A 144,179-nucleotide genomic window follows, 5' to 3' on the forward strand; every position below is an offset into this window, starting at 1 on the left:
AGTGCATGACTGTAGGATCATGTTTCCTGAGGCAGGGACACATCATCATATCTTTTGGTCTCCTCATTCGCTAAGATTACGTTTTGTTTATAGTAATTGCCCAATAATTATTCAATTATTTGATTTTTAGTGTGAGTTACTTTAGACAGGGCAGAGGGAAAAGGCTTACTAAGAGGGAAAAATTACCTATTAGAACCTCATTTTTGTGAAGTCATTATGTAATAAGGTGTTATTGGTGTTCTGTCTTGGGGAATTTCTCTAACGCAGGCCAGATTCTTGTTCATCCTGACCCCCAACACACCAGGAATACTTTGCCTCTTTCATTGCTAACATGTATACACTCCCCTACCTAGATGACTCGTCACCTGAAGTCACACCTGAATGAGGCACTCACAAGTTTTCCCTCCTACCTGTCCCTGCAGTTTTAAGCAATCATACATATGGACCTTTAAAACAAATCTTTTTATAAATAAATAAAAGATTTTAAAAGCTAAGCAGAAGGAACATGGAGTCTGGCTCTCCAGTTTTAGTATCTTTGATGGCTCCCCACTGATCGCAGGACAGAATTGAAGCTTGGTCAACATGGTAAACAGCGTCCTTCATGATCTGGCTCCTGCTGCCTCACCAGCCTCATCTCCTCCTCCTATATTTATACTGAACCTCACAAGGTTTCCTGAACCCAGAGGCTGTAGCATACCGTTGCACAGGCCAGTTCCTTTGCCTAAAATTCCCTTCTGCTCTGTGTGCCTTAGTAAATTGTTATTGGTTCATTAAGACTGAGCCATGATATCCTCTGGAAAGTCTTCCCTGAACCCTCTTACCCCACCCTATGCTAACCCCACTGCACATACTTGAAAACTCATTTGCAATGTGTTTATCCTACAAGGCTCTGATCAATTTCAGTACAAGGGTTACATTTTTTTTTGAGGAAGATTAGCCCTGAGCTAACATCTGCTGCCAATCTTTCCCTTTTTCTGAGGAAGACTGGCCCTGAGCTAACATCCATGCCCATCTTCCTCTACTTTATATGTGGGATGCCTACCACAGCATGGCTTGCCAAGCAGTGCCATGTCCACACCCAGGATCCGAACTGGCAAACCCCGGGCCGCCGGAGCAGAACATGCAAACTTAACTCCTGCACCACCAGGCCGGCCCCAAGGGTTATCTTTCTTCTTCATACTTTCAGCACATGGCCTGGCCTAGCAGGCCCTTTTATGACTTCACTATTTGTTTTAACTTGGGAAGTTGCAGATACAAGAAACATTTACTACTAAATTCATTGATCATATTTAAGTGTAAACTAGTGGAGGCTTTATACATCCACACTTACCCTTCATCCTGGATCAGATCCCTTCTTACCTAGGTTGGACGAGAAAGCAGGCCATTTGAACTTTAGAGTCAGTTGGACTCCGTTTAGCCCTGCCTCTAGCAAGGTACTGTAGAGGTCTCAGTCCTTGCTACAGCAACTTGTTCCTTATTCTTTTCCATGGACTTAGCACCCCCGTGGTACCTCAGGAGTGGCTTAACTGCATCACTTTGCAGCTTCACTAGCTGAGGAAGGTGTTTCCTACCTCTAGTTCGTGGGTTCAGATTCAACCCACCGATTTTACTTCTTTCCCCCATCACAGATGTGGGATCTTTCACTCACTCCCACCCCAGGTAGAGTTCAGTACTGCCCGTCTGTGCCTAGCTGTTTGCCTGAAGCATGCACTGAGATTTAACTTCATCACCTGTTCCTTTCTGCTGAGCTATTATCTAGGCCTTGTCTCACTAACATCTACTAGACTTCAAATACTGGCACCAAAATTCTGATGGGAACCTGATACCTTCTAATAGTAACTTCCAATACCAAACCTTGGACCCTCACTTGTTTCCAAGCTCTTATCCCATTCTATGTTATTGCCAGTAAAGAGATGCTTCGGGTTCCAATGTATGTTCACATCAAAGATGACATACTCTTCACCAAGAACTTCCCCATCACTTCACAGAAAAGCTCTAATTCCCATCAAAGGCAGGCAAAGACTCTTCCTTTAAAATAAATGGTCCATATTATTGTTGGCAAACCAATTGAGAATGAAAAGGACAAAGTTTTTACCTTTATAAACACAAAGAAGGGAATGCTGACAGAGTAACAAAAGTCAGGAAAGAAATTATTCCACTTTTAGAGGAGAAAAGGGAACAGTCTGTCCTTTTAAAACTGTCCCTATGTTTTACTAAGGTTTTCCTATTCTCTCAGTAACACAGTCTCTATTTGTACTGCACTGATAAATTTGCCTTTCTTTTAATGTGATTCAGGATGTAAAACATTTTATCCTGTGTGGATACAATACTACAATCACATTTACAAAAACGGGCAAAATACTTTCTTAAAAGTTAAGCATTTTGCAAGACTGAATAATCATGCAGGTAATGATGTAAAGAGATCAAATACCACAACCCAATTTTCACTTTACTTAAGTAGTTTCCAAAGGCTTGGTCCTTAAGATTTAGAAAAAGGATCAGCAAACTACTGGGCCCAGCTGGTCAGTTTTACTGGAACACAGACACATCGTTCGTTTATATTGACTATGGCTGGTTTCATGCTATAAAAGCAGAATTGAGTAGTTGTAACAGAGACTATACGGCCTAAAATATTTACTATCTCCCCTTTATAGAAAGTTTGCTAACATCCAATTTAGAAAAAAATCCCCCCGAAGGAAGTAGCAGGTATCTTAATAGGTGGCATGAAGACTATGCCTCTATTTGGGCATAGAGATAGTCCCTTTACTCCTTACTTCTCAGGACCCAGGTTTTATCTGCTCTGCCAAATGACTCACTCTACAACTCATTTCACCAAGATAATTTTTAAAACGCTAAACATTGTCAAGACAGTAATTCCAAATTTGAGGGGAAAGTACTCACTCCAAATAAAATTATACTTCTCACTTCATCAAATCAACTTATAAAGCAATTGCACCTGGTTATTACAGTATTCAGACTAATTGAAGGGAAATATCATTGGGTAAACCAATTGCTATTTTGCTCTTTTCTCCAGTCATTAAAGAAAACCACATTAAAATGGCATTAAAGCTATGACAACAAAGTATACTCTACCCTAAAGGCACACTCTAACATCTAAGCAAAAAATGCTATTACAGAATCATAAACCTCTTACACAAAGCTGGCAGCTAATATCTAATTTTCTTAAGCCAGCAATGTCACCTAGACCTAGTGAGCTTGCTCTATAACAGAGCGCCCATTTAAAAAGGGTAATTAGCTAAAAGAAAAGTTCTCTCCCTCTCAACACAATTCTCCAGCCCATTATCTCTGTTCATATTTAGCATCCCAGAAAAAGGAAAAAATTTTCAGAGAAATGGAGTGGAGGTAGCAAGTCAAACTCCAGCTTAGAATTATCTCCACAAATATCATGAAATGATGTGACCATTGGAGGCAACCGTATTTTTTCTTTTTTTTTTTTTTTTGCTGGGAAAGATTCACCCTGAGCTAACAGCTGTTGAGGCAATTCTATTTTTAAAGATTGGAAAGCACTAAAGTCCATATTTGCAATTAGTTCACAAAAATATGATTTACCATTAAAGTTCAATGATTACATTTCAGGAAACTAGTAAACCTCACTTTAAAGATTATATAAATCAGATCAAGCTCAGTTCATAAATGAGCATAAGGCCAAATAAATGAAACAGAGATGAAACAGCAGTTTTAATTCTCTGCAAGAACTCAACCAGATGTTTCACACCATATATAACCATTTAGAATAATATCTACCTCTTTAATATGTAATTTAAAGAATATGTACTACACTCTACTGGAGTTCCTGTTGAATAACATGGTGTTAACAGTGGTGAAATAACAGCTAATTTATGGAACACCTACTACTTGCCCAGGATTTACACCAGATGCTCTTCATGATTCTTTTTATCCTCACAATTAACTCTATGGAATAGATATTAATGTCTGGGGAGGTTAAGTATCTGGATTAAGGTCACAGCTCAGAAGGGGAAAAGCCAGGTTTCAAATACAGGTGTGACTATTTCCACCATACTGCATGTCAATATATTAGAATCACCATTTTGAAGCTCTCCAGTGACGCCAATGTGGAGACAAGTTTGGGAACCACTACAGCTCTTACATATACCAAGAGTTGGGACACTGCTGCATTGACCACGCCACAGCAGTGACCTTCCAACAGACCTAACGATTTGACACATTATAAGCTTCAATCATTGTGCCAGATTAGGTTTCTACAAAACAAATACTACATAAGGGTAGGTGCAGTGAATTTAGAGGAAAAATTAAATGCCAGCAGGTCACTAATTGCACAAGTTATGTCTCATAAGCAAACAAGAAAAATTCACAATTACAAAACCTTTTAAAGTAGGTAATTACTGAATTATGCATTCCCAACCCCTTAACTATAAACTTCTCAGGTCCATGTGTCCGAAAGTGCCTATAATTGTCTATTAAAACCACCACAGCTCTCTTTGGAGCTCCATCACTTTTGTTAAGTTCTAGCATTCACCCTAAGGCAAGGAAATAGTAACATTAAGTAGCAAAACACAATCCCTGAAGCTTCTCTGCAGCACTTCGAGGCTTTTAGGGATTTTGCCATTGCTTGAAATGTCCTGCTCACCCCTCCCCAACAGCCAAATAACCATAACCACCTCCAGAAACAAAACCGTGCAAAAGAAAGTCAAAATATCCAGCTCTCAATTAGTGGCATCCTTTTAAAAGTTCTACTAGTATATTCTTAAATTTATCGTGTAAGCCAAAATAAAAATCTCGCTTTACAGAAAAATTTCACAAGTGCGTGCCTTTCTAATCCAAGTATCTAGATTCTAATAAAAGCACTTTTTAATAAAACATCTTTTATAAAAAGTTTGTAAGAGATTATGGAGCATCCAAATAGACTCTCATGTCAGGTTAAATTATGGGGGTTTTTTTGGTGAAAAACAAGTCATTTATGACATATTCCTAAATAAGTTTAAAATGTTTATATAACCACATTCTAACAACAGTACACATAAACACTAGCGAAAGCAACTAAACATATTTGTTTTGATACCAGGCCCTTTAACATACTGAATTTTAATTGTTAATATAAATCTGTTATCAAATCAATGACTTTTTTAGGTTAACACTTCTGTATCTATTTCAACTTTAATGGAAATATATTTATGGAAATAAAAATTATCCTAATCCTTATCTTAATAAAAAACAAATGATACAAGGTTTGAAATGCTATTTTAAACCCATTACCATAAGAATTTTGCTCATTAATTGCATTTTATACCAAAAAGAAAAAAAATGCTGGGGGGAGAGGCGTAGTAGTAAGGGGGAAGGAGTACACAGGAGGCAACACCAAAAGACTTTTGGAGATGACAGCTATGTTCACTACCTTGACTGCAATGATGGTTTCACAAGTCAAAGCTTATCAAATTATATACTTTAAATATGTAGTTTGTCAATTATACTTCAATGAAGTGGTTTGTAAAAAGAATCTGCTGCAGAGAAACTGACTTTGAAGCAGCCAAAAGTACTTTTTTTTCCAGACTTCCATGGACTATTTCTCAGTTCAGCAACTGCACACTGGATGTACAATTTAACTAGTTTCTGTAGTTGTGGGCTCCCTTTCAAACAATATAAACCAAACTCTTTACCAGCTACCCATTATTTAGACAGCAAGTTAAAATTATGCTAAGCTTTAACAGTTCTATCAAATATTTGCATGGCTCCACCCCCTCAATAACCAAACTTGTTAATACTATCATTTAATACATAGAGTAACGATAACACTGTACCTCACCAAGTTTATAAAAGGTAAACTACTAAACACATTCCATACCACAATGCATGGATGCACAATAAACATTACTTAACTGCTGATAAATGGGAATTCAGGCCAAAGAATTACGGTGCCAGAAAAATAAAAAATTACAGAATTTTTTCTGAAAGCTATTTAGAACACACAATAAGGTAGACTTTAAATGTAAACTACATTTCTCAGGTCCCTTCTAGCTTGGATTAGCAAATACAATTTGCATCTGATAGATTTCATTAATCTATTAACCAAATAGTGCAATCTAAGAGTCCAAAAACATTCAATATGTGATACAGACAGAGCTTTGTCAAAACATACTTTAGGTTCTTTCTGGCTAATGCTACATTTAACATTAAGCGATTGGACTGACTTGTGACATACAATAAAAGTCTACTTAAAAAAATTAAGATACACTTAATAACTTGTTACCACTCTAACTCATCCCCATAAATTTTGTGGGGATGAAACTGTGTTATTTTTGTTTTAATTTCTCCAATGCCACCAGTCTCAACATGAACAAAAAAAATCTAGCTTCTGGTGAAAGCTGGGAATCTGGCAAGATATTGAGGTGGAAACAACAAAAATACTGCAGCCTTCTTAACAATTTTTAAAAAAAGGAAACTCTGAGGATTAGCTCAATCTGACATAAAATGTAAAACATTTTTGCTCTGGAGATCATACTATTTACAATTACAACGTATTTAAACATGGGAGTGGGATGGTGGAAGTAAAAGCAAACGCAGGTCAACAAAACCAGAAAAATCAAAATACAAATGTATAGAGCCAAATTACTCTTCCAATCAGCAGTAAAACAGAAATAATTCTAAAATTAATGTGCAAATAAAAAATAAAGTGGTTGTTTTAACATTCATTCATTTAATAAACTTGTTAAGCAGTTGATAATAAAAAGGTTATTTTCCATAGCTTTCTTTTTCTAAACTCAGAAAGTAATCAGCATCTTTAATAAAGTATAACTTGGTTTTAATCAGTGAATAAAGCACATTGTGTTTAGAGACCAATACCTTGAACACTACAGAGAACGACAATATTCTGAAAATCCAGTTTATTTTCCATGTTGTGGACAGATCCAGTCAGTGTGATCAGTTTTTCTGCATGTGTAATAATTTATCAAAATAAGTTTTCCCACAAGACTCTTTTTCCATCAACTCTGAAAATCCTGGTCTGACAACATACCCAAATAAAGCTCTTGAAAATCATCTCTTAAAATTTGGAAGAAAGTGTGGAAAGTCTTTCCTGTAACATTTACTGAACTACAAATGGCTAAAGAGCAATTTATGTTTTAAAAGGTGACTAGTATACAGTTGCGTTCAGGAAATTAATGTTTTAGTGCACTTTGCTCCAGTTTTAGCCAACATGCTACATTGTCCTTTTGGGGGGAAGGGGGAGTGGGGGCAAGAGCAGGGCTGGGGGGGCGCACAAAGTGGACTTGAGGATTTCCATTGTACGAAAAAGATATGACTCTGCAAGCAAACAGTGTAAGCTGCCTTTTTTCTTAAGACCTGGACATTTTAAGACAGAAGCTTTGCAAAACATTACACAATTTTTTATTATTAAATGAGAAAATCTCATTTGTTACATCGTCACATTGCTAGTCAGAGAAATGCTGCAGTGATGAAGAAAGTCAATGTTGGATCAACCAAAGTCCTCATTTCTACAACATTCATTTACAAAGAAATAATGTTCAACACAGCCCAACACAACATTCTTGGTTTTCTTCATATTGAAGTCCCCCAAAAAAATCATCTTCTAATGGGGTATTTTACTACATAAATTATAGTTCTTCATTTTTACAATTCACCCCAAACTGTATGAGAGATGTATCACACTAAAATTTCTAAAGCTGTTAGGAAATCCTTCACACATCGTCGTCATCCGATGTGTCACTGCTACTTGTCTCTGTGTCATCATTCTCAATAGTGGGTTTGAAAGTGCTGTTTTTCCAGGGTCCAAACTTGAAGTCACAGATCAGGCCATTTTTCAAAATACCATTTTTCCTCAGACCATTCTTCTGTAACTAAAATGTCAAAAATAAATAAATTAAATAAACAAACTATTCTCCAAAAGTTACTTACAAATTAAAAGGCTATCATAATTAAATGTAGCCACAAATACAATAAAGTTAATAAAATTGTATCCTACCCTGAAAATTCTAGATTATCGTATCCTTTCTGAAAAATTAGGTAGATATAACTAACTGACCCAACTTATCTAACAAAGTGTTTCCTAGGAACAAATCACTACCTTTGGGAGAACCACATTTACCAACCACCAAACCACTATGAAAAAAAAATATATAGTATGTAGTATTAGAATAGTGGAAAGAGCACAGATATTGGATCCAGACAGGGTAGGTGTAAATCCTAACTCCATCGTCACTTATTAAGGTATCTTTACAAATTTTCACTTCCTTAAGTGAAAATTGTAAAAATACCCTGATGCTGCCCAGAATATAATCAGCAACCATTAAGCTACAGCTGTTATTTTTATTACTCTGCTCTAACTGGGCTATTAACACACCCCAGAATCTGCTATACTCATATTTTGTGAGTAGTAAGAATAAGTAGAATATAAACTATTCCAGTAAGTAAGTAGTATTCAAGTAAGGTACACTAAGTAACAAAATCAAATAGAGCTCTTTGCTTAACCACCGAGATTAAGATAATGGAAAATGAACAGTCTTCTAGTTTCGAAAACGAGAAATCAGAACTAAAGGGTTAGTATGGTAACAAACAAGAATTGGGTCCAAAGATCACATGGGGGGGGGGGGGGAGTTGGATGGACCAAATTAGGAACAATTTTAAGATACAAAATTAAGTTAAATTAATAATGATAACATACATAAACTCTATTAACTCTGGCCTTTTGAACTTCTTTTATGAAAAATGTTTGAGACTCTGGTAATTTTCATCAAAATCTCTAAATATAATCTTATATAAGACCAAATCAGCTATATAATAATTTAATATTTGGAACTATCGGTTTCATATTCTAGAGGCTTTTTTTAATTATGAGGATTAGGATTAAGATAAAATCCAAATCCAAAGAGCTACTTACATCATAGCTACTTTTGTTTGTTATAGACCTTGACAAACCAGAAATAACAAGTCTAGGGTCTTAGGTTTCAATTTTCCTTTTTCCATCCCTATTTAAATTCCCTATTTTCCACAGCAGATTTTCTTTTCTACCTAAATTCTAAAATTTAAGCTACCTCCCTTCACTTTGAACAAATGAGCTCTTACCTCTTTACTGAGAAAAACCATGTATCCGCCTCTGGTGTTCTCAGCCACTGTGATGCTTACAAATACCCCCAACCCTCTTTTTTTGTTTTTTTAAAGATTGGCACCTGAGTTAACAACTGTTGCTAATCTTTATTTTTTATTTTTTCCTGCTCTTTCTCCTGAAATCCCCCCAGAATATAGTCGTATATATTTTTTTAGTTGTTGGTCTTTCTAATTGTGGCATGTGGGACACCGCCTCAACATGGCCTGATAAGCAGTGCCATGTCCGCACCCAGGATCCGAAGCAGTGAAACCCCAGGCCACTGAAGCAGAGTCCACAAACTTAACCACTCGGTCACGGGGCCAGCCCCTTCCTGCCCCTCTTTTTAAAGGTACACTTTTCCTATCCCCCAAAGTTCTGTCCTTGCTTCACATGACTTATCATCCAATGCCACCTAATCTTTCCATAGCTTGAAATCTGCTGTGGAGAATTTTGATAAAAACCAAATCTAAATCTTTATCTCTGATTTCTCTAAATGCTTGCACCATCTCCAAGAACATCTAACTTACTATGTTTAAAAAAAAATCCTCCTAAAAACCAGCTCCTCCGTCTGTATTCCTCTTTATAACAATAATATAATTATCAGTCCCACAGGTTGAACTTTCAAAATCCCGCTGATTCTATTTCAGAACTGTTAGTCTTCTCAAGACTCATTTTTCACTGTCATTTCTCTACTTTGGGCCCTCATTTAACCAGCCCCTAATTATTAAAATACATTCCAAACTAGTCACCCTTTCTCTCGTCTTCCAAAGTACACTTTACACCATACCAGTACTTCCTCATGGACAAATAATGATCGTTTCACACCCCTTAAAAAAAAACCTCCAAAGGTTTCCTATCACAGAGCATAACTTATACTCCTGATAGGACATACAAAGATCTTCATAATATCACCACAATATATTTTTCCAACTTTCTATCATAGTTAAAGGCACAGGCTATGAAGTCAGCCAGACTTGGGCTTAACTTCCAGCTCCACTACTGATAAACTGTATGACCTACAAAAAATTACGTAATCTCTAAGAGCCTTAGGTTCATCATCTATACAGCAGGAGTAATACTATTACCTACTTCATACAAATGCTACAAAAATGCACTTAGCACAATACCTAAAGGGTATTAAGGGCTCACATAATGTTAGTTCAAATGAGGGAGGCCATGTAATTTATTCAAACTACCACACTTTTGAGAATGAAAGCAAGCACTTGCTATTAATAATTACTACAGCTGGATAACATGCATAAACTAGCATTCTCCAGGGCAAAGGACCGAGTCTACCTACTACTGTTATCATAATCTTTCATTAAAAACTATGTACCCCATGCTCCAGCCACTGTAAACCCCAGCATATCCTATACCCTTACGTTTTGCTTCTGTTCTCTCCTTTCACCAGGAATGTCATTTCCTCATCTTACCTGTCAAAGGCCAATTTAAATTTAATTCCTCAATTATGCTTTTCCAGATCACCGCAACTGGAATTAATCTCTAGATTAATCACAAGAATCTAAGTTCTATGTGGGAAACATTTTTGTGTTTTTCCCAGCTTTATAGAACAGGGGCTGGCATGTAGGAGACACCCAAAAAACATCTGATAAATTTGCCATGACACTTTCTCTCTCCTGTCTCACCTTAAACATTTTAAAAACTGCTATCACATTCTGCTTTATATGGGAATCTAACTACCTTCATTGAACTGTTAGCCCCATGAAGGAGTTCATCTCTGCAAACTCTGTAATATCCTGGGCATAATGAACACTCAATAAATGTCTGCTGAATTGAAGAGAGGAGTTTGGACTCAGATTCTCCTCTGTCATATAAATCCTTTTATAAACATCATCGGGCTCTAATGATTTTTCAAGCATCTAAATGTCAAATGACATGTCATCATTAACATATATCCATGTCTTTATCATTAGTTCAGAAAAATATGGACATTGTATTTACATGCCATTGCTCTCCAACCCATAATATGCACAAAATTCTTATATCAGTTTTTTTATTATCAGTAGGGTTTTATCTACCTGCCCCAGTCACCACAAGGTTTTAAACCCAATTATCTTAGACAATATTATGCTTTCCTTAGAACTACTACCTTATGGTAATGGTACCTGATGGATTTCTCTTGATGCCTTTCTTCTGATTCAAATCAAATCCTTCAAATAGATACACAAACTGGTAAATCCATACACTGGACTACTACTCACCAAACAAGGGTGAGTTTCAAAAGCATGAAAGCAGTCAGATCTACGACTATACAGTGTGTGATTTAATTATGAAAACATTCTAGAAAGGCAAAACTATAGGGACAGAGAACAAATCAGTGTCTGTCACGGGCTGGAGCTGGGAGTGAAAGGACTGAATGCAAAGGGAGACAATGAGCAGCTTGTGGGGATGATGATTATACAACTGTACATATTTTTCAAAATTCATCCAACTGTGTGCTTTAAGTGAATTTTTTGCATGTAAATTATACAATAAACATGATAAAAATCCTTCAAAACTATTATCTGTCATCAGCTTCAGAACCATTTGTGAAAAATAACATGGCTTGCTAGAAACTTCTGAATAATTTAAACACTTCTATTTATAACAGCATTAAAAAGAATGAAATACTAAGGAATAAGTGTAAGGAATAAACTTAACCCAGGAGGCAAAAGACTTCTAAACTGAAAACTAAAAAACGATGGTGAAACAAAACACCATTAAGTGCAAAGACATCCCATAATCATGGATTAGGCGACTCAATACTGTTAAGATGCAAATACTACCCAAAGCAATCTATAGATTCAATGCAATCTCTATCATCAAAATCCCAAAGGTATTTTTTGCAGAAATAGAAAAACCCATCCTAAAATTCATATGGAATCTCAAGGATTCCAGACAGCCAAAACAATCTTTAAAAAGAAGAACAAAGTTGGAGGTTTCATATTTCCTGATTTCTAAATTTCCTACAGAAATGCAGTAATAAAAACAGTGTGGTACTGGCATAAAAACAGACAAAAAGGGGGGCTGGACCTGCGGCCTAGTGGTTAAGTTTGGCACGCTGCACTTTGGTGGCCCAGGTTCATGGGCTCGGATCCCAGGCATGGACCTATACCACTCATCAGCCATGCTGTGGCAGCAACCCATATATAAAATAGAGGAAGAGTGGCACAGATGTTAGCTCATGGCTAATCTTCCTCAGCAAAAACAAAAAACAAAAAAGTAGACATAAAGACCAATAGAGCAGAAAGCCTAAAAATAAACCCTTGGAAATATAATCCAAAGATTTTTGACAAGGGTGCCAATACCACTCAATGGAGAAAAGATAGTCTTTCAACAAACAGTATTGGGAGAAAGGGATATCCACATGCAAAAGAATGAAGTTGGACCCTTGCCTTACACCATGTACAAAAATTAACTCAAAATGGATCAAAGACCTAAATGTAAGAACTAAAACTAGAAAACACTTAGGAAAAAACAGGGGGAAAGCTTCATGACATTAGATTTGGCAATGATTTCTTGGTTATGATGACAACAGCAGAGGCAAAAAAATAGATAAATTGGACTATACCAAAATTTAAAACCTCTATGCATCAAAGGACACAATCAACAGAGTGAAAAGGAAAACTACAGAATAGGAGAAAATATTTGCACATCACACATGTGATAAGAGGTTCATATCCAGAATATATAAAGTAGTACCAGAACTCAAATAATCCAATTGAAAAATAGGCAAAGGACTTGAATAGACATTTCTCCAAAGAAGATATACAAATGGCCAATAAGCACATGAAAAGATGCTCGACATCACTATTAAGAGGAAAATGCAAATCAAAACCACTATGAGATCCCAGCTCACACTCATTGCAATGGATATTATAAAAAAAAATTTTGAACTCTCAAGCACCATTGGTGAGAATGTAAAATAGTGTAGCTAGTACAGAAAAACAGTACGGCTGTTCCTCAAAAAGTTAAAAATAGGTGACCATATGATCCAGTAAGTCCACTTCCAGGTATACATCCAAAAGAATTGAAAATAAGGACTCAAGATATTTGTACACCCATGTTCAGAGAAGCATTATTCACAACAGCTAAAAGTGGAAGCAACCCAAGTGTCTTATCAACGGATGAACAGGTAAACAAAATGTGGTATATACATTAAATAGAATATTGCTCAGCCTTGAAAAGGAAAGAAATTCTGATACATGCTACATAGATGAGTCCTGAGGACATTACGCTAAGTTAAATAAGCCAGTCAAAAGGACAAATACAGGGACAAATACAGCATGATATAACCTCTATGAGGTACCTAGAGTCAAATTCAGAGAGACAGAAAGCAGACCGGCGATTTCAAAGGATGCGGGGGAGTGGAGAATGAAGAGTTATGGTTTAATGGGCACACAGTTTCAATTTTACAAAATGAAAAGAGCTCTGGAGGTGGACAGTGCTAATGGCTGCACAACAATCTGAACGTACTTAGCGTCACGGAACCGCACACTTAAAAACGGTTAAGATGGTAAATTTTCTTATTTTGTGACAGATTTTTAAACTGCTGTGGAAAAAAATCAATATATTAAATCCACCCTTAAAGAATTTAAAATTAGGATGATCAAGTCCATTTTATTATGAAGTCAACCTAATTTCCTCAAAGATTTCATTCAAAACATTTAAGAGGTGTTTTTAAGATTACAATATCAATTATAACATCTCCAAGTAGAAAATCACTTCTGCATGACCAGAACTATTTAAAAAAATTATAATGGATTTGGAAAAATATCTCAACTTCCTGACATTCTATCAAACATTTCCTAATACTCTTTCAAAAAGGAAACTAGGGAGGCATAAAACAAGATGTTTTGGAATATGACGTATTCTTGTGCAAGGAAAAGGATAAAAAGATGAAGGTATTTGGGGATCTAATGACGCTTTCTATTTCTTATAACCAAGCTATTTAAAAAAAAAAAAAAAAAAGCCTGGAAAATGACAAATCACAGACATATTGTTCACACTAATTCCTAAGCACTAAACACCCATACATTTAAAGAAGTCATCACTGCAGACCTGTTTAAAACAAAGGCAATTCTGACCTATAGTGTGATATCTAATAAATTTCTATAAACTGTGTAAACCCCTCCCTGACAATGCTTAGTTATACCATGCTGTTCTGATTGAGGAAGGGCAATATAAAGTAAACTTGTATGATTCAGGTCTTCTTACCTGTTCACTAATAACTTGGAATTCTCTCATTTCATCCTCAGTTAAGGGAGCACATGTTTCATCATTTTCGCTGTCTTCTTGCCAGCCCATTTCCTTTAACAATCTGAAAAGAAGGGAGTAAATTAAAAAATTTAATTTAGAGCTTCATCCAAGTGGGATAATTCCATTTTTACTGTGTGCAAGAAAACATAATCCATTACACAAAGTCCTCCAAAATACATAAAAAAGGATTTCTGAGTTTATGCTTTGAATATCTTTCTGAAAATGAAAAAACAGGTAAGATTAAGCTTAATAAACTGTCTTAGATAATAAGATCAGAATGAACTACTTAGTTGCTTTACCTCTGGTGTCAGAGGTTCTCTAGGCTAGAAACTGAAGAAAATTTGCTAAATTGTTGTACTAAAAGTACAAGCAATACTCCTCCCCATTTTCTTTAATGCCACCACAATCTATCATAGTCTTAGCTACTTATTAGGTCTTTACTTTGCAAAGAAAAGGTTGGGCTATCTTACCCTATCTTGCATTTTATAATTTATTTATCTATTGATAACACTTCTTACTGGCATGCCTGTCATCATCCTCAACACACAATTCAATTTGAAAGACACATATGTTCTACAACAAAAAGACGACTTTTCAAAAAGTTCTCAACCAGGAACTAAGCAAGTAAAATGACTAATACGGTTATTCTCTTTTTCCTTCCAATTTTTAAAGAACAAACCTCCATCTTAGAAAAATAGAGCTTAAAAAGATTAACAGGGATCCGATCCAACCACTTTTCTCTAGGTGGGCAAACGTGAACACTGTAGCTATAGTTGTTGCATTTGACTCAATAACTTCAGTTTCTGCTTCTTATATGGCCACATATCTTGTACTAGTCTGACTGTACTTTAAAAAAAAAAAAATTACATCCCTTAAGTAACTATTATTCCTATTTACACTTTTTTTTTTAAAGATTTTATTTTTTTCCTTTTTCTCCCCAAAGCCCCCCAGTACATAGTTGTATATTCTTGGTTGTGGGTCCTTCTAGTTGTGGCATGTGGGACGCTGCCTCAGCGTGGTTTGATGAGCAGTGCCATGTCCGCACTCAGGATTCGAACCAACGACACACTGGGCTGCTTGCAGCGGAGCGCACGAACTTAACCACTCGGCCACAGGGCCAGCCCCTATTCCTATTTACACTTAATCATTTACACCTATTTTCAATTTGAGCCTGTCACAAATTGCTCCTCTGTAGACTTTTATACCTTTTTCAAACAATCTCATAGAATATCAGTGCTCAGAGACTGTGAATAAAATTTAACACTCTAATCATATTTTACAGATGAAGAATCAAAGGTAAATAACTTGACTACTTGATGGCAAAGAAGGAAACAGAATTCTGGTTTTCCACCTCCCAAGTTAGTATATGTTACACCAAATTCTGCTGTCTCTAGACTAAAATGTCACAGTCATTGCTAATTACTCTCTTTCTCATTCCCTTCAATCATTTAATTTTTCTTTTCCAATGCACTGTCTTCACTCTTTAACCTAGACAGCCTCCCTGTGGAATGGCACTTCTATTTCCAATGCCACATAGTCCAGAGTCTATAGATCTAGATTGGTGAAACAATCTAACTGCTTTTGCTAGATCCTTAATTACACCTGTTTCACTTTTAAAAACTGAATCTTAACTAAACAATAATGCAGATGGAACAAATTATTTCAAATGTTATAAAACACAAATATTCCTAACTGTCCATTCTCCTCTTTTCCTTCTCTCCAGAGGTTATAAAAGTTAATTGTTTCTGGAATACTTTCAAAACAAATACTCTGGGGCCAGCCCCATGGCCGAGTGGTTAAGTTTGTGTGCTCCACTTCGGCGGCCTAGGGTTTCCCAGTTTGGATCCTGTGGGTAGACCTACACACTGCTCATCAAGCCATGCTGTGGCAGCATCCCACATGGAAGAACTAGAATGACTTATAAGTAGGATACACAACAACGTATTAGGGTTTGGGGGAGGAAAAAAACGAAGGAAGACTGGCAACAGATGTTAGCTCAGGGCCAACCTTCCTCAAAAAAAAAAAAAGAAGAAAACCCCAAAAACCACCCAACAAAAGACCCCCACAAATACTCTGCGTATTTCTCTTTTCCCTACAATTAGCAATATATTGTAACAGTGATCTGCGCTTAGCTTTTTCATTAGCATTTCCTCCCATTCTCTTTCAAATGATTACCAAATCATCCTGATACCACTTCTACAATTACCACTCTCTGCTAAGTATTTTCAATGGTTTCCCACTTCCTAAAGAGCAAACTGCTTAACTTTAACACCATAAGCACAAATTCAAATTCCTTACATTAGAAAAACCATAGGATTAGAACTAGAAGACCTGGGTCATAATTCCTACTCCATCACAAACCACATATATGACACAGGTCAATTTCTTCACCTCCCCATTTCTTCATCTGAAGCGTTGAGTAAGTATGAAGAGATCTCTAAGGCCCTGTCTTTTCAGCGTCATCTCTAATTTCATTAAGGACTCTACACTCCTATCAAGATATTCCATTCACCGCCCCTAAACAAACTAGGTATGTATTCAACTTTAAACATCCCTTCACACTCCAACTTCTTCCAAAATGACTACCCGGTACCCTTGCATATCAGTGTCTCACCCTTTAAGATTTAATTTATGTCCCAATTAAAACTTTCTGACTGGTACTCAAGCCATAATGCTCTCTTACCCCTAAACACTCTTGAATTTCTCTGGCATTCATTTCTACTAATTCATTTGGTGCCTAAATATTAAGGTAACAACTATCCTTCTGACGTTGAAACTACCCTCAGTACCTTATAATGATATATTAAAATTTGACAATAAAACTAAGAATAATATATGTGCCTGATCATTTCAGATTTTTAGTTTGCATATTTGAACAAAAGAACCGTCATCCTTGAGAACTGTATTACTGATACCAGATTTGTTAAATTCAACCAATATGAGTACTTAATATGTACATAACTTCAGAATCACATAGTTTATAGAAAATCTGAAGCCATGTGAAAGTATCACTCCATTTTCAGAGAGAAATAAAACCTGAAATCTAAAAGAAGCCATTACTTCGTGACCTCAAAAAACTCCATTAACGTATGTCTTTGGAGCACTTACAAACATGCATTGTACTAAAGAGTCAAGAAAATTCAAGATAAGAAATTTAAATTAAAATGGTTCCAAATTAGCAGCACCTTTATTTCCTCCTTTTACTGACTCAGGATCTTTTCACAGCATATGCAATATTTACACAAAATAATCTACAGCATCTTGGGTTAAAATAAGTTACAAAACAAAACAAAGATGTATATTATGAAATATTCGTTCAAGTAGTCATCATTGGTATCACTTTATGCAGCATGCCTTCCCCCACAGAGTTCATGCTAATTTAGGATGTTTTCTTCCAGTTCTATTTGGCTTAGTTCCTGAATCCCATTCTATTTTCTCCTGTTAGTAGTCACCAGAGAACCAAACTCTGTCAAAGTACGGAACTAAAGTCTCTCTTCCACGAGTCTTCATAAATCAAAGAAACCACCAAAATGCTTCTTACACTAACTATATGCATGCAGATTAAAAAATAACAATCAAATAGTTAAAATATTCATTAGGGGTATTAGGGGTTATAAGAGTATTTTCTAATAAGTGTGGTTCAACTTTCTTTTACTACAAAATACTGAACAGAAATAGGAAAACAAAAACGTATTAAGTGTCAACTTTCTCACTATAACCTTAACAGATTCTATAGGTAAATAATAATCTTTTATTGCTTATGCTGTATCTTCCTATAAGAGAACTCATCTTCTATTATCATTAGAATATCTGGATTGTTTGTATACTTCTTTTCTGTGCACAGGCTTTCTTCCTTTCTACCAACTGACTACAAATACTTAAACGACTATTGGTAAGATTGGAAATTAGCAGAACATTTTTGGGTGATAACAGTGTAGCATGTGATTATTTTAAATATGTGTGCCATTTGACCAGTCAACTTCATTCCTAGTAGTCTACTCTATGCACACTTACACCAATGTTCAAGGATATGAATACAAGGATGCTCACACCAGCATTATTTTAAGAGATGGAGGAAGGGAGGGAGAGAGAGTGAGAGAGAGGGAGAAAGAAATGGGGTAGGGGAACAGCTAAATCTTCATCAATAGGGAAATCGTTTCACAAATTATATCCAGACTAGAGAAGAGTGGCTTCAAACTGGGGGATACAAGATGATCTAATAGAATGATGGGAAAAAACACTGGAATTTCTATTTATGCTTATCTTTTAAAAAATGAATTAACATTTACTTTTATTTTTTACATGGTATCACTTTGCAGTCATTACTCGGCCTATAGATCTGAGGGTCACAAGTCATAAAATATATTACGAGGTACAGGGGAAATCCACAACGTGAGTGAGAATAAAAACTGTGGTTACTCATCCATTCATATTAAATGCACAAAAAAAGGTAGTTTGTTTGCCCAAACAAGTGAATTTATAGATATTACCTAGTTAAGTTAGGTTCATATTAATCCAGCTAAATTAACTCTCATCAAATGGACATTCACATTTATCATCAGCCCAATAAACTATTTTAGGCAAAAGATAGTCCAAGTTAGTGTAAGAGGATTACAAAATCAAAACAAATGCCTAGATTCTCAAATACAATAATTACAGCTAGATCTAAGAGAGCAAGCAGGATATGATTTGGTAAGGGGGAACAAAAATGATCATAGATATAAAGAATAATGTATGAATTGGGCCAGAAAGACAAGGACTTAAAGGGATCTTTAATAAAGGTTATAAATCTCATGGGTAGGAGAAACGTAGACTAGAATATTAGAAATTTGAGGTAAAAGAAATACTCCCTCAAAATAAGTACAGTTTTACAGAGCAGATAAAAAAATACTGGAGGAACTGCTACATCATTCACTCATTTAACAAATTTAAGCACAAGTGAGTGATGTGTCATGCACCGTTCCAGGCACTAGAATACAGCAGTAAACAAAATGGACAAAACTTCTGTCCTCATGGAGCTTTGATTCTTAATGAAAACAAAAGTTGAAATTATAAAAAGTTATTCCACAGTGGGTATAACCCAGTTCCCCAGTGTCCTGGAATTAAAGGAACTTCCAGGAGAACTGGCATTAAATCAAACAAAAAGTCAAGTCAATCAATTGGGCTATTAATGAGCACCAGCCCGAACTGAGCCTGGTCCTAGAGGGTGTAAAAAATTTTAGTGGAAAAAAATTCAGTTTATACAAAGCACTTATAGAGTAATATGCGACAATACAAGTGCATAAAATAATTTTAATTGCATTAATAGTTATAATATTTCAGTTATTAGAAAGGAATTGAGACTAACAGATTTAAAAATTCTATCTAATGTTGAAAGACTGCAAAAATATGCAAATATGCATAGAAAAATGAAAACTGTAGACTGACTAGTAATCTAAACTAATCCTAGTATGTATGACAGAGGAGGGAAAAGTTTTGGTGCCACAATTTCTCCCTTCATGGTTGGACTTAAATCAGCTGCCGTGTATTTCTGTATAACTTAAGTTTCAGTAAAAGTGTGCTTAATTCAAACACACACACACAAAAGGAACTGAGAAGTCCACAAATCTTTCATGTACTGATGCTAAACCATGTGGTTTATTTCAAAACCACAGGAAGTCTTTTCTGCAAAAACGTCTGTTCTTAACCATAAAATCAAAGAAAAATAAATACAAAAGTCCAATCTAGACTTGAATACTTTTCAATTCTCAGACAATATATTAAGACTATATGATGGAAGCAGAAAGTGCTCTTGAAAGTTTACAACAAAATAAACTACATATTGGGACAAATGGATATCCACCTGGAAAAGGATGAATTTGGACCTCTACCTCACAACACACAAAAAATGTTGACAAGCAATAAAAGGAAAAAGTTGATAAAATAACTTCATCAAAATTAAGTTTCTGCGTTTCAAAAGGCACCACTGAGAAACTGAAAAGAACTCACCGAATGGGGAAAAAAAAAATCTGCAAATATAACGGACTTAAATCTAAATAGCTCTTATAAAAGAACTCTTAAAACTAAATAATGCAATTTAAAAACGAGCAAAGATTTCAACAGATATTTCTCCAAAGATATACAAATAACAAATAAGTACACGAAAAGACACTAATACTTAGTCATTAGGGAAATGCATATTAAAAACCACAAAAAAATACCACTTCATATCCATTACAATGACTATAATAAAAGACAGATGGTAGCAAGTGTTGACAAGAATATGAAGAAATTAGAACCTGCATAAATTGCTGATGAGAACGTAAAATGGTAGTCATTTTAGAAAACAGTTTGGCAGTTTGTCAAAATGTTAAGTATATGTCGCAGCAATTCCACTCCTAGGTATCTACCCATAAGAAATCAAAACATATCCATACAAAAACTTGTATGTGAATGTTCGTAGCAGCATTATCCAGAATACTCAAAAAGTACAAAGAATGTAGTATCCATCAATTGATGAACAAAACGTGGTAAAACCATTCAGTGTACTATTTGGCAATAAAAAGGAATGACGGAGCAAGAAATGCTTACAACATGGATGAACCTTGAAAACAGTATGCTAAGTGAAAGAAGCCAGACATAAAAGACCAAATATTGTATGATTCCACTTATGTAAAATATCCAGAAAAGGCAACTCTACAGATATACAAAGTAGATTGGTGGCTGCCTAGTACAGAGCGTAAAAATGAGGAGTAACTGCAAGTGAGCATGGGGTTTCTTTCTGGGTTGATGGAAATGTTCTAAAATTAGATTGTGAGGACAGTTGCACAACTTTGAATATACAAAAAAATCATTGAATTGCACATGTAAAAAACACGTGAAATTCATGATATATAAATTATATTTCAATAAAACTGAATATTATTTCAATCAAATTGAAATTATATTTCAATAAGAAATAAATCATAACATCTCTATAATAACATCAAAATCCTGGACGTAGAAAACACAGAGAAAAAACTGTAAAAATAAATACTAACCTGTGTTCTGCCTCAAGTGAACTTGAAAGAACATCAGTTTGTGGGAAGGTTGAAGACCGAATGATCTGTTGGGAAATTACCGAGGCATTGCCATTCTCTTGTGGAATTTCATTTTCATCAAAGTTTCGATTTATATCCCTTTCTTGGTGAGTACTATTGCTGTTATGCAAATTAAATGAGTCATCATCCTGATATTTAGGGAGTTAAAAAAAAAGAATAAGTTAGAGAAAACAGTTGTTAAAAACTTTAATAGATCCTGGTTAGATTTCCACATAAATGTAATACTTAATAATCATTAAATTTAAGTGACATTCTCTCAAGATATGAAGGATACCCATAGCTTTCTGACTCTCCGTATTCACATCTATTCAACAAAGGCAAAACCAAAAGAATGAAAGTAGGCAAGATGGGGAAAACAAAAGAAAACATACATAATATGAACACGAGTTTCTTTAAATTTTTGCAGAGCAACTACAGAATGAGAAAAATCTAAAGAAAAATTCCTTTAGAAAGGAAGTCATTATTTACGCAAATAGTTAGCTAGCCTTGCTTTCAGGGAGATGAAAATTTGATTAAAGTTTATTCAAAGGTCCTAAATGATATCTGCCCAATAGTTCAATAACATGTTAATGTCAAACCAAGAGTTACACTCCACATTCAATTACCTTCTCTGAGCCAGCATGGCTTTCATCTTCATGTTCCTCTTCTACTCTGTCCCTTTTCAATGCCTTCAAAAATTCACTCTTCTTATCAGTGCGCATACGTGTCAGTTTGGTTAGACGGGGCTGCTGATTAAGTTTATCAACAGGTGAAGAGGAATTTGAGCGATTACACTAAGAAAAAGTTCAAAAATATTAATAAATATGTAGACAGAGAACTAATGTCAATATAAAGTTCGAAACTGCCACAACTTCCTATTTCATCTTTATTCACGATACAAACGATTTTAAAGTCTATTTTCCTCTATTCCTGTATGTTTTATCTATCTTACTGAATGAGTAAACAGAAGAATTTTCTTACCCTAGAAACAATTATGGTCTGACAATACTAAGAACTGTGATTCTACATTAGAAGCTTAAATACTATTTTATAAAATGAATCCTGAAATTGTTTAAACATTTCCATAATACAAAGAAGAACAGAGTTTTACACTGTGTTCCACAGAGTTCTAAGGTTCCAATAACAGTTCCAATGAGACCTATTTTATAATTATTTACACACAGGTGTACACAGTGTTTATCAGGTAGGATTTCACTATGGGAAACTTTTGTGGGAGGGCAGGAGGCAGGGGGGAAAGGCATACGTACTAGAGTCCTTTTGTTTGGGGTGTTTTGTTTCGACATTGGAATACAACAGAAAATAGGATGTTAGAACTCTGTGTCAAAGATTTTTAAGCCATGGAAATAAACCATAATGCTTAACTGTTGGTAATAAGGTCCACAGACTACAATGAAACTAAGCCACAATTAATCAGCTGAGAATGCTGGTCCTTCCTCCATAGCTCTAAAATCCTATGATTGAGAACTAGTGTATGGAGGGGCTACAATGTTTCAATACAGTACCCAGAGCAATTTCAATTATAACAATATACAGTCATATGCTGCATTATGACATTTCACTCAATGACAGACTGTATATACAACAGTGGTCCCATAAGATTAGCCCCACAGAGCCTGGGTGTGTAGTAGGCTATACCATATAGGTAAGTACGCTCTATGACATTCACATGACAACCAAATCATCTAACAACACATTTCTCTGAAAGCATCCCATCTTTAAGTGATGCATGACTGTGGTCACAAGCATCTTTTGACTCTGAACTGATCAGGGAACTCCCTGGTCTGGAAGTTTCAGAAAGCTGGTCAAATGTGAAAAATACTTTAGCTGTCAGATACTTGGAGTCAGTAAAATAACAGTATCTACACCTTTCTCTCTTCTTCCTCTTCTCTACCCCCAAGTGTTAACACTAATAACATGTCCATCATCCCCCAAAGAAGACTACATAATACAAATCCTCATTTTTAGCCAAGGTACAATTTTATGGCATAACATAATTCTATCACAAATGAGAAAATGGCAATTTTCATACTTCTTAAAGATTATTCTTTCTGGTTGACAGGTATGCAGGTGTTTGTATTATTTTCTCTACATTTTAGGGTATTTGGAAATTTTCATTAAAAATCTTAAAATCATTCCTATTTGAAGTGTAAAAATGGTTAACAAACACATGGAAGTATCTGATTCGAGTTTTCTGAAAGAACTGTAATATCTCATTTTAATGAATTAATTTAATGAATCTATGCCTTTTGTTCACTGTTAACTAATAATCATGATTAGAATGTGCTGCATTCCTCGTGAATAATTTTAAATGTCATACCTCTTTCACAGAAGTTGTTGATGGACTAAAATTCTTGGCAGTTGACTTAAAAGCATTAAAGTTGCCAACACCATATGTAGACTCATGAGGGAAAGAAGTCCCAACTTTATTTTCTTTAGTTTGGCTTTTCCATTGTGTAGGCTATAGAAAAACACACAAATACTAATGCATATCAAAAATAGATTATACAAAGAGTGAAAAACAAAGTGAACACTATAAAATAAAGATGACTACATGCGGCTCATAAAAACAATTATTTTTATATTATACTTTCATCATTCCTACATGGTTCTCTTCTGTCTTTTTGCACAAATAAAATCAAAGGTTGGTATTCAGATAAAAACATCTGACTATGCTGCTATATTTTCAAAGTTTTATAAATCTAAAGTTAGGTTTCTTTTGCTTAATATCAAGAAAACACAAGTAGGAGTTTCAAAAACCTAAAACTGAACACAAAGGAAACAGCATTATGTTATCATTAAGCAAATACATCATAGATGCACCTAGGAAAACAAAAATTTTATAGATTTCACTTACTACCACTAAAACAAGAAAATACATACAAGGACAAACAGACACACCACTAAAAAGACAATTAAAATTAATGACAATGGACAAACTCCTTCCACTTAGAAGTCAACACGCCACCAAAAACCCCAAACTTTGGTATAAAATTTTTAACATTCTTTTCTCAAAGTGACTCAATTGATATCAATTTAAAACTTTGCATTTTTAACAATTTATAACTTACTTTTGTAGGTGGAGCAGCAGGTTTAGGGACTAAGCCTTTATAAACACTTGGACCAGTCCCGTTCTTAACTGGCTGTGACTGAAGATTTCCTACCACTGGGAATCCAGATAGCTGTAAGTCTTTTGTATTACCTTTCTTAATGACCAGCATCCTTGGAGCTCTAGATTTAGGATTCGGAGGATATTCTGCACAAATAAAGCACAAGCAAGAGTTACACACAGCTTAAATTTTGGCATAAAATTAAACCACTAAAAGAATAGTATATTCCAAAACTTGATTATATTTAAAAAATAGGCATTCCCTGGGTAAAATAATCGAGCTAAGTATGAACTATACTTCCTGCTTGAGAAATGAAACTAAAACATAATCAAACAGATCATAGCAAAGAACTGAGCAATGTAAAGTAATACAGATGAATTCAACTAAACAGTGGCCTAGAATATTAACTATGACCAAATCAAAATTAATCACACTTTAAAATATTTTTCATTAATGTTTTTAAAAACTGAAAATTTCGTCCTAATAGCTCTTATGACGTGGAATATAAAGTACATTATATTTCCTTCTCCTCCGTTTTGAAAGGAGAATTTCCCTAATTTCTTTTCCTTCTTTTTATTTCACTTATAAAGTTATTACCAATAAGCAAGGAACTACAGTACCTCTTTTTCTAAATTTCTACTTAAGTTATGACTAATGAAAAAGAATTCTATTTTCACAATATCAATATCAATTCAAATATTTACTGACCATCTAACTGCATTGAAGGCATTATGCAAATTACAGGGCAACCAACTCAATCCTGGCTTCTGAAGACAATACGAGAAAATAAAGTTGCTAATAGAAAGCTTTTCTCAAGACTACTGCAGTGGCTAAAGTATGAAGACAAACTCCTGGAGTTTAATCAGTGTATCTGTAATCAAACAGGTGTTACACATGAACATGTTCACAATTATTGCAATGAAGTATGTCCTCCCCTTCCCTAAGAAAATTTCTGAAAGCATCAGTTTCATAGTTGGAGAGTTTGGAATAAAATAATCAATTCAAAAAGAAAAATCTCAGAAAGTCTAAATTAAAATTAGCTTTATGTATTAAATAAGACATGGTACTGTGAGTCATGTAGATGTCTGTGAAGGTGCCCCTGCCTCAAACAAACCAAACTTCCTACTGGATCATCTCAAAAAATAAACTAAACAAGGACTCCTAGACATGGAGGGACTCTCAAAGTTCATCTGAGGCTTCAAACACTTAAAAATATAGAGTTGGTATGATGCTTCATTATAATGCTGAAGGATAAAAGAACAAGGACCTAAAACAAAATGAGACATGGTTCATCCTTCCAGAATTTAAACACACGTTAATCTACTATGGCAAACATTCTAACTTCTTGGCTGCCTAAAGAGGTCCAAAATATGAAGGCTGCAGAAGACATCTTCAGGCACACATGGACACAGAAATTTTATCACCAATATATACCTTTTCTGAAGAACTTACAAAATGAAGTCAACAAATTAAAATTAAGACTAAAGATCTCAAACAAGAGGTCAATGAAGGACACCAGAGATAAATTAAACAACTTAAATTTTGCAATTATTAGCTTTGGTAAACTGATAATGACAGCATGAATAAAATAGTAAAAAAAGAGATTCTTAAAATTAGCAATTCTTGAAATTAAAATATAAGAGAAAATCTGAATGGCTTGGTACTTTAAGTTAAATGAAACTCAGGGATCTGAGGAATGACTGAGCTGGGAAATGCAAAAGGCAGTAAGATATACAAGGTCTCATTTTAGAGGAATCCAAGTGTTGAAGCAGGGGGCAACTCTATCAGTACACAATTAAACATGTTCAAACATGACTGATGAAGACTTCCAATTCAATATGGCCAACTAAACAAATTAATTTATCTTCTTTCCCTTCTAGATGCTTATATTAAAATTACTATAATGAAGAAAAACAAATACAACAACAAAGAACAGGAAAAGGTTCATCAGCAAGGAGTAATCTCAACCCACATTAAGAAGTAAAGGAAAACACATCAATTTAGAAGATGCACAAAGGAACTCAGCTGAAGGGGTGGCTAATCTGCCCTGTAGACTCTTGGATTACAGACTGGGACTTGGAAATGCTAGATATGGCAGAAGGCAAAAATGAAACTTTTCAGACAAAAATCAATCACCAAGGATAAATCCTTGCTAAGGTAAATCATGAACAAGGTATTTTAGGCAGAAAGAAAATGATCCTACATGGAAGGCTAAAGGTACAAGAAGGAAGAATATTTTTTGTACATAAGCAATCACTGATCAAAACCAGAAGGCAGAGGAGTGGGATCAGCATCATGGTGGAATGAGCTCTTCCTTTAGACTCTCCCCCTAAAATAGAACAAAAAGGACATTCATAAACCAACAGAGGACATTCACACAACACAAAACACGTCTGAGAGACCCACGCAGCCATACGTCTGAAGGTGGAGGTGCTGGACCCCGTGGAGGAAGAGGAGCAGGTAGGAGATCTCCTCTCCCTCCCCCAACAGCAGTGCCCCAGGGCAGAGGACCAGGTGCAGCTCTGAGAAAAGAGGGGGGAGGGAAGGCTCCCTTTGGGAGCACCTTCGCTCTCCCAAGTTCCCTCACAGCCTGTGGGAAAGCCCCACACAGAGGTGGCTAAGCCATTAAAGGGTAGAGGAGTTTTCATTAAGCCAGCACACCAGGAGAGTAGATAGTGAGGGCAGAGTGAAAATGCCCCCGGGATTGCACAGGGAAAAGAAAGCACCCCTCCTCCTGCTCAGCACTTCAGCTCAGCTGGTCAGCCAGAGTGCCCAAGCATACCTTAGAAAAGCAGCAGTTCTAAGCGAGCAAGCTGGTGATCACGGCAGGTTCACAACACACAGCTCTTGACCTCCACCCAGTGACGGCAGGTGGAATCTGTGACCACATACTATCACTATGCGGAGGCATAAATCCATGCCATCATAGAGTATGAAGAAATATATAAATAGTCCAAACCAGAGGGAAAATGATAAGCACTGAGAAATCAATTCTGAAGGCACAGAAATTTATAATCTAAATGACAGAGAATTCAAAATAGCTATCATTAAAAAACTCAATGAGTCATAAGAAAATACAGATACACAGTTCAATGAAATTAGGAACAAAATAAATGAACAGGGGGATCTCTTCACAAAAGAGATTGAGACTATAAAGAAAAACCAAACAGAAATGTTGGAGATGAAAAGCGCAATGTCTGAGATAAAGACAAATCTGGTCTCCCAGAATAACAGAGCTGATATTATGGAGGAGAGAATTAGCAGTCTTGAGGACAGAAATATAGAAATGCTTCAGATGGAATGAGAGAACTAAGACTCAAAACGAAATGAAGAAATTCCCAGAGAAACATCCTACTCAATTAGGAAATGCAACATAAGGATTACAGGTATTCCAGAGGGATAAGAGGATGGAGAATGGAGCAGAAAGCTTGTTAAAAGAAATAATAACTGAAAACTTTCCAAACCTGGGGAAGGAGCTGGAAATATAAGTAAAAGAAGCCAACGGCACTCCTAATACTATCATTGTAAAAAGACATTCTCCAAGACATATAGTAGTAAAGCTGGCAAAAGTCAATGACAAAGAAAAAATTACTACGGGCAGCAAGGCAGAAGAAACAACTTAATAAAGAAACCCTATCAGGGTTTCAGTCGATTTCTCAGCAGAAACCTTACAGGATAGAAGAGAATGGAATGATATATTCAGAATTATGAAAGACAAAACATTTCAACAAAGAAGACTCTATCCAGTGAAAATATCCTTCAAATATGAGGAAAAATAAAAACTTTGCCAGATAAACAAAAGCTCAGAGAGTTCATCACCACAAGGCCCCCCGCCCAAAAGAAATGCTCAAGAAGGCCCTCGTACCTGAAAAAAAAAGAAAGCGGTTACAAAGCCTTCAGACAGGAGATAAATAGGTAGACAAAATCAGAAAATTGTAGTTATACATCAGAACAGGTTAGCAAACAATTATAACATTTAGATAAAGGGAAGGAAAAGATCAAAAATAAATATACTCGTCACTTTAACCACAAACTCACAACAGAAGATGGAATAAGTTGAGACAACAACAACTTAGACGGGGAAGATGTAAGGGATGGAATAGGCTCAGTCTAAGGAAATAAAAGCCTCTCAGAAAATGGGCTATCCAGGAGACGTTTTATACAAATCTCATGGTAACCACTAAACAAATAATCAGAACAGAGACAGATACTTTAAGCTAATGGCAAACAAAAAAAAGCAGGTGTTGCCATACTTTTATCAGACAAAGTAGAATTTTCAAGATAAAACATGTAATGAGAGACAAAGAGGGGCAGTATATAATGATCAAAGGGACTCTCCACCAAGAAGACATCACACCTATAAATATATATGCAACCAACAAAGGAGCACTAAAGTACAGAAAACAACTATTAACAAACCTAAAACGAGATATTAACAACAACACAGTAATAGTAGGAGACCTTAACACCCCATTCACATCAACAGATCACCAAGACAGAAAGTCAACAAGGAAATACTGGATTTAATCAAAAAAATAGACCACATGGACTTAATAGATATATACAGAACACACCACCCAAAAATAGCAAAATACACATTCTTCTCAAGTGCACATGGAACACTCTCAAGGACAGACCACATGTTGGGGAACAAGGTAAGTCTCAATAAATTTAAGAACATGGAAATCATATCAAGCATCTTTTCCAACCATAATGCTATGAAACTAGAAATCAACTACAAGAAAAAAGCTGGGAAAGTGACAAATATGTGAAAACTAAACATACTACTAAACTACCAATGGATCACCAAAGAAATAAAAAGAGAAATCAAAAAATATCTGGAGACAAATGAAAATGAAAACACACCATTACCAATTCATATGGGATGCAGCAAAAGCGGTCTTAAGAGGGAAATTCATAGCAATACAGGCCCATCTTAACAAACAAGAAAACTACCAAATAAGCTATCTAAAACTACACCTAAAAGAATTAGAAAAAGAAGAACAAACAAAGCCCAAACTCAGCAGAAGGAGGGAAACAATAAAAATTAGAGCAGAGGGGCCGGCCCGGTGGTGCAGCAGTTTAAGTTCGCACGTTCCTCTTCAGTGGCCTGGGGTTTGCCAGTTTGGATCCCGGGTGCAGACATGGCACTGCTTGGCATGCCATGCTCTGGTAGGCATCCCACATATAAAGCAGAGGAAGATGGGCACAGATGTTAGCTCATGGCTAGGCTTCCTCAGCAAAATGAGGAGGACTGCCAGTAATTAGCTCATGGCTAATCTTCCACCAAAAAAAAAAATCAGAGCAGAAATAAATCAAATTGAAACAAAAAGAAAAAACACTAGAAAGGATCAATGAAAGAAACAATTGGTTCCTTCATAAACAAAACTGACAACCCTTAGCCAGACTCACTAAGAAAAAGAGAAGGCTCAAATAAAATTAGAAATGAAAGAGCAGAAATTACAACAGATACCAAAGAAATCCAAAGGATTCTAAGAATACTATGAAAAACTATATGACAATAAATTGGAGACAAGCTACAAGAAATGGGTAAATTCTTAGACTCAAACAACCTCCCAAAACTGAATCAAGAAGAAATAGAGAATCTGAATAGACCAATCACCAGTAAGGAGACTGAAACAGTAACCAAAAACCTCCCCAAATATAAAAGTCCAGGACCAGACGGCCTCAATGGAGAATTCTACCAAATATTCAAAGAAGATTTAATACCTATCCTTCTCAAACTATGCCAAAAAACTGAAGACAGAACACTTCCCAGCTCATTCTACAAGGCCAACATCATCCTGATCCCAAAGCCAGAGAAGGACAACACAAAGAAGGAAAATTACAGGGCAATACTCCTGATGAACATACATGCAAAAATCCTCAACAAATTTTGGCAAACCGAATAGAACAATACATTAAAAAGATCATACACCATGATCAAGTGGGATTTATACCAGGGATGCAGGGAAGGTTTAACATCCACAAATCCACTGAAAAACTATTAGAAATAATCGACAACTACAGCAAAGTTGCAGGGTACAAAATCAACTTACAAACATCAGTTGCATTTCTATATTCTAATAACAAACAGAGAACTAAAGAATACAATCCCATGTACAACTGCAACAAAAAGAATAAAATATCTAGGAATAAATTTAACCAAGGAGGTGAAAGACCTATACAATGAAGATAATGTCTTATTGAAAGAAATTGATGATGACATAAAGAAATGGAAAAGTATTCCAAGCACATGGATTGGAACACTAAATATAATTAGAAGGTCCATACTACCTAAAGCAATCCACACATTCAAAGCAATTTCAATCAGAATCCCAATGACATTCTTCACGGAAATAGAAGAATCCTAAATTTCATATGGGGCAATCCAAGACCCCAAATAGCTAACGCAATTCTGAGAAAAAAGAGCAAAGCTGGAGGCATCACAATCCCTGGCTTCAAAATATACTACAAAGCTATAGTAATCAAAACAGCATGGTACTGGTATAAAAACAGACACCCAGATCAATTCAACAGAATTGAAAGCCCAGAAATAAAATCACCCATCTACAGACAGTTAATCTCCAACAAGGAAGCTAAGAACATACAATGGAGAAAGTCTCTTCAATAAATGGTGCTAGGAAAACTGGACCGCCACATGAAAAAGAATGAAAGTAGACCACTGTCTTTTGCCGTACATAAAACTTAACACAAAACAGATCAAAGATTTGAAGGTAAGACCTGAAACTATAAACTCCCAGAAGAAAATATAGGAAGTACACTCTTTGACATCAGTCTTACAAGGATCTTTTCAAATACCATGTCTACTCAGACAAGGGAAACAAAAGAAAAAACAAACAAGTGAGATTTCATCAGACTAAAGAGCTTCTGCAAGGCAAAGGAAACCAGGAACAAAACGAAAAGACAACCCACCAACTGGGAGAAAATATTTGCAAACCATTTATTGGACAAAGGGTTTATCACCAAAATATAGCAAGCACTCATACAACTCAACAACAAAAAAATAAACAACCCAATAAAAAAATGGGCAGAGGATATGAACACATAATTCTCCAAAGAAGATATACAGATGGAGCATAGGCACATGAAGAGATGTTCAACATGGCTAATCATCAGGCAAATGCAAATCAAAACTACACTTAGATATCATCTTACACCCATTAGAATGGCTATAATCACCAAGACAAAAAATAGCAAATGTTGGAGAGGATGTGGAGAAAAGGGAACCCTCATACACTGCTGGTGGGAACACAAACTGGTGCGACCACTATGGAAAACAGTATGGAGATTTCTCAAAAAACTAAAAATAGAAATATCGTACGACCCAGCTATCCCACTATTATTATCCAAAGAACTTGAAATCAACAAGTCAAAGAGATTTATGCACCCCCATGTTCACTGCAGCATTATTCACTATAGCCAAGAAGTGGAAGCAACCCAAGTGACCATCGACTGATGATTGGATAAAGATGATGTGGTATGTATGTGTGCGTGTGCGTATACATACAATATATGTGTATATTTGCTGAGGGAATACTACTTAGCCGTAAAAAAGACAAAACTGTCCCATTCACAACAACATGGATAGACCTTGAGGGTATTATGTTAAGCAAAATAAACCAGACAAAGACAAACACTGTATGATTTCACTCATATGTGGAATATGAACTAACATATGGACAAAGAGAACAGTTTAGCAATTAACAGAGGAGAATGGGTTGGGGAGTGGGCACAAGGGGTGAAGGGGTACATTTATATGGTGACGGACAAATAATAACGTACAACTGAAATTTCACGTTATAAGCTATTATGACCTCAATAAAACTTAAACAAACAAAAAACCTAGAAGGCAGAAGAGAAGGAGAGTAGATAAGCAGGCAGGTACATTTATCTTTAAGCCTCAATATAGTCTCTGACTACAAAGTTCACCTTTTCTAAAACTGGATTCCTGGACACCTAGTAATATTCTGGCTGTTACCTCAGAGGCTTTCAGTGCAAAGAATAATAGAATACCCTATAAAGAAGAAAGGTAAAGCATGAGAAATCAATCATAGAAGAGTAGGTAGCAAAGTAAAAGATGATAAAAGTGCCTAAAGGAACATGATAGAGATTAGGAGAGAAGAGAAGCAGACATAGTGTCAATATATTTATTAAGTATTCATATTCAAATATTATAGTGCAGAGATTAAGAACATGTGCTTTTGTACCAGATTTACAAAATCTGAATACTTGCTCCAACCTTACTATAAAATGGAAAATAGCTCCTGTTTCAGAGTTACTGTGAAATGCTTTCTTTAAAATAAATACTAGAAAAAAGGTTCAGAAGAGTCATACACTATCTTCACTATGATTTGCTTCTAATCATATTTCAAATTAAAGGTGTCTTTTTTTGAGAATTTTAGGTTGACCCACAAGAGTAAGGAAGACGAGACAAATTGTAAAAGAAATAAACATAAAAACTAACCTATGTCATGTATAACTATGCTGAATTTACTACATAAACCTGCCCATTTAAGAACAAGTGTTCTTAATGGTAGTTAACTACATATAAGCAAAGAAAAGGGTGATAGCCAAAACTAAATTTATGTCACTTACATCCATTCTATATTACTTATAAACTAGTTCATCTATTCATAAAGTATCTCTACAAATTCTCCTGACACAAACATTCCAAGCTAATTGTTGAAGCTGTTGGATTCCAACAGTATCCAATGTCTCCTTCTACACTTTCTCCACTGACTTTCTTAATTGGTAAACTATATGAAAAAAGACTCAAATTGCTTATTCTTTTAAAGAGAAAATTTATGTACTGATGAAACATATAAACACATATAAAAGAATTAGAAAGTAAGTGACCTCAGTGACGTCCTTCAACTTACATGTGCTTTATTACCTCAAGCTCATATAAGCAGGAATTCTTCAAATTTAAGTTCAAAACATCTGAAGGTAAGTATGAGTTCTGGATTTTTTATATCATTATTTCCCTCTTTCCTCACAAACAAGTGGAATCTGACAATAAGTGATTTTAAATATCCCTTTATTATCTTGTTATTCATGCTCTCTCAGTATCTATGAATAAAATAATTAGTTTTAGTCCTTAAATACAAAGTCAGTGGTGGAGGAGTAGCTCAATTCTTTGGAAGATCAGAATTAAAATATTGCTATATATAATACAAAGGAAATTGGCCACATGCGTAATTCAGAGCTGACATCTCAATTCCTCCTTTTCTTTCACTACACTCTCCATATAGTTGCCTTCTATATATATATATATACTTTATTTATTTTTAAATGTGGGGTTTTTCGGTTTTGTTGCAGGGAAAGATTTGCCCTTAGCTAACACCTGTTGCCAATCTTCCTTTTTTTTTTTTTGTTTTCCTCCTCCCCAAAGCCTGAGAGCATAGGTGTATATCCTAGTTGTAAGTCCTTCTAGTTCTTCTATGTGAGCTGCCACCACAGCATGGCAAGTGACAGAGAGGTGGTATGGTTCCACAATCGGGAAGCAAACCTGGGCCAACAAAGTGGTGAGAGCATCGAACTTTAACCACTAGGGCAGCAGGGCTGGCCCCACGTATTTTCTGATTCAATCAATTCTTAATTTATTTTTTGAACTATCACTTAGAAATTCCTTTTTTTTTGCCTTTTAATAACTCTACTACCATCTCCCTCAATTATTGGATTTTAACGACATAATTAGCTAACATTTATTAAACACCTGTAACATGCGCAAGGATTTTATATGGTAGGTAATTTAATATTTAACAATGCTTTTCTCATTAGAATTGCTGTCATCATCCTCATCTCACAGATGAGAAAATCCACTCAGAGAGATGAAGTAATCTGTCCAAAGTCTAAATAACCAATAAGCAAAAGACCTAATGTCAGGGTCCAGATCTACCTGAGTCCAAAGCCAATGCACTTAAACACTATATTATACTACTAAAGAAAATGAAAATTAAAGAACTGTTAGGCCAGATACTTCAAAATGTTTACCATCCTCAACTAAAAATACTAATAATAAGCTACACTGAATGGTCAGAATAAGAAGCCTAAGTGTGCACTACTAAGTGATGTCGGGGTCCACCCTTTCCTTCACCATCACATTGATGCCATTACTAACTTAGTTTCCTCATTATCTTGACACAAAAAAAGCAGCAACTTTAATGTGTGAACAAAAGCATATAACCAAGTGATGGGTAAACAGTATCTGAATTAAGTTTTCACACTAATGAGGAGGAAACTTAAGTCACATAAGACACAATAATACTCAAAGACACTGTACCACAGCAATTAAAACAAATTCCTACCTTGAACACTAATTTTAATACAGAAATTATTTTTCTATAGATTGATGCTGTTTGAATTTTGTTGGTTTTGAATTTTATTTAATGTACAAATCTGTTTTGTTTTATAGTAGTATCAGAATTTTAATCAAATGAGTTTTACTAATTTAAAATTTGTCAATAGCAGAAGTATGGTATTTTTCCTTTAACAAAGTCCCCTATATTACTCATATGAAGACTAAGCTTAAAGAAATATACTTCTAAAATAAAAATAACTTATATGATGAACAAGTAATATTTCTAACTCTGATCAAATAAAGTCTATATGTGTCAAGCTGTCTAATCAAACCCTATTAATTTTCCCTTCTCAACCTTAAACTTGTGTTGCATTACCTTTTTCTTCATTATAATTTTAACTGTTTTCATATAAGACACTGAAAGAAAGTGGAGCCATTTCAATACATAAATAATGTATCAACAGAATGCTTTTACAAAGAAATTCAATAAAGATTATTCCTTTCTCTTAATCTCATTTACAAAGTTCCTTGGGGGGGGGGGGGGAGCAAGCACCTCACTGGTTTGCATCATAATCTAACTCATTTAATCCAATCATTTCACTCAATCTGTATGCTTATGGCTAATATCATTGGAATTCTCTAGAAAACAACCCATCTTTAAGAACTGGTCATCAATTTGCTTTATTCAGAAAGCTAAACAAACAAAATTCTTAAAAATGAACTCTGATGCTCTTTTAGTAGCATATCAAATATGAGCAAAACTCAGGAAAGTTCATCAAGCTATCAAGGAATAGACACAAATATAAATACTGAGTTGAAACAAAGACAATGCTTAAGTTAATTACTAGTGACTGAAATTTTTCATTATTTAGTATCTTAGGCACTAAGTGTTAGGCTCTGTCAATAATATGTTGCTGACATACTGCAGTGACACAAAAATAGCCTAGAGGAATTCTGAAAAGACACAAATCAACTGTCACTAATGTCTCAAACTGCAAACAAACATATAAACACAAAGCATTTTTCTCTTTCTCATGGCCCCCCCAAATAAATCAATCACACAACTAAATTATTTTAAAATTCTCACAGGTACACTGAAGTACCTTGAATTTTTGCTTAAGTTTTAAATTATTAAGGACATGGAGATAGATTAATTCAATAAGTAATCTCTTAGGCACCAAACAAGAGCGATCCTGGTTAAGACCAAAACACTATAGAAGTCAAAGATAGAAGCTGCATGAAGGTGTTTCCAATAAAACTAATTAAATTCTAAGTAGAATTAAACTTAAGTAACTATATTTTAAATGGCCTAATTACGTTCCCTCAAGATATTTTTTAAATTGGGATACTACAATTAGACTCCTGCAACTTTTAAACTACAAAAGGATAGTTTCAGGGACAAACTGGTTTGTTTCCTTAATACATATTACATTTCCATTATTAAATTTTGACTTACCTGGAAGGAAGAAGGACTAGAAAAGTTCTATTGAAGTCTTTCCTAAAATTCTCTCATGTCTTCCTCAGGAACATAGCTAATTTAAATGTTGCAATGGGGAAAACAATATTTGGGAACCCAGGGGGAAAAGTGAGAAAGGAATAGTGAAGTGTAATACAATGAAAGCTTCATTGTATTCCTATGGGAAGTACTAGGAATTTAACAATTAACCAAGCCACAATTAACCATTTTCTTTTTTCTAATGCAGACACACTTCTTAGTTTACCTAAGACACAGTAAAGAGCACATCTTCCTTTTAAACATCTTTTCAACTAGTGCTCAAAATCCTTAGATCAACCCTGAAACAGTAGAACCAAAATCTTTATATTAATACATTTTATTCTCAATATTTTCAGATGTATTTGCCTTTAAATCATTTCTAAAATTATTAAATTAACCAAGGATCAGTACCAATAGTATCTATAGGTAGTTTTATATGACAAACGCTCACTAACATTCTTGATTTTTTAGTTACTTTCATTGTAACCAAATCCAAATTACTCCTACTTTCTTAGAGATTCTATTTAACACCTTCCAGGTGGTTCTATATTCTTACGCAATCAGCTGTTCCCAGAAAAACTGAATAATAAGGAAACATACCTAAGAGAGGAGCTTGGGAGATTTTTTTGGTTGGGTATGTGTGTGTCTGGGCGTGTAGGCCTGGGGAGAGTGGTAGAAATACTAATTTGCAATACAGAAAAAACAATGCCATTCACATGGTTCTAACAAAAGTGTCTGACCACCCCCACCCCCACCCTCAAAAAGCCCTTAAATAAATTGGGAGATCAAAAGAAAACAAAATAATTCCCTAGAGTATCACCCCATAAATACAATAAAGAACAGCATAGGAAGTGGCAAAGTTTAAAATAATGCCTTTATTGTTAGGACTAGTATGCTGTCATAAGCCACAATCCTTTTGTTTTGGTAAGTTGTTGATTTTCAATAGAAAAATACAAATGAACATGTGTACAAGTTCCAAAGTGGATACATCACCTTTGAATTTCGTATCAAATAATTAAATTTATTTTTCAGATATCAAATGTTCATATTTAAAATTTTTTCATTATTTTAAACTTCACTTGAATCTCGAACAAGCTGTCTAATTTGTACTATATGAGTGCAGTTTAATCTTCTGTAAGATGCTATAAAATTAAACTCTCAGCAGTTTTAAAGAAAAGGGCGTTATTACCAGAAGAACTGTCATTAAGCTTTGACAATCAAAAAGGCAAATAATTTCAAACATAGACTAGTTCCATAGGCAAATTTATAGATTTTTAATACTCTCTATGTATAACCATTTTCGTAGATAAAAAGATTAATTTTATGTCACACTACGATTAGAAGTATTTATCTTTCCAGTTGACTAAGTTTTCAACTTTGAAAAACTAAAAATTAATTTAAACTAAGTTTTTTGTTTCTTTAGATCAGGCTTCTCTCCAAACAACATCAGTTCATCACATTAACTTATGACCATTTAAAAAAAAACTCTTATTTGAGTATACTTAATGGTACTAACATATGCAAATCAACTATTTCAAATCAAACTCTTCTATCCTCAATATCTTGTTTTTAAAGATGTTACCTTTTTTCGTAGCTTAGCAAATCAAAAACAGATATTTAAAGGAGAAAGTTTAACTCTAGCCTATTATTTTACAAAACACAAATAAGTAAAACCTACAAATAATATTTTATACCCCTCAAAGATAGATCAAAAATTACTTACCCCATACACCTGCAGCTAAAGATTTATTCTGATTTGGTTCTCTCTCATATTCAGGATTTAAAGACGGCTGAAAGAAAACGGAAATTTAAAGAATAAAACAATGTTTAAACTGCTCACATTTTAAAAATAAATTCTTTTAAAAGTAACCTCAAACCAAACTAAAAAACCTGACACATTATCAACTCTTTTAACGATTAAAAACTAACTATTCATAAAACTTACTTTCATCTTATTCTGCTAACCATTAAATGGTTACTATCTATACTCACTCCTAGTCAGGGGAAAACAAGGAAAGTGTCTTCAAATATTCTCCTCATCCCCAACTACCTGAGGAAAAGGTGTGAACTAAAACAAACAAACAAACAAACAACCAAAAAAACCTAGAGCAAACTCAAGAGAATGCAGTCTTTGCATGAATCTGAGGAATCATCCTTTCTTAGCATAAGGTCAAGAAGCAAGGAAGGGGCCAGCCTGGTGGTACAGCGTTTAGGTTCGTACGTTCCACTTCTCGGCGGCCTGGGGTTCGCCAGTGCGGATCCTGGGTGCAGACATGACAATGCTTGGCAAAAGCCAGGCTGTGGTGGGCATCCCATGTATAAAGTAGAGGAAGATGGACATGGATGTTCGCTCAGGGCCAGTCTTCCTCAGCAAAAAGAGGGGGATTGGCAGTAGTTAGCTCAGGACTAATCTTCTTCAAAAAAAATAAAGAAATTAAAAAAGTAAAAATAAAAAAGCAGCAGGGAAGAGGAAAATCAGATCATTTCCCAACTATTCTGTTAAATTTTCATTGCTAGGTGCTTTAGTTAACACACTCATTCTCAAAGCAAAGGGCAAACTTTTATTTCAACAAGTGATGCTCAGGATATTAAGAACAAAACTGAGTTGAGCATTAAATGTCTACTCTAAAGCTAATCTTAGTATACGCATTCACTCTCTAGAATCCTAAACTTCCAGCAGTTGTATCAGATATTTTCCACGTTACCTAGCAACATAGCCCGCCTTAAAGAAGGCCCTTAACACATTTGAATAAAATGAATTCTAATATAAATATTTAATTACCCACAATAGTTAATTAACACTCTACTGACATTACAGCAAAGTCCCAAAAGAGTATGCACACATACCAGTATGATTCCTTGATACAAACTACACAGGATTGAGAAGACTTTAGTGGAGGTTATACGTGCTTCTTAAAAAATATAGTATTAGAAATTACACTATAGGTCTATATTCCAGGTATAGGATTATAATAGCTAAGGCCCACCACCTTACAAGTGGAGGTGGGGTATAATAATAATAAGAGCAACAACTAGGTTTTACTGAGTGCTTACTATGGGCCAAGCACTGTTTTAAGTGATTTACTTGTACTACTCATTCAACCCTCAGACACTATGAGAGCATACTACTATCATTCCTGGTTTGTTTATATTACAAAAATTCCCTTTTGTGGTAATTAGCAAGTGGAAAAAATGGACCATAAAAATGAGAAGGCATAGTGAGCCCAAGGTTACTTGATTACAGGACCCAAGAAGGTCTTTCCCTCACAACTCCCCTGCCCTAAATCCAATCTATCAAATTCTCTCACATCCACCCTCCATCCATTCTACCATCAAACCATATCCAAAATCACTTATCTTCACTTACCACAGCTACCCAGTTAAAGCCACTGTTTTCTCCTGAACTAGGGACACTGCTGCCTAACTGGTCTCCCTGCTCACTGTAACCCATTTAAGATACAAGAACTGGGGCTGGCCCCGTGGACGAGTGGTTAAGTTCGCGCGCTCCGCTGCAGGCGGCCCAGTGCTTCGTTGGTTCGAATCCTGGGCGCGGACATGGCACTGCTCATCAAACCACGCTGAGGCAGGGTCCCACATACCACAACTAGAAGGACCCACAACGAAGAATATTCAACTATGTACTGGGGGGCTTTGGGGAGAAAAAGGAAAAAAATAAAATCTTTAAAAAAAAAAAAAAAAGAGAGATACAAGAACTGGCACAGTCTAAAAAACTAAAATCAGATAACATGACTTCCCTCCAGAGAGGGTTCCTGCTGCATGTGGAATTAAACTAAAATTCTCTACCCTTATGTACAAAAGCCCTACTCAACTGAAACCCTTTCTTACCCCTCTAACCTGGTCTAATACTACTTTTTACCCACACTGCCCTAATTTTTATCCCTTAAACACTACAAGCTTGCTCCCACCTTAAGGCCTTTGCACTAACTCTTCCCTTCTTCCTCCCAGTCTTAACAAAGCTCACTCCTTATTAAGGAGGTCCCAGATTAAATGTCACTTCACTAGAAAAACCTCTCCTTTCCCAAACCAAAGAAGTCACCAAGTCACCTCCTGTCTAAATTCTCTGCAGAATACTATTTTTCCTTTTATGTTCTGAATGTCCCCTATAGAATAGAAACTCAATGAGAGTAGGGACCTTCTCTATCTTGTTCACCTACGTATTCTGAGGGCCAATAACAGCTAGACTCACAGAGCCACTCAACTATATGTTAAATGAAGAACGAACAACATATACAAAAAAATTACCAGGAATGAATCACAACTAGATAAATAAGATTATATACTAGATCAATTTTATGTAGCTTGAGAAGTATAGTGTTTAGATAAGCCACATGGTGAAGATTTAGTGATAAGAAAAAATTAAGAAAATTCTGTTTCTAATTAGTTCATACTTGTTTTCAATAGTGGAGTTAACATTCCTAATTGTATGTGACCCAGGCTAACAATTAGTCTGCCTTCCCTAACCACAATGAAACTTCTGAATAGACAAAGTAGCTAAAAGACAAGGAGCGCTATCCTGGGGTTAGTTTAAATGTCACACATGAATAATCAAGTATTACTTAAAACAGACCATCAAGTAAAATATACCGGTAAAACATCCTTTCCAAAAGCTTAACAGCTTTTTAGCGATATTATGATGCACTTTCAAATAAGCAATTAAGTTCAGCCATCATTTCTAAGGGAAACTGTTCAAATTTCTATAAGGAATAAAAGGACATAAATTTATCAAAAGTTTTAAAAGACCACAAGATGAGACACAGGAATAAGCAGGTGGAGGAGAGAAAAAGGGAGAGAATTAGGGGAGGGGAAAATTATGAACAAAAACCTCACAAAATGTAAGGATTAAAAATAATTGGACCTGTCAAGTGTGATCTCTATAGAAAACAAGGTATACTGATAAAACCTCATGAGAGCACCTTGATGCTAAAATGGTACTTACAGAAACCTCGTTTGTATTAAAATTACAAGAAACTTACAAAATCCTCAGCTTCAAACTGTTTGCGTTCTCTCTTGTCTTCCTTCCTCCCCATTTCATTGTCAGGTATGTTGTTTTCATGTAGTCCTTGGCTTTTTCCAGAATGGAAAATACTGCTACGAGAACGGGAATTTCCACCATGGTATCCCCCTCGATGATTTACGTTTTCAGTACCATTTCTTCCGTGCGTACGCCATCCATTTTTTTCTTTCCTTCCGAAGTTACCTTTATTTGATAATGGTAAAGTTTTATAAATTCAAAGAAGATGGTTAAGCTTAAGACTGAATCACAAAGCATTCTTAAAAGAACATGAAGAAAATTATCCTTAAACTCTATCATTCCTTAGCAAATTTTACCTCCATTAGGACGTCCAATACCAGAATCAAAGCCATCTGAAGAGTTGTGTCGTCGACGATTCACATCATAACGATTTTCCGTCCATGAAAAGTTTTCAGAATGCTTCTCAAAATTCAATGACGACTGAAACAAATTATAAGAATATAGGTAAACATACATACAAAACCTGAATATAACTTTTTAAACTAATAATAGTCTGGCTTAGTTAAGAAGAACATTTTGTAGCTATTTTCAATGTTTGGTAACTGGTAACATAAGATGGTTTCTATTGTTGGTCCATCTTCTTCCACTTAATGGAAACAAGAGCACCTGAAAGAGCTCAACAACTACATCCACTTAGGCAAAAACCTTAAGGTAAAATGCGACCATAAGGAAAGCAAGACAAAATATAGTGCACTTCTTTTACAACAAAACGTTAACAATTTTTGTCATACACTACTTGATTTAAATAGCTGGAGGTTTTCTTCAACATCAGAAATTATAGCAAAGGAAGCTACAGTTCTATTTTAAGTTCTCTAGATTTATTTCCAAACTTTTTCCCCCAAAAGCAAATGTTTAAAAAATTCATCAAAGAATGTATAAAAACTATTTGAAAAAAATGAGAAATGTATTAAAAAACATACAAGTCACAACTATTTATAAAAGTTACTGGTTTTCCCCAATATTAATCCATCGATCTGATAAAATCACAAACAAAACTCGCAACTTTTAACATTCTGACAACTTCTCTTGGGTTGCACTTCTATTACAATTCCCTCTAGGACAAAGAGCAGATTTGCAATTGCCATTGCAATTGCAATGAAAACCCACTGCACATACCCCTAGCATCCCACTAGGCCCTTCCACATTGCCCCTGTGAAACTTGCTGGTGTCAGTTCACCTACTGCCCCCTGCCTCAGCTTCATGCTGCTTGCTGTGCTGTCAAAGATAAAGTCCTTGATCATCTCGTGTCTTCTGCCAGCATTCATGAAACGGTAACAGGCTAGCGTGCTAAGCTTGCAAGTAGGGTAAAATCCCAAACCCTTTACAGACCCTAGCAGTTTTGGTAATGAGGATGTAATACTGACAGAGCTAAAATTTTCTGGAAAAAGAAAGACATGGGTAGATTAGGGCACATGAGAAGACTCTCCAAAATTTGGCAGTAACTCCTCTCATCCAAGTGATGGGTGGAAGTAACAGCCCCTCACTGTTTAGTGGCCAGCTGGCAAGAGGCAGGATTGAAACAAGGTGTACAAATGGTGCTTTGGTTGTTTTTAACTCTCCTCTGAGTAGGAAAAGGAAGAGATGTTTTATCATGACGATGAGGTCTGAGATGAAAAGCAATATGGCTGTGACTGCAGAGTCAAGGGGTCTCCAAAGCTGAAATAACTAGTGTCAGCAATGAGGACATAGAGTTTGGAAGAAGAGAAAACATGAGAAGTAAACTTGTTAAGGCTGAGCTACTGCTGCCTCCTGGAAACAAAGTAAATGAAGAGCCTAGCTTCCTGGAATGGAAGTGTTCTGTGCCCTCTGTACTCCCTGATCCCTTTCTTCCCCACTACACTGATCTTAGCTGCTTTCACAAGAAAGTCAAGTATGCCGAACTTAAGGACAAACTTAAGACAAACTTTTATAGCTCTGCTGAACACAGGCACTCAAGTCACCATCCTACCCACTCCCACAGGGAGGAGATAGTACTAACCAGAGGGTGGCTAAAGTACTGGTATTGAGGAGTGTGGTGCACGGCGGCAGGAAAAGCACCAGCCTAGTACTTGCTGGACCCAGGAGGCACACGGGGAGGAAGCAACACCAACCCTGGGTTGAGGAGCTAGAAGAGAAACAAAAAGCCTCCAAGACACCCATGCCATCCCCAAAGGTAGTCTTCTCCTCCACCGTGTACTTTCCCACATTCCCAGCTGAAGGAATCATTTAATCTCCCGAAAGCTTAGATTATAGCCCTGACACGCATGTACTAAACTCCTTAGCCTGTGTCCTCATAGTGAGAAAAGGAGCCCTAAGTGCCCCAATTTAACTAATGGAGTTTAAAGAAAATTCAGCAGTAGGAAAAGGAAATTAAAGTCATCTTGCAGGTGGAGCCTTTAGGCCAATTCAATATACTATTCTTGTATTTTACAGTTGGTACTGTTATATTCCTGTAATGGAAATGCTCAAGGTTCTGCCTGATTCCCAACCTCTTCTAAGCAGTCTAGCAAAAAGAGTACAGGCTCCTAGAAGGAAAGAAAAGAAAATCAGAGATGTAGTTGAAGACTTGACAGCTACTAGAGTATTCAGAGAGGCTATTTCCCAGTACAGCAGCGCCATCTGCCTGACACATACACCAAGTACACTCCTTTTTTAAAGGGAATGTGGCTCTGGCCCTACCGCTGAGCTCTTATTCAAAGAGAACAATCAAACTAAAAACAAACCAGTAAGGGCCGACCAGGGCTCTTGATCAAGTGGAAATGGTGTGTTCAAAGGTGCAGCCAGCCTGGTCCTAGGGACATTTCAGTTCTGCATGAAGAAGTAGCAACTACCCTTTAGGGTAAACCTTATTCTCTTTCCTGCCACCTGTAACAAGCTACTGGTTCATTAAGGCTCTCAAATCACAGAAGTTCCCCTAAATACCTGGAATTGGTTCACTGATAGTTCAACGAAGTTAAAAGATGATGGTGTCCACTGGGTGGCAGCAGCCATCCAGCGCCAAGAACTGAAAAACCAAACGGGTATGTGCCAGTCAGCACAATGGGCTAAAATTAAAGCTGTGACCCTTGCCTTAAATAATATTAAGGACTACACATTTTCTATTTTTCTGACCTTGGGCTGTTGTCAATGGCCTAATCATCTAGTCTGTCACCGAAAAAACTACAGACTAGCAGATTAAAGACACCTCTTTGGGGGTAACAAACTGTGGAAAACTGCAGCTGCTGCTGAGACAAATCGAGTCACTCATATAGATACTCACAGTAAGGATGCTGTCTGATGAGAGTGAATGGCATTGACAATGGCCAATATTAGAATGTTGATCAAGCCTCTAACATGCTACTCAGATCCATCATCACACCAGACATGGAATATATCCACTATCATAGACTGGTCACAAAACAAAGGAGTTTATCTTTTGATGCAGAAGCCACCACTGCATGCCAACTTGTGACTCCTGCAAAGTTGGTCCATTTGTCTCACTGAGGAGCAGACCACATTACACAAGGGGAACTACATCAAACCTTTGATCACTTCTTGGATCTATCAATGGTGTCTCATCACTGTTGAAACTTTCAGTTTATGGTGTTACTGTTGCAGTCTGGTCGGCTAACTCTGGTCACATTATTTTGACTCTTAAATTAATCCACATCTTGTTTTTGGTGTTCCAGACCACTAAGAGTCCAATAACACAACGTCTTTTGTCAAAAAGGTCACCCCGCAGTGGGCCGATACTCAAAGTATTCAATGGACATTCTATACTCCCTACTATCCACAGGCATCCAGTACTGTCAAGCATTCAAACAGTCTCCTCAAAATTCAACTCAGAACAATCTACAACTCCATGTCCCTCATCTCTTCACACACCATAGAAAGAGAGTTTGGTTAATGAACGCAGGATAGCCAAAAGATGATCATCTCCTCTTAGCCACTTTCCGGTTAGTAATCAGGATGAAAGAAGTGAAGTTATTAGAGAGACCTCTTTTAAAAATTCAGGATTCTGCCCTGATTATCCCTGGAGATGATGTTTCTTTCCTTCCCCTATGAGCAACTACAAGCCAGGCCACTCCTCAGGGTGATGGCCTAGACAAAAAGGAACCTAGGGAATTCAAACAATCTTGTTTGGCCAACTGGAATCTCTCATTGGACTGACATGGCCCTAGATCTGTAGTCAATGACCATTTGCTTGAGAATACTTTTCACCGAGTCCCCACTACAGTGCCCCTACAACATGAGGGTTATTACAGGTCTCTGCAAATTATGTAAAAATATCCTTGTCCCACTCATATCCAACTCCTCCAGATAAAAAGATCTGGGTGCAAGTAGGGATTTTTCTTTAAGTGATGTCAGAGCTACTGGAATGGGGGACACTGATTTTATGGCTGTAGAGGGAAAGCAAAAACATCAGTACCCGAAGAGAGAACATCTTTGACCCACAGAAGGTGCAGGGAGGAAGGAGAACAATTAATGCTCTCTGTATTCCACAGAACAAGCACCAGAGCCTGAATCAAACAGCGGCTGGGGATAATACCCTGACCAACTCCTAGATTTGTCATCCCCATCAATATGCTTTGAAATCAGAAAAAAATGCATGTGGCCATGGACAGTCCTAAACTACTCTGCTGTGCCTGATATCAACAGCATCTCCTAAAAGTAAATGTGTAAAAAACACTCAAACAGGCACAACCTTGTTTTAGTCTGACTGACAAAAACTCATTTGATTCTCCTAACACCTGGGTGGTCTTAGGTTATACCATGTGTGGCAACAGAGGTTGCAACTAATGGTGACACTGTTCACGTTTCTTAACCAAACTAATATAATAGCAATCCACATCAACTTTAATAACAAACCCCAAACTGTAGTGATCTGTGCCCTTTCAGGTGATGTTTGCATGTAGGGGAAAATAAGCCACAGAATGTCTTCTATTGAGGATGAGGTCTGCTTTTTGGCCCATCTATTCCCCCCTATAATTATAGGTAATGACACCAAGTATCAGGTCAGTTTAAACTCCCTTAAGTAGCTTTTTGTGGATAACAAAGTGCCTTAGACCACATATTGGCAGGCTAAAAAGAATCATCTACTGGATCCCCCCAGGACTTATTCACAGTTGGCTGAATCCTGGCCTCATCCTGCTGCTTGGGATGTTGACAGTAGCCTTAATTAAATGTTGTATAAGGCAAATTAAATGGATTTGGTTCTAGCCTCTGTTAGTCAAATGAATCAGAGTGGCTGACAGAGTGGTACAATCGTGAAAATTCAAGTTCAGCCGAGAACATGTAGGGCTGACAGGCAGATTGTTGGGACAAGTAATCTACCAAGGGCCCTGAGCATCCCAGCATATTCTTAGTTGTACGCCAAGAATGCAGGGCCTTGACTGCTCTATATATGGCCCATTTCTCAGAGTTATGTTTGCAGAGACCAACATTGAGGGATAGGTAATATCCTTCTCCAAGACAAAGAGTAGGCTTATGATAAATGTGATACATTACCCACCCAGTCCAAGGACAGCATCCACCTGGGCCCCTCCATGTCAGCTCTCAAAGGTTTTAGTACCAACATCATGCTTATGCTGCTTGCTGTGCCATGAGTAATAAAGTTCTTTGTCTCTGACCCAGGAATCTACTGGCATCCATGAAAGAGTAACAGGCTAGCCTGTTAGCCTGCAAGTAGGGTAAAATCCCAGACCCTTCACAGAGTCTGACATATAGTCAGCACAGTAAAATACGAGTAAGAAACACAAGTGACAGGATTGAAGAGGTAGAAAGAAAACTGATAGTATTTGTGAACAAATGATTGTCCATATTAAAAAATCTAAAAGACACTACAGAATAAGAATTAATCAAAGTTGCTAAATACAATACTAACATAAGATACAATATATCTGCAACAAAGACTTAATAAGAAATCTTTTAAAATAGCATTTAAAACAGCAACAAGTACTACAAGGTACTTGATACATTTAGTGAAATACATGCAAGACTAGAAAAAAATTAACTTTAAAGACATTAAAAATGACATATATATGTACGTACATATAGACATACATATACATACACACACATACACATATGTATGGACGCATGTATGTATTTCCTAAGCCAATAGAAAAGAAAAGTAACCCAAAAGAAATAATAAACAAAGGATGTGAACAGGCAATTCACAGAAATGTAACCCAATGTCCAAGAAACAGTGAAAATGCACTTTGTAACAAAGACTGGCAAAAAATGTTAACTACCATAATCTGACAATGTCTTGCCAAGAGTACAAAGTACAGAGACTAGTTATACACAGCATACAGGAGTGTAAATCAGTACACCACATGGAAAAGGAGTTTGGCAATATCTAATCAATGCCCAGCAATTTTTCTTCTAACTATAGGTTAGAGCCTTGCTATTCAAAGTGTGGTCCATCCACAGACAAGCAGAATCAACACCACTTTGAAGACTGTTAGAACTAGGGCCCTATCCAAGACCTACTGAAATCAGTATTTGCATTTTAACAAAATCCCCAGCTTATTTTACCTATTCAAGTTTGAGGAGCAGTGGCCTAAAAAGTTCCTATCCACTCCTATCCCTGTTTTGGGTGGTTAGTAAGTGTTCATTTAATTATTCCCTATACTTCTTTGTATGTTGAAATATTTCATTAAAACTTTTCATATGGTTTTTAAAAAAAACTTACCGGAGGAAAATATTTGCAACAGATATGGCAAACAAATGCTTCAACATGAAAAGAGCTATTACAGATTACATGAACAAGAAGTTCTTAGAAATAGTTCCTAACACAAAAACATGCTCAACCATAATTAAACGATGCAAATCAAAAGACTGAAGTAGTATTTTTCATCCAAATTCATGAAGACTTAAAAACGTAAAAATATCCAGTTGCCAAAATTGAAAAAACTGGCCTCTTCATAAAATTCTGATGGGATTATAAATTGGTACAGCCTTTGTGGAGGGAAAGCAATTAGGCTATATCAAAATGTAGAAAGCTTTTAATCCACTGATTCTACTGCTAAGAATTTACCCTACGAATATATTCAAGAGATGCCCAGATAGTCCTGCAGCCTAGTCCATTAACAGGTAACTAATTAAATAATCCATGTAGATCTACTCAATAAAAGATTATATAGGCACTGAAAAGAGTCAGATTCCCATGTACCAACTACAGAAAGATACTGGAGATGCCATCCTTGAAGGGGAAAAAAAGGCAATTTCATGTGTTTATCCAAACCAGGATAAAAATATATTCCGGTGTATGCATAAAAGCATCCTGATATTTCACTTCTGAAAATTAGTCTACTACCTAATAATCAAGAAAAGAAAGTTATTAAACTGATAAATTTTAAAGTCTGGCACACCAAGGTTCCTATCCTAGCTTTAGCACTTTGGGGCGGTGACTTCTCTCTCTCAAGCTCAGCTCCCTCATCTGAAAATGGGGGAAAAAAATCAGAGTATTTACTTCTTACAACTTTTATTAGCCACCATACAAAGCATTTTACACAATGATTAGTATGTAGTAATGACTCAAGAAACTAAGATACTACAATGAGCAAGGAAGAAAACATCTCTCTCCCTTTTACACCTTTTAAATCTTTTTCTGGATTCCTTTAAAAAACAGTTTATCAATTTTCTCTCTCTGATGCCCAGAATATCTGAATCAGTAGTTAACACAAAACTCTACATAGTAAACAAGAAGTTTCAATGAACTTGTCTACCAGTCTGCCTGAATTTTCTAATCCTCTCTGAGCCTAAAGTTTAAATAGCACATATTTTCAGTGCAAACTGACACTGCTTACATCACTGAAGAAAAGTTTTGGTACAGTATTATCATTTTTTAAATGTTGCCATAAAAGAATCAATAAAACAATACTGTTTTAGAAAGAGAAATAAGTAAAGAATATCAAATAGGAATATGATAATGTATTGACTATAGTTCAATCTCATCAAAACATGCTATTTTTGTTTGTTTAAAAAGAATAAAAATTCCCCTACTTTCTGCCTCTTAGACTCATCTTACTCTTTTAAAACCACATCCCAGGGACATTCCTTCTTCAAAGGATTACTACTATAAAAGGACACCTCAGCCTGATTACAGGGACCATTTTATCATCCTTCCTAGGGTATGACGATAAGAAGGAAAAGGATCTTAAACAAAGGGGTATCTAAAAAGGTATCTAAATTTTTCACTATCTACAACCATTTCAGTTGAGTATTCCTTCAAAAATAAAAATGCTACTTTTCAAACTGCAGTCAGAACCTATTAAAGGATGATGAAATCAGTAGCAATTTGCATTTTTTTAAAAGAATAAAAATGAACAGAAGACAAGAGAAAACATTAGTGCGCCACAGGTATATGACTTTTTTTTTTTTTTTAAGAATGGCACCTGAGCTAATATCTGTTACCAATCTTTCCTGCTGCTGCTTCTTCTCCCCAAAGCCCCCCAGTACACAGTTGCACGTTCTGGTTGTAGATCCTTCTGATTGTGCTATGTGGGAATGCCACCTCAGTGTAGTTTGATGAGGGGTGCCACGTCCCTGCCCAGGATCCGAACCAATGAAACCCTGGGCCACAGAAGTGGAGCACACGACCTCAACCACTCAGTCACCGGGCCAGCCCCTGACTTTTGTTTTAATTATATCTATGTGGATACAAAAACATTAAAATTTACTTCTTACTGGGTCCCAATCAACAGTTCAAAAGACAATGTCCTATGTTACAGACATAAAATCAACCACATGCAGTTTAAAATTTCACCACATGATGGGGCTAAAATTCTACACACCTCAGAAAACTACTTATGTGAAGTTCTGAAAATATTTTTACCCTTAATTCAAGTCTTCACATCACCTCTTCAAAAACCAAATAAACAAAAAACTCTGATTAAGTTGAAATAGAGACCCCAATAGTAATTAATTTACTCAGTTCCTGAGTGAGTACTCAGTAATTAATTTTGAACTCAGTAGTTCCATTTACTCAGGATAAAATTAAAAGGGCTCTGGCAGAAAGAAGGAGGTTAATTATAAAGAAGAATCCACAAATAGTGATTTTTGAGAGATGAAAGGATAAGACAGAAGGTATAAGAAAAGAAGTCATTACTAAAAGGTGTGTGTGTGTGTGTTTCTCAAAACCACTTTGGGTAAGGTTTAAGGAAACAGTTTCAAATACTACTAGTTAAGAGTTTAAAATGATACCATTTTCTGGACATAATTTAGAATAAATTAGAATAACTGAGAATTTAGAATAGGCAATCCCAATTCTCAAAATCACCATCATCATTCAGGAGGGCTTATATCCAGATCAAGAGTCAGGTTCTAGAAAGCAGTAAGGATTTCACCCCACCTAACAACAGTCGATCTTAATCAACTCAGATTAACATCTAGATGAAGACAAAAAGTTATTCTCAAGTTTTCTAATGTTTTATAACTAACTTTCCAGGTGCTGGTAACTTTTACGGATCTGCTTAAAAATGAAAATAAGTCTTACACTTATTTCAGAGAAAATGAGCAAAAGAGAAAAAGGAAATAAAGGGGAAAGCAGAAAACACACAATATATTCTGAAGTAAGCCTAGGAAAAAAACGAACCCACTAAAAAAAACAAGGAAGCAAATTCCAGAGACCTACATTTAAGAGGAACAGGGGGAAACAGAGAGTCTATAAGAAGTGATCTCAGTAGCTTAATCCGTAGAAGTCATTCCCTAACAACTTCGAATCCATTTTAGAGTCTATGAAATGAAATGTTTAACCATTTTACAGAATCTCAAAATGAGTCGTACGGGAAGAGTACAGAATAGGAAACGCATCCTGGATTCTAGTCTAGGCTCACACTAATTACGTGAAAACAGGCAAGCCAATTAACCTTCCAGAGAATCCATCTATATAAAATAAGGTCAGTTTATATGATCATTAAGATCCATCTTTAAACATTAAAATTCTATTAGATAATATAATTATCTACCATAATTATCTAATAGAATTTTGTCACTCCAATGCACCTTTTTCAATATATTGGGAGCCAAATTTACTATGATCTGACAAGTCCTTATTGGGGAACAACTTTCAGAATTTAAAATTGTTCCCAGAAGAGCTGTTTTTAATAACTGTTTTATAAGTACTGCCTGTACCCAAAATGAATGCCTTAGCATGGTAGAGCTTGATTAATAGGCAAGCAGATGATCAAGGCCCTCTCTTGATTCCTTTGCACTATGGGGAAAAAAACAAAGTGGAAGACAGCTATTAAGCCAGGTGGATTGATTCTATACAATTCCAAGATCCCTCTTAGCACATCTTTTAAGTCGATGACAATTTCAATGCCTAGTAAATCTTACACAAACTATTCTGTCTTGGTTTTTAAGTAAAATAAACATTTCTTAGATTAGTAAGTCGTGATATGTAACAATGTTGCAACATTCTCATCACTACTGAAAGTTTAGTAACATGCCATTCAGTCTTATTTATTTGGAAAAGAAATCCTCCAGTTATATGGAAAGACTTCAGAAACTACCGATTTTTTTTAACAATTATATACAGTAAAGTAAGTTATCAGAAGAATAGTATAGAAAAAGGTAAGATGCAAAAATAATGTTCAACGTATCTAACTAGTTTGAATTAAAATGTGTGGAACTTCGATTAATACAGAAGACAACTCTGAGGTAAATGGTTTAGTATGCTGACAGTATATTGAAAACAGACTTTTTAAACAATAAAAACCAACAGATTAAATATGAAATAACTTGGTAATACAAAAGCTTTCTTTGCAAAAGTATTAAGGCTTCACACTTCAACTACATTTGTGCAGAACATGAACAAAAAGAAAGGCAGGCAGACAAAAAGGAGAGAGAGAATGCAAGAAAGGGTACCTTTGTTGATGATGGTGGAGTAGGAAAATTAAGCCAGGCTGGAGCAAAGTCATGCTGCGCCATTTAGGTCCAGTCTCTCCAACTCAGTGAAACAAGGCTTCAACACCTCATGGCAAGTCCCTGTCGTATAAAAATGGAAGGAATTAGACCTGTAGCTCCTGGCCAAAATTATCCTAAGCCATATCTCCTTTAAATTACAATGATCTTACTCTAAGATTCCACTTACAATGAAATTCTAGAAAAGGTAAAAATATGAAGATAGAAGGGCCAGCTCAGTGGCATAGTGGTTAAGTTCATGCACTCCACTTTGGTGGCCCAGGGTTCATGGGTTCAGATCCCGGGTGAGAACCTATAGGTCATTCATCAAACCATGCTGTGGCAGTGGAGTCCCACATACAACATAGAGGAAGAATGGCAAAAGATGTTTAGCTCAGGGACAATCTTTCAAGCAAAAAGAGGAAGATTAGGGGCCAGCCCTGTGGCCGAGTGGTTAAGTTTGCACACTCTACTTTGGTGGCCCAGGGTTTCGCCGGTTTGGATCCTGGGTGTGGGCATGGCACCACTCATCAAGCCATGCTGAGGTGGTGTCCCACATAGCAGAAGTAAAAGGACCCACAACTAGAATATACAACTATGTACTGGGGGGCTTTGGGGAGAAGGGAAAAAAAAAAAAGACTGGCAACAGATGTCAGCTCGGGGCCAATATTCCTAACAAAAAAACCATAGAAAGCTAGACCAGTGGAGTAGGGGTGGAGGGTCTGGAGAGCAGCAGAATAAATGTGAAGGGGGAAATTTTCAAGGTAATAAGGTATCATCTTGGCTGTGGTGATGGTTATATAAAATGTACACATTTGTTAAAACTCATCAAATTGTATGCTTAAAACTGGCTAATTTTATTGTAAATAAACTATATCTCAATAAAGCTTATTTTAAAAATACAATGGTCTTACCACAAACAGACCAGACATCAAGTGTCTTCTGATATGACACGAAGGGATGTACACAGCACCATCTATGATGTATTCTTGCCCCCACCCCATACGGAATCTGAAATCTAACTACTAATTTACAGGAAATTCAACATAAAGGAAAAAGTTAAAGGACATCGGAGGGACGTAATCCACCAAATACAGATCACAGCATATTCTAAAGGTCAAACAATCTGGTTTCTTCAACAAATAAATGGCTTTCAATAGGAAGGACAATCATATATAATGTGTAGACTTTATACAGATCTTACTCAAAGCAACCAACCTTTAAAAAACAAAAATATAAAACAATCAAAAATTTGAACATGAATTGATATTAAATCACATTAAGAAATTATTAATCATTTTAGATGTGATAATGGTTCGTGTGATGATGGTATATAAACGAAAGACATAGTGAAGTCTTTATGATTAAACAGATACATATGGAATTTGCTTTAAAATAAACCAGGGAATGCTGAATAAGTATACAGTTGAAAGAAAGCTGTCCACGTGTTTATAAATGTTGGTACAAGGAGGTGTATAAATACTCTTCTCTCTACTTACACGTATGTTTGAAAATTTCCATAATTGAAAGGGTTTCTACTTTGTTTTTAATTACAATCATCACAATGAGCATCTCAAACATTTTAGAAACTGCTGCTCTTCTGCATTCTAAATTTAACTTTTTTTGGGAGCCTCTCTCAATTGCATCAAAAAAGTTTCAAGTTGGGGCTGGCCCCGTGGCCGAGTGGTTAAGTTCGCGCGCTCGGCTGCAGGCAGCCCAGTGTTTCGTTGGTTCGAATCCTGGGCGCGGACGTGGCACTGCTCGTCGGACCACGCTGGGGCAGCGTCCCACATGCCGCAACTGGAAGGACCCACAGCGAAGAATATACAACTATGTACTGGGGGGCTTTGGGGAGAAAAAGGAAAAAAATAAAAATCTTAAAAAAAAAAAAAAAAAAAAAAAAGTTTCAAGTTGCCAGCTGAATCTAAACATAGCAAATTCACAGTTTCTTCAAATAAGGCAAGAAGCCAACTGGGGAATGGTACTCATTTGAATATAGAGCTTAGACTATTAGTCAATGAAAAAAATCAAATTTTCTGAACATCAAAATGTCTAAGTTTAAATGACAAATGTTTTATATTCACAACTGCATAATAATCTCCAAAGTGAAATCTTAAAGAACAAAATTATCAACACCATTGTTAATCTCCCTTTTTCAAATTCTTCTTTCAAACGTAAGTGCTATGGTAGAATTTTTTAAAGCCACACAAATTTCTTAAAATATTTACCAAAAGAAAAAGTCTCAAGATATTACAGAATTATTCTACTTCTACTATCGCAAACTGCACTGGTCTATTAAAAGAAAGGTTAAGAGTGGACAGATACAAGGGCCAGCCCCCATGGCCGAGTGGTTAAGTTAACGCGCTCCGCTTCGGCAGCCCAGGGTTTCGCCGGTTCGAATCCTGGGTGCGGACATGGCAATGCTCATCAGGCCATACTGAGGTGGCATCCCACATGCTACAACTGGAAGGACCCACAACTAAAAATGCACAACTATGTAATAGGGGGCTTTGGGGAGAAAAAGGAAAAATGAAATCTTTTTTTTAAAAAAAAAAGAGTGGATACAAGAAATAGATGTAACTGGTTAATTCACTATCGCAATAAAAATGTTTAAATGTTAAATGCTCATATGAGACAGGGTAGAAAACCTGAAAAGCCTGAGACAAATTCCAACAAAACACTTATGAAACAAATGCAAGATTTTAAGAGCATACTTAATCAAAATGAACTACATAAAAATTCAGGCATTCTGAGCTCTAATTCTACTACCATCTTAGATTACATTTTGAAGTCTTCTGACATAAAAACGAAAACTGAAGTGTTTTAGGATGTATAAAGGATTTTAATTACGTATTTTGATATGAAGCTAAATAGAGAACTGTTCTGTGATGTTTGTGATCTGATGTTACTTTCCCAACAACTTTTTGTTGTAAACTCTTAAAATTATAGTTCCAATACCTCAGTAGGAAAGAAAAATTACTTTTACAGCTTATTTTATATACCAAATAAAATTTCACAAGAAACTACAAAGGACCTAAATAAAATAACCAATAACTTAAAGCTTACCATTTTAAACCGAGGCCCATCCAAAACAATGGTTAAGTGAGAAGTTATATACTAAAAACTACCCCTGGGAGGTAAACCACTAAAATTACCTACTCATTTCTACAATGTCTTTATGCATTTTAGTTTAAATCTACTTCTTAAAGAATAAAGTATGACTAGCTAATGGCAGAAGTTTTCATGTTCTGAAAAAAAGATAAAGAGCAAATAGTAGTTAATATTATGGCATTTACCCAAGTGTATGAAGGGATCAGGATATGCCACTTTGACATGGATAATTCTGAGCTGAAAGCATCTGAGTTCCTGAAATCCCTTTTTTTACCTAAAAGCAGAGCCTCCCCAAAGAACTTATAAATCCCCTCCCCTGGAGCAACTCTAATCTTCTCTAACTGGGAGACCAAAAAAAAACCTGGCACCACCCCTGGACGTTGCCACAAACTATCAATTCTCACATCAATTCTCCTGAGGGCCCATTTATCTATCTTTCCAAAGAGTTATTCTCTTTTCCATCAAGTGTTCTTTCCCCTCCTCTTTCCCCTATAAAGTTAGGTACAGAGATCTCAAATTCTAACCATCTACTTCAGTTACTCATCTCTGGATACTCCCACACATGAGTACATGCTAATAAACTTGTTTTCTCTTGTTAATCGGTCTTTCGTCAGTTTGATTTATAAGGCCGTAGTCAGAGCCCTGGGAGTGCAGAAGGGAAAAAAATTTTACTCCCCTACATGTGTAAAGGCAAATTAAATTTTCAAAAGCTCCACCCTATTCACTTTCTTTTACCTGTGCTTTGTGCCATCTGAATTCATTCCATCTTTTTTTTTTTTTTTTTTTTTAACTGTATAAAAAGATTTATTGAAATTTATCAATGACAAACAGACATAAAACTCAAAGTTTGGCTCTTCTGAGGGGGAGGAGAAAATCCGGGCAGATGCTCTTCTGTACAGATGGAACACGGGCTAGGGAGACACACGCTACTTGTAAAGCAATCCAGAAGAGGGACATGAAAGCACACCTGTGCATTCACTAGGAATTTGCGGTCACTTCAGATTTCCACTAGGTAAGAAAATACAATTTTGCGTTAGTTTTTCCGTGCTCCGCTGTATGAAAAAAAACCCAGCAGACATGCAGCAATGTCTCCCGCGCTCAGCCTTGTAAAAATGGTCTAAGCACAGAAGCACACGTGGAAGATTTCTCTCGTCATTTTGTAAAACAAAGCGTTCTAATAGTTTACAGAACAAGACAGGACAGTTTTTTTTTTTTGAATCTTTTAAAGAGGTTGAAGTTTGAGGGTTTACTTCTTTTGTTTTAATTATTATTACCAAATCTACTTTACTCCTAACTCATAAGCCTGCTGTTCTCGGCTCTCTGGCTCACAGCTCTTAAGAGTGACATCAGAGTCCTCTTTGTAGAGTGAAGCCCACCACCAGCTGTGAAGAGAGAAAGGGAAGGGAGACCGGGACTGTGCCCATCCAGTGCCAAAACACGCCTTTAGGTTGCTATTTACAAACCAGGGCATCAGGTGCCTCGAACAGGCCCAAGAAATGCAGAAACCACGGCAAGCAGAACAAGAGGTAAGATGTGGCTGGTGCTCAGCCCCTCCTGGGCTCTGAGAAACCAAACTGTGGCCAGCCATGGCCTTGCAACCAACTAAGAGACTCATGAAACACCAGGAAACGTAAGAGGCCTCCAAACCGTCCTCTCTGAGAGTAAGGAGCAAATGCTCACTTGGTGTGTACTCAGCTATCGCATTTACAGGGGCAGAACCAGACACAAAGAAAAAGTAGGGGAAAAAAAAATAAAGAGTGGCAGTAAAAATAGTATTTTATTCCACCCCCTCCCGCCCTCCCTCCCCCCACAACCCCCAGTACACTTTTCCCCTCTCGTTCCCACAGCAACGTTACAATCAGAAAAAAATAAGTTTCGGGGGGCGGGATGGGGAGGGGGGTATGGGTAAAAACAGTCAAATCACAATAGGAATTTTTCAAAATAGGTTATTCCACTTAGTCATCATCTTCTCCCTCATCTTCAGGTTCTCGTTTTCGCTTCTGACCCCTTTCTTCTTCACCAAGATCTTCTTCATCTTCCTCATCATCTACTTCCCCGTCATTATAACCTTCTTCATCCTCCTCCTCCTCTCCACTCACATCCTCCTCTTCACCTTCCTCCTCCTCCTCCTCGTCCTCCTCGTCCTCCACTACCTGAGCATCTTCATCATACTCTTCCTCGTCTTCATCCTCCTCGTCGTCGTCCAGGCCCTCCACGTAGCCCTCGGCGTCCGAGTCGGGGGCCTCCTTGTCGTCCCGGTCGTAGCCGTCGAGGTACGTGAGCTGCGGGAGGAGCTTGAACACGTTTTCTCGGTAGTCATTCAGGTTGGTTACCTCACAATTGAAAAGGTCTAAGCTCTTGAGGTTTTCTAACTTTTTCAGTGGCTCTATTGTGCTGAGGTCTTTAATTTTGTTGCCACTTAAATTTAGATGCGTGAGGTTCGGACACTTTTCTGCCAATACTTCCAGGCCCCCTGAGATTCTGTTATCGCTTAGTTCAAGCTTCTTAAGTTTGTTTAACTTTGGTAAGTTTGCGACTGAGGTGAGGCCTACGTTGATTGTACTTAAGAACTCCAGTTCTTCAAATTCATCTGTGAGGCCTTCGATTTTGCCTTCATTCGACCGACAGTTGTCCAGGACGAGCTCTTTCACATCAGAGGGCGTCCTGTTCCGCAGCTCTAAATGAATCCGTTTGTCCATGTCCATCTCTCGCGCTCTCTCTCTGCAGAGGCTCCCGCGCCGGCGGAATTCAATCAATAAACCCCGAACCCACGGCCGCGCGTTTTAGGACTTTGAAGGCTCAACCAGATCCGCTCGGTTCTCCTGAATTCATTCCATCTTACTTTCCCTGTATAAAAATGTTATGAGTTGAATTGCGTCCCCACCCCCACCTGAAATTTCATATGGTGAAATCATAACCCCGTACCTCAGAATGTAATCATATTTGGAGATAAGGTTTTAAAGAAATAATTAACTTAAATGAGGCTATGAAGGTGGGTCCTATTCCAATCATCTATGTGCTCATAAGAGGAGGAAACTTGGACACACTGCGAGACACCAGGGTTGCACAAGCAGAGAAAAGACCATAGGAGGAGGTAGCAAGACAGTGGCCATATGCAAGCCAAGGAGAGAGGTCTCAGGAAAACAATCCTGCCAGCATCTTCATCTTGAACTTCTAGCTTCCAGAACTATGAGAAAATTAATTTCTGTTTAAGCCACCCAGTTTGTGGTATCTTGTTATGGCAGCCCTAGCAAACTAATACAAACAGAAACATCAGAAACACATTAATTAAAAATATTTAGATATTTCTTTTATACATATATCAACTGGTCATACAGGAGATTACTACCAAGGGGAGGGGGCAAATCAGCAACTCTATTAACACCCCAAGGATTCCAGCTTGTCAGGAATCTTCTACCAGATTACCTTATAAGGTCTGAAGGTTCCACGTGGACATAGAGTTAAGATCTTCAGATGCTGCTGGTATGAAAATCCTAATTTCTCATCTCTCACTCAATTTACAACTTGTTCATAAATCCATGCCTGAAATCTGAACCACTGACAATAAAAATTCCCCAGGGGAAAAGTGGTTCTGAAAAAAACCTAATCTAAATTCTGTACTTTTTTTTTTTTTTTTTTCAGGAAGATTAGCCCTGAGATAACTACTGCCAATCCTCCTCTTTTTGCTGAGGAAGACTGGCCCTGAGCTAACATCCATGACCATCTTCCTCTACTTTCTACGTGGGATGCCTATCACAGCATGGCTTTTGCCAAGTGGTGCCATGTCCGCACCCGGGATCCGAACCAGCAAACCTCGAGCCTCAGAGAAGCCGAACATGTGAACTTAACCGCTGCCCCACCGGGCCAGCCCCATAAATTCTGTACATTTTTAAGTGTATGTGCCTGACTTTAAAAAAAAAAAAAAAGATCACTGATTAATAAAAAGTCCAAAATATAGTTCTTCTGAGTGAAAAATAATACACTATGGCAAAACATACACATAAATGGGATTCTCCTTATTTCTTGTAATGTTTCACTTCTGAACCCACCAAATTTGTGCCAAATATTTTCAAAGAAAAACTTAGTCAAAGTGATTTCATCAGAATACACATCGAACTTACTGTCTTTATAAAAGTTTATATTTCAACTAAATAAGCTTTAAAGTCATGAAGCCCATCAAAAATACCCAAAATCAACCAACAGCTAAGAGATTCTAACTAGAGGCAGACACAGATTTTTCTAAAAGATCACAGGCTTGGAGTTCAACAGTCCTGGATTCAAGTCAGCTCAACATGTTACTAGACTGGATGATCCTGGCAAGTCCAAGTCAGATTCTCAGTTTCTTCTCTTCATTAAAATTGAAATAACTACTACTTACCTTGCAAGATTCAACCTGAAAAGTGCTAAAATTATAAAAAGACAACTATCCTTTACTAGCAGACTATCCACATACAACCCTTGAATAAGGTTAAATTTTTCAAACATTTAGCCAAACTGCTAACATTCCTTTATCAAGAAGGCAAGAAATAGAAGATGACTATTCAAATTGATCCTTAGTTCTCTTTATAGTAAATCTGTGAAATACTCTTTTGGCATAAGCTACGTTTAATATATGAATAGAATTCATTTAAAAAGTGAATCTTCCTCTTCCCAGTTCAGGCATAAAGCCATTATATGGCGCAGAGCACAGGAGCCAAGGAATTTACACTAGGTGTTACAGCCAGAGTAAGGATGAGAGAGGATCAACACAAAGGACAGGACCAGGGGCTGGCCCCGTGGCCAAGTGGTTAAGTTCGCGCATTCCCCTGCAGGCGGCCCAGTGTTTCATTGGTTCGAATCCTGAGCGCGGACAGAGCACTGCTCATCAAACCACACTGAGGCAGCATCCCACATGCCACAACTAGAAGGACCCACAACGAAGAATATACAACTACGTACCGGGGTGCTTTGGAGAGAAAAAGGAAAAAAAATAAAACCTTTAAAAAAAAAAAAAAAAATGGACAGGACCAGCACAGGATGTCAGGGTCAAAGCAGGGCGAAGAAGTCATCCACGCAGAGAGACAGCCAGGGGATGCAGCTCTGAGCCGAAAAACATGGGAAGGCATCCATGTGGGAGGAAGGAAGTAGCCAGAACAAGCAGCGTAGACTAGAGACTAAGAAGGAAGTGGAGGGTGTCCCACTCTCCCTATGTGGTATCCCACTCTCTCCATGGATGAGGGGGCAGCAGCTACAATAGAAAATTGGTTATATAAAGGGGAAATGATCAAATAAGTAAATATATTTAGAATAATGAAAACTAAGCTTCATAATGTCAAAGAAAGCAGTAATTAATATTGGAAAGGGTGAAAACTAGAGTGAATGCTATGGTGCTGTATTGTGTCAGTATGAGTAATGATTACTTCAAAGTCACATATTAATAATATTGAGACTAATATTCACGTATACCACAAAGGTAAATATTTCTGTTTATGTATATATATATTCCTCCTGCCCCCCAGCTCTAATGCACTGAGTAGGCGTGAGCAAAGTGACACTCCAATAGCAACGAGCATACTTAACATCTGGGTCTTGGTTTCCAAAAGCCATTTTCCACTAAAAGAAACCAGGCTTTTGAAGAAATAGCTGATTCCAGGGCTAGGAAAAGAAGATGATAAAATAAGCCTGGAATATTTCGTTACAGCAAAAAACAAGGAAGTGTCCAAATAACGACTGGGAAACATCAAATGGACACAGAAATCAGCTTGAATGGGTTCCCAGTGGCCAAATCAGAGACAATTTGAGCACTAAAAATGAGAAAAGACGGGGCTGGCCCCGTGGCTGAGTGGTTAAGTTCACGCGCTCCGGCGCAGGCGGCCCAGTGTTTTGTTGGTTCGAATTCCGGGCGTGGACATGGCACTGCTCATCAAACCACGCTGAGGCAGCATCCCACATGCCACAACTAGAAGGACCCGCAACGAAGAATATACAACTATGTACCAGGGGTCTTTGGGGAGAAAAAGGAAAAAAATAAATAAAATCTTTAAAAAAAACAATGAGAAAAGACACGTGAAGGACATCAACACAAAAGGTGAAATATGGAACTCCAAGAGCCTACCCTTCCACAGAAACACCAAAAAATCAAGGAAAATCTGTCAGAATCAACTTTGTCAGCACTCTGAAAAAGTTGAATGTTTACAGCAACCAAGCAAAGACTGCATCAATAAAATGGAAACTTTGCAATGGTAGAAAAGCTTTGTGACATTTTGACTTGCCCTTGACCCACATCTCTCCTGCACACAGTGGAGGTCTTGAAGACCTTAAATCTGGTCCCTGGTTCAGGAGTGAGTAGAGTAGACTTTATTCTCACAGAATTATGTTTGTTTGTGTAAACCTGTCTGGGGGCTACCCAAGGAATGACAAGAGGCACTTGCCTTTGTTTTGCCTAATGCAGAAAGATAAGTTGCTATGCGAAGGCCATTCCTCCAAAACATTGTAAGGCAAATGAACAACTCCATGCCTGGAATAAAGGTGTGCAACTGAGTAAACAATAGCACACTCAAAGCCTGGGAGGAAAGGCTGAGAAAGAATTTCTTTGGTAAATTATGGCATTGTAAAAAACTCCCTTCTAGCAGGGAACTTACAAAACCACACAAATGCCCAGGGCAAGACACATATTCAGAAAACGACCTGAGAAGACTCTAAGCTTTCACCTCTGGCTGATCTTTAGGTTTAGCAAAAGCAGAAAGTGAAGGCTAAGATAGTCATAAACGACATGGCTAAACATTGAAGAAATGCCTCAACACAGAGCCAACAGGCAAAGACTGGCAGAGTTCTTATCTTTTTCTTTCGCTTTATTTTTATTTCTTTTTGGCTCCAGACACGCATCTGTAACAAAACACTAGCGGAAGACAGTAAAGATGGCTCTTGTTAGAAGAGCTGTGAGAGCTGCAGTATCCATGGACAGCTGAAATAAAACTCATATTGTATTGCACTGAAATTACTTTCTGTAACCAACGAAACCTTTAGTAAAAAGGCTGCAACCTGTCTCAGCTGTGCTGTGAGCTATAATAGTTGTTTGATTGGCCCATGTGTGAAGGATTTGCAATCTTTAGACAAGATAATACACTGATCCTGATGGTAAAATTCATCGTTGGTTTTTTTATATTAATTTTAAAATTTCATTAAAATATTATGTCAAAAAAAACAAGAACAACAAAACACTAAGTGACCACAAGCTAAGGGACAGAGACTATCAAGACTAAGAATATAGACTGCAAAAATAGTTTAGAAAAGTCACTAAATGAACACACAATTACAACCCACAGCAAGCAACCCTGAAGGATAAGGAAAAAATATTTCATTTCCAGTCGCCAAATTACAATATTCAAAATGTCCAATTTTCCACAAAAAATTACAAAGCATGCAAAGAAACAAGGAAGTATGGCCCATTCACAGTAAAAATAAATAAATAAATAAATTAGTAGAAACTGTCCCTGATGAAGCACAGACATTAATTGTCTTAAATACAAAGAGCTGAAGGAAACCAGAGAACAATGTCCCAACAAATATAATATCGATAGAGATAAGAATTACAGAAAGGAATCAAACAGAAATTCTGGAGCCAAAAAAGCACAATAACTGATACAAAAATTTCACTAGACAATTTCAGTAGCAGATTTGAGCCAGCAGAAGGAAGAATGAGAGAAGGTGAAGATAGGTCACTTAAAATTATCAATCTGAGGATGAGACAGGAAAAAACAATAAAACTGAACAGAGCCGAAAAGACCTAAGGGACAACATCAAGCATACCAACACACATAATGGAAGTTCCAGGAGAGGAGAGAAGAGGCAGAAAGAGTATCTGAAGAAATAACACTGAACACTCACCAAATTAGATAAAGACACAAATAAACATACCCAAGAAGCTAACCAAACACCCAGAAAAATAAACACAGATTCGCACCAAGATATATCAATCAAACTGTCAAAAGCCTAATGCAAGAGAATCATCAAAGGAGTGAAAGAGCAATTTGTGACATGAAGTCCTCAATCGATATTATACACCACATTAACAAAATGAAGGAATACTACCAGGTGATCACCTCAACTGGTACAGAAAAGGCATTTGACATAGTCTAACACCCTTTCACGATAAAACAACACTCAACAAACTTGGAATAGAAGGGAATTTACTCAACCTGATAAAGAGCACCTATGAAAAAAACCACAGCTAACGTCATTTTCACTGGTGAAAGACTGAAAGTTTTCTAAGATCAGGAATAAAACAAGGATACTTGCTTTCACCACTGCTATTCAACACTGTATTAAAAGTTCTAGCTCAGAGCAATTAGACAAGAAAAGAAAAAGACATCCAAATTGGAAAGGAAAAAGTAGTACAACTATACATAGATGACATGATCTTATAGATAGAAAACTCTAAAGAATTCATGAAAAAAATTACTAAAGCTAATAAATTCAGGGGCTGGCCCAGTGGCGTAGTGGTTAAGTTCGCACACTCTGCTTTGGCGGCCCAGGGTTTCACCAGTTAGGATCCCAGGCGTGGACCTAGCATCGCTAATCAAGCAATGTTGAGGCAGCATCCCACATAGCAGAACTAGAAGGACATACAACCAGAATATATAGAACTATGTATGGGGGGCTTTGGGGAGAAGAAGAAAAAATAGATTGTCAACAGATGTTAGGTCAGGGCCAGTCTTTAAAAAAAGCAGTCTTTAAAAAAAAAACAGACTCCCTAAAAAAAAACAAACAAAAGCTAATAAATTCAGCAATGTTGCAGGATACAAGATCAACACAGAAAATTCAGTTGTATTTCTATACATTAGCAATGACAATCCAAAAAGGAAATGACAAAAAAAAATTCTATTCACGACAGCATACAAGGGAATAAAATATCTGGGAATAAATTTAACCAAGGAAGTATAAGATATGTTCACTAGGGGCCGGCCCAGTGGCATGGTGGTTAAGTTTGCACATTCCACTTCAGCAGCCCAGGGTTCACAGCTTCGGATCCCGGGCACAGACCTAGCACTGCTCATCAAACCATGATGTGGCAGCATCCCACATAAAATAGAGGAAGACTGGCACAGATGTTAACTCAGCGACAATGTTCCTCAAGCAAAAAGAAGATTGGCAACAGATGTTAGCTCAGGGCCACTCTTCCTCTCTCTCTCTCTCTCTCTCTCTCTCTCAGGGCCACTCTTCCTCTCTCTCTCTCTCTCTCTCTCTCTCTCTCTCTCTCTCTCGCACACACACACACACACACATACACGATATGTTCACCAAAAACTACAAAACATGGCTGAAAGAAAATTCACAAGACCTAAATAAATATAAAGACATCCTATGTTCAAGGAGTGGAAAACTTAATATTGTTACAATAGCAATACTACCCAAAATGATCTACAGATTCAAAATGATCCCTATTAATATTCCAACAACCTTCTTTACAAAAACAGAAAAGCCATTCTCAAATTTATTTGAAACTGCAAGGGGCCCCAAATACCAAAACTATGTTGAAAAAGGGAAACACAGTTACAGGACTCACATTTCCCTATTTCAAAACTTATTACAAAGCTACAGTGATTAGAATAGTGTCCTGCTAGTCTAAGGGTAGATACATAAACTAATGGAATAGAACTGAGAGTCCTGAAATAAAATCATACATGTATGGCCAATTGATTTTTGACAAAAGTGCTAAGATCATTCAATGAGGGAAAGCACAGTCTTTTCAACAAGTGGTGCTAGGGTAACTGAATATCCAATGGACCTCTACTCACAACAAATACAAAAATAAATCCAAAATGCATCAAAGACCTAACTATAAAAGCCAAAAGTATAAAACTATCAGAAGAAAACACAGAGGTAAAAGCTTTATGATCTTGGAGTTGGCAACAGATTTTTAGATATGACACCAAAAGCATAAGTACAAACAGAAAAAAGAAATTGGACTTCATTAAAATTTAAAACTTCTGTGCAAAGGATATTATCTAGAAAGTGAAAAGACAACTGACAGAATGGGAGAAAATATTTACAAATCAAATTTTCTAACAGTCTAGCATCCAAAATATATAAAGAATTCTTACAACTCAACAACAAAAAGACAAACAACCCAATTTAAAAATGGGTTAAGGGGGTCTGGCCCTGTGGCACAGTGGCTAAGTTCGGTGAGCTCCATTTCAGTGGCCCAGGTTCACAAGTTTGGATCCCAGGAGTGGACCTACACCACTCATCAGCCATGCTGTGGCGGTGATCCAAATATAAAGTGGAAGAAGACTGGCACAGATGTTAGTTCAGAACTAATTTTTCTCAAGCAAAAAAGAGGAAGATTGGCAATAGATGTTAGCTCAGAGCTAATCTTCCTCAGCAAAAGAAAAAGCGGGGGGGACAAAGGACTTGAATAGACATTTCTCCCCCACCCTCTCAAAAAACGCAAGAAAAGAAAAAGCAGTAAATAAACATATTCGTGTTGGCAAATATGTGGAGAAATTGGTACCCCGGTATATTGTTGGTGGGAAGGTAAACTGGTGCCAACACTGTGGAAAACAGTTTGAAGATTCCTCAAAAAGTTAAACATACACTACATGATCCAGCAATACCACTAATATACATACATATATACCCAAAAGAATTGAAAATGGTTACTGAAAATTCTTGTATACTGATGTTCATAGCAGGTCTATTCACAGTAACCAAGAGGTGGAAACATCCCAACTGTCCATCAATAGATGAATAAATAAACAAAACGTGGTATATACATTCAGTGGAAGAAGGAATGAAGTACTGACACATCCTATGAGGATTAATCTCAAAAACATGCTAAGTGAGAGAAGCTAGACACAAAACATCACATACTGTACAATTCCAGTTATAAGAAATATCTAACAGGTAAATCCATAGAGACGAGAAGCAGATTGGTGAATACCAGGGAATACTGGAAGGGAGGAATGGGGAGTGACTGCTAAATGGATACAGATTTTTCTTTGGGAGTGATGAAAATGTTCTGGAACTTAATACAGGTGGTGGTTTCACACCACTTGTGAATGTACTAAATGCCAACGAATTGTACACTTTAAAATGGTTAACTTCATGTACTGTGACTTTCACCTCAATAAAAATAACTGAGTGCTGTATTATAACCCCTTGAATAAAACACCATGAATCTAGATAGATACAAATAAATGCATACATGAAAAAATTTAAAGAGGAAGAGGTTATTTATACAATTTCTAAGTACCTCCAAAAAAAAAAATACTTATTACAAGTTTTGCAGTGAAATAACCTGGCAAATAGCCTGGGAAATCCTTAACCAACAGAGCAAAGTGACCATCATCAGTAATAAAACATTGAAATTGTGTGCCAAACGACAGAACGCAAGATGCATAACCCAAAGAAGCAGAGCCTTTCTAAACATGAGAAAAAATCAACTTGAGAGATGTCAAACTAAAATAACTGGCCCATAATCTTCAAACACCAAGTTACAAAAGTCAAGGAAAATCATTTTCTAAAAATGATCAGGCTATGACACATGTTCACGCTGAATTTTCATGAGTTATGTTTTTAACTTTTGAAATTATACTTTGACATTTTATTCCATTGAATTTTGTTTGCTTTACTGTTGTAATACCATTAATAAAATCTGATAAATATTTAGTAGGTTTCTTACTAAGTGCTAAGTGATTTCCAGACTTCCCTTGTAAAAAGTAAAAAAGGTCCCTCCCCTGTAGATTCCGGTTCAACAGGTCTTAAGCAGGGTCTAGAATTCTCTTTTTAAACAAGCACTTAGAGTGAAATCAGCAAAGGATAGTAAAGAGTATAATAAATATTCATCAAGAAAAAAAATCCTTGCCTAAGGAACATGGCTTCTAAAGGTAGCAAAATATTCTATTGCTTGACTATGTTTTACTGTTTTGGTCATGAAAGAAAAGTGTCCAATACTGTTACCAAACTCTACTTAAAATTAGAGATTAGACAATCTCAAATATAAAATAGCATTAATAAATTTCATAAGAAATCGAAAGTACCAGAAATTTCAACCCTTTAAAGAGTTTCATTTTAATGTTTGCTCTAACCTAGAATTTGGTTAGACCCCCATCCTCCTATTTATCTCTTACGAAGTTGCTCAGAACTTTTCCATGCTTTACCTACATGGAAAAAAAAAGTCATCAAAAAATAGGAATGTTATGAGAATTGTTATTTGTTAAACTGCTACATATGAAAATTGCTACCTTCATCTCTCCTAAAAGAATTTTATTTAAGGAGATAAAAGCCTTACTGGAAATAGGATACTTTCAATTCTCAAGTTTCTAGACTACTAAAGGTGCAATACACAAAATACAAATGAAGAGCTTCAAAAATTATAATGAACTGACAATTTTCATAAAAAATTCACCACTACAAAAAAATAAGCCTTACTCTGTAAGTAAACAAAGTTTTACTCAATAAGCATCTCTTTCCTCACAAAACTGAAGCAGGTGAGACATTCCTGATATTTTTTCTAAGTCAGCCTATGGGATCCTTTCTAAGGGCTAATAAAGGTAAATTTTAATTTAGAATTATATTGCAAACAATATGGACTAACTGAGATAAAATTTAATTCAAAACAACTCATTTACTGAACAGTTAATATGGACAAAACGAAGTGCTAAACAATGAAGATACAAGGCTCAAGAGGGCACTCCTGCCTCTAACAGCTAACAAACTACCAGAGTTAAATAATTGTAAAACAAGTTTGCTGCCTCAAATCCTTTATCAGCAACATTGAGGTATAAGCAAATTATTTTTTTATATGAAGTATTTACCATGAAAAAAGTGCCAACATTTAAGCAAAATAAGCCAGTCAGAGAAAGACGAACTCTATATGACTCCACTCATAGGTGGAAGTTAGTATATTGATAAAGAGATCTGATCGGTGGTTACCAGGGAAAAGGGGGGGTAGGGAAAGGGCACAGAGGGGGAAGTGGTGTACCCACAACATGACTAACAAAAATGTACAACTGAAATCTCACAAGGTTGTAATCTATCATAACATTAATTAAAAAAAAAAAAAAAGTGCCAACATTATGAGGATTCAAATGAAGTAAACAGATACACTTTAAAAAGAAAAAAAAAGATATACTGGGATCACCTTAAACACCTTCTCTGAAAAAAGGGCAGAATTACAAGAGATAAGTAATTGACCCCTAAGCTACACGGCCAGTAATGACAAACCATGGACAATATGAACGCGGATTCTTCTGCCTCAAAAGCCACGCTCTTTCATTCACTGCCATTCTCTCACACTTTCCCACAGAAATTATCAAAGTTAACAAACCCATACTCCAGCCACCTCTAAAAGAATATATTTTGAGAAAGTAATCAAAATAACTCAAGTCCCATTTTACAAACTTATGAAATTTCTACATGTACTACAATATGTCCACGTATGTTTTAACAAAAAGAATCTTTAAGTTATTTACCATCAAGTAAAATAACCTTGCAGCAAGAGGTGCTTGGTTTACCCTACGGGTTTCTTAAACCATGAGTATGAGAAAGCACTGCTACACTATGTAAGATCCCAGAGATGGCTTAATTCAACTGGCATATCAACATATACAAAAATGAACATAAACATATACAACTATAGTAAGACCAAAAAGAACTACCTTGGATCCAAGTGACAATGTCTCACACATAGTGTAAAATCTAACTTTTTCTAAGCCACGGTATTATACACTAGAATCAATAATTACTAAGAAGTTGCTAACGTACATCCCTTAAGATATAAAGGTAGCCTTTGTCATCAAATATTTTCAAACTTATTTATCCCGACACAAAACTATAATGCTTTATGTTTTAATTAAGCAGAAAATTAAAGTACCCTCTCAAGCCTCCCCCCACATCCTGACCAGTCACATGATTCTAAAACGTAAAGAAAAAAAAAACCTGAAACAGTCACTTTGTCTTAAGAATTTAAAGTATGGGATATTTTCTTAACAGGTCTCTTCAAATCACTGGGGGCTTCCTTTCTAATTGGTACTAAACCATTCTGTTACAAAAGTAGCTGAACTAATGAATCTAGTCACTATACTCTCAACATATCAAGCCAGTAACAAACAAGTCAACCAAACACCACTTACTATGCCGGGTATATCTAAATCCAAGTAGAGAAAGTACTTTGGGGACAGAAAGTAGAAGGTCTTGAACAGCCCACAGGAATGAGAAACCAGAACTTAATTCAGCTGGCAAGAGAAGCACTCAGAAGTTTTATGGTTGCAATTAATGTCTGGAAATGTGCTTTTAGAAAATAAATCTGGTAGCTTGTTCTAAAACGAAAGGTGGAGGGATTCAGTAAATCAACTGGAGAGGGAAACATTAAAATCTACAACTTTTTATAAGAGACCACTACAAAAAGCTATACCACCAACAAACTGCATAATCTAGAAGAAATGGATAAATTCCTAGACTCAAGCAACCTTTAAATACTGCATCAAGAAGAAAATAGAGAACGTGAATAGACCAATCACCAGTAAGGAGATCCAAACAGTAATCAAAAACCCCCCCAAAATTAAAAGCTCAGGACCAGATGGCTTCCCTGGTGAATACTACCAAACAGTCAAAGAAGACTTAATACCCTTCTCAAACTCTTCCAAAAAATCGAAGAGGAGAGGAAGCTGCCTAACTCATTCTACAAAGCCAACATTACCCTGATACCAAAACTAGACAAGGACAACACACAGGCAAAATAATTACAGGCCAATATTGCTGATGAACATTGATGCAAAAATCCTCAACAAAATATTAGCAAATCGAATACAACAATATATTTAAAAGGTCATATACCATGATCAAGTGGGATTTATTCGAGGGATGCAGGGATGGTTCAACATTCACATATCAATCAACATGACAGACCACATTAACAAAATGAAGAATAAAAATCACATGATCGTGTCAACAGATGCAGAGAAAGCATCTGACAAGATACAACATCCATTTATGATTAAAACTCTGAATACAATGAGTATAGAAAGAAGGTACCTCAACATAATAACGGCCATCTATGACAAACCCACAGCTAATATCATACTCAATGGAGAAAAACCAAAAGCTGTTGCTCTAAGAACAGAAATCAGACAAGGATGCCCAGGAATCAGACAAGGATGCCTACTTTCACAACTTGTATTTAACATAGTATTGGAAGTCTTAGCAAGAGCAATCAGGCAAGAAAAAGAAATAACGGGGATCCAAACTGGAAAGGAAGAAGTGAATCTGTCATTACTTGCAAATAACATGATTTTATATATAGAAAACTCTAAGAATCCTCCAAAAAACTTTTAGAAATAGTAAACGAATATGGTCAAGTTGATCAACATACAAAAATCAGTTGTATTTCTACATATTAACAATTAAGTAACAGAAAGACAAATTAAGAATATAATCCCATTTACAAATGCAACAAAAAGAATAAAATATCTAGGAATGAATTTAACCAAAGTCAAAGATCAGTACACTGAAAACTATAAAACATTGTTGAAAGAAACTGAAGAAGACACAAAGAAATGGACAGATATTCCATGCTCTTGGACTGGAAGAATTAACACAGTTAAAATGTCCATACTTCCTAAAGCAATCTACAGACTCAGTGCAATCCCTATCAAAGTTCCAATGACATTTTTCACAGAACTAGAACAAAGAATCCTAAAATTTATATGGAACAACAAAAACCTCCAAGAGCCAAAGGAATTCTGAGAAAAAAGAACAAAGCTGGAGATGTCACACTCCCTAAATTCAAAATATAATACAAAGCTATAGTAATCAAATCAGCATGGTACTGGCACAAAAACACACACACAGATCAATGGAATAGAACTGAGAGCCCAGAAATAAACCCACACATCTGTGGACAGCTAATTTCAACAAGGGAGCCAAGAACACACAATGGAGAAAGGAAAGTCTCTTCAGAAATGGTGCTGGGAAAACTGGACAGCCACATGCAGAAGAAGGAAAGTAGACCATTATCTTACACCACACACAAAAAATAACTCAAAACAGATTAAAGATTCGAATATAAGACCTGAAACCATAAAACTCCTAGAAGAAAAGAGAGGCAGTATTGCTCTTCAACATCAGTCTTGGCAGCCTATTTTCAAGTACCATGTCTGACCAGGCAAGGGAAACAATAGAAAAAATAAACAAACGGAACTACACCAAACTAAGAAGCTTCCACACAGCAAAGAAAACCATCAACAAAATGAGAAAACCACCTAACAACTGGGAGCAAATATTTGCAAACCATGTGTCTGATAAGGAGTTAATATCCAAAATATATGCAGAACTCAAACATCTCAACAACAGAAAACCAACCCAATTTAAAAATGGGCAAAAAGGGGGCCGGCCCCGTGGCCAAGTGGTTAAATTCGCGTGCTCTGCTTTGGTGGCCCAGGGTTTCGCCAGTTTAGATCCTGGGCGAGGACATGGCACCACTCGTGAGGCCACGTTGAGGCGGCGTCCCACATGCTATACAACTATATACTGGGGGGATTCGGGGAGAAAAAACCAGGAAAAAAAATGGGCAAAAGATGTGAACACATTTTTCCAAAGAAGATACATAGATGGCTGAGAAGCACATGAAAAGATGTTCAACATCACTAATTATTAAAGCAATGCAAATCAAAACCACAGTGAGGTTATCACCTCACACCAGTCAGAATGGCTATAATTAACAAGACAAGAAGTAAGTGTTAGAGAGGATGCGGAGAAAAAGAACTCTCATACACTGCCGGTGGGAGCACAAACTGGTGCAGCCAATATGGAAAACAATATGGAGACTTCTCAAAAAATTAAGAATAGAACTACCATACGATCCAGCTATTCCACTGCTGGGTATTTATTCAAACAACATGAAAACATGAATGCATCAAGACACATTCACCTCTATGTTCACTGCCACATTACTCACAACAGTAAAGACTTGGAAGCAACCTAGGTGCCCACCAAGGGACAAATGGATAGAGAAGATGTAGTATATATACACAACGGACTACTACTCAGCCATAAGAAATTAAGAAATCCAGCCATTTGTGACAAGATGGATGGACCTTAAGGGTATTATGCTAAGCGAAATAAGTCAGAAGTAGAAAGTCAAATACCATACAATCTCACTCATTAGTAGAAGATAAAAACAACAACAAGCAATCACACAGAGACAAAGACTGGGGTAGTGGTTACCAGAAGGGAAGCAGGGAGGGAGGAGAGTGAAAGGGCTGATTAAAATTTTTTTTAAAACAAAGTACGATGAACATTTTATCAATTTTTTTCTCCTACAGTTCATGCATTTTGTGTTTATAAAAGAAATTGTGACTGAACCACAGTCATACAAATGTTGTCCTTCCTGTTTTCTCGAGGAATATTACAGTATTGTTTTATGTTAAAATTTAAGATTCATTTTGAAATGAGGTTTATATATGGCAAAAAAAAAAACGAACTTTGGTTCACACCACCAACCAATTCATGACAGTTGTTTTCAGAAGCTTTGTGTTAAATTTTTTTTAAAAGGACTATTCATAGGGCTGGCCTGGCGGCAAAGCAGTTAAGTTCACACATTCTGCTTCGGCAGCCCAGGGTTCACTGATTGGGATCCCTGGTGTGGACATGGCACTGCTTGGTAAGCCATGCTGTGGTAGGCGTCCCACATATAAAGCAGGGGAAGATGGGCACGGATGTTAGCTCAGGACCAGTCTTCCTCAGCAAAAAGAGGACTGGCAGCAGATGTTATCTCAGGGCTAATCTTCCTGGGGAAAAAAAGGACTATTCATGAGTTTTCCAATGAGTTCAATTTAAAAGAGCTTCTCAATGTTTTAAAAACTGGAATATAAAAGCCAAACTCAAAGCTCTATTCTAAAGACTGGAAGTAAAGAAAGCAAGAAAAAGAGGGTCGTAGCAATGGATATGGAGCTAAAAATAGGCAGAGAAGGGCGGAGATTGCAGAAACAGAATCTACAGGTGGATGATAGCAGAGGACCGGATGTGGAGAGCTAAAGAGAGACAGAAAACCAAAGATCAATAAAATTTTAAAGTTAGGAAATGAAGGGGACATAAGGAGAGATTTTGGGATGCTAGTAAATGGTGTTAACACAGTGTATTCACTTCGTGAGAAAGTATCAAGCTGTATACTTAGAATTTGTGCACTTTTGTGCATGTGTTACTACTGATAAAATTTTCAAATGAAAACTGTTTTTGAACAGAAAACCAGGAACAAAACCCTCAAGAACTTAGTTTGGTAATTTTGAGTTAATCATCAATGGCCAAAGACTGAATCATTTAGGCCTAGGTAACCAAACCTCCCTAAAATCCCTAAAACAAGGAGTTCAAAGAGCTTCCAGGTTGGTGAATGTATCTACGTGCTGAGGCAGTGGCACACCCCAAACTCCACAGGGACAGAAGCTCCTGTACTCAAGACCCTTTCAGACCTCACCCCAGGGATTTCTGTCCTTTCTAATATCTTTTACAACAAACTCGTAATAGTAAGTAGTGTTTCCCTGAGTTCTGTGAGCCGTTATAGCAAATTACTGAACCAGAAGGTGTGGGTGGGGTGGTCGCAGGAATCTCCAATTTGCAGCCAAATCAAACAGAAGTGTGGGTAACCTGGGAAACTACTACTTAAGATTAGTTTCTGAAATGAAGAGGGGTAGTCCTACAAGACTGAACTCTTAACCTATGGGACCTACACTAACTTCAGGTAATTAGCGTCAGAAAATTCTAAGTGAATTAAATTAGAGAACACCAAGTTAGATATCCACAAAGAATTGGAGAAGTGCTTGGTGGTGAGCATGAACAAATACACAAGCATCCACGGAGTAGCTAATAATCACTCAAAAGAAATGGTTGGATCCTCTAAGAAGCTAACATGGGCACTGGCACCATAAAGATATTTGGCTTTTCAGGGTCCTTCAACCTAAAAGTCATTCCATAAGCACTGCTTACATACACAAAACACCCAAACAGCTTTTCATCACATCATTCTCAAATATGAACCAATAATCATCAAACATTTTAACAAAAGTAGCAATACGAAAGAAAACATGAAAATCTATGAACACGACTCTTGGGAATGACGTCAGCATCATGGTGGTGTGAGCTCTCCCAGTCATCTCTCCCCTCGACCATACAACGAAAAAAACATTGATACTTCAACAGAGGACATCCAAACATAACACGAAAGACGTCTGAGAGACCCACACAGCCATATGATGGACAGTGGAGAGCGTGGAGCCCTGCCTCAGAGGATGTGGAACAGGGTAAGAGAAAACTTCGCTCCCTCCCCAAAAACACTAAAATCCAGGACCAGGTGTGATCTCAGAGAAGGAAGGAAAGGGGGAGGGCACGTTCGTTCACAGGAACATCCAAGATCCCCGAGGGCCTTCACAGCCTGGAGAGAAGCCCTCTACCAGGGTGAAAGCTATCACGGGGGTGACCTCATCAAGCCATCATCCCAGGAGAGCAGAGAGTGGAGAGCAGAGCGAGAAAACCTAGAGAGCACGCAGGAGAAAGTGCCCCTCCCCCAACCCGTCCAGGGCCAGGTCCAGTGCCTGGGATCTCGGCAGAAGGCAGAGGGATCAGACTACACGGTTCTTGACCCCAACCCAGAGGCAGCAGGCGGTAACTGTGACCAAATAATACCACGATGTGCAGAAACAGAGCCACGCCCTCCAGCAGTATCAAAAGTTATATTAAATCTCCAGACAAGAGAAAAAATGACAAGTACTCAGAAATCAGTCCTGAGAACACAGAAATGTGTAATCTAAATGACAGACAATTCAAAATAGCTGTCATTAAAAAACTCAACAAGTTAAAAGACAATGTAGAGAAACAATTCAATGAGTTCAGGAGCTACTTCATAAAAGATATTGAAACTATAAAGAAGAACCAATCAGAAATATTGGAGATCAAAGACACAATGGATGAGATTAAAAAAAAAATTGATTCCCTGAATGCTCGAGCAGACATCATAGAGAAGCAAATCAGCACAATCGAGGATAGACATGTTGAAATGCTCCAGACAGCAGAGGAGAGAGAACTAAGACTAAAAAGAAATGAAGAAAGAGGCCAGCCTGGTGGCACAGTGGTTAAGTCTGCACGTTCTGCTTTGGCAGCCCAGAGTTCAGCAGTTCAGATCCCGGGTGTGGACCTACACACCACTTGTCAAGCATGCTGTGGCAGATGCCCCACATATAAAGTAGAGGAAGATGGGCACAGATGTTAGCTCAGGGCCAGTCTTCCTCAGAAAAAAGAGGAGGACTGGCTGTGGATGTTAGCTCAGGGCTAATCTTCCTCAAAAAAAAAAGAAAAGTTGAGAAAGGGACAAAGATGTGAAGACTAAACAACATGCTATTGAACAACAGATGGACCACTGAAGAAATTAAAGGAGAAATCAAAAAATATCTGGAGACAAATGAAAATGAAAACATACCATACAAATTCATATGGGATGCAGCAAAAGCCATATTAAGAGGGAAATTCATCACAATACACACTCACCTTAATAAACAGGAAATATACCAAATAAGCAATCTCAAACTACACCTAACTGAATTAGAAAAGGAAGAACAAAGCCTAAAGTCAGCAGAAGGAGAGAAATAATAAAAGTCATAGCACAAATGCTATTGAAACAACAAAGATAGTAGAAAGGATTAATGAAACAAAGAGGTGATTCTTTGAGAAGATAAAAAAAAACTGACAAACTCCTGGCCAGACTTACAAAGAAAAGGAGAGAGAAAACTCAGATAAGTAAAATTAGAAATGAAAGTGAAGAAATAACTGATAGCACAGAAATACAAAGGATTGTAAGAGAATACTACAAAAAGCTACATGCCAACAAAATGGACAATCTAGAAGCAATGGATAAATTCTTAGACTCTTATAACCTCTCAAAGATGAACCAAGAAGAAATAGATAATCTGAATAGACCAATCACAGGAGACTGAAACAGTAATCAAAAGCATCCCAAAAAATTAAAAGCACAGGACCAGGTGGCTTCCCTGAGAATTCTACCAAACTTTTTTTTTTTTTTTGAGGAAGATTAGCCCTGAGCTAACTACTGCCAATCCTCCTTTTTCTGAAGAAGACTGGCCCTGCGCTAACATCCATCCCATCTTCCTCTACTTTTTTATATGTGGGACGCCTGCCACAGCATGGCTTGCCAAGCAGTGCCATGTCCACCCCCAGGGATCCGAACCCGTGAACCCTGGGCCGCCGAGAAGTGAAACGTGCAAACTTAACTGCTGCGCCACCAGGCCGACCCCATCTACCAAACTTTCAGAGAGGATTTAATACCTGTCCTTCTCAAGCTATTCCAAAAAATCAGGGAAGATGGAACACTTCCTAACACATTCTATGAGGACAACTTCACACTGATTCCAAAGCCTGACAATGACAACACAAAAAAGGAAAACTACAGGCCAATAATGGTGATGAACACAGATGCAAAAATCCTCAACAAAATAGTGGCAACCCGAACACAGCAACACATCAAAAAGATCATACACTATGATCAAGTGGGATTTATACCAGGGACACAGGGATGGTTCAACAACCACAAAATCAATCAATGTGATACACCACATCAACAAAATGAGGAATAAAAGCCACATGATCATCTCGATAGATGCAGAGAAAGCATTTGACAAGATCCAACAGCCATTTATGATAAAAACTCTGAACAAAACGGGGATAGAAGGAAATTACCACAACATAATAAAGGCTATATATGACAAACCCACAGCCAACATCATACTCAATGGCGAAAAACTGAACGCCACCCCCGAGAACAGGAACAAGACTAGTATGGCCACTATCACCTCTTATTCAACAACACAGTTCTGGAGGTTTTGGCCAGAGCAATTAGGCAAGAGAAAGGAATAAAAGGAATCCAAATAGGGAGGGAAGAAGTGAAACTCTGTTTGGAGACGACATGATCTTATATATAGAAAACCTGAAACAATCCATCAGAAAACTATTAGATATAACTAACGACTACAGTAAAGTTTCAGGATACAAGATCAACTTGCAAAGATCAGTTGCATTTCTATACTCTAACAACGAATTTACAGAAAGAGAACTCAAGAATACAATTCCATTTACAATCGCAACAAAAAGAACAAAATATCTGGGAATAAATTTAACCAAAGAGGTGAAAGACCTACACAATGAAAACTATAAGACGTTATTGAAAGAAATAGATGATGACATAAAGAGATGGAAAGGTTTTCCAGGCACATGGATTGGAAGAATAAACATAGTTAAAAATGTCCATACTACCCAAGGCAATCTACAGATGCAATGCAATCCCTATCAGAATCCCAATGACATTCTTCATGGAAATAAAACGAAGAATCCTAAAATTCATATGGGGCAACCAAAGACCCCGAATTGCTAAAGCAATACTGAGAAAAAAGAACAAAGCTGGAGGTCTCACAATCCTTGACTTCAAAATGTACTATAAAGTCATAGCAATCAGAACAGCATGGTACTGGCACAAAAACAGGCACACAAATCAACGGAACAGAATTGAAAGCCCAGAAATAAAACCACACATCTACAAACAGCTAATCCTCGACAAAGGTGCCAAGAACAGACAATGGAGAAAAGACAATCTCTTCAATAAAGTGTGTTGGGAAATCTGGACAACCACTTACAAAAGAAGGAAAGTAGACCATCATCTCACGCCATACACAAATAAACTCAAAATGGATCAAAGAGCTGAAGACAAACGCTGTAACCATAAAACTCCTGGAAGATAATATACGTAGTATACTCTTTGACATGGAACTTAAAAGGATCTTTTCAAATACCATGTGTTCTCAGACAAGGAAAACAAAAGAAAAAATAAACAACAGAGACTTCATCAGACTAAAGAGCTTCTTCAAGGCAAAAGAAACTAGGCTCAAAAGGACAACCCACCAAGTGGGAGAAAATATTTTCAAACCATCTGTCTGACAAGGGGTTAATCTCCATAATATATAAGGAACTCACACAACTGAACAAAAAAAACAGTCTGATGAAAAAACGGGCAGAGGATATGAACATTTTTCCAAAGAAGATATACCTATGGCCAATAAACACATGAAAAGATGTTCAACATCACTAATCATCATGGAAATGCAAACGAAAACTACACTAAGGGCTGGCCCGGTGGCACACCAGTTAAATTCGCACATTTTGCTTCAGCAGCCTGGGATTCACTGGTTGGCAAGCCACACTGTGGGAGGCGTTCCACATACTAAGTAGAGGAAAATGGGCACAGACATTAGCTCAGGGCCATTCTTGCTCAGCAAAGAGAGGAGGACTGGCAGCAGCCGTTAGCTCAGGGTTAACCTTCCTCAAGAAAAAAAAAAAAAACACTATACTAAGATACCACCTATCACCCATTAAAATGGCTATAATCATTAAGACTAAAAATAACAAAGGGTGGAGAGGATTTGGAGAAAAGGGAACCCTTATACCCTGCTGGTGGAAATGCAAACTGGTGCAGCCACTATAGAAAACAGTATGGAGATTCCTCAAAAAACTAAAAATAGAAATACCATATAAGCCAGCTATCCCACTGTTGGCTATCTACCCAAACAACCTGAAATCAACAATCCAAAGTAACACATGTACTGCTATGTTCACTGCAGCACTATTCACAATAGCCAAGACATGGAAACAATCCAAGTGCCCATCAACTGATGAATGGATAAAGAAACTGTGGTACGTATGTACAAGGGAATACTACTCAGCCATTAAAAAAACAAAACAGTCCCATTTGCAATAACATGGATGGACCTGGAGGTATTATGCTAAGTGAAATAAGTCAGATTGAGAAAGACAGACACCAACTGATTTCACTCCTATGTGGAATATAAACAAACACATGGACTAAGAAAACAGTTCAGCAGTTACCAGGGGAAGGGGGTTACTGGGTGGGCACAGGGGGTGAAGGGGAGCACTCATGTGGTGGCCAACAAGAAATAACGTACAACTGGAATTTCACAATGGTGTAAACTATTATGAACTGAATTTTTAAAAAGGTGGGGAAAAAAACAAAAAACACTATGAACACAAAAGAAACAATTCAAGAAATATCCAGCCAAATGAATGAAATTTTCAGAACTCCAAGGATAAACAGCAACTTCTAGAGGAAAAAAGAGCATTCTCCCACAAATGAAGGAAAAAATCAGATTGTATCAAACTTCTTAAGCATCTCATCCTATAAGAACATAAAATAGCCATCAAAGTTCTGGGGAAAATTACCTTGGATCTTAAATGCTAGACCCAAAGTATCAACTAAACGTGAGGCAGACAAACACCTTCTCAGGCAGGCAGTTCCTAACAACTAGGAGGAAATAAAAAGTCCAGTAACTAACTTTTTTAGTCAGCTAAATACATGGACAGTTCACAAAAGAAATCAAATGACTATTAAACATAGGAAAAGGTGTTCAGCTACAGTCATAACAAGAGAAATACAAATAAAGATACTAGAACTACTCACCTACCAGACTGGCAAAAAAATCTTCTTTAGGGTGAGTCCAGAAAAGCTTGTAGGCTAGGGTTAATTTTGCCCCACTAATTAGAGAAAATACTTTTGAAGACTGCCTATATTCCATCTATTAGGAGGTCCTTCCACACTGGCTGATGGGAACATAACACTTTTTCTGGCCCTATGTAAATCTTGGGAATTGTTTCACCTACTCCTTTCTACTGGTTCTATCTCCACACTCAGTAGATTCCACATGCACATGTGCAAGTCAGTCCTAAGCCAAAGCCTTGAGTGGACACTTCTAAGTTCTTTGTCTCATTGCAGAAATTTCCTATCGTTTTGCCCCACAAGTCTACCTATTATGATCTTCTCAAATTTTCAGCTGTTTCCTCAACTTTTAGTAAGACCATCAGGCTATGTGTGAATTCACACTACCTGTGTTGTGATCTATTAATTTTCTTCAAGGGATGGGCTGGGGCATCTATAAGATTCACCACCTCCTGTCATCCAATGTCTAAAAGTCTGTTTCATATATTTTGCCTGACTTTTTAGATTTTTAAGGTGAGTAGGTAAATCTGGCTATCTGGTTTGCTGTTATTCCATCATGGCCAGAAGTAAAAGCTTGCAAGCCAATTCAATTTTAACATTACAGGAATTTTACTGAATTGAATGTTTCAATTGTATGTATTTTCTCTCTCAGAATTTTATTGAAAAGATCCAGCTAATTCCTAGTAATTTAACTGTTCCCTAAAACAAAAGCCAAACGATGAAATCTAGCAAACAAAATGAAATTCATATATTTCATCATCCAATCAAAAATTATCAGTGATGCCCAAAAAAGGGCAGAAAAATACAACCAATAATAAGAAGGAGAATCAGTTTATAGAAAGATACCCATGGCGCCAGCCCCATGGCTGAGTGGTTAAGATTGCGTGCTCCGATTCCTTGGCCCAGAGTTTCACCAGTTCAGATGCTGCATGCGGATATGGCACTGCTCATCAAGCCATGCTGAGGCAGCGTCCCATATGGCACAACCAGAGGCACTCACAACTAGAATATACAACCATGTACTGGGGGGCTTTGGAGAGAAGAAGGAGGAGGAAAAAAAGAGATATCCAGAAACGAGAGATATGATGAAATTGTATCTGCAAACAAAGACATTAAAGCAGCTATTAGAGATATGTTTAAAGTAAGGGAAAACACAAACACAAGGAAAAAAATAAAGATACAAAAGATCCAAATGAAACTTCTGGAGATAAAAAATGTACTAACTGAAATGAAAAATACACTGGATAGGATTAACAGATAAGACAACGCAGAAGAAAATGATCAGTGAGTGAACTGATAGGGTAGCATTCAAATTAAAAGGCATTAAAGGAGACAAAGCAGACACTTTAAAACTGAAATGTACAATTAACAATTGAGATGATTATTTCTAATATTTATGCACCCAATAACAGTGATACACTTTCATAAAGCAGAAAACACAAGTGATACAAGAAACAAATAGAAAACACTAATAGGAGACATGAACACACCTTCCTCAGTCCAATACAAACCTGCAAATCTATGAGATAAAAAATTAGTAAGAATATGGAAAAATTAAACCATATTCATTTAAGTATTAACAGACTTCATATACCAAATGCTAAACTCTCAAATACAGAAAGCCTATCTTCTTCTCAAGCATCCACCTTAGGACACACAAAAAACTTTAATAAATTCCAAACAAATATACAAATAGCATAATTTGACCACAATTCAATTAATCGAAAAATAAAATCAAAAAACAAAAAGATTTCTTCACATGTAATTTTAAAACAAACTATGCTAAAAAAACAAAGTCACAAAACCAATTAACAAAGAACTTAGAAATAAATCCCAAAACTGTTGTCTGGGGTAAAAAAACCAAAACAAGCCACTAGGACAAATATACAAAAGTCCAAAATTACAAGGCATATTTAAAATCATAAGAAATACTTTAAACAACCCTATGTAAATAAAGCTGAAAACACAGATATGGATAATTTGGGGAGATACAATTTACTAAAAATGTACCCAGTAGAGAATGAATCTAAACAGAAAAATTACCATACAAGAAAAAGTTCTATTACAAAAAAAGCACAGTCCAAAGTGTCCTTGATAACGGAGATTCTAGGCACTAGAAAAAGGAAACACACATGTAAAACAAAAGGAAATAATAAAAACCCTGTAGTACTGAACATAAATTGGAAGTATCAGTACGAAGTTATTCAGTACTGTAGGGTAAATACACATTAAGGACTGGTTTAGAACTTAAATGCTACTTTGACTGTCAAGCATTCAAAACTTAATTCAATGCAATAAAGCAACTATCATCCTTTTAAAAAATTTTCCATCCACAGATGAATGGATAAAGCAGCTGTGGTAAATAAGTACAAAGGAACAGTATTCAGCCATAAAAAACGAGGAAATCCTGCCATTTTGCAAGACCTTGGATGGACCTTGAGGATATTAAGTCAGAGAAAGGCATATACTGTATGATCTCACTTGTATGTGGAATCTAAAAAGAAAAAAACCTAAATTCATAAATTTCAGATTTGTGGTTACCAGAGGCAGGGGCGCAGGGAGAGAATGGGATTGGAGAAAGGTGGTCAAAAGGTACAAACTTCCAGTTACAAGATAAATTAGTACTAAGGATGTAACATACAGCACGATTATAGTTAACACTGCTGTATCATAAATATGAAAGTTGTTAAGAGAGTAAATACTAAAAGTTCTCAAAGAAAAAAGTTTTTTTGCTTTCTCTTTTTATTGTATCTATTTGAGAGGAGGCTAACTAAATTCATTGCAGTAATCATTTCACAATATACGTTAAGTCAAACCATTATACTGTACACCTTAAACTTACACAGTGATGTATATCAATTAATCTCAACAAAACCAAGAAAAAAAGATTAAAGGCATACAGAAAAATCAAAAGAAACAAAAAAATCCTTAATTTCACAAGTTACTTACCAAAAGATTTAGCGTACATATATACACTCTTCTATTAAGCGAAATTGAGGTTCCCATAAAGAAATATTTGATACACTCATTTTCTGAAGGACATAATTCATCAGCAAACATTTATGGAGTAGCTACTACAAACAGTACTTCAAACAATATTCTCCACAAGGAGACAGACAGTATGGAATGAAAGAATGGAAGGAGGAGAAAGAAGGAGGAAGATTATTAGCACATTCTTCCTGGTACCAGAAGTGGCAATCACAGGTTAAACAAACAAAAAAAACAAACAAAAACAAAGGTGCAATAATGATAATGATTAAACTTCAAATTACAAAAATGTAAAACCCATCAGAGTAAATTATTATGAATCTGATATCAAATTAATTCCATAATTGGCTACTTTGCGCTGGAACTCTGTATCACTAGATTTATTAGCAAAGGAGTAGAAATCTTGACCTTGAGGACTGAGAGAGGTAGAGATGGAAAATTACTGACAAAAGTAAACATCATACAGAAGGGAAAGACAATACTTACTAAGCACCTACACAAACATCATAACACTTTACCTATCTCAATTACTCCTCTTAACAAGAAAAGGTATCTTAACCCTCATTTTACTAAATAAAAGCAAGACTCTCTTACAGTGGTTGTGCCTAATGAGTTTTCAAATACAAATACGTTTTCCTTCAGTCTTTTAATCTAAATTACGGCAAATAATTCATTTTTTTAAATATAATTTTCATAACAATTTACAACAAAATAATGGGCTTGATAATTTGCTTGTCAAAGGCAAATCAACTTGCAGAATTAGAAAATCCTAAATTAGGGGCTGGCCCCGTGGCCGAGTGGTTAAGTTCGCGCGCTCCGCTGCAGGCGGCCCAGTGTTTTGTCGGTTCGAATCCTGGGCGCGGACATGGCACTGCTCGTCAGACCACGCTGAGGCAGCGTCCCACGTGCCACAACTAGGGGAACCCACAACGAAGAATACACAACTATGTACCGGGGGACTTTGGGGAGAAAAAAGGAAAAAATAAAATCTTTAAAAAAAAAAAAAAAAAGAAAAGAAAATCCTAAATTAAACATTAAGAATCCAGTTTCTGGGACCGGCCCGGTGGTGCAGTGGTGAAGTTCACATGTTCCGCTTTGGTGGCCTGGGGTCTGCCAGTTCAGATCCCTGGTGCAGACATGGCACCACTTGGCAAGCCATGCTGTGGTAGGCGCGCCACATATAAAGTAGAGGAAGATGGTCATGCATGTTAGCTCAGGGCCAGTCTTCCTCAGCAAAAAGAGGAGGATTGGTGGCAGATGTTAGCTCAGGGCTAATCTTCCTCAAAAAACAAAAGAATACAATTTCCTGCAGTCTATACAGAGCCTGAAATAATTTACACAATGTTATAAGCTGCCAATATGACCTCGAAAAAGTTTCCTTAATTCCAGAGATTAAAAGGCTTTTTAACACCCTTTTATTTAATAATAACTCAATTTTAAAAGCTACAGTGATTAAGACACCATATAGCATTAATACATGAATAGAAAGAAACATCAGTGGAAGAGAACAGAAAGTCCATATAATACCCAAACACATACATAAATTTAGGGGGCAGCCCAGGGTTTCCCAGGTCCAGATTCCTGGGCACAGACCTAGCACCACTCATCAAGCCATGCTGAGGTGGCGTCCCACATATCAGAACTAGAAGATCTACAAGTAGAATATATACAACTATACAACTGGGGGGCTTTGAGGAGAAGAATTTTTAAAAAAAAAGAAATTTAGTATGTCAAAAAAGTTGGGACAACTATCTCAAAGCTTACTCAAAATAATCGTCAAATGGATGAGAGATTCAAAGGAGAAAAAAGCAAAGTCACTGAAGAAAAAGGTGGGGAAAATTTTTATGATCTTAGGAGGGGGAAGGAAGGCCTTTCTAAGTATGACACGCAAAAACAGAAGTTATAAAAAGATATTAACATATTCAAGTATATGCACAAATGCAAAAAGCGTTCTATGCGACAAAATTCACAACTAAGGACAAAGGAAACAACAAACTGGGAGGAGTGTAATACTCATCACATACAGCACACATAAAGGGCTGACTTTCCTTCATACATAAAATGCTCCTACAAATCAACAGAAAAAAGAGCTCAAAAGACACATGGGGAGAGGATATAAACAGAGTTCACAGAAAAGGAACTTATAAATGAAAAATTTTCATTCTCAAAGAAAAAGGCAAACGCCTAAGAAAAAGTCTGATACCCCATTAGCGCTGGAAATGTAAGTTGGTATACCTCTATGGAGAGCAATGAGGCATAGAACTCAAAATTAAACTCAGCAATTCCACTTATAGGAATGTACTCCACAATTACAATGATATTCATGCATATTGTTCAAAATACATAAAGAGAAAAAGAAACAACTTAATGTACACATCAATAGAGGGCTGGTTAAATAGACTATTACGCAGCAATAAGAAAAATAGGTAGCTTTACATGTGTTATATAGAATAACCTTCCAAGAAAATTCCTTAAGTAAAAAACGCTGTAGAGCAGGGTGGACCTCATGCTACTACTTGTATTAGAAAGGAAAAGAATATAATGTGCTTATATATACATAATGTCTCTACAAAAATACAGAAGAAACTAACACTGGTTTCTTCAGATAAGAACTATTGCTGGGCAATAGGAGTGAGGGGGTAACTTCTCTAAAAGTCCCTGTACTTTTTGTAATTTGCACTGGGTACATGTATTAAAGATAATCTTAAATCTTCTTCAGTCTGGCAACTCTACCATTTCCTGAATCCTCAGACTCTTAGCATAATCGATCTTTTTATAAAGCCAAATTAGCCTGAAAAGCAGTATTCCAAGAGCAGCAAACAAGTTGCAACAGGGGGCTGGCCCCATGGCCGAGTGGTTAAGTTCACACACTCCAGTTCAGCAGCCCGGGGTTCACCAGTTCAGATCCTGAGCGCAGATCTGGCACCACTCATTAAGCCATGCTGAGGTTGTATCCCACATAGAAGCAGTAGAAGAACATACAACTAGGATGCACAACTATGTACTGGGGGGACTTTGGGGAGGGGAAAAAAAAAAAGAGGAAGACTGACAACAGATGTTAGCTCAGGGCCAATCTTCCTCACCAAAAAAAGTAATATAATTTTTTTTTAAAAGTTTCAACAAATGAATTTATAAAATGAGCCTAACTCTATGAACAAACAGTTCACAAAGAAAGATGAAATTGTGGAAGAAAGATGAAAGATGTGGAAATTCAAGTACCTTAATTTAAGGACATAAATGGCTAAGCAGACAGCTAAAAATATACAATCAATATATATGAATATATATAAAAATATATATACTGAATGTATACTATTTGATAGGCAATTTGCTTACGGCACGACAGGTATTATCTCATTTAGTCTTCACTATATCCCTAGGAGGTTGATAGTATCTTTTCTTCAAAACAAGAAAAACAGGTTTTTATATAGATGTGAAGTACATTTTAAGGCTCCCAAGGGCACAGTACTAGTCAGTGGTAGCTGAGATTCTTAACCACTATACACATACATACATACTGTAAAAAACTGAGCATACATTAGGTAAAGATTTTACCTTATACAAAACATTACCCTGAAAAACAGGTATGTAAATAATTCTCTAAGTTCTGAGATTAGTACCTGTCAGGTACTGTCTTGAGCTATAGCTATATCAAACCATACAAAATACAGACCTCAAGCTCCTAGACAGGTAAAAAAGGAGCAGTTTGAGCTAGCACTGCAGTCACAACTTGCCTTCCACTAACCTAGCCAACTTGGTCCCCAAATACTCTAGTCCTCTCATCAAATTCACTCCTTGTAAGGTGCTAATTTAAAAGACCAAGGCAAAAACATTTTCACTCACTTTCCCCCCATTTCCACAACGTCCCTATAAAAGGAACTCATTTTAATGGAAGAGAGGCCAAAGAGTAATTCATGTGAAAAATCTGAAACTACCAGTTGGGTTAAAGGAAAAAACTAAGGCAACTAAGGCTTCCATAAGAAAAGTCCCTATGATACTTTGATTATCAGGGGAATTCATTTTTCAAGTAATTTTCAACCTAGCTAGTGTTCCACTAAACAATGATTTCATCACTCACCTGATGATACTCACTGTAATAGCCTCAAGCTTAGGATTCTTCTAGAGCTTTAGTAAATAAGCTTCCTTGCAAGGGGTCTGTAACATGCTCTTCTTAGAAAGAACCAAAGCAAGTTCACGCTGAGAAAATTTGTAATACCAAAAATAATTAAAGTTGTGTGGGCGGAAATCTTCATTTGTATCTTCAAAGAGGAAACAAAAGAATTGTTTCCTCCTCAAATACAGACACACACTGCATAACGTTTCAGCCAACAACAGACCGCATATACAACAGGGGTCCCATAAGATCAGTACCATATAGCTTAGGTGTATAGTAGGCAATACCATCCAGGTTTGTGTAAGCATACTCTTACGGTGTTTGCACAACGAAATTGCCTAACAACCCATTTCTCAGAAGCTGTCTCCTTCATTAAGCAATGCATGAATGTAAAGACATTAGTTAATATAAGTGAACTCTCATGGTCTTCCTGATTTCTGAAAACGAGTAGCCCAAAATTCTGTTTATTCATGTATTTCAGAGTCACTCTTTGAAACCTAAAGTGTGTTTTATATTCTCAAACCTGAGAGGACAATTTCACTCGGTTTCAATCTCTGTTCAAAATTGGGGAAAATTTTTAAAGGCAAGTGTCTAATAAAGAAGTCTTTACCAGGCAGTCCCTTCAGAAAGCTAATAGCAAAACCAAAGCCAGTCTTGAATCTGGCAAACTAAACAGAAGCTCATGTAACAAACTATTTAAGTCTAGGCAGATAAAACAGCTTTTAAACGATCAGACAACAAATCAACTCAGCTAAAAATAACCCCCTAACAAATTTCACCTAGTCCCCAAGCAGTTAAATAGCAGTTGTATCATAAAAATACCAACTGCATATACTCAGTTCTGGGGGGGAAATCAAAAACAGGAGAGCCGGCCCCATGCCATAGTGGTTAAGTTCCATGCTCCACTTCAGCAGGCCAGGTTTACAGGTTCAGATCCTGGGTGCAAACCTACACCACTCATCAGCCATGCTATGGCAGCAACCTACATATAAAGTGAAGGAAGACTGGCACAGATGTTAGCTCAGCACTAATCTTTCTAAGCAAAAAATAAATAAAAATTAAGCTAAATTATCTAACATGTTGTTAATTCTTTTACTTTGCAAGTAACTACTGAGAATACAACAAACAATGAGACAAGGTCTCTGCCCTCAGAAGAGTTTATGTGATAAAAATGGGTGAGACTAAACAAGATAACTAGAGACTGTGCTTTAAATGAAATAAATAGGATCATATAGCATAATAAGAGAAATCAAAAGGTATGGGAAGGGGGTTGCCCATTTTACACACAATGGTTGAGAGACAGTCACTCAGAATGTACTCTGTGAGCTAAAATTGAGCTAACAAGGGAAAAACAGAGGAAGGAGGAACAAACACAAACACCCTAAGACAGGAAGGAAAAAACCTAGTATGTTCCAGGAAGAGAAAGAAAGCCAAAGGGCAATGGTCTAGGAAGACACTGAGCAAGGTTGCAAAGAAAAGGAGGAGACAAGCAATGCAGATACTTGTAGGCTACAGACGCTGCGTGTTATTCTTAGGTCCAATGGGAAGACACACTCTTCTGTGAATTATGAACTACAGGGGTATAAGAATGCACAGGAACAAAGTTACAAGGCTACAGCAGTAGTTCAGGTGAGAGAAGAGGGTGCCTTTGACAAGTCCAGAGGCAGTGAAATAGAAATGGACATAGTGGGGAGATGTGAAGTAGAGCAAATAGATTTGCTAATTATTAGTTGGAAAGAAAAGAAGGAATCAGAGGTGATTCCCACTTTTTTAGTTGGAATACGTGCATAATGTAGGCATTCACTGAACTAGGAAAGAAGAGAAAAGTATAAACCTGGGTAAGACTCAAAGGAAAGAAGTTTTGGACATGTTAAATTTGTAAACCAAGTGGGAAAGTCAAGAAGGTAGTTAAATTACAAGAGTAGAATACATGGAAGAGAACTGAACTGGAAATTTTAATTTGAGATCGTTTGTATAAAGATGCCATTTAAAACTATATGGTACCATATTGCAGATTACACAAATATCACCACAGAACAGTGTAATGCATTATGTGTCAACTATTTTAAACATGTCATAAAATGCAATCTAAATATACCTGGTTTCTGCTCAGTTCCATCCCTTCAATTTTTATTTACCTGTGGTCCCCAATCCACAATCTCTCCCTCCTGGTTGATCAAATGGTCCTCACCCACTACTATCTATGTGACCCAGCCATAACAATACTAACAATGTTTGTATCATTTTACAATTTCAAAGCATTTAGCATTCATTATTTCACTTGATTCTAGTGATAACCTTGTGAGGTAGGAAAAGAAGAAGTTTTATTAAGCAGGAAATAAGAGTCTTATAAAGGCTGGCCTGGCCAACATAAAATAGCTATTACTTACTAGATAGGATGAAGCCACGATTCAAATTTAAGGACTCTATTTACTCTATATTCACAGAACTGCAGAGCAAACTATAGAAGTTCAGGAATCTTACGTTTTTGCCTTGTTTGCTACTACATGCCTAGCACCAACGAAAGTGCAGGCACATGGTAAGCACTCAAACATCTGCTGAGGCAATGAACAACTTCTCTAGCACAGAGTAGGACTCAAGAGACAAGAATCCCAAATCCACTGTTAAGTCAATGTTTTACAGCAAATAAGTTGACATGGTTGTATCCTGCTTTCTCATTTCCAATACAGAAATGTTGTCATTTATTTTCCAAGTATTCTCAAGTATAAATTAGATAATATCTAACATTTCAAGCCACTCAAAAGATTGCTCTATGAATTCAAGATGGCATTATTTTGTCCATAAAACCATTTGTCCATTACTATGCCCATAAAAACATTTCCCCATTTTAATTCAAATTTCTGATAAAAGATTTTAGAAAACAAAAGAAGACGTCAATCAGCTTTTAAAATAAAACAAAGAAAAAGTCAAATGCTATCATTTGTTATTTATGAACTGTTGTTTTGTGGAATTGACATAATACGTAGACATCAATGAAGAGTCCACAGAGACAGTTCCACACATATATGGTCAAGTGATTTTCAACAAAAGTATTTCAAAGTGATTCAATGGGAAACAAAGTCATTCAAAAAATGGAACTTAGGGGCTGGCTTGGTGCTGCAGCAGTTAAGCACACACGTTCCACTTCGGCGGCCCGGGGTTCGCTGCTTTGAATCCCAGGTGGGACATGGTACCGCTTGGCAAGCTATGCTGTGGTAGGCATCCCACATATAAAGTAGAGGAGGATAGGCACGGATTTTAGCTCAGGGCCAGTCTTCCTCAGTAAAAAGAGGAGGACTGGCAGCACATGTTAGCTCAGGGCTAATCTTCCTCAAAAAAAAAAAAAAAAAAAAAAAAGGAACTTGGGACAAGTGGACATCTACACCACCGCCCCCCAAAATGAACCTCAAACCTCTCCTCACACTACATGCAAAAATATCATTAAAAATAGATCACAGACCTAAAAATATGAGGTAAACTACAAAATTTCTAGAAGCAAGCAGGAAAAAGTCTCACGACCTTGGTTTAGGCCAAGACTTCTTAAGACTTCTTGTGTAAACTGTGTAATTTGTGTAAAATAAAAGCACAAAGCAAGAAAGAAAAAATTAACCAATTTTACTTCAAAATTTAAAAATGTCTGTTCTTCAACTCAAAACAAGTTACTGTTGATAAAATGAAAACACTCTTTTATTTACTCTTAGACATTTAGCCCCGTTATTTCCCCTGCCCTCTATCACCCCAGGGCCAAGTACCTGGCAACGAAAGACCACTCCTATTAGCCCAGAACCTATCAATAATATTCCAGCTATCCAATCCTAAACTCGTCTACCCTGCCTTGTCCATTCCTCCCCTGTCCTCCTCCTCCAAAGCACAATAAAGGCAAAGTGTTCTCCTCAAAAAAAAAAAAAAAAAAGTGAAAATGAAAACAAACCATAGATTGGGAAAAATTATTTGCAAAACACATATCTGATAGACTTCTATCCAAAATATATAAAGAATTCTTACAACTCAGTAAGACAATCTCATTTTTTTTAAATGGGCAAAAGATTTGAACATACTTCACTAAAGCACATAAAAAGATGTTGAGCATCATCAGGGAAACACAAATTAAAACTACAGTGCAAATTCAAACTATACATCACTATAATGGTTAAAATTAAAAGACCAACAACATCAACTACTGGCAAGAAATAACTAGAACTATATAACATACATTGCTGGTGGGACACAAAATGGTTCAGCACTTTGGAAAACAGTTCAGCAGGTTTTTAGCAAATTTAAATACACACAATGCATACGACCCTGCAATGCCATTGCTAGGTAACTTTCCCAAGAGAAATAAAAACATAGTCCACACCAAGTCCTGTACTGAAATGTTCACAGACGCTTTATTCATAGTAGGCAAATAGTGGAAATAACCCAAATGTCTAGTAACCAGAGAAGGGATAAACAATTGTGGTATATGCAGACAACAGAAGACTTATCAATAAAAAAAAGATGAATTATAATCCATGCAACAACATGCATGAAAGCAGCCAGAAACAAAGTCTACACACTGTTTGATTCCCTTTATATGATGTTCTGGAAAACAATACACAATACTAAAAACAAGAAACAGATTCGTAGTTACCAGGGACTAGGGGTGAGGAGAGGGGACTGTCTGTAAAGGACCAGGTAACTTTCTGGGTTGATGACAATGTTCTATATTTTCACTGTGGTGGGATTACACAACTGATCTGTCAAAATCTTAAAACTGTAGACAAAGAGTAAACTTATTCTACATAAATTATACCTGAATAAACCTAATTTAAAAATGAGTTCATACCCCATTTAAAAAATTAGCTGGCAGACATTCGTTTATAAAGATCAACTCTTAAAAATGTTAATTTTTTACTGTAAAAACATCGGATTAATACTGTTTCCCCTATATTACCCTAACCTTAGACTTATTTTCTCTAGTCTGAGGATTTAAATTAATGCTACAATTTTTCCTCTACAACAAGGACCAAGTCCACTAATCCAACTGGACGATTTTTCCCACTCAATTTACGTGAAGGGAAACTAATAATTACTTTTTTGATTACTTCTAGAAATACCATGTCACTATACCATAGAATAGCTTTAATGTTGTCTAATTGTCCATTCAACTACACTAGCAGTAAATATTAGGAAAATAAAGGAAACATACTCTAATCACTGTATTAACCACCTGGAGGGACTTTTCTTCCTTAAAGGACAGAAGTACTTAAGGACACTAGATCTTTATTTAAGAGGGGCAAATGCAAATGACCTGTAGAGGGTGTTTTGGAAATGGGAGTGGGAGGTGTTTGTTTTCCAGAATGGTCACACCTGTGCTATTACTACATATTGAAATACATTATTACAAATGTCTTTCCTTTTATTTAACTTTTTTATTACAGCTGTATTTTATTGTGATCTTACATGCATAGGATGTTTTTTTCTTAGGATAGTAAAGGGGACTTTAAAAGGTATTTGTTATAAAAGGTGTACAGAACTGACTGAATTCTGTACCCACTGCTCTAGAGTTGAGCTGTCCAATATGGCAACTAATAGACACATATTGTTACTTAAACTTAAACTAAAATCAGGGGGAGAGATGAAGGCAAAAGTGGTGATTATGCATATATGTGTGGTGATGGATGGTAATTAGTCTTCAGGTGGTGAACATGACATAATCTACACAGAAATCAAAATATATAACTAGGTACACTTGAAATTTATAGAACATTATAAACCAATGTTACCACAGTAAAAAAGTAACTTTTTTTTTTAAGATTTTTTTTCCTTTTTCTCCCCAAAGCCCCCCAGTACATAGTTGTATATTCTTCGTTGTGGATCCCTCTAGTTGTGGCATGTGGGACGCTGCCTCAGTGTGGTTTGACGAGCAGTGCCATGTCCGTGCCCAGGATTCGAACCAACGAAACACTGGGCCGCCTGCAGCGGAGTGCGCGAACTTACCCACTCGGCCACGGGGCCAGCCCCAGTAATTTTTTTTTTTTTTGAGGAAGCTTAGCCCTGAGCTAACAGCTGCTGCTAATCCTTTTTTGTTTGTTTGTTTGTTTTTCCCTGAGGACTAGCCCTGAGCTAACACCCGTGCCCATCTTCCTCTACTTTATATGTGGGATGCCTACCAGAGCATGGCTTGCCAAGCAGTGCCATGTCCGCACCCGGGATCTGAACTTGTGAACACCAGGCTGCCGAGGCGGAACATGCAAACTTAACTGCTGCACCACCGGGCCGGCCCCAAAATAATTTTTTTTAAAGAATAAAATTACCCTTCAGGGGGAAATAAAACCACTATGAGATACCACTACAGACTCATCAGAAAGGCAAAAATGAAAATAAAAATACCAAGTAATGGAAAGGATATGGAGAAACCAGAACTCTCAGAGACCACTGTTGGGTGTATAAATTGGTTCCAATAACTTTGGAAAACTATTTGGCAGTACCTAAAACTTAACTATGCATACCCTATGACCCTCTAATTCCACTCCCCCAGGTAGTTGCTCAACAGAAACGTAAGGATATGTTCACCACCATAATTACTAGAATTTTCATAAACCATACTATTCTTAAGAGCCCCAACCATAAATTTCCCTAAACGTCCATTAACCAAAAATTGATAAATAAATGTTGGGATATCTGCATTATGGAATATTATATGGCAAGGAAAATGAATGTTCTATTCTACAACTATGCAACAATATGGGTGAATCTCATAAATATAATGTTGAGCAGAAGAAGCTGGGCAAAAATAATACCTATTATATGATTCCATTTACATGAAGTACAAATACAGGTACAACTACTCTATGCTGTTAGAAGTCAGGATAGTGGTGACCCTAGAGAGTGGCCAGTGACCGGACAGGAGGCACGAGGGGATCCCTATAATACTGGTGTCTTCTGTGTCTTGATCTGGGTGCTGGTTATATAGATGTGTTCAGTTTGTCAAAAATCTACTGACTGGGGGCCAGCCTGGTGGCGCGGCAGTTAAGTTCGCACGTTCTGCTTCTCCGCAGCCCGGGGCTCACCAGTTCGGATCCTGGGTGTGGACATGGCACTGCTTGGCAAGCCATGCTGTGGTGGGCGTCCCATATATAAAGTAGAGGAAGATGGGCATGGATGTTAGCTCAGGGCCAGTCTTCCTCAGCAAAAAGAGGAGGACTGGCAGCAGTTAGCTCAGGGCTAATCTTCCTCAAAAAAAAAAAAAAATCTACTGACTGCATATTTATGATATATGCACTTTTGAGTAGGTATATAATTCAGTAAATATCTTTTTAAATAAAATTCTGTGACCTTAAAAAAATTAAATTAAATTAAACAAAATTCAGTTCCTCACCTGGACTAGCTGCATTTTAAATGTTCAGTAAGGACATATGGCTAGTGACTACCATATCGAACAGGGTAGACATAGAACACTTCCATCACTTCACAAAGTTCTACTGGACAGCACTGCTCTAGAATAAGACCAACTGCTTAGAACACTAAGGAAGTTAACTATAAAAGACTACAGATAAAGAGAATTCAAATTCTCGCTCCATCACTTACTCAGGACTTGGATAAAATATTGAATCCCAGACTAAGTTTCCTACAACATTAAATGGAAACAGCACTTATTTCACAGGGCAAACATTATATAAACATTAGTTACGAAGTAATTCAAAAAGAAAATATTCCTTACTAAGAACAAACCCATGTGAAGAGCATATTATAAACAAATCACAATTGCATCATATTAAGAAAATAAAATTTAGTTGCTAAGGATAAAATAAATATCTTCCAAGTTCCTGAAACAGAATATTTTACTTTCCTTATATTGTCACCTTAAAAATGTTACCTATGAGCCAGAATGATTGGGAATCTAAGCTCTGGATAAAAAACCTACAGGTTCAGAAAAACCACTTATTGGTTGTGTGACATTGGCAAGCAACTTAAAATCTCCGTGCCTTCATTTCACATCTGTAAAATGAGGACAACAATAGGACCTTCCCACACTCAATGTCTATGACGATTAAATCAGTTAATACACTTAAAAGGCTTAGAACATTGCCTGGAAGATGGTAGGCATTGATAAATATAAATTATTAAAATCTATTCATTATGATAAGTGTTGAGATCCAGAAGATATAAAGAACTCCTATGACTCAACAACAAAAACAATCTGATTAAAAAATGAGCAAAGAACTTAGACATTTCTCCAAAGAAGATATACAAACAGCCAATAAACAAAGAACATGACATTACTAATCACATCACCAATCATTAGGGAAATGGAAATCAAAACCACAATGAGATACCACTTCATACCCATTACAACAGCTATTACCAAAAACACAAAAAGTAACAAATGTTGGGAAGGATGTGGACAAATTGGAACCCTTCTACACTGCTGGTAGGAAAGAAAAATGGTGCAGCCACTATGGAAAACAGTATGGAGGTTCCTCAAAGAATTAAAAGTGGAATTACCATATGATCCAGCAATCCCACTTCTGGGTACACACCCAAAAGAATTATAAATAGGGATTCAAACATATTTGTACACCCATGTTCACAGCAGCATTATTCACAATAGCCAAAAGGTGGAAGCAACCTAAGTGTCCATCGACAGATAAATGGATAAACAAATGTGGTATGTACATACAATGGAATATTATTCTGCTGTAAAAGAAATTAATTCTGATTCTGACACATGCTACAACTCCGATGAACCTCAAAGACATTATGCTAAGTAAAATAAGCCAGTCACAAAAGGACAAATACTGCACAATTCCACTCATATTAAGTACCTAGAGTAGTCATATTCATAGAAACACAAAGTAGAACGGTGATTGCCAGGGGCTGGGGGAGAAGAGAAAATGAGGAGTTAATGCTTAACAGGTACATGGAGTTTCAGTTTGGGAAAATGAAAAAAGTTCCAGAGATGGATGGTGGAGTTGGTTGCACAACAAGGTGAATGTACTCAATGTCACTCAACTGTACACTCAAAAATGACTAAAATAGTAAATGTTATGTTTATTTTACCACAATAAAAAAAAGTTTCCTCATTACACTGATTGGGAGATTATTGCGAAGGGGGGAAAAAAAACTTATCTCCCTATATCATACAGTGGATAGAAAAGTAAAAAGACTTAAATCCCCTAAATTTGTATAAATTTAGAAAATGCTTTCTTCTCCAAAATTATAACACCCCAACCTCCTATTTGTGGGGCGAAGACTTTGGCTAATTATGTTGACAAGTACTGTTGTGAAGGATTACCTCCTATTGTAGTTTTTAAACATGTCCACAAATTCTTTTCACAAAAAGGGAAGCCTAATTCCTCTCCCCTTGATTGTGGGCTAGACTTCTAAGAAAAGAAAGAGGCAGAACTGACTTCTGAGAATAGGTCATAAAAGGCACTTCACTTCTACCTCTCTCTTCTCAGATCACTTGCTCTGGGAGATTCAGCTGCCATGTTGTAAAGAAATTCAAGCAGCAGCTCAATGGAGAGGTCCACATATGGCAAGAACTGAATCCTCCAGACAGGACCCAGCATCAACCTGCCAGCCCAATGAGGACACCATCTTGGAGGGAGAGCCTCCAACCCCAGTCAAGCCTTCAAATGACTGCAGCCCTGGTCAACATCTTGACTAAGATTTTATTAAAGACCCTGAAGGAGCCAGAACCACTCAGCTAAACTGCTCCCAAATTTCTAACCTACAGAAACCATGTGAGAGAGTAAATATTTACTATTTTGTTTAAAAAAACTCACTCATTAAGTTATAGTTATGTCCACTGAAAAGGAAACTAATGTCTTTTTACTAGTATGCATATGTAATAAAGATGACTATTCCTAAAAATTTTTAAGAATTTTTTAAAATGCATTTGCAAGTTATGACTTTTAAAGGAAACACAACCTATTTAACTAGGATTTTAGAACTCTTGTTCTTGCTAAAAATAAAAAAAAAATGAATGGGAAAAACTTTTAAATATGGTTTTAAAAAATATAATCTGAAAACTGAATTAAAGGGCAGAAAATGAAAGACCAAAAATATTGCACTCACCAAGACGTGAACATGAAGATGACTCAAAAACAAGAAACTGAGTGGGATATCTTGTATAAAAAGATGCAGAAACTAGCAATTACTTGAAGGGATATAGACCAAAAAGCCTGTAACTATTCTGCTGGGTGGGGCAACTGACAAAAAGGGAAAAAGCAAGCAGGTAAAAGTGAAAAAGAGACCCAATCACAAAAGGTTTGTCAGTAACTCTAACATTTTGTTTCTCAGGAGGGTCCTGTTCAAAGTGTAGGCCTGCTCCCCATAAAAATACATAAGCATCCCCAAAATTATCAATTTTGGAAAATTCTCAAACCACTCTCTCCCATACCCACCCACGCAGCCAAAAACAATTCATGTTAGGAACTCCTGACACATAAACCATTTTGGGGGGGGGGGGGACATCTTTCTCCAACCTGCTCTCCTTAAATATACCAAACACAAGACCCTAAGGGCTGCTTAAACAACAAAACCAAGAGCTGTACTTTAGGTAGACCTCTCTGGCCACAGGAGAGATTATGGGGAGAAGAAAAGGGAACCAAAGGTGAAGAGAGGAGTTAGCAAATTACTTCCCTTAGTCAAGGACCAAGCTAGGATAATAAATCAAACTGGAAATGGGAAGGCAGGACATGAATGAGATGCAAGTGATGCCATTAACAGAAACAAAAGAGAGAATAAATAATTTTGGAGACTATGATAAATCCTGGTTTGACATGTAAAATCTATTGAGCAGAATCTTAAAATATAGGAATTAGAATAAAACTTTACATCTATACAACACTTCACAATTAACAAAAAGCCTTCATATACATTATCTGCATCAGTTTTATGAAGAAACTAAGGCCAAAAGAGGTTGGATGAATATACAAGGGTCACGTAGGCCCTTTCCTAGATATTCCAAATCCTAAAGCAAAAATCTCCTTTCTAACTCACAACCATTATTTTTTTCCTACATCACTACCCTTACCTGGATCTAAATTCTTATCTAAACACTTTTAGGAAAAATTACACTTGGGGATGGCCCGGTGGCACAGCGGTTAAGTTTGCACGTTCCACTTCAGCGGCCCAGGGTTCACCACTTCAGATCCTGGGTGCTGACCTACACACCACTTGTCAAGCCATGCTGTCAAGTGGAGGAAGTTGGGTACGGATGTTAGCTCCAGGCAAGTCTTCCTTACCAAAAAAGAGGAGGATTGGCGGCAGATGCTAGCTCAGGGCTAATCTTCCTCAAAAAAACAAAAAATAAAAAAATAAAAATTACACAGAAAAGGTAACTAGGTCAAAAATAATTAGATAATCTGGTCTTGGTTTAGGTTCTGTCCTCGCTTGTTACTTTTACTTTCAGAGGTTCCCATCCTTATTCCCTTCTGTAAATCTTTAAATATTGTAAATATTTATCAAAACGTTCAAGTAAGTAAATTTGTCCTTGAACAACTGCTGGAAGCAAAGTTCACAAATGTTAGAGTATTCAAGGATTAAAGTTAATTGTTAAGATCCCTGATCTCTGGGGTAATCTTTATCCTGATACTACTGCTTGGGTAACAACATCAATAGGAGAAATTTAAAATAAAATAATCACAGACTATATATGTTATGTGATTCTATGAATAAAGGTCATTCATTTCCAGTTCAACTTCTTAATCACATTTAACAGGCATATTCTTAGAAAATGCTCAAAAAATAACTTGAAAAGCCATTAAATTGAGGAATGGATAAAATACAGGCTCTCAAAAGGAAAGAGGGGTACAATGTTCTCACTACATTTTTACATAAATCAAGAGATAAATTCAATTGCAAGTACTACACACAGCTCTAACAGAGAAAACACAACCAAGTCTATTTTAACAGAGAAGAATTATTGAACTCTAATCTCAATTTAGGTCAGAAAATAAACACTACATACGCATATCTAAATACCTACATTCTTTTGGACTCTACTACCTCTTCTGTTCTAAGTGAGATAAGAGGATTCAACAGTACAGCAAAAAAAGTTTTGTTTCCAAGTAAATGAGCAACTGACACATTATTAGGCCATCTTGGCAAAGTGTTCAAAAATTACAACCTTTTATCTCAGAAAGATAATTAAATGAAATAAACTCTAATTTTAGCTACACTGATCTGCTAATATTAACTGCTTAAAAAATTTTAGTAAATTTATTAAAAATAAACACTCCTAATGAATGCCTATGATTCACTGAAAGACGAAATGTAATAACTAATGGTGATTAAAAACACCATCAATCTGAAAAATAAAAATATTATTAAAATATAATTCTCTCATTTGTCAAAAGAATTTCTGTCACAACAGTTAATATTTACAACTTTTTTAAAAAAGCTGTATAAACTTAAGCCAGCATAACCTTCCTAGGAGAAAAAAAGTATACTCATTTTTTTAAGTTAAAGATTCTTAATCCATCTTGCTCAGTTCCTCTTAGTTTCTGTTCCTAGTAATGACGTGACTCTTGGAACTGAGATCTTAAGGAATAATTCAAAATGCAAAGCCACTTCAACAAATTGTTTGAAAAGTTTAATTTCTATCATGGATTAAAATGTTAGGAACAGTTATGCCTTAAAACAAACTACTTCATGAAATATCAGATTAAAAATCAAGGCCTATAATTTGTTTTAAAGAACTACCTAACTAGAAATGGGAACACTAAACTGCATTTAGAACACAGTCTAAACTCACATTTAGAAAGTAAACCAGCTATCGAGACGTGAAACATTTGTTGGGTTTTCTCCTACATTTCTACCAATCTATGAATCCAATATGCCTAAGGTGAACACTGACCACACAGATTTTGTTTTTTACTTTAGGAGCACAAAAACTTAAAATGTGGACTCTTAGATCTGAAATATTCTTAAATCTTAACATTTTCTGCATTTCAATTTACATAATAGTTATTTTCAGACTGTCCAGGAAACCGAAGCCAAGGAATATTATTGCAAGAAACTGAAAAGCTATACCACAGGATAAACTTGACTCTCATTACAGTTTGCAAATGAACATTTGATTTGCTCACCATATAGTACTTACAAATTCCAACAGGACTGCACAGGAAGGCGTTGGGTTTTTCTCCGTAACCTTTATGTTTTCCAGTTTGTTTTTTTATTTTGTATCCTCTGAAATAATATCCAAGTTCTTTGAAGATACTTAACCTACGACTATTTGACATAGAGTTACTTCAAGTCAGCTACCCATACTTCTGTTTTAAAGTTTTCATATGGCTATCTCCAGAATTAGCCAAGTTCCTTGGATTTGAGATTATAAAGTCTTCTTTATTATTCCATGTACTTTCACTGTTGCACTTATCCACTCCAGATGAAATATCCAATTTATGAGGCAAAAAGCAAAAACAAAAAGAAAATTTCACATCTGAAGAGCATTCCTAAACATCAGCATATAGAGACATAGCTATCTCAATACTACCATGCTGCTGGGAAACTGCAACATCTTAAATTTCCACGTAAATAAAAGATTAAAGGAAAAAAACTCTGTATTCTTTCAGTGTCTTCATTTAGAAAAGCTGTCCCATTGTGACATGAAAAGGGATGAGGTCAAAAATTCCTAAAACTTTCAATAAAGGTAAAAATAAACTGCCATGAAACTTCAGCAATATTTAAACAGTAATTTGAAACTGCTGAAACTACTCAGTACACAAATCAAACATATCTTACAGTTTTGGCTGAAGAACACCAACAACGGGGAGGGGGTTGGGGGGAAGGCAAAAAATACCAGCTGAAATACTTTGAGTTATATAATCCGTTTGAACCAAAATACTGAAGAAATGCCTGGGTCTCTTTGTAAGTAGCTTGTAGAACTGTTCACTACTATCAATTCACTTCAGAGATGATTCTTGCCAATTTTAATAAACTTCTGGGGCAAAATTATCCAAAAACATTGTAATTCCAAAATGGCCACTTGAAATATCCGGGGCCTTTTTACACAAAACCTAGAAGATGATCTTCATATCTGAGTAATTCAATCACCTGTAAAAGTTATAAAAAAAAAAAAAACTTAAATTACACAGTGAGTTTTAATTTTGAGCTAAAAATTAATCCCCATCTTAAAGAGTCAACCTCTGGAGAAAAATTCACTTCTATACAATCCTACGAGGGTCTGGAAAAAGGCTATGCCCAAACAAGCACCCCAAAAAGTCTACTGTTTCAAAAGGACTTCAGAGTAGATAGAGAAAAAAAGGTGGGAGATGATGCTGTGGAGGGCAAACACTGATTTCAACTGGGAAGGGGGTGCAGATACAACACAGGTGGGTTATATAAGCAAACCTTCCCATACCTTTCGAATAAATATTAAAACTATGAAACTGGCACACAATCTTTTAAGAGATGGCTATTTTCTACTTAATGTACCAAAGGAGAAAGAATGGGCAGCTGTGGTGCCAACAAGCATTAATAAATGACGCTCTCTCCAAATTAGAACGTGTAAAAGCAGCACCACATTCTCCCCACGAAGGGTGGAAAGGTAGGTGGAAGAGAAGTGGGGCCAGAACATTCCTTAAACTCGCCGGAGGGTGAGACTTGCCCGGCTCCGGAGGGCAGCAGTGGGATAAAGGTGTCGGTTCCCATTTGCCTGAATTAAGAAAACAGGTTTCTCCCGACACTGAGGGGGTGGAAGGTGCCGGCCCTTCTCGTGAAGCACGTCCAGAGGGGCTCTCTCCGCAAACAGAACAGGTCCCCTCAGACCCCACAGGACTCACGGGGACCAGGGAGCACTCGACTCCGCGCACAGCCAGCGCCGCGGACCGGCGAGAGGCGGGGAGAGCGGGCGCGCAGCTCACGAAACCAGCGAAGGCCACAACTCGGCCTCGCCTCCCTCAGCCTCCGAGAGGCCGCGGTGCAAAAGGAGGCGGGTGTGTGCGAGGAGCCGGGGGAAGGAAGAGAGAGCCGGAGAGCGGCGGCCCCGCTCCCAGCCGCCGCCAAACACCTCCCCCCGGCCGCCCAGGCGAAACCACGCACCCCCTCCCCACAACCGCCGCCTCCGCTCGGCCGGGCCGAGGCAACACCACAGCGGCCTGCCCGCGCCGTCCTTCCCTCTGTCTCCCTGCTCTCCGACCCCCCACCCCGGTCCGCGGGCAGGCTCACACCTCGCGCCGCCAACGCCGCTCCCGACCCCTCAAACCCCAACGCCGACACGGGCGCCCCCCGCCTCCCTCGGACTCCGGCGCGGAGCACAGAGGCCGCTGTTACCTTCTGCCACACCAGAGGTGCCCCTGGCCTGGGGGTGCCACTGCGCTCGATCCCGGGAGGAGGTTTTCGGTACTTTGAATAATCCCCTTTTGCCGCTTTTCCCTCCCCCACAACCAGTCTCAGTCCCAAAATGGCGCCGACCCGATCCGCAATGTTCTGAGCCAAGTCTCGCGAGATCGTGGAAGGTGGCGAGGCGGGGAAAGAACTAGAGGGGTTGAGGAAAGGGAGGGGATAGGCGGGGCGAGGAGGAGGAGGGAGAAAGGGTGTGGAAGAAGCGGTGCGAACGAACCTACTGGGCGGGGCAGCAGGAGCCTCTCCACCAGAGAACCTTCTGGCCCAAGCAACCGCTTACGCCCCAGCCAAAGAAGCTCCGCCCCCTACGTCGGGCGGCTGGGGGTAGGAGAGAGGGCGTGGCTACGCCTTGGGGCGGGGCTTCGAGGAGGCCCCGGAGGCGGGGGCGGGCAGGGGGCGGTGGCTCCGCGCGGTGACGTCAGGAGCAGCTGGAGTCGGGGATTACCCCCTGCTGCTGACGTGGGGACGGTGAACAATCGGGAACGTTCGGTGGAAGGGGGAATTCCCCGCTGCTCCCCGAGGAGCCCCTTCTCCCCGCCGGCCCCCACCACCCCTCGGGGCCGTCCCGGAACCTGGGATGGTGGGGCCGCCGGGAGGGCGAGAGGGGAATGTTGCTCCTGGAGGCGGCCGCGCGGGTGAGTGGCGCGCGCCGCGGCGTCTTCCCCGGCTCGAAGCTGGGATGAGCTGCGGCGCGCGCCGCTCGCCGGGTACCGCGCTCGGCCCGGGCGGCTGGGAGAACACAGGCTCGGCTGTACACAGCCCTGCGCGGGCGGAGCTACGGACGTGCTGGCGCCGGGCTAATTGGACGCCCTGAAGCCAGGGATCCAGCTTCGTATGCAAATAGGAGAGTGTGTCGGCCCCAAATAATATATACGGGAGGCGGGTGGCTGAGTGGGCAACGTTCGCTGGTTGGGAACTAACCCCCAGGTTCTCAAAGGGTAAGAATGGCTGCTGGATGTAATCGTGCTGATTATCATTTTTTCTTTCTACTAAATCCACAGTAGGTGAGAATTATTTCAACAGTGTCTCGGTCCCACACAGCCCATGCAATTTATAGTAATGAAGTTTGTGGTAGTCACAGTTCTCTAATTGCGATACCTTTTCGCCTTATAACCGAAGGCTCAGTTTGAAACCTGTAAAGTGAACCTTCCAAGAGGAAGAAAAGTCACCTTACGTGTTTAGGCGGAATGTAGGGGGATGGTGTCTTAAGGAGGGGAAAATCCAGAAAATAAAAAGTACTTGGCTCTTTGCCCTCCTCCAAGCCACAAAGGCTTCATACACAGAAACTTTATGGTTCTTTTATATGCATTGTGGGGTTTGTAGTTTAATGAGCTGCTTCTAAAAGCTCCCTGAAAGAATGTTTGAATGTAAACGCACCAAAAATTACGCCTCCCAATCTTTTTATTTTAGTCTTCATGGGGGTTATGGACACTTTTGGCAATTAATAATGCCTCACTGAGTGCAAAGAAAAGGAATTAACACTTGCTGGACGCCTTGTTTGTGCCAGGCACTTTAATCTTTATATCAACCTCTGAAGTGAGTGCTGTTTTCTTCATTTCGCAGATGAGGAAACTGGTTCAGGTTAAGTAACGTGCTTCAGGTTACACAACATGCAAGTTGGCTGCCGCGACTTGCCTGTACCAGACTTAAATTGCTTCCATAGAAGTAACTTCTGTGTTGAGACAGTACCTGCTTTTGCTTCTATTTCTAAGCGTGATGTCAGTTCAAGAAACAAAGGAAAATGTTGATAACTTGAAAATATTGATAATTTAAATTGTGCCTTTCATGTGGCAAAAGACATTGTAAAGTTGAAAAACAAATAGTGAAATAGAGAAACAATTGTAGTGTCTGTCAAACGAGTTAATATTTCATTATATATACTTGGTTACTATCCTTAATATCTAATAATATTTGATTTACATAATAAGTATATCAAGAGGTCTTCCAAATCCTTAAGGAAAAGATAACCATGCCAGCTCTTAAAAAGCCAAAGGGCATGAAAAGCTAGTCATGTATGTGTCAGTAATGATATGAAAAGATGTTCTACCTCACTAGAAATTAGAAAAAAATGAAAATGAAACTAACAGTGAGATACCACTTTTCACCTAACAGATGGGCAAACATTTAGAAAGAATAAAACCTCACCAAAGGGGTAAGGAATAGGCATTTGCATTAAGCATGTCAACAATCAAAATTTGGGGTCCGCTTGTGGCCCAGTGGTTAAGCTCCCACCCTCCATGTCCATGGCCCAGGGTTTCACAGGCTTGGATCCTGGGCGCCGACCTGGCACCTCTCATCAAGCCATGCTGAGGCAGCATCCAACTTTAGCAAAACCAGAAGGACCTCTATCTAGAATATGCAGCTATGTACCAGGGGTCCTTGGGGAGAAGAAGAAAAAAAAGGAGAGAGATTGTCAACAGACTAGCTCAGGGTCAATCTTAAAAAAAAAAAATGAAGATCTGTACAGCCTTTCTGAAAGATAATTTTGCTTTTATTAAAAAAAAAGTCTTGCAGGCACAGGGGGTGAAGGGAAACGTACATGGTGATGGACAAGAAATAATATACAACTGAAGTTTCACAATGATGTAAGCTACTATGAACTCCATAAGATAAAGTCTTTAAGATACCCTTTGCCCAGCTATTCTATATCTTAGAATTTATTTTAGTAAAATGATAGGAAAGGTATCCAACAATTTATAAAGATATTCATTGATAAATTGCTTATAACTACAAAAAAATGGAAACAACCTAGATGCCTATAAATAAAGATGTTGAGTAAATTATGGTACATCCATAGATGGAATATGAAGCCGTTAAAAATGGCTTCTTTGAGGCCAGCCCCATGGCCAAGTGGTTAAGTTCACCCACTCTGCTCTGGCAGCCCAGGGTTTCCTCAGTTCAGACCCTAGGTGCAGACATGGCACCGCTTATCAGGCCATGCTGAGGTGGCATCCCACATAGCACAACTAGAGGCACTCACAGCTGGAATATACAACTATGTACTGGGGGACTTTGGGGAGAAGAAGAAGACAAAAAAAGAAGATTGGCAATTGTTGTTAGCTCAGGTGCCAATCTTTAAAAAAAAAAAAGGCTTCTTTGTAAAAATAATAGATGGGGCCGGCCCGGTGGCGCAGCAGTTAAGTTTGCACCTTCCCCTTCAGTGGCCCAGGGTTCACCAGTTCGGATCCCGGTGCGGATATGGCACCACTTGGCAAGCCATGCTATAGCAGGCATACCACATATAAAGTAGAGGAAGATGGGCACGGATGTTAGCTCAGGGCCAGTCTTACTCAGCAAAAAAAAACACAAGAGGATTGGCAGCAGATGTTAGCTCAGGGCTAATCTTCCTCAAAAAAAATAAATAAAAATAAAAATAATGGTCATATGAAAAGATGTTCACAACATACCATCAAGAAAAATAAAAGGTAAGTTACAAAGCTGTCTATATAATGTCCCATTTTTTGTCAAATAAAAAAGCGTACATCAAAGGACAAAGTCTGACTGAATAGTTACAAAAATGTTAACAATGCTTATTTCTAGGCAGCAGAATAATAGAAGATCTTTATTTTATTCTTTATACCTGTTAAGGGCCTAGGTTACTTTTCTAATCATTAAAAAAAAAAAGCTAACTAAAAATTAAATACAAGGGGGCCGGCCCCATGGCTGAGTGGTTAAGTTCATGCACTCCACTATGGCAGCCCAAGGTTTTGCCGGTTTTGATCCTGGGCACAGACCTAGCACCGCTCAGCAGGCCATGCTGAGGCAACATCCCACATAGCAGAGCCGGGAAGACCTGCAACTAGAATGTACAGCTATTTACTGGGGGCTTTGGAAAGAAGAAGAAAAAAATAAATAAAAAGGTTTATTTAAAAAAAATTAAATACAAGAACCTGTCTCCAACCAGTCACGTTTTTCATTATTTTATTAATTTAGTAAAATCTAAACAAAGGATTTATCACATAATAGATTATTTTAATTTATTAATGAACATAACATTGTAGTAATGTAAGAGAACATTTCTTTTTGGAGGAAGATTGGCCCTGAGCTAACATCTGCTGCCAATCCTCCTCTTTTTTGCTGAGGAAGACTGTCCCTAAGCTAACATCTGTGCCCATCTTCCTCTATTTTATGTGGGATGCCTGCCAAAGAACGGCTTGCCAAGCAGTGTGTAGGTCAGCACCTGCAATGCAAACTGGTAAACCCCAGGCCACCAAAGCGGAATGTGTGACCTTAACCGCTGCAGCCACAGGGCCGAACCCTAAGAGAACATTTTCTTAGCCAAGCTCTATGCAAGAAATTTGAATTAAAGTTGGACAATTCTCTCAATGACTTGATAGGTATTAAACACAAAGAAATTAAGTAACTTGCTCGAAAATAATGTTAGCCCAAGTATACAATGATGTATAAACAAAGGTATTCATTTCCAAGTTATTTGTAATAGTGAAAACTAAATAACCTAAATTTCTACCAACTGAGTACTGCTTAAAAAATTAAGGTACATCCATATAACAGAATACTATACAGCTGTTAAAAAAGAATAAGGTATAGCCAAGACATGGAAGGAACCCAAGTGCCCATCAACTGACGATTAGATAAAGATGTGGTATATATACACAATGGAATACTACTCAGCCATAAAAAAGACAAAATTGGGGGCTGGCCTTGTGGCACAGCTGGTTAAGTGTACACATTCTGATTCAGCGGCCCGTGGTTCACCCATTCATATCCCAGGCGCAGAAATGGCACCACTTGGTAAGCCATGCTGTGGTAGGCGTCCTACATAGAAAGTAGAGGAAGATGGGCATGGATGTTAGCTCAGGGCCAGTCTTCCTCAGCAAAAAGAGGAGGATTGGCAGATGTTAGCTCAAGGCTAGTCTTCCTCAAAAAAAAAGACAAAGGGGCCAGCCTGGTGCCTGGTGGCGCAGCAGTTAAGTTGTCTTGTTCCGCTTCTCAGCGGCCCAGGGTGCACCAGTTCGGATTCCAGGTGCGGACACATATAAAGTAGGGGAAAATGGGCATGGATGTTAGCTCAGGGCCAGTCTTCCTCAGCAAAAGAGGAGGATTGGCAGTAGTTAGCTGAGGGCTAATGTTCCTCAAAAAAAAAAAAAAAGAAGACAAAATCCTCCCATTCCCAACAACATGGATGGACCTTGAGGGTATTGTGTTAAGCAAAATAAGCCAGACAGAGAAAGACAAACACCATTTCACTCATATGTGGACGATAAACAAACACACTGACAAAGAGAACAGTTTAGTGGTTACCAGGGGAAGAGGGCTGGAGAGTGGGCACAGGGGGTGAAGGGAGCACTTACATGGAGATGGACAGGAAATAATGTACAGCTGAAGGTTCACAATGTTGTAAACTATTATGAAATTATTTTAAAAGAAACAAAAAGAATAAAGTAGACCAATATATGCTGACATGGAAAGATGTTCAATATGTTTCGTTAATTGTGGCAAACAACATATAGAGTTTCATCATCTGTTACTTTTTTTAAGTATGTATATTTATACAGAAACAGAAAATGCATAAAGAATAACTCTAATATTCATCAAATCAGGAAATTAGGATTTTTTTATTCCTTGCTATACTATTTTATAATAATTAATGTTTAAAACATAATTGCCAAGTATCTGCAACAATTGAGGAGCAGAATAAAATATTTGTGTAGGAAACCTTGAATCTTTCAAAACTACATGAGTGTCCTTTTTTGTGTTCCCGTTGTACCACCCTGTGTTTACCTCTATGATTAATTATCTACTCATTTCTGCCTCTGCCTTGTTCCTGGAAAGGTGTCCAAGGCCTTCGTTATCATTCCTCCTACACTTACTAGACTAGATTGTAATTGCCAATTTTTTTACCTGTTTCTACCACTGGGCTCAAATTTCCTTGAAAACATCGACCATGTCTTATTCATATTTATTCAGAGCAACTAGTGCAGTTTCAGCCACGATTATTTGTCAAATTCGTGACTTCTCTATCTTTAGTCTTTGTTTTAGCCACACATTACCTGCACTTCTCAGAATTTCCCTTGTTCTTGGACAATCTGTGCAAATGTTATTCCCTTTAACTAGATTACCTCTCTTCTCCTCACTCTCTACCTCACAAATTCTTATTTCTTATCTCTAGAGACCCTGTTCAAATAACATTCAGGTAAACAACAAATCAGGTAAAGCTCCAAACTTCCTTCTCTGGATTCTCATGTGGATTTATACTTCCTTTTATCACTATCTGTTCTCCTTTGTGTCCCCCTTTCTAGACGATGATGCCCTGGTCAGAGACCCTGTTCTATTCATCCTCTGCCCCTAAAACAATGCTCAGCCCATAGAAGGTGGTCAACAAATATGAGTGGATAGGGGCCAGCCAGCTGGCGCAGTGGTTAAGTGCACACGTTCCACTTCTAAGGCCCGGGGTTCGCTGGTTCGGATCCCGGGTGCAGACATGGCACCACTTGGCAAGCCATGCTGTGATAGGCATCCCACATAGAAAGCAGAGGAAGATGGGCACAGATGTTAGCTCAGGGCCAGTCTTCCTCAGCAAAAAGAGGAGGATTAGCAGCAGTTAGCTCAGGGCTAATCTTCCTCAAAAAAAAAAAAAAAAAGAATTGTGTAATAATCCATTGGAAGAATTTACCTTATCTTATTTAACCAGTGCCTGATGGAAAGATACTTAGGTTGTATCTAATTTTTCCTCCTATAAACCATATGGTAATGAATGTTTCTGAGTTTTGTGTGTTTGGAAAGGAAGGAGAGGAAAGTGGTAAAAAAATTATGGTAATGTCGATGAAAATAATCCATAACCAATCTATAAATGAAAATTTGGGTGAGTTTATTCTGAGCTTAAATCTTAGGATTATAACCCGGGAGAGTCTTTCCACAAAGGAACAGAGCACTCCAAAGAAGTGGGGGTACACAGGGTGGTTATATACCCTCAAAGAGGGTGTTTCACATATGATTGAAATATCCTTCCCACAATAGTCACAAGATTGCCCTGTCGGCACAGCGCTTGATGGACACAGCAGGTAGTGGGTCTGCTATCTTGGTGGGCGTAACAGGAGGCAAGTCTATTGTCTGGAGCTGGGCGGTCACAGGTGAGCACAGCAATAATCAGTTTCTAGCCTAAGGAAACATACTTAATCCTTAAGGAGAGGCCAAGTTGGGAGGGGGAGGGAAGTTGCACCTTTATCTCAAGGGCCTTTTGCTCTTGCCATAGGGAATCTCTAAAGCAGATATACAATGCACGCTCAACGGCCTTGGTCAGGCCCTTTTGGAAAGACAAGGTCAGACCGAATTAGGTTTACACCAAATGGCTTCCTCATATATTCCAATATATCCTATTACTTGCCATTATTATTTGTCAGTAATACGCCAGTGGATAAATCATTGAGTCAAGGATGGTAGTTTAAAAGGAAGATTTGGCAAAGTAACATGATTTATCGAGCATCCAATGTGAACCATGCTGCCATTTTTCTTACCAGTGCTACTATTGTTCCTTTCATAGACTCAGAGTAATCTGGATTCCACAAAGAAGCAGGAGGAGCATGGGTTTTGGCGTTAGACAGACCTGGGCTTGAATCCTAGCTCAGTGCAGTTCAGATTCATTTTATATTAGGACCTATTGCTGTGCTATCTGTTGAGGATATAGAAATGATTAAGACACAGTCCATACTCCAGATTCTTAGAGCCTAAGGGAGGAAGCTAACATAATATCTATTTTGTTCACTGCTATATCCTCCAGTGTCTAGAACAGGGCAAAGTAGTAGTAACCACTCAATATTAATATTTATCAAATGAATGAATTTTGAGACTTTGTGTCAAGTGCTATGTTAGAGTCATGCACAGAGTGCTATGAGGTGGCTTTCCAAGAAGCCTTTAAAACACAATCTGGCGAGTCGAACAGGAAAAACAGTTGAACAGGAGGGGGCCAGCCTGGTGGCACAGTGGTTAAGTTTGCAGGTTCTGCTTCGGCAGACCAAGGTTCGCCGGTTCGGATCCTGGGTATGGACATACATACCGCTTGGATTGGATTGGTGGCAGATGTTAGCTCAAGGCTAATCTTCCTCCAAAAAAAAAGCCCCCCCAAAAAAAGAATTCCAGGAGGAAAGGGCCTTCCAGTTAGAAGCTGTTGCCCAAACAGAGGTGCAAGGATGAAAATATGCCAGAGCAAGTCATTTCCAAAGATGTGAAAGGAAGCCACTGCCACCACACATGCTGCTGGGAACCATAAGAAATGGCTAGAAAACAAGGTGGAGACCAAGCCCAAGGGCTTTCCCCCTGTGCTGGGGAGATTAGGTGTTTGTCCTGAAGGCTTTGGAGCGTCTTTTATTTTAAGCAAGAGAGAGACATGACTGGATTCATGCTTTAAAGAAGAGTCTTCTTGTGATCCTCTGGAGAAGAGATTAGAAACATGAAACTCCAGGAGGAGAAAAGCTAAAAGGCTACCGCAGTAATCCAGGTGAATGATGGTGGCTGAGACTGCCGAGGCCATCTTTTGGTTTCTCCTACATACTGTGATTCTCCTCCGTGATTCTTCTAACACACCACAATTGTGTGAACAGTCATCACACAAACTATTCCTTCTAGCTGGAACCCATGTGCTCTCACATTTTCTGCCAACAGTTATTACAAGCTTTCAAGTCTCAGCCTAAATGTCACCTCCTTAGACCGCCTTCTCTGACCCCCTAGCTCCCTCTGTACTCTCCCTTATAGCACTGATCATAATTACAAATTAAAGTTATTTACATGGTTATCTGTTTGATGTATGTCTGCCTCACCCACTGGACTCTATTTCTTGAGAAATTGAATGAGTCAATAAGTGAATGGGCAGAGAAAGATATGAACAGATTCAAGAGTGGATACAGAGAATGTTGTGTTTAAATGTTTGTGAAGGTAAGGCAAGAAAAACCTGGTTTCTAATTTGGTCAGTTGAGTTGATGCTGGTGGCATTCCCTGAGTTAGAAAACAGAAGCAGAGAAACAAGTTAGGTGGAAGACAGAAATCATGAGTTCAGTTTGGGACATGTGGTGGGTACGAATCTCAAAGCATAAACTCAAGTAGACGAGAAATAAAACTCAGCTCTGAGTTTCCATAATAAGCCCTATATCCCAGTGTTAACCTCAGTCAGCTCCAGCACTGACTCCAATGATAACTAAAATTACTGATTGTCTCAGTCAGAACTATACTTTTTCACTCTTGGAGTTACTTTGCATGCATTTTATTTGTGTCTTTTCCTTCTTGTTTTTTTTTTTTTTTTGAGGAAGTTTAGCCCTGAGCTACTGCCAATCCTCCTCTTTTTGCTGAGGAAGACTGGCCCTGAGCTAACATCCATGTCCATCTTCCTCTACTTTATTTATTTATTTTTTAAAGATTTCATTTTTTTTTCCTTTTTCTTCCCAAAGCCCCCTGGTACAAAGCTGTATATTCTTAGTTGTGGGTCCTTCTAGTTGTGGCATGTTGGACGCCACCTCAGCATGGCTCGATGAGCGGTGCCATGTCCGCACCCAGGATTTGAACTGACCAAACACTGGGCCGCCTGCAGTGGAGCGTGCGAACTTAACCACTTGGCCACAGGGCCAGCCCCCTCCTCTACTTTATATCTGGGACGCCTGCCACAGCGTGGCTTGCCAAGTGGTGTGTAGGGATACGAAGTGGCAAACCATGGGCCCCGAAGCAGAACATGCCAAATCAGGGAACTTAACAGTATGCCACCAGGCTGGCCCCAGAATGGCAGTTTCTTGAGGGAACCCATTCGGTATAGTATGAGTGGGACTGACCCTACCGCATTATCCATTTCCCCTCCCCAGCCCTCGGTTCCAGGTGTGGACTTGTGTCATAGACCTGCATAATTGGAATACTAACTCCATGGCCACAGTGTTGATTTGGGGCAGCTGACTCAAGCTAGACGAATCAGAACCTTCTCTGAGACTTTTCTACTGATGCTATTGGGAAGGCATTCTCCTTCTGTTGAGGTTACTAAAACTGACAGAGTGTAAATCTGGAATTTCCAGTAGAAAAACTCTGGACTTTCCACTCTGCCTACCATGTAGCTCTCAGAAACAAACATAATCAGAGCCCTAACATTCTTTCAGTCCTTGGGTCTAGTCCTTCCTGAAGGAATGATCATCTCTGGACTTCACAGTAATGCAAGCAAATAAATTCCCTTTATTGCTTTACTAGTTTATATTAGGTTTCTGTCACTTTCAGTCTGAGGAGTACCTATGAATTCAGGTCTTTGTTCTATAAGGTGACTGATACTGTGCAATGTTTTCTTTCATCCATGATATCCAAAGTCAATTGTGAAAGACCTTCAGTTTCTGGTAAAGGAACTGGCTGTCTGATACAACCAATGGGGTAAGTGATAACAATTCTGGTGTTTTTCTCTCTGTGTCAACACTATACCTAGCCCAAAGAAGAATCAAACTCACTTATTCTGTCTATAAATAAGTTTCCCTTTAAAACAGGATCCCTTTTGTGGAAAATAAATTGAAAAGGAAGCAATTTATCCTATCCAATTTTCCTCTTTCATCCAGGGCAGAAGCTCTTTTCACTTCAGCAGAATGAAAAGGGATCTGAGACAGACTCTGCGAAGTCTCTTTACAGTTAGCATTCTCTTCTACTGAAAAGGATGAATTCAGCCAAACTTCTGGAAGTGTAAAACGAATAGGTGAAGGAAGGCAATCACTTTGCAGGAAAAATGTTGGTGACTCAGAGTGAGAGAAAAGTAGAATTGGAATGAGAAAATAAAATTGGATAAGAGAAAGAAAACCAAAGCAGGAAAATAACCTGACTTAGAATTTTGTTTGTTCTTTGCTTTAACTTACATGCAGAAAATTTATTTACCAATGACATAATCATTCATCCATTAAAAAAATAGTTATATAAAGCCTACTCTAACCTAGGCACTGAGCTAAATGCTGAGGTTGTAACAAGGAGTAAGCTACTTATGAATCCATCTACATTTATAAAACTGAAAATTTGATTGTGAGAAGGGAAGAGAAATGAATATCAAGCATCCACTATGGGGCCGGTCCCGTGGCCGAGTGGTTAAGTTCGCGCTCTCTACTTTGGCAGCCTGGGGTTTCGCCGGTTTGGATCCTGGGCACAGACCTAGCACTGCTCATCAAGCCATGTTGAGGTGGTGTCCCACACAGCAGGACTAGAACCACCCACAACTAGAATATACAGTTATGTACTGGGGGGCTTTGGGGAGAAGAGGAAGAAAAAAAGATTGGCAACAGATGTTAGCTCAAGTGCCAAGCTTAAAAAAAAAATCCATTCTATTATCGTGGTCAGGTTCTCCCCATTACCCAAATGCCCTGGGCAATGGACAAAGGGAGGAGAGTGCTTAGGCCATCCTTGAGCCAATGAAGACAGAAGCTTGGAAGACATAGGACACCTGACTCAGTCCTGAAAGTCTCAAGTCTCTAGTTTTCTGACCACAGACCTAAGCAAGAGGACTGTGTTGGGAACGGCCTGCGCTTGAACTGTGGCGAGGTAGAGAATGCTGAGTTACCCATGAGCCAGATGTGGCTTCAGTGAAGGGAACTAGACTTCACCCAGAAGACCACCTGGAAGGCTGTGGTGACTCCAACAGAGAGGTGGGTCACTGGAAACTACCAAAGATAAGCAAAGCCAGACTAGTTGCAGTGGTAAGGACAGACTATAATCACTAATATACTATTGCAATAGGGAAAAGAGTCTAGTGTGAACTGAACTCGACTTCAATTTGTACAGAGGTGACTGGGTATTTTGAAGGGCGAATGAGGAGGGAGGAAAGCAGGTCTTAGTAGAGTGAGGGAAGTGAAAAATTATAAAAAGCTGGAGGGGGTGTTGGTCTGTGTGACACCCATCTATGTTTGTTGACTGGTCCTTATCAGAGTTAGACTTCCACCCTCCCACAGAGACTGGGAGATGGCTCTATCTTCAGGTGTTGGGTGGAACAAACAGTCAATTCTTTTGGCAGCATTGAGTTTTCTTAAGCAAGTACTTTAAGGGGGGCGAAGGTCATCCTAGGGATGCAGCCTTGAGCTGTTAGAAACTATGTCAGTATTTGTTTGAATCTTTATTGACCAAGGCTGAGGCCTTGTAAGAGAGCTCAGAGGTGCCTGGCTAGAGTTTGGTCAAAGAGAGAATCTTTGTTAAAACCAGGGGCCAAGGGAGGATCACACGTGGCCGTCTAGAGGAGCCAGTAGGAGCCTAAACTACAGTTTTTAAGGTTAGACATTATCCACGTGGGAGGATTTACTGAGTATCTAGAAAAGCACTCTGTGAGAGAGAGTCAGCGCTTGGAATCCGTCCATCCAGAGGGCACCAATACCAGATTACGACTGTGTAAGACCTGTCTGCTCCTTATCTCTGTCTCCTCCCCCAACCCCCTCTCAATAAAACATGAGGAGGCAATGTAACCTTGAAACTGGGGGCAGGGGAGTAGAAACAGGGAAGACCACACCCCTCTCTCCAACAAAGCTTTAAAACCTGAAAGATTACAGCCTGAGGGGGTGGAGAACTTGAACTGGAGAGAGCTGGGATTATAGATTATTGGACTGGACTGGTCTTTTTATTAACTGAAAGCGACAGTAAAAATACTATGGAGTATGCCCAAGATTTTGTCCTGAGACAGACAGGAACATTCAGGAGGGAGGGTTTAAATGCACAAGACTGGGAAGGAATAAGGTTGTTTTCTGTTTGCACCCTGCGAAGTCTAGCTTATTTATTCAAGTATTCACCCTCCTCTCTTACATCGGCTTCCAAATAACCCCCGAGAATGATCCCATTTGCACGTACTAAAGCACAGGGTGCTTACGCACATGTTTATGCTTTTGTGTAGATGGGCAGTCTCCTGGTTTTCATCATGTTCTGAAAGGGGTCTATTGATCCCAAAGTGAACAGCTCTTACTGTAGGTGGGTGGGTCTACATGTCTACACCCTCCTCCCTTTTTTAATAATAAATATTTTGTGTTGCTCTTTACTATGATAAACTGGAAGTAATTTATAATAAATCACACAGTTCAATGCGTAAATGCTTACTCACAGTTTCATTAGAATGCATAATGAGATAGTCGTATGTCTGGACTGTTAAAAAACTAGACAACGGGCCCAAAATGGAGTTGTTTCTGCTAAGCCCCATTTCACCAAACCAAGACTTAACTTTATTATAGTTTTGGCTCTTCCAGAAAGGGAATCTTAAACCAGTCAGTCAGGAATCGCCTGGTCAGCACTGGTTAGGTAACCTGCTTGGGAGACCCCTGCCCTCCCCTTAGGAAGGTAACCTTGCAATAGCCAACCCGCTTTTTTGCCTAGTATTACTTCCTTGTTCCTGCTCCCTCTGGCTACAAAGTCTTTCATTTTGTACAGCTCTTTGGAGCTCCTTTCTATCTGCTAGATTGGATGCTGTCAATTTAAAATTTTTGATATGCCTCAGTTTATCTTTTAACAGTTCCCATATAAGGAATCACTGATGGCAAAAGCTACAAATGCAGACTAAGACAAGTGTGCTATATTGATTTAAATAATATTAGGTGACATATTACTAGTATATTATTTTCTAGAGTTCTGAATGTTTCTTGGTAAAGTTTTCCACAAAAGGAAATACAAGTTTCCTTCAGTTTATTCAGTAGTTGCATTCCTAGAAAATTCAATGTACATTAAAGCCAAGCAAGAAATACTTAGTGTTTATTTTTTATTTATTTATTTTTTTAAGGAAGATTAGCCCTGAGCTAACATCCATGCCCATCTTCCTCTACTTTATATGTGGGACGCCTACCACAGCATGGCTTACCAAGCAGTGCCATGTCTGCATCCGGGATCCGAACCGGCGAACCTCCGGGCCTCCGAGAAGCCGAACATGAGCACTTAACCGCTGCGCCATCGGCCGGCCCCAGTGTTTATTTTTTAAAAGCAATTAGGTTGATTAAATTTAGGCTCACTGTACTAAATGCTGTCTTTGTAACAATCAAAAGTACCCTCACAGGGGCCAGCCGTGTGGCGCAGTGGTTAAGTGCACATGTTCCACATCGGCGGCCTGGGGTTGGCCGGTTCGGATCTCGGGTGTGGACATGGCACCCGGCAGAAATGGTGAAGGTCATCCACTCCTACTTCTCCCTCAGGTCTTCTCGTTCCTGCCTACATCTCCCTCCAATGTTTCTTCCTTTAACGGGGATTACTGGGTTAAAGAGAAATCTCCTCACAGTATTTTTTTTAAGAAGGAGATCACAGATCTGATTATCTAATAAACTCAAATCTTGATGGAATTTTGGATGCTCTAAAACTCCCCAAGTCACTCATGTTCTCAGCCATTCCTTTGTAGTGATTTTCTTTTCAGAGGATTCTCTCTATGTTTGGGAGACTCTCCTGTACAAAATCCCAGAACCATGCTGATTGGCCCTATTACAAATGTACAAGTCTCCAATTTCAGTTTTCATGGATCTGTGTACTTTTCTCAGGTTAGCTCCTCCCATTTGCCTCAGACTAATCCTCAATCCTTACCCCTTTCTTTAAGCCTTCTTTTTTTCCCTTGAGGAAGATTAGCCCTGAGCTAACTACTGCCAATCCTCCTCTTTTTGCTGAGGAAGACTGGCCCTGAGCTGACATCCATGCCCATCGCCTTCTACTTTATACGTGGGATGCCTACCACAGCATGGCTTTTGCCAAGTGGTGCCATGTCCGCACCCAGGTTCCCAACCGGTGAACCCCGGGCCACAGAGAAGCGGGACATGCACACTTAACCGCTGTGCCACTGGGCCAGCCCCTTCTTTAAGCCTTCTAACCCACCCATCACTCCAGTTGAAAAGCTCAGTTCCAGGGCTGGCCCGGTGCCACAGCAGTTAAGTTCCTACCTTCTGCTTCAGCGGCCCGGGGTTCACCAGTTTGGATCCCAGGTGGGAATCTATGCACTGCTTGTCAAGCCATGCTGTAGCAGGTGTCCCACATATAAAATAAAGGAAGATGGGCACGGATGTTAGCTCAGGGCTAATCTTCCTCAAAAATAAAAAAGAAAAGAAAAGAAAAGGAAAACTTAGCTCCTACCTCAGTGAGTCAATTAAATTTATATAATCCTTCCATTTCCTTTCCTCTCTCACTTGCCAAAATCACAACTTTCTATAGCAGCATGCATCCTGGCACCTTGTTAAGGAGGGAAAATAACAGAGACCCAAGATGGAGTGCTGAATGAAAGTTTTTACTGCCAAGCAGGGGGATCTCAATCCAGCTGAGTCTGGTCTCTAAGGGATGAGGTTTGGGGAGCGAGAAAATGGTGTAGTATTTTAAAGCCAAAAAACCACAAACTGTCTCTATCCTGTATTAGGACAGTGTTGCTGTGAGCAAGGATCGGGTGGGGCTGGAGGGGATCCTCTGCATCTGTGGGGTTCCTGTCTCAGGAGCATAACTTCCAGTCTCTTCTGCTGCAAGCTAGGTGGCCAAACCACGATTTGAAACCCTCTTCCTTCCGGTGAAATTTCCATGCCATTGCCTCCATCTAGAAAGAACCAGTATAATTTTATTTTTTTTTAATTTTTTTAATTTATTATTTTTGTTTGAGGAAGATTAGCCCTGAGCTAATTACTGCCAATCCTCCTCTTCTCCCTGAGGAAGATTGGCCCTGAGTTAACATCCATGCCCATCTTCCTCTACTTTATACGTGGGACACCTACCACAGCATGGCTTTTTGCAAAGTGGCACCATGTCCGCACCCGGGATCCGAACCAGCAAACCGCAGGCCACCGAGAAGCAGAAGTGCACACTCAACTGCTGTGCCACAGGCTGGCCCCAGGAGTATAATTTTAATCACCCAAGATATCCATTTTGGGTCAGAGGAAATAAACAAACTGGCAGGGGCCGGCCCGGTGGCGAAGCGGTTAAGTGTGCACATTCCGCTGCGGCGGTCCGGGGTTCACCGGTTCAGATCCCGGGTGCAGACGTGGCACCGCTTAGCAAAAGCCATGCTGTGGTATGCATCCCACATATAAAGTAGAGGAAGATGGGCATGGATGTTAACTCAGGGCCAGTCTTCCTCGGGGAAAAGAGGAGGATTGGCAGTAATTAGCTCAGGGCTAACCTTCCTGAAAAAAAAATTTACTTTTCTGCCTCTGCCAAGTATGGCTTTATGACCCCTGACTTATTTTGAAGGATCTGATATCACTTCTTTTCAGGTACAATACTTTCCTCTGCTTTCAGATGCCGCCTCCTTAACCTTCACAGAACCCTAGAAGATTGATTGGTCCATTTCTCCTTCACTAAGAAATGGGTAGTGACATTTTTAAGAGAATTACCTCCAGGTTGTGAAATTATAGGTAAAGGTTTTACTGTTTTTTATTTTCCAGATTTTGAACAATAAGCATGCATTACATTTAAAAATTTTTTTGTAATTTATTTTATTGGGGTCACATTGGTTTATAACATTACATAAATTTCAGGTGCACATCATTATATTTCGACTTCTGCATAGACTGCATCAAATTCACCACCAAAAGTCTAGTTGCCGTCCATCACATCACTATATACATGTGCCCCTTTACCCCTTTTGCCCTCCCTCTGCCCTCTTCCCTCTGGTAGCTACCAATCTGTTCTCCATATCTCTGTGTTTATCTTCCACATATAAGTGAAGTCACATGGTAATTGTCTTTCTCTGTCTGACATTGCCCCCTCCCCCCCAGCAAAATACTCTCAAGGTCCATCCATGTTGTTGCAAATAGCACAATTTCCTTTTTTATGGCTGAGTAGTTAGTATTCCATTGTATTTATATACCACATCTTCTTTATCCATTCATCTGTTGATGGGCATTTAGGTTGCTTCCAAGTCTTGGCTATTGTGAATGATGCTGCAATGAACTTAGGGGTTCATATATCTTTTCAAATTAGTATTTTCATGTTCTTTGGATAAATACCCAGAAGTGGAACAGCTAGATCATATGGTATTTCTATTTTTAATTTTTTGAGAAACCTCCTCACTGTTTTCCATAGTGGCTGCACCATTTTACATTCCCACCAGCAGTGTATGAGAGTTCCCTTTTCTCCACATTCTCTCCAATACTTGTTATTTCTTATCTTTTTTTTAATAGTAGTCATTCTGACGGGTGTGAAGTGATATCACGTTGTAGTTTAGATTTACATTTCCCTAATATTTAGTGATGTTGAACATCTTTTCATGTGCCTGTTGGCCATCTGTATATCTTTGAAAAGATGTTCAGATTCTCTGCCCATTTTTTGGTTGGGTTGTTTGTTCTTTTATTTTGGGGTTGTGTGAGTTCTTTATATATTTTGGATATTAACCCCTTATCAGATATATGACTTTTTGTTTTTAGGCCCTGAGCTAACTACTGCTAATCCTCCTCTTTTTGCTGAGGAACACTGGCCCTGAGCTAACATCCGTGCCCATCTCCCTCTACTTTATATGTGGGATGCCTACCACAGCATGGCTTGACAAGCTGTGCCATGTCTGCACCCGGGATCCAAACCGGCAAACCCCAGGCTGCTGAGATAGATGATTTGCAAGTATTTTCTACCAGTTGGTGGTTGTCTTTTCATTTTGTTGATGGTTTCCTTTGCCTTGCCTGAGGAGACATTAAGTTAAAAAAGATACTGCTGGGGCCGGCCCAGTGGCGCAGTGGTTAAGTGCGCACGTCCACTTCGGTAGCCTGGGGTTCACAGGTTTGGACCCTGGGTGCGGACATGGCGCAGCTTATCAAGCCATGCTGTGGCGGGCATGCCACGTATAAAGTAGAGGGAGATGGGCATGGATGTTAGTTCAGGGCCAGTCTTCTTCAGCAAAAAGAGGAGGATTGGCAGCAGATGTTAGCTCAGGGCTGATCTTCCTCAAAAAAAAAAAAAAAGGGTACTGCTAAAACTGATGTCAAACAGCGTGCTGCCTATGTTTTCTTCTAGGAATTTTATGGATCAAGCCTTGCATTCAAGTCTTTAATCTGTTTTTTTTTTAAGATTTTATTTTTCCTTTTTCTCCCCAAAGCTCCCCAGTACACAGTTGTATATTCCCAGTTGTGGTTCCTTCTAGTTGTGGCACGTGGGATGCCACCTCAGCATGGTCTGATAAGCAGTGCCATGTCTGGGCCCAGGTTTAATCCATTTTGAGTTAATTTTTGTGTATAGTGTAAGATAATGGTCTACTTTCATTCTTCGACATGTGACTGTCCAGTTTTCCCAACACCATTTATTGAAGAGACTTTCCTTTCTCCATTGCATGTTCTTGGCTCCCTTGTCGAAAATTAGCTGTTCACAGATGTGTAGGTTTACACCTGGGCTCTCTATTCTCTTCCATCAATTTGTTTGTCTGTTTTTGTCCCAGAACCACGCTGTTTTGATTACTAGAGCTTTGTAGTATGTTTGAATTTAGGGAGTGTGACATCTCCAGCTTTGTTCTGTTTTTTCAGGATTGCTTTGGCTACATTTTTTTCTTTTTTAACTTTGAGAGACGTTAAAAGTACCGTGATGTGCCACATAACAATGTTTTGGTAAATGATGGACTTTGTACGCAACAGTGGTCATATGATTAGTACCATATAGCTAGGTGTGTAGTAGGCTATACCATCTAGGTTTATGTAAGTACACTCTATGATGTTTGCGCATTGATGAAATTGCCTAACAATGCATTTCTTAGAATGTATTCCCATTGTTAAGTGATGCATGACTGTACAGAAAAATGCAGAGAAATATATAAGTAGTATCTGTGTTGCCATAATCCAAAGCTCATCTACAGTGTTTATAATTAACAAAGTAATACCAAAAATTAGTGTAGGTTACAGAATGGATGCATGAGATATGTGCCTAACTGACAGCCTCAGATCCACTTGGTGGGCTTTCAGCACGTGCTCCATCTCTATAACCTTTGTGTTGCTGATTTTTTTTTTCATTTTTTCTGAATAAATAAAGTAAACCATTATCTTGGAGAATGTAAGGAGGCAGACCAATAGTGGAATCTGAAGAGAGAGGTCAGTACTGAATGTGGAAAAAGTACAATAGTATTTTCTTAAGCCCAGCTACTCTAGAGAGAGTAAAATCACAGGTAAGGAATAATTTTAAAAGATAGCAAAGATACCTTTGCCCTGAAAATAATGGTATAGAGCTTACTATGTACCAAATACTGTTCTAAGTCATTTAACCTTGACAATCATGTGGTAGGGTTATCATTATTATCATTACTGCCCTATTTTATGGATGATGAAACTGAGGTGTAGAGAGTATAAGTGGCTTCCCTATAGTCACACAACTGGTAGGTGGTGGAACTAGAAATATTCACCAAGACAGTTTAACTCCAACGTCCATACACTTAACCTCAACCCTCTGCTGACCCCCTATGGGTAGAAATGCTTAGAACCCCAGTTCTAAACCAAGTTCACCTTTCTCCCGTTAGAACCAAAGGAGTATATCAGTTATCTATTGCCTCACTAAAAACCATGCCAAAACTCAGTGGTTTTAAGCAAAAAACAATCATTTATTTAGCTCACCAATCTGCAGTTTGAATAGGTTTCAGCAAGGAAGGTTCATCTCTGCTCCATGCAGTGTCAACTGGAGCAACTCAGTTGGAGGCTGGAACATCCACTTCCAAGATGGCTCACCCTCATGACTGGTTAGCTGGCGCTGACTGATGCTGAGAACTCAGCCAGGGATGACAACAGGGGACACAGTTCCTTTCCATGTATGCCTCTCCACAAGCTGCTTCAACTTCCTCGTGGCACAATGGTTGAGTTCCAAGAGCCAGGATCCCAAAGAGACAGGAAGTAGAGTTTACTAGTGTCTTAAGGCCTGGTGCTGGAAATTGTCATAGCATCACTTCTGCCATATTCTATTGGTCAGGCAAACACAGATCCCAGATTCAGGGGAAGGCACATGGACTCTACCTCAGTGGGAGAAGCACCAAAGCATTTGGGACCATATTTAAAAACCTCCACAGTGCCTATTAGAGTTCATCTTCAAGTTTGTATAACTGGGATCCCTCAGCTATTGGTGACCCTGTAGCTCCCAGTGAGATGAACTGACTTTGGGCTATATTGTAGCCTCTGTACTGAAGTTATTCCTCTCATTAACACCCTGGAAGATCTAATAAGTAATGCTCCACTCCAGGAAGGAGAAAGCTCCACCAGCCCCCGTGCTCCGCTAGTGTTGACAGCGGTATTAGACCTCAAACCTTAGACCATGCCTCCTACCACTCACAGCAGTCCTCTTGTGGGATTTTTCTGAAGTGCTCTGTTAGTTTCTCACAATGTCCCACTTGGAGCCATCCTCTTGTAAGCCTGGGTCAGAAGACACTGGAAGAAACAGCATACAATACAACTCTCAAAATCAAACCGCCCTGCTGACTGTTACCGGACTTCCCTCACCCCTGCGTGTGCTCTCTGACTCTCCAACTTCAGGATGAGTTCCTCCAGCAGCAGGGACACTGAATCTATGAGGTTAAGAGGGGTCCCTAAGTGCCTGCCCTGCCCCATCTCCCTATTTTTCTCATTGCTCCCCTTTTTCCCCAATACACATCTTGTTTGAGAGCTTTAGCTCCAAGCAACACAGGCTACATAATCTTCAGGGCCCAGTGCAAAATGAAAAGGTGGGACCCCCTTGTTCAAAAGGCAGGAAAAAAGTGCCCTTTAAGGGCATCTTTAAGATGCTAAAATAAAATATTTATTTTCTTCTTCAGTCTCTCCTCTGACATGTCATGGTGTTTTGTCATTCTAAGTAAAGAAAAATTAAAGTAAGAAATTATTGTCATGAATTTCACCATTCATTTACATAGGATGCAATGTCAGTTTAAAATGCAAATATAAGAGCATTTAACTTACATGCAGAATCACCAACATTACACAACTCATATTTCATAGTTTGTATTTGAATATATATTTTGTTCTTATCAGAACAATGAAACAGTGAACAAAACTAACTCATCTGTTTTTATTTCACTTCTTTTTTTTATATACTGTAATTTAAACTCAGATTCTTAAAGGTTTTATTTTTTTTTCCTTTTTCCCCCCAAAGCCCCCCAGTACATAGTTGTATATTCTTTGTTGTGGGTCCTTCTAGTTGTGGCATGTGGGATGCCGCCTCAACGTGGTTTGATGAGCAGTGCCATGTCCGCGCCCAGGATTCGAACCAACGAAACACTGGGCCGCCTGCAGCGGAGTGCTCGAACTTAACCACTCGGCCGTGGGGCCAGCCCCGAAACTGAGATTCTTTAATTCATTTCCAAAGAGAAATTAGAGACTAACTGTAAATAAGAGGTCCAAATGACTACTTCTCTGGGTACAGGGTTTCTTTTGGGGTGATAGAAATGTCTTGGAACTAAATGGAGGTGAGGCCTGCACAACTATTCACTTCTTGATATGCTTCCTTTCCACCAACACATTCCACCCTCATGATGAGTAAGGAACTACAAAAAAGGAAAGAAAAAATGAGTTGCCTTACATTTCTCTTTCCTTGTACATCATCATTTTCACATAGCTAAAACAAAGGATTAACATAGGTAAGAAAGGATATGATAAGAAGGTTCCCTGGTGATTCACATTTCTTAGAACACCATTGCCTTTTTCTCTGTTTTAGAAACAATTTCTGGTTCAAGCAGATAACATGGCCTCTGGGGGCTGTCAGGGCCTCCCTCCCTATTCAGTCGTAGATTTGGTATGCTACCTTGTACTTGCTTTGACTCTTGTGGGACTCCCACACATTGTGAGTTCACGGAAGCTTGGTGCCGGTGGGCAGCACAAACCGTACGTGCAGACAGGACAGCAATAAACAGCAGACACACGTCTCATGCATATCTCCTCTTTTCCTACACAGGCTTCCTCGTCCTGTCAGACTTCACTTGCAAAACACAAGTTCAAAGATCAAGTCATTAAGAATTTTAAGCCTGCAACCACAGAGCATCAAACCTAGTGTGGAGCCCTTCTGAGCACAGAGCACTGAGTCCGTGAAGCCCACTCTGGCTCCAGGGCCCCAAATCAGCCCTCTCAGGATGTTTACTAGCAAAAGGCAGAGCCTGGGAAACTACTGAGATATTTGGGGACTTCATTTGGAATTAAAATAAGTTTTAAAAAAATTACTTTATTTCTAATGGGGATGGAGTATTTAATAGCATATGGGTTGAGAAGTTAGACATTCTCTAACTGGCAGCTCTCTTCCCTAATCTTGTCGCTGTTTGATTTTCTCATTTCCTTTCTTTCTTTCTTTCTTTCTTTCTTTTTTTTGCTGTGGAAGATTTGCCCTAAGCTAACATCCATGCCAGTCTTCCTCTATTTTGTGTGTGGGACATCTCCACAGCATGGCTGGTGAGTGGAGTATGTCCTCACCCAGGATCCAAACCTATGAACCCGGGCTGCTAAAGCAGAGCCCATAGAACTTTAACCACTCAGCACGGGGCCAGGCCCTCATTTCCTTTTCTTCATCCATTCTATCTCTTTAGTTTAAATCAAGATATAATTGACATTTAGTTAAATGCACAGATCTTACCTATATAGCTCAATGACTTTTTACCTATGTCTACACCCATGTGACCACTGCCAAGGCATGATATGCAATGTTTCCATCACCCCAGAAAGGTCTCTTGTGCCCATTCCCAGTCAGTTACCACCAATCCCCCACCGGAGGTTGCCACATTCTGACTTCTAGTATCCTAGAATAGTTGTGTTTTTTGGGTTTTTTTGAGGAAGATTAACCCTGAGCTAACATCCACCACCAATCCTCCTTTCTGAGGAAGCCTGGCCCTGAGCTAACATCCATGCCCATCTTCCTCCACTTTTTTTATATGTGGGATGCCTGCCACAGCATGACTTGACAAGTGGTGTTTAGGTCCACACCCAGGATCCAAACCCGGGAACCCCGGGCCACCAAAGCAGAACGTGTAAACTTAACTGCTGCGCCACAGGGCTGGCCCAACCTAGAATAGTTTTGCCTGTTTGCCTTTTTTTAGAACTTTATAATAATGGAATCAAACAGCGCATATTCCCTTGTATCTGATCTGCATGATGTTTCCTTGCTGTTGTGGGTATTCTTTTTTTCATTATTGCTGGTTTCCATCATATGAATCTATCAGAATTTGTTTATCCATCCCACTGTTAATCAACATTTGACTTGTTTCTAGTTTGGGGTTATTATAAATTAAGCTGCTATGAACATTCGTGTACAAGTCTTTCTGTGGACTTTTGTTTTCATTTCTCTTAAGAAAGAGTGAAAATGCTAGATCCTAGAGTGGCATATATTTTACTTTAGTAGAAACTGCCACAGAGTTTACCAAAGTATAGTAGTTACGTAATTTGACACTCCCACCAGCACTGTATGAGAATTCTCTTTTCTTTTGCTTCCCCTTTTTTCTTTTTGTTTTGCCCCCTTGCTTCCTCAGTCTCATGATCGTTTCCATATAATTGAGAAGAGAGCTCTTGATTTAGAAACAAACTATGTTCACGGCTAAGAAGAGAAGGAATTGAAAGTCTGAAAGTCCTAAGCAATTTAATTCTTACTAGCATCTCAAAAAAAAGGAAGGGTGTGTGTGTGTGTGTGCGTGTGTGTGTAGGTAGAGGGAATGCGTGTTCCTCAGGTCTTCTTAGTAAGTCATGGGGCCAACTGGGAACTGGGAACTTTAGGAACATTGGACATATTTCCCTACTTTCATCTTTCAATTTAATCTTTAAAAATTAGCCATCTCAGAATAATATACAAAATTATTTTATTAAAACTTTGAGATATTTATTAACGGTTATGATGTGCAACCTATATGTGACATTTTTAGAAGAGAAAATTTGACAGGTAGTCCCACATAATGTTACCTGTTTATTGAATTCACTTAATGCTTTATTATCTGAGAGGTCTCAGCATTTCCTTTTTTCTTTTCTTTCACAAAATCTTCCTGATCGGTAAAATACTTAAGAGATGAAAAAAATATACATATATATACACTCATGCACATATATATATATATGTAAAATAACACTGCTCAGATCCTGTGGCAGCAGTAAAGAGTCTGAATGCACAGCTGCGATTACCGGACCTGCCCCAGCTCAAAGGGAAGCTGGAACTTATAGGATTGCTGGTCAACAGCAATGAATGGCTTAGGGACCTGATCCCAGAAGAGGGCAGCCAAGAGCTGCCTTAACTACTAAGGAGAGAATTGGCTGAGACCTTCAAGGGTGATTATGAAAGCGTTTCTTGTCCATTGTGGAAATTCCCGGAAAGATATAAAGACCAGTTTGGGGCCTTCTGAGCTCAAACTTGACTAGACTAAGAATAAAAGCTAGTGGAGGAAGCTAGGAGCTAGCTCAGGTACCCTAGAGTGAGATTGAGAAAAAGCAGAAAGTTGCTGGCATGTTTCAAAGTCAAGGACAAGATAAGATCCAGATCCACAAAAGGAACAGATTGACTGGCAAGCTTTTTCTATTTTTTAAAAAAATATTTTTCCTTTTAAAATGTTCATGATCCTTACGATATGCTGGAAATTACAACGAAGTTTTGTTCTAATGATGAGTTTGGGGCACTTTCAGGGCTAGAAGTCATAAGGAAGCTGTGAGAAACCATTGTACCAGGCCTTAAGCCTCCTTTGGAGTCTTTTTGGGAGTAAGGGCTAATGCTTAAAAGCTACCCAGATGTCAGCTGAGGTCTCCTAAGTTATGAGATCTAGACAGGATTGGCTTGAATGCTCATTATTTACTGTGGAAGGTCCAAAGCCCTCCCTAAGATTTCTGTGAATCTCTGGGAGGGAGGAGGACCTTTCCCTTGAAAACAAGACTCTTGTTAAAAGTCCTTTTCCCAGGAATTGTTCTCTTGGCTTCCCACCCATATAGGGACTCAGCAACACATTAGCTAGCTTGTTTCTCTTCTGCTTTCCTTGGTCCCTTATCTCCTTCTCACCCTCTCCTTCCTGGATGGCAGCCTCCAATGCAAATTCTTATTCTTTATGCAGAGCATAGCTGGTCTCACTGCTGTCTACTTCCAAGCCAAGGTCCAGACCCACTTTTGCATATCCAAACCCATCCAAATGTTCAGCAGAATGAAAAGGCTTTTATTGCCATCTTCCATTCTCCTTCTAAGGACATTGTGGTTATAAATTTTATTTTCTACCTCTTCTTTGCACAGGTAGAGCGTGCGAGGTAGAGTGAGGGAGATTTAGCAGGAAGCCACCAGGAGGAAGACAAACTGGGAGAGAATTGAAGAATCCTAGGGAAGAGATTAACATTTGGGCAACAAGTCTATAGTAACATGGCAGTTTCAGTCTGGAAATCCAAAACCTAGAGGAATTCGGTTTGTAGGGAGTGAGGCATACTAAGAATTCCAAAACAAATCAAAGGAAAGGAAGAATAGAGATAAATCCTCTCAAAATGGTAGGTAAGATAATCAACCAACTCCATGCAATTACCGGGGGGCCTGATAGTTACTCACCTATATTCCTGGAACCTGTGTTGTGGGCCTCAAGGAAAGGTATGGAAGAAATCCCTAAACTTGAAAATTCCATGTGAGAAGGATTTAAGCAAACATCCTAGCTACTTGATATGGATCTGAAGACCCTTTGACATTCATGGTATAATTAATAATTTTTCCATTCTTGGGGGAGACAAGTGTGATTAAATAAAACATTGCTGTCTATCACTCTTAAAGAATTCACATAATCACTATGCGCCCCTTCCCATAAGATAAATTGTACCTATCTTAACAAGGGAAAAGAAAACATAATGGTAGCATAATTTCACTGAAAATCTATTAAAAAATTTACCAAATACAACATAAATATAGAATTAGTCACATTTATCTAAAGTCGTAATAGTAACAATAGTATAGAGCTCTTGTAGAAAGACAGACTAGTGGAACAGAATGGAGAGCTCAGAAATACATGGAAACAATATTTGATAAAGTAGTATCATAAAACAATGTGGAAAGGATAGATTGTTACGCAGCATGAAAACACTGTCTCACTATACAGAGGAGCTTGATCCTGTGTTTTTATCATATGCAAAGGGGACTCAAAATGGATTTTACAACCTTCTAAGGTAGTAGAAGATGCAGGGAACTATTTTTTTTTTTTGCGGGGCGGGGGAGAAAGATTGGCCCTGAGCTAACACCTTTTGCCAATCTTCCTCTTTTGCTTGAGGAAGATTGTCGCTGAGCTAACGTCTGTGCCAGTCTGTGGGATGCCACCACATTGTGGCTTGACGAGCGGTGCTAGGTCTACGCCCGGGATCTGAACCTGCAAACCCCGGGCCTCCGAAGTGGAGTGCACAGACTTAACAACTACACCACTGGGGCCACCCCTGGTGGGGGAAGGTTTTTAAACAAGACCCAAAAATGCAAACGTGAGATGAAAAACGATTATTGTGACTGCATAAAATTTAAGGATTTCTGTTCAATGAAGTACAAACTTAGGAGACTGGTGACTGACTAGGAGAAGATGTCAGCAATGACTAAAATCCACAGGGCATTAAAGCAGAATATACAAAGAGTTTCTGCAAATCAGGAATAAAATTAGAAACTGAATAGAAAAATAGATAAAAGATATGAACAGGAAATTTGAAGCGAGGGAAGTCCAAAGGGCCAACAAATAATGAAGAGAAACTCAACCTCACTAGGAAGTAGATAAGTAAAAATTAAAGCAAAAATGATACGCTGTTTTACACCCATCAAATTGGCAACAACTAGAAAGGATGATAACAGCAGTTTGGCAAGGGTATGGGGAAGTGGTGTAAACTGGTACAGGTGTTCTGGAAGGCATTCTGGCAGAATTCAGTGAGGATAAGTTAGTGCCTCGGACCCAGTTATCCCAGGGTATACATATACCAGAGAAACTCTTGCATGGATCTGAAAGAGCATTATGCAAGGATATTCATCGCAGTGTTTATGGTAGTTGTGAGCCTGAGGTGTGCTAGTGGATAGGTCTGTAAAATGCAGTGATGTGGAATGCTACGCAGGTAGGAGCAATAAACTATGCATACATAAATTTAAAAAATTTATATATAAATACAGCAATATGGGTAGATCATAAAAACTTAATACTGAGGAGGAAAGATTAAGAAATAGAACAGAATACATAGCATATATCATTTATGTAAATTAAAACACATAGACATGCAATACAAAACTGCATATTTTACAAGAACGCATGCATAGTTTATAACCTGTATCAAACACATTAGAGGGGCCGTCCCTGTGGCCGAGAGGTTAAGTTCGTGCGCTCTGCTGCGGCAGCCCAGGGTTCGGATCCTGGGCGCGGACATGGCGCTGCTCATCAGGTCACGTTGAGGCGGCATCCCACATGCCACAACTAGAAGGACCCACAACTAAGATACACAACTATGTACGGGGGGTTTAGGGAGATAAAGCAGAAAAAAAAAAGATTGGCAACAATTGTTAGCTCAGGTGCTAATCTTTAAAAAAAAACACACACACACATTAGAGTGAAGAAAGGAAAATGGGATTCGGGAGTGAGGTTAAAGGAAATTAAAATAAACCAGTAATAGGCATTACATAGCTGCTCTTGATAGCAAGCAATGAGTTGAGAGTGTGATTAACTAAATTTTCTACAACTGAAGTCTAATGTGAAAGGTAAAAAATAAATGATAAAAACCTACGCTTATCCAGCATTGACCACCTTGAAAATATTATGATAAAAGTAATAGATAATTGCAATAAAAATATATTTAAGACATAACTGCATTCCTGGATATTTAAAGATTACATGAGTTAAGGGTTCTGGAAGGAGAAAAAAGAAAAACAAGACAAATACCACAAATACATTATTCTTTCCAAGTCAATTTATAATTTAACATCATTTCAGTCAAACACCCATGGGATTTTTCTTAGAACTAGATAAAACTGATGGAAAGTTCACTAAATATAAACAGGTTAAGGTATCAAAGACTAGCTTTAAATAGAAGAGCAAAGAGGAGACAATAGCTTTCAAGATGATGTCATATTATGATGCAACAATAATTTATATAATGACACGAAATAGACTCATGGAGCTGAATAGAAACCTCAGAAATAGAATGTTATTAGACAATAATTTAACATATAATAAAAAAGGCACTATGAAACAAAGGCAGAGGCAAGGATGATTTTATGAATGTTGAGACAACTAGTTGATAATCTGGAGAAAGTTAACTTTGAGCCATACCTTATACATGTACCAAAATAAGACTGAACAATAGTTTCTTTTTTTAATCAACTTTTCACACATTTTACATGTAGTATTTCATTTAATCTTTACAATAACTGTAAGGTAGGTATAATTATTGCAACCATTTTATAGATGAAAAACCAAGGCAAAAAAAATTTTAAAAACTTCACCACCATCAAACCATTAGTATGTGGCAGAGTCGGGCTTTGAACCCAAGAAATATAATTCCAGAAATATGTTTTTACCCAATGTATTATGAACAGTCTACCGTCTGCCAGGAACTGTGCCTAGAATATAAGTGCATTATCTCACATACTTCTTGTGTTGGATTGTCTCAAAGAGAGGAGACCAAATTCTTCCCATCCCTGTACCCACTTGCAACTCCTCCTATCAAGAGGTGGAGTCTATTTGCCCGCCCCTTGAATTTGCACTGGCTTTATGACCGGCTTTGACCAACAGAATGTAGCAAAAGCAATGCTGTATGAGTTCCAGAGCTCAGGTTTCAAAGGGCCCAGCAGCTTCTGCTTTCATTCACTTGGAGACCTGAGCTGATATGTGGGAAGTCTAGCTACCCTGCTGAAGAAACCAGATGGAGAGAGAGGCCAAACCAGCCCCAGGTGTGCTGGCCATCCCAGCTGTGAATGATTTTGAATCATCCAGGCCCAGTTGAATCTCCAAATGACTGCAGCTGCCTAGTAACCCCAGGCAAGATGAACAGAAGAACTGACCAGCTGGGCCTAACCCAGAATGCAGAATTGTGAGCAAATAAATTGTTTTGAGTTTTGGGGTAATTTGTCACACCCACTAAGTTTTCAGGGAATTTGTCACCCAGTCATAGATGATAAAAATTCTCCTCATAATTCTATGAGGTAGGGATCATTATTGTTCCAAGTCGCAGAGGAGGAACCAAGATTCAGACTGGTTAAGTAACATGCCCAAGGTTATGTGATCAGTCAATAATTGAGCTAGGATTTGAAACTAGGTGTGTCTGATGCCAGAGTGTGAGCCCTCAACCTTATGTCTTTCTGTCTCTGAAAAGGGAATTCACATCTCCTAGTCATTCTGTTTCCCACACAGAACTTGCTAGTCTGTAGAGAAGCATTTCATGCTGCTTTTTGGAGGGTTGGGTCCCCAAATGAATCTTCAGGAATATATAGAAATCTGTGGATTAATAATGGTCAACAGAATCTACAAGAGGAGGTATGCCCAGGTTGAGGGAGGAACATTTCAATCTCAGATATAAGTTATCCTACTTCTGCATTTTCTTTCTTTTTTTTAATGAAGTAACAATGGTTTATGTAACAATATATAAATTTCAGATGTACATCTTTATATATCTCGATTTCTCTGTAGATTACATCATGTTCACCACTCAAAGACTAATTACAATCCATCACCACACACATGTGCCTAATCACCCCTTTCGCCCTCCTCCCTCCCACTTCCCCTCTGGTAAACACCAATCCAATCTCTGTTGCTATGTGTTTGTCATTGTTTTTATCTTCTACTTATGAGTGAGATCATATGGTATTTGACTCTGTCCTTCTGACTAATTTCGCTTAGCATAATACCCTCAAGGTCCATCCATGTTGTCACAAATGGCAAAGCTCCATCTTTTTAAATACCTGAGTAGTTTCCATTGTGTATAAATACCAAATCTTCTTTATCCATTCGTCCCTTGATGGGCACCTAGGTTGCTTCCAAGGCTTGGCAATTGTGAATAATACTGCTATGAACATAGAGGTGCGTATATCTTTATGTATTTGTGTTTTTCTTTTTTTTTTTGAGAAAGATTAGCCCTGAGCTAACATCTGCTGCCAATCCTCCTCTTTTTTGCTGAGGAAGACTGCCCCTGAGCTAACATCTGTGCTCATCTTCCTCTACTTTATATATGGGATACCTGCCACAGCATGGCTTGACAAGTGGTGCATAGGTCCACACCCGGGATCTGAACTGGTGAACCCTGGGCCACCAAATTGGAATGTGCGCCACCGGCCGGCGCACTATGCATTTGTGTTTTCATGTTCTTTGGACAAATACCCAGCAGTGGAATAGCTGGATCATACGGAAGTTCTAGTCCTTCTTTTTTTTTCCCCCTTTTTTCTCCCCAAATCCCCCCAGTACATAGTTGTATATTTTAGTTGTAGGTCCTTCTAGTTACGGCATGTGGGATGCCACCTCAACATGGCCTAATGAGCAGTGCCATGTCCGCGCCCAGGATCCGAACCCTGGGCCGCTGAAGCAGAGTGCACGAACCTAACCACTCAGCCACGGGCCGGCCCTTAGTCTTCATTTTTGAGGAATCTCTATATTGTTTTCCATAGTTCCTGCACTAGTTTGCGCTCCCGCCAGCAGTGTATGAGGGTTCCCTTTTCTCCACATCCTTTCTAAGACTTGCTATTTCCTGTCTTGTTAATAGAGCCATTCTGACCTGCATGAGGTGATATCTCATTGAAGTTTTGATTTGCATTTCTCTAACAATTAGTGATGTTGAACATCTTTTCATGTGCCTATTGGCCATCTGTATATCTTCTTTGGAAAAATGTCTGTTTAGATCTTTTGCCCATTTTTTAATTGGGTTGTTAGTTTTTCTGTTGTTGTGATGTATGAGTTCTTTATATAGTTTGGATGTTAATTCCTTATCAGACGTATTTTGCAAATATCTTCTCCCAATTGTTAGGTTGTTTTTTCATTTTGTTGATTGTTTCCTTTGCTGTTCAGAAGCTTCTTAGTTTGATGTAGTCCCATTTGTTTATTTTTTCTATTGTTTCCCTTGCCCAATCAGACATAGTACTTGAAAATATGCCGCTCAATGTTGAAGAGAATACTGCCTATGTTTTCTTCTAGAAGTTTTATGGTTTCAGGTCTTAAATTTAAGTCTTTAATCTGTTTTGAGTTAAATTTTTATGTATGGTGTAAGATAATGATCTTTCATTCTTTTGCATGTGACTGTCCGGTTTTCCCAGCACCATTTATTGAAGAGAATTTCCTTTCTCCATATGTTCTTGGCTCCCTTGTTAAAATTAGATGTCCATAGAGGTGTGGGTTTATTTCTGGGCTCTCAATTCTGTTCCATTGACCTATGTGTCTGTTTTTGTGCCAGTACCATGCTGTTTGGATTACTATAGACTTGTAGTATATTTTGAATTCAGGGAGTGTGTTATCTCCAGCCTTGTTCTTTTTTCTCAGGATTCCTTTGGCTATCCGGGGGCTTTTGTTGTTCGATATAAGTTTTAGGATTCTTTGTTCTATTTCTGGGAAAATGTCATTGGAATTTTGATAGGGATTGCACTGAGTTTGTAGATTACTTTAGGAAGTATGGACATTTTAACTATGTTAATTCTTTTTTTTTCCCTTTTCTCCCGAAAGCCCCCCAGTACACAGTTGTGTATTTTTAGTTTGAGTCCTTCTAGTTGTGGCATGTGGGATGCCGCCTCAGCATGGCTTGATGAGTGGTGCCATGTCCACACCCAGGATCTGAACTGGTGAAACACTGGGCTGCTGGAGCAGAGTGGGCGAACTTAACTACTCGACCATGGGGCCAGTGCCTATGTTAATTCTTCCAATCCAAGAGCATGGAATATCTCTCCATTTCTTTATGTCTTCTTTAATTTCTCTCAGCCGTGTTTTATAGTTTTCAGTGTACAGATCTTTCACTTCTTTGGTTACACTTATTCCTAGATATTTTGTTCTTTTTGTTGCATTTATAAATGGGATTATATTCTTAACTTGTCTTTCTGCTACTGCATTGTTAGTGTATAGAAATGCAACTGATTTTTGTATGTTGACTCAACTTTACAGTATTCATTTATTATTTCTAAAAGTTTTTTGATAGATTTTTTTGTTTTGAGGAAGATTAGCCCTGAGCTAACTGCTGCCAATCCTCCTCTTTTTGCTGAGGAAGACTGGCCCTGAGCTAACATCTGTGCCCATCTTCCTCTACTTTATACATGGGATGCCTACCACAACATGGCTTTTTGCCAAGTCATGCTGTGTCTGCACTCGGGATCCGAACCGGTGAACCCCCGGCTGCCGAGAAGCGGAATGTGTGAACTTAACTGCTGAGCCACCAGGCCGGCCCCTGGTAGATTCTTCAGGGTTTTCTATATATAGAATCTTGTCATCTGTGAATATGACAGTTTCACTTCTTCCTTTCCAATTTGGATCCCTTTTATTTCTTTTTCTTGCCTGATTGCTCTGGCTAGGACTTCCAATACTATATCAAATAAGAGTGGTGACAGTGGACATCCTTGTCTGGTTCCTGTTCTCAGAGGGATGGCTTTCCGTTTTTCTTCATTGAGTATGATACTAGTTGTGGGTTTGTCATAGATGGCTTTTATCATGTTGAGAGACTTTCCTTCTATACCCATTTTATCCAGAGTTTTTATCATAAATGGATGCTGTATCTTGTCAAATGCTTTCTCTGCATCTATTGAGATGATCATGTGATTTTTATTCTTCATTTTGTTAATGTGGTGTATCACATTGATTGATTTGTGGATGTTGAACCATCCCCACATCCTCAGAATAAATCCCACTTGCTCATGATGTACGATCTTTTTAATGTATTGTTATATTCGATTTGCTAGTATTTTGCTGAGGATTTTTGCATTGATATTCATCAGTGATATTGGCCTGTAATCTTCTTTTGTTGTGTTGTCCTTGTCTGGTTTTGGTATCAGGGTAGTGTTGGCTTTGTAGAATGAGTTAGGAAGCTTCTCCTCCTCTTCAATTTTTTGGAAGAGTTTGAGAAGGGTAGGTATTAAGTCTTCTTCGGTTGTTTGGTAGAACTCACCAGGGAAGCCATTTATCTGGTCCTGAATTTTTATTTTTTGGGAGGTTTTTGACTATTGTTTCAATCTCCTTACTGGTGATTGGTCTATTCAAATTCTTTATTTCTTCTTGATTCAGTATTTAAAGGTTGTATGATTCTAAGAATTTATCCATTTCCTCTAGATTATCCAATTTCTTGTTGTATAACTTTTCATAATAGTCACTTATAATCTTTTGTATTTATGATGTATCTTTTGTAATTTCTCCTCTTTTGTTTCTGATTTTACTTATTTAAAACTTCTCCCTTTTTTTCTTGGTGGGTCTAACTAAAGGTTTATCAATTTTGTTTATGTTTTCAAAAGAATCAGTTCTTCATTTCATTGATTTTTTTCTATTGGGTTTTTAGTCTCTATTTCATTTATTTCTGCTCTGATTTTTAGTATTTCCTTCCTTCTACTGATTTTTGACCTTTGTTCGTTTTTCCATTCCCAGTTCCTTTAGGTTCACTGTTTGATTGTCTATTTGAGATTTTTCTTGTTTGTTGAGGTAAGCCTGTATTGCTATAAACTTCCCTCTTACAACTTCTTTTGCTGTATCCCATAAATTTTGGCATGTCATATTTTCCTTTTCATTTGTCTTCATGTATTTTTTGATTTCTCCTTTGATTTCTTCATTTACCCAATTATTGTTCAGTAGCAGTTTATTTAATATCCACATTGGCTTTTCCAATTTTCTTCCTATAGTTGTTTTCTAGTTTCATACTGTTGTGTTTAGAAAAGATCCTTGATGTTATTTCAATCGTCTTAAATTTACTGAGACTTGTTTTTGTGGCCTAATATGTCATCCATCCTTGAGAATGTTCTATGTGCATTTGAAAAGAATGTCTATTCTGCGGTTTTAGGGTGGAATGTTTGGTATATATCTAGTAAGTCCGTGTGGTCTAATGCGTCATTTAAGGCCAATGATTCCTTATTGATCTTCTGCTTGGATGATCTATCAGTTGGTGTGAGTATAGTGTTAAAGTCCCCTACTATTATTGTGTTGCTGTCTATTTCTCCTTTTATGTCTGTTAATAGTTGCTTTATATATTTAGGTGCTCCTATGTTGGGTACATAAATATTTACTAGTATTATATCATCTTGTTGGATTGTTCCCTTTATCACTATGTAGTGTCCTTCTTTGTCTCTTGTTACAGTTTTTGTTTTAAAGTCTATTTTGTCTGATATAAGTATTGCTATCCCAGTTTTCTTTTCATTGCCATTTGCATGGAGTATCTTTTTTCATCCCTTCACTTTCAGCGTGTGAGTGTCTTTAGGTCTGAAGTGTGTCTCTTGTATACAGTATATATATGGGTCTTGTTTTTGTATGCATTTGCCTACCCTATGCTGTTTGATTGGAGCATTTAGTCTATTAACATTTAAAGCAGCTATTGATAACTATGTACTTATTTCCATTTTGTTACTTTTTTTCTGAGTGTTTTAGTAGTTCTCTGTTCCTTGCTTCTTCTCTTACTCAAGATCTTGTGGTTTGATGGTTTCTTTAGTATTATGTTTGGATTCCTTTCCCTTACTTTTTTGTGTATTTATTATAGGTTTCTGGTTTGTGATTATCATGAGGCTAATATATAATAACATACATACATAGTAACCTATATTAAGTTGATGGTCTCTTAAGTTTGACCTCTTGCTAAAAGCTCTACTCTTTTACTCCCCTCCTCCCACATTTTATGTTTTTGATATCATATCTAAACTCTTTTTTGTGCATGTGTATCCTTTACCCTCTTACAATGGAAATAGATAATTTTAGTACTTTTGTCTTTTGACCTTGATATTATTTTCATAGGTGGTTGGTATGTTACCTTTACTGTATATTTGCGTTTACCAATGATTTTATAATTTTGGGTTTTTTTTTTTTTTGATAATTTTGTTTTCCTATTTGTGGTCTTTTACCCCCACTTATATAAGTCCCTTTAGCATTTCCTATAAGTCTGATGTCTTGGTGATAAAATCCTTTAGTTTTTGCTTGTCTGGAAAACTCTTTATCTTGCCTTCCCTTCTGAATTATAAACTTGCTGGGTAGAGTATTCTTGGCTGTAGGTTTTTTCCTTTCAGCACTTTAAACATATTGTGCCACTCCCTTCTAGCCTGCAAAGTTTCTGCTGAGAAGTCAGCAATAGCTTTATGGGATTTCCTTTGTATATAACTTGTTGCCCTTCTCTTGCAGCTTTTAGGATTCTCTTTTATCTTAATTCTTGATGTTTTAATTAGAATATGTCTTGGTGTGGACCTCTTTGGATTTATCTTGTTTGGTGCTTTATATGCTTCCTGTACCTGGATGTCTGTTTCCTTCCTCAGGTTAGGAAAGCTTTCAGCTATTATTTCTTCAAATAGATTCTCTGCCCCTTTGTCTCTCTCATCTCCTTCTGGAACACCTATAATACGAAAGTTAGTGCACTTGATGTTGTCCCAGAGTTCCCTTAGACTGTTCTCATTCTTTTTAATTCTTTTCTCTTTTATCTGTTCAGCTTGGGTGATTTCCTCTAGTCTTTCATCCAGCTTGCTGATCTATTCTTCTGTATTATCTACTCTGCTATTGAGTCTCTCTAGTGAATTTTTCATTTCCAATATTGTATTTTCAGTTAGGATTGGATCTTTTTTGTATTTTCCAATTCTTTGTTGAAGTTCTCACTGAATTCATCCATTCTTCTCCCAAGATCAGTAAGCATCTTTATGGCTCTTAGTTTATACTCTTTATCAGGTAGATTGTTTATCTCTCTTTCACTTAGTTCTTTTTCTGAGGATTTATCCTGTTCCTTTATTTGGAACATATTCCTTTGCCTCCTCCTCTGTGCTTATATCTATGTATTAGGTAGGTTGGCTATGGCTCCAAATCTTGGAGAGGTGGCCTTATTTAAGAGATGTCTTATGAGGCCCAACAGTATGCTTCCCTTTCATCGCCAGTTCCAAATTTTCGAGGAGTGTCCCTTGTGTGAGCTATGTGTGTCCTTCTGTTGTAGCCAGGTTGCTCTTGCTGTAAGTGCCCAGTAAGGCTAGGCTGTCCTCCTGGCTGGCTGGTTGTAATACTCAGCTGCGTGCAGCTGCCATAGTCCCTTCATTCACTTTATCAGGCATGGGGAGCCCCAGCGCATTTGGCTGCAAGGTCTAATAGCACATTTCTGTTGCAGTTTTTCTGTTAAGTGAGTAGGCTCCTCCCCCCCCCCCCCCCACCGTGTGGCTAGTTGCTATGCTCAGGGGCTTACAGTTGCTGTAGGACTCCAGCCTGCAAGGCTGTTGTCAGCTTTCTCAAGAGTGAAGTTGGTGGGGCCACTCCCCAGACATGAGGGCACATGTTTGTTTCAGGAATTGGAAGGTGGGGCCAATCCACTATGCGGCTGTTTGAGAAGCACAGGTCTCCTGCAGCTGACAAGCCCCACTGCCTGCATGCCCACACACCCCATCAACACAGCCCTTCCCCATGTGCATACCCTGACCCACTGAAGCAGACCCACTCACTCCACTGCAGAGGCCCCACAAACTCTGCTGATGCAGGCCCACCCCTCAAGCATGCCTGCCCCACAGAGGTCGACCCACTTGCCCTGCTGCAGAGGTCCCACACACTGCCCCATGTGGGCCCACAAGTTGCTGGAGGGCTTACTGTTGGGTGGGGCCAGTCCCTAGGGCAAGCTGCCTGAACTGGCTGAGGTGGATTAAATCAGTGCTCTAGTGGGTGGGGCAGACCCTGTGCTAACAGGCCAGGGGAAGAACTCCAATGGTGTCTGCTGGTGTCTGCATCAGCACACCTGTACTAGGTCACAATAATGGCTACCACCAATGTCTCAGTCCCTGGGGAGGTGGGCCCAGCCTGGGGAGGTCTCACTTCTCACCAAGATGTGCCCAGAGCCTATCAAGTGAGTCTCTTTTCACCAAAGGACTGTGTGCTTTTCTTTCCAGTGATTTTTAGGTTGCTTTCTGAAATGGGTGAATTTGTGTGTGGGCCCTTTAAAAGTAGGCTTTTCTTTCTGTTATGTCCAATGGCTTTTCTAGGGGTTTTCCGCATTGTTGTTAATAGCCAGTGAAGCCAGATATTATGACACTTATCTCAATTGGGCTGAGTCCAAAAGCTGCTTATTGTGATAAAGCTCTCCTGCTCAGATCCCCTGCTCCTCCAGGAAAAGCCTCATACCTTAAGATTCCTCCTGGCTATGAAGCACCACTGCTAGAAGTTGACTTTTTCCTCTCCAGAAAGGAGTTTCTGCCTCTTCCACCTCAGTCAGCACTGTCCCTTGTTGTGGGGGTTCTTTTTATCCAGTTTTCAGTTCTCTCTCAGGGGTAATTTTTACAAAGGTAGTTGTAAATTTGTTGTGTCGGTGGGAGCAGGTGAGGTCAGAGTCCTCCTCTGCTGCCATCTTGACACCAGATCCCTGCATTTTCAACAAAGACAGGTCCTCATCTGGGAAGGACATTCAGGCATCTCCAGTGTAGAAATATGTCTTGTGTGGAGTGCTGAGTGAGGCTTTGATTTCTTGTCTAGCTGAGAGTATCACTAACCAGCCTAAGACAAATATTCCAAAAGTGTCTTTGTTCCTTTTGTTGGTTGAAATTAAAGGCATTCTCTCCCAGAGGTTTATTTCCTTCTGTGCCCAACTTGTTGAAGGAATCAATTTCTGCTTTCAGTCAAGGCACTAGTAATGGCTACACGGATTGACCAACCTTGGAGGAGAATTTACTGGAGGCCTAAGTAGGATCTTTGTAGCCTCTAAGACTTTCACTTTAATCTAACTTTGAATATAAGTGATGTGATGATATCCCGAGTGTTTCTTAGGATCTTCTCTAAATGAAAAAATAGGTCTGCTTGAGGTCCTAGACGTGGAATTTAGTTCTGAAGACTGATCTTGGCAACTGAAGAGGTTTGTATGCCTTTGTTAAGAACCAATTGAAAGAACCCAGAACAATATTCTTTTAATTTTGTTTGCTCTGTTTGATTGCTCTTTTAAATTGTTCTTGCTCCCCCTGTTGTGCTTTAAATCTGTATCTTTTTGGCTAGGTGCTATATGAGTTGTATTTGTCTGTGCCTTCTATAGAACAGACACCACAGAAACATTTTTTCAAAGGAGAAATGACAGCATCAAAATCACATCATAACTCTGTCGGCCCACGGTCTCTGTTTCCCATCGTGCACTTCATTTTGCTTCCAGAGAAGCAGTTGCCTAAAATTTTAAAATTTGGAAAAGCAGTAGATTTAACCAAGCAGTTATCAGGTATCACTGAAATTATAGGTTTGAAAATTCTCTCCCTCTCTCTTTCTTTTTCTTTTAGGAGAGAAATATTAAAATGAAAATATCGTGGTTAAAAATTGGAATAAAATATGAAGAATTGGTAGAATAAGATGAGTGAAGCTAAAGTCACATACATATGGGGATTACAGTAAGGTACTTCCTGAATTAAAGTTAATAAGAAATGAAATTAGGTAGATTCAAAATGTAATGGATGAGTTGACCACTTGTACAAATGATGCAACAAAAGAAATTATCTTCAAATATTAACTAAAGAATTTGGAAAATATCCAAACTCTAATCAAGGAGGCTTGCGTTAACTTCAGGGAGGCATGTTAAATGTTGCAACCAAGAAAACCACCTACGAGTTAGAAATTCAAATATGTATATCAAACTGAGAAAAAGAAATCAACAAAAAAAAGCAACATGTATAATGGGATAAAATATTTATAGATCATAAATCCTATAAGGGCTAATATCCAGAATATATAAAAAACTTCCACAACTCAACAATAACAAAAAGCAAAAGCCCAATTTAAAAATGGGTAGAAGATTTGTATAGACATTTCTCTAAAGAAGATCTACAAATGGCCAACAAACACATGGAAAGATGCTCAACATCGATAATCACGAGGAAAACACAAATCAAAACCACATTGAGAGGGGCTGGCCCCGTGGCTGAGTGGTTAAGTTCACACGCTCCGCTGCAGGCGGCCCAGTGTTTTGTTGGTTTGAATCCTGGGTGTGGACTTGGTACTGCTCATCAAACCACGCTGAGGCGGCGTCCCACATGCCACAACTAGAAGGACCCACAACTAAGAATATGCAACTATATACCAGGGGGCTTTGGGGAGAAAAAGGAAAAAAATAAAATCTTTAAAAAGAAAAAAAAAACCACATTGAGATATCACCTCACACCAGTTAGGATGGCTACCATGTAAAAAGCAGAAAATAATAAGTGTCTGCAAGGATGTGGAGAAACTGGAATTGTTGTGGACCATTGGTGGGGATGTAAAGTAGAGCCACTATGGGAAACAATATGGCAGTTCATCAAAATATGACAAATAGAATTACCATATGATTCAGCATTTCCACTTCTGGGTATATACCCAAAAGAATTGAGAGCAGGGGCTTCAATAATATTTGTGCACCCAAGTTTATAGCATCATTATTCACAATAGCCAAAAGGTGGAAGCAACCCAAGTGTCCATCAGCAGGTGAATGGGTAAACAAATTGTGGTACGTTCATACAATGGAATATTATTCAGCCTTAAGAGGAAGGAAAGTCTGACACATGCTACAACATAGAGGAATCTTGAGGAAATTATGCTAAGTAAAATAAGGCAGTAACAAAAAGACAAATACTGTATTATTCCATTTATATGAAGTACCTCGAGTAGTCAAATTCATACATACAAAAAGTAGAATTGTGGTTGCCAAGGGCTTGAGGGAGGGGGTAATACGGACTTGTTGTTTAATGGGGACAGAGTGTCAGTTTTGCAAGATGAAAAGAGTCCTGGAGATTGGTTGCACAACAATGTGAATATAACCAACACTACTGGTTAAGATGGGCCGGCCCAGTAGCTCAGCGGTTAAGTGTGCACATCCTGCTTCGGCAGCCTGGGGTTCACTGATTCAGATCCCAGGTGCGGACATGGCATTGCTTGGCAAGCCACTCTGTGGCAGGTGTCCCACATATAAAGTAGAGGAAGATGGGCATGGATGTCAGCTCAGGGCTAATCTTCCTCGAAAAAAAGAAAGGTTAAGATGACAAGTTTTATGTTATATGCATTTTACTACAATTAAAAACAACAACAGCAGCAGCAGCTATATATCAGACTCTAGACTTCAGTAAAGGAGAGACAACAGGGAGAAGTGAGAAATATGGTAATCAGGCATGCATTAGCTGCTAACCAATTAGTGTCAGAAGTTTCTTGGGTTTAGCTAATTGTTGCTGTAAGGGAATGTGGGTCCAGTGTTGTCTAATGCTCTAGTTTTTTAAAATCTGAAATTTCATTAAAATATACTGACAATTAATTATGTTAACTAATTCAAATATTTAAAAAATTCTTTGCAAAATGAGTAAAATGTTGATCAAGGTAGAAGTTGGGTGATGGGCACACAGTGGTCCATTATATACTCCCTCTCCATTTCTGTATATTTGAAATTTTCAGAGTAAAAAGTTAGAAACCCAAAAGAACCTCTGCTTGCCAAATAAAATATGTCAGCAGGCCATGGCCTAAAAATGATAACTCTGGCTTGTGTGCTAAGTGCTAAGAACACAAGCTCCATGAGGGCAGGATCTCTCCTCAGTGACTAGGATGGTGCTGGGACATAGTAGCCACTCAATTAGTATTTGTGGAATTAACGAATGAAGGACAACACATCTTTTTTAGCACCTACACAGGCAATGTGTTGGACACTTAATACTATTGCTGTGTAATTGTGCTGTGTTTTTTCCTGAAGAAAGATTTAACATGTACAGAATGGTCTGCATTGCCTATATATAAGATGAGTTCAGAGAGACTGTGTTAGTTTCCTACTGCTGCTGTAACAAGTTACCATAAACTTAGTGGCTTAAAACAGCACAGGTTTATCTTAAAGTTCTGGAAGTCAGAAATCCAAAATGGTTCTCGCTGGGCTAAAATCAAGCAGGAATGTTCAGCAGGGCTGCATTCCCTCTGGAGGCTCCAGGGGAGAATCTATTTCCTTGCCTTTTCAAGCTCCTAGAAGCTGCCTGCGTTCCTTGGCTTATGGCTCCCTCCTTCATCTTCAAAGCCCATAGTGGCCCATCCAGTCTTTCTCACATTGCATCACTCTCACATTGACACTTCTGTTCTCTCTTCCACATTTGAGGACCCTGTGACTACATTGGGCCCACCCAGATAATCCAGGATAATCTCTCTATTTTAAGGTCAGCTGATTAGCAACCTTAATCCCATCTGTTATCTTTAATTCCCCTTTTCCAAGAACCCAACATATTTACAGGTTTCAGGGATTAGGATGTAGATGTCTTTGGGGAGGTATTGTTCTGTCTTCCCAGGGACTAAAGTCGGCACGTGCCTCCATATCTGAGCAGCAAAGAGGGCTCACTAACTAGCCACAGAGAGGACCCCACAGTACAGGCAGGTGGACCTGTCTGTAACACACAAGTGTGTCTGTCTTTTATAGATAATGTGTATCTTTCTTTCTTAGATAGGCATATCTGTCTTTTTATAGCTTTATGACAGTAGACATTAAAATCATGTAATTTCCCTTGTTCTAATTCCACATTCAATCAATTAACTTCTGACTTTACCCATGTACCCATTTTTTTCAAGATACAGAATGCTCTGATCAGACAATATTAATGGCTTCTCCATTCTGGGGTTATATTTCTTATTGTAAATTAATACCTTTAGGATGCTGGTTTCAGCTTTTTGCATATTTCCTGGACAATGAGAAGCTGGTTCTCTTGGTATGTAAAAAAGGTGGAGTTTTTGAACTTGAGGACTCAACTCCAGATTGTGATGAACACAGCAAAGTTCTACCATTATGTTTGGTTGCTCCCCAGGCAGCATCTCTCTGTCTCACTGGCATTCCTTATGAACAAAGCAAGGATCATCAGTCATCACAAATGGAAGTTGAAATGAGTTATAACCTTTATACAAAAATGACATCGTCAGCAAAGA

General features: G+C 38.2%; 2 protein-coding genes across 10 annotated transcripts; both read right to left on the bottom strand.

Annotated features, from left to right (window-relative positions):
* Nucleotides 1-6,866: 6,866 nt before the first annotated feature.
* Nucleotides 6,867-103,153, bottom strand: GPBP1 (GC-rich promoter binding protein 1). 9 transcript variants are annotated; one of them, XM_070586873.1, is made up of 13 exons: nt 102,594-103,133; nt 100,134-101,086; nt 52,251-52,370; nt 41,714-41,837; nt 41,359-41,582; nt 38,088-38,154; nt 36,965-37,024; nt 24,507-24,691; nt 23,756-23,896; nt 22,044-22,211; nt 21,379-21,566; nt 14,318-14,420; nt 6,867-7,853 (listed from the first exon to the last, which is right to left on the bottom strand). In XM_070586873.1, the coding sequence occupies exons 3-13, from the start codon at nt 52,311-52,313 to the stop codon at nt 7,695-7,697; spliced, it is 1,482 nt and encodes a 493-aa protein (XP_070442974.1). In that variant the 5' UTR covers nt 52,314-52,370; nt 100,134-101,086; nt 102,594-103,133; the 3' UTR covers nt 6,867-7,694. The 9 variants fall into 9 exon arrangements, with proteins under 9 accessions (XP_070442974.1, XP_070442975.1, XP_008514104.1 ...); XM_070586874.1 differs by having other exon boundaries at nt 100,120-101,086; nt 102,594-103,131; XM_008515882.2 differs by having other exon boundaries at nt 102,305-102,685.
* On the bottom strand, nt 56,579-58,214 carry LOC139077807 (acidic leucine-rich nuclear phosphoprotein 32 family member A). The gene has a single exon (XM_070586878.1). The coding sequence runs from the start codon at nt 58,100-58,102 to the stop codon at nt 57,353-57,355; it is 750 nt and encodes a 249-aa protein (XP_070442979.1). The 5' UTR covers nt 58,103-58,214; the 3' UTR covers nt 56,579-57,352.
* Nucleotides 103,154-144,179: the final 41,026 nt, after the last annotated feature.

This window comes from Equus przewalskii, chromosome 20, assembly GCF_037783145.1.
Source record: "Equus przewalskii isolate Varuska chromosome 20, EquPr2, whole genome shotgun sequence".
NCBI lineage: Eukaryota > Metazoa > Chordata > Mammalia > Perissodactyla > Equidae > Equus > Equus przewalskii.

What these genes read in the sequence shown, in the direction of transcription:
- LOC139077807 (XM_070586878.1), bottom strand. Translation starts at nt 58,102, where the DNA reads ATGGACATGGACAAACGGATTCATTTAGAGCTGCGGAACAGGACGCCC.
- GPBP1 (XM_070586873.1), bottom strand. Translation starts at nt 52,313, where the DNA reads ATGGCGCAGCATGACTTTGCTCCAGCCTGGCTTAATTTTCCTACTCCA. An exon ending in CTGCTGCTCCACCTACAAAA is followed by an intron (nt 23,897 to 24,506) that starts GTAAGTTATAAA and finishes GTTTTTCTATAG; the next exon opens with CCTACACAATGGAAAAGCCA. An exon ending in TCCAAGTTATTAGTGAACAG is followed by an intron (nt 7,854 to 14,317) that starts GTAAGAAGACCT and finishes TTGACATTTTAG; the next exon opens with TTACAGAAGAATGGTCTGAG.